General features: G+C 41.9%; 13 protein-coding genes across 13 annotated transcripts; 8 read left to right on the top strand and 5 right to left on the bottom strand.

Moving 5' to 3' along the window:
- Window positions 1–3,769: 3,769 nt before the first annotated feature.
- On the bottom strand, window positions 3,770–14,935 carry LOC139910378 (prostaglandin G/H synthase 1). The gene is made up of 12 exons (XM_071897653.2): window positions 14,807–14,935; window positions 14,601–14,684; window positions 12,261–12,332; window positions 11,504–11,620; window positions 10,428–10,568; window positions 9,020–9,163; window positions 8,726–8,907; window positions 8,405–8,488; window positions 7,203–7,449; window positions 6,125–6,411; window positions 5,135–5,282; window positions 3,770–4,569 (listed from the first exon to the last, which is right to left on the bottom strand). The coding sequence occupies exons 1-12, from the start codon at window positions 14,811–14,813 to the stop codon at window positions 4,220–4,222; spliced, it is 1,863 nt and encodes a 620-aa protein (XP_071753754.2). The 5' UTR covers window positions 14,814–14,935; the 3' UTR covers window positions 3,770–4,219.
- A 12,330-nt stretch (window positions 14,936–27,265) lies between these two features.
- On the top strand, window positions 27,266–35,034 carry lhx6b (LIM homeobox 6b). Its single transcript, XM_071897687.2, has 9 exons — window positions 27,266–27,394; window positions 28,060–28,190; window positions 28,796–28,945; window positions 29,573–29,694; window positions 31,757–31,977; window positions 32,726–32,826; window positions 32,957–33,052; window positions 33,658–33,829; window positions 34,584–35,034. Exons 2-9 carry the CDS (start codon window positions 28,188–28,190, stop codon window positions 34,664–34,666), a joined length of 948 nt encoding a protein of 315 aa, XP_071753788.1. The 5' UTR covers window positions 27,266–27,394; window positions 28,060–28,187; the 3' UTR covers window positions 34,667–35,034.
- Window positions 35,035–43,691: 8,657 nt separating this feature from the next.
- On the top strand, window positions 43,692–51,611 carry krt1-c5 (keratin, type 1, gene c5). Its single transcript, XM_071897659.2, has 9 exons — window positions 43,692–43,767; window positions 44,193–44,596; window positions 45,009–45,091; window positions 46,015–46,171; window positions 47,424–47,588; window positions 47,735–47,860; window positions 49,517–49,734; window positions 50,195–50,223; window positions 51,197–51,611. Exons 2-9 carry the CDS (start codon window positions 44,201–44,203, stop codon window positions 51,310–51,312), a joined length of 1,290 nt encoding a protein of 429 aa, XP_071753760.1. The 5' UTR covers window positions 43,692–43,767; window positions 44,193–44,200; the 3' UTR covers window positions 51,313–51,611.
- Window positions 51,612–54,242: 2,631 nt separating this feature from the next.
- shoc1 (shortage in chiasmata 1) lies at window positions 54,243–69,035 on the top strand. The gene is made up of 29 exons (XM_071897631.2): window positions 54,243–54,268; window positions 54,936–55,011; window positions 55,121–55,250; window positions 55,854–55,944; window positions 56,057–56,190; window positions 56,414–56,576; window positions 57,216–57,321; window positions 57,406–57,547; window positions 57,643–57,753; window positions 58,062–58,191; window positions 58,576–58,670; window positions 59,041–59,286; window positions 59,557–59,636; window positions 59,832–60,054; window positions 60,943–61,152; window positions 61,745–61,939; window positions 62,043–62,135; window positions 62,273–62,454; window positions 62,805–62,874; window positions 63,540–63,609; window positions 64,163–64,338; window positions 64,431–64,536; window positions 64,885–64,996; window positions 65,515–65,636; window positions 65,854–65,941; window positions 66,491–66,622; window positions 67,085–67,234; window positions 68,028–68,829; window positions 68,950–69,035. The coding sequence occupies exons 1-29, from the start codon at window positions 54,243–54,245 to the stop codon at window positions 69,033–69,035; spliced, it is 4,347 nt and encodes a 1,448-aa protein (XP_071753732.2).
- A 4,159-nt stretch (window positions 69,036–73,194) lies between these two features.
- tal2 (T-cell acute lymphocytic leukemia 2) lies at window positions 73,195–73,533 on the top strand. Its single transcript, XM_071897738.1, has one exon. The coding sequence runs from the start codon at window positions 73,195–73,197 to the stop codon at window positions 73,531–73,533; it is 339 nt and encodes a 112-aa protein (XP_071753839.1).
- A 4,723-nt stretch (window positions 73,534–78,256) lies between these two features.
- On the top strand, window positions 78,257–82,721 carry LOC139910430 (UDP-glucuronosyltransferase 2A1). The gene is made up of 6 exons (XM_071897720.2): window positions 78,257–79,275; window positions 79,482–79,630; window positions 79,795–79,926; window positions 80,541–80,628; window positions 81,124–81,343; window positions 81,941–82,721. Exons 1-6 carry the CDS (start codon window positions 78,555–78,557, stop codon window positions 82,236–82,238), a joined length of 1,608 nt encoding a protein of 535 aa, XP_071753821.1. The 5' UTR covers window positions 78,257–78,554; the 3' UTR covers window positions 82,239–82,721.
- A 187-nt stretch (window positions 82,722–82,908) lies between these two features.
- LOC139910365 (uncharacterized) lies at window positions 82,909–91,895 on the bottom strand. The gene is made up of 16 exons (XM_071897630.2): window positions 91,745–91,895; window positions 89,495–91,068; window positions 89,023–89,118; window positions 88,416–88,662; window positions 87,653–87,942; window positions 87,351–87,494; window positions 87,135–87,249; window positions 86,933–87,004; window positions 86,670–86,810; window positions 86,375–86,488; window positions 85,841–85,914; window positions 85,632–85,736; window positions 85,019–85,134; window positions 84,449–84,587; window positions 83,535–83,655; window positions 82,909–83,051 (listed from the first exon to the last, which is right to left on the bottom strand). Exons 1-16 carry the CDS (start codon window positions 91,893–91,895, stop codon window positions 82,963–82,965), a joined length of 3,588 nt encoding a protein of 1,195 aa, XP_071753731.2. The 3' UTR covers window positions 82,909–82,962.
- Window positions 91,896–92,684: 789 nt separating this feature from the next.
- On the top strand, window positions 92,685–99,533 carry poli (polymerase (DNA directed) iota). The gene is made up of 9 exons (XM_071897656.2): window positions 92,685–92,778; window positions 93,409–93,573; window positions 94,414–94,560; window positions 95,072–95,308; window positions 95,865–96,043; window positions 96,670–96,761; window positions 96,869–97,002; window positions 97,911–98,125; window positions 98,621–99,533. The coding sequence occupies exons 1-9, from the start codon at window positions 92,742–92,744 to the stop codon at window positions 99,377–99,379; spliced, it is 1,965 nt and encodes a 654-aa protein (XP_071753757.2). The 5' UTR covers window positions 92,685–92,741; the 3' UTR covers window positions 99,380–99,533.
- Window positions 99,534–100,044: 511 nt separating this feature from the next.
- On the top strand, window positions 100,045–104,112 carry LOC139910382 (ras-related protein Rab-27B-like). Its single transcript, XM_071897657.2, has 6 exons — window positions 100,045–100,186; window positions 101,334–101,511; window positions 102,183–102,268; window positions 102,471–102,574; window positions 102,956–103,079; window positions 103,880–104,112. Exons 2-6 carry the CDS (start codon window positions 101,359–101,361, stop codon window positions 104,067–104,069), a joined length of 657 nt encoding a protein of 218 aa, XP_071753758.2. The 5' UTR covers window positions 100,045–100,186; window positions 101,334–101,358; the 3' UTR covers window positions 104,070–104,112.
- A 3,271-nt stretch (window positions 104,113–107,383) lies between these two features.
- Window positions 107,384–110,487, bottom strand: LOC139910431 (alpha-N-acetylneuraminate alpha-2,8-sialyltransferase ST8SIA3-like). The gene is made up of 4 exons (XM_071897721.2): window positions 110,321–110,487; window positions 109,833–109,955; window positions 108,007–108,564; window positions 107,384–107,666 (listed from the first exon to the last, which is right to left on the bottom strand). Exons 1-4 carry the CDS (start codon window positions 110,476–110,478, stop codon window positions 107,384–107,386), a joined length of 1,122 nt encoding a protein of 373 aa, XP_071753822.1. The 5' UTR covers window positions 110,479–110,487.
- Window positions 110,488–111,076: 589 nt separating this feature from the next.
- LOC139910403 (cyclin-G2-like) lies at window positions 111,077–116,008 on the bottom strand. Its single transcript, XM_071897685.2, has 8 exons — window positions 115,857–116,008; window positions 115,152–115,275; window positions 114,894–115,031; window positions 114,486–114,736; window positions 114,268–114,346; window positions 114,077–114,175; window positions 113,247–113,449; window positions 111,077–111,947 (listed from the first exon to the last, which is right to left on the bottom strand). Exons 2-8 carry the CDS (start codon window positions 115,272–115,274, stop codon window positions 111,836–111,838), a joined length of 1,005 nt encoding a protein of 334 aa, XP_071753786.1. The 5' UTR covers window position 115,275; window positions 115,857–116,008; the 3' UTR covers window positions 111,077–111,835.
- A 410-nt stretch (window positions 116,009–116,418) lies between these two features.
- On the top strand, window positions 116,419–131,747 carry LOC139910364 (coiled-coil domain-containing protein 158-like). The gene is made up of 24 exons (XM_078285381.1): window positions 116,419–116,542; window positions 116,741–116,804; window positions 116,941–117,089; window positions 117,478–117,671; window positions 117,828–117,937; window positions 118,033–118,366; window positions 118,491–118,561; window positions 119,140–119,250; window positions 119,485–119,566; window positions 119,888–120,007; window positions 120,290–120,487; window positions 123,047–123,262; window positions 123,505–123,741; window positions 124,151–124,319; window positions 124,714–124,866; window positions 125,425–125,537; window positions 126,751–126,909; window positions 127,479–127,571; window positions 128,087–128,209; window positions 129,734–129,897; window positions 130,270–130,338; window positions 130,544–130,608; window positions 130,816–130,980; window positions 131,648–131,747. Coding segments are annotated over exons 1-24 (3,285 nt in total). The 3' UTR covers window positions 131,650–131,747.
- A 247-nt stretch (window positions 131,748–131,994) lies between these two features.
- On the bottom strand, window positions 131,995–135,041 carry fam47e (family with sequence similarity 47 member E). Its single transcript, XM_071897628.2, has 8 exons — window positions 135,016–135,041; window positions 133,809–134,154; window positions 133,357–133,550; window positions 133,068–133,239; window positions 132,728–132,916; window positions 132,434–132,580; window positions 132,276–132,353; window positions 131,995–132,075 (listed from the first exon to the last, which is right to left on the bottom strand). Exons 1-8 carry the CDS (start codon window positions 135,039–135,041, stop codon window positions 131,995–131,997), a joined length of 1,233 nt encoding a protein of 410 aa, XP_071753729.2.
- Window positions 135,042–140,514: the final 5,473 nt, after the last annotated feature.

Genomic DNA, 140,514 nt, shown 5'->3' with positions numbered 1-140,514 from the left:
TCTTCCTTCTCCAACACAGCCTCAACCACCTTTAACCATATCTCCGCTTCCTCAAACTCCTCAATCACCTCCAACCCAACTTCAACCACTCCACACGCCACCTCCACCACCACAAACAGAGCCTCTTCCACCCCAAATCCAACCGAGAACCCCTCTTCAGCTCCAACCCTCTGTCTCGACCATCCGCCCTCCTGATCAGCGCTCCAGCCCGTCTACTTCAGACCCTGAGGTTCCAGTTGTCCGTCAGGTCACCACGTCAGATCAGGTGCATCCAAACGCTAGCCAGCAGGCTCACCCAGCGCAGTCGGCCAAATCTGCCAATGACACCGAGCTCACAGAGTGGCTGAAGAGGAACACCTCCCTGTCCCCTATGACCAGCAATGCCCCCAGGTAGGTGAAATAAAAAGATACTGAAGTGAAGGATGTTTTTAAGACCAAACACTGTTTTGTGTGAGTGTTTCACATGGTCAGAAAACCCTTCCAATCATTTTCAACCAGGACTTTTCATTGTTTTTAGCGCAATAGATCGACAAGATTTCACTTTTGTATATTTGTTTATCTCTTGCATGCCAGAGTGACGCAGCAGTCTCCGTCTTGGCTGCCAGTGCTTGAGAAACATGACATCCCCATTGTGGTGGGAGTGGGTGTTTCTCTGGCCTTCATCTTCATCACCATGGCCTTCTATTCACTGGTCCAGAAGAACGAGCCTGCGCCCACAAGCCGAGCAGGTCAACTACATTTCAGTAATTGTACTCTCATTATTAATGAACTTTCAATGTTTGCAACTTAATCAGTATAACCTTGTTGAGGTTTTGATATAAACTCATCTTGGGCTTTTTACTTCACCTGCGCATTTATATTTCTTTCCATTTCTTTCTTTGGTAATTCTCTTCATGTGTTTTTTTGTTTTTGTTTTGATAGTTTGCTTTTTTAATATATGCAAATAAACTAAAACTAAACTAAAAACTAAATAGCACACCTATTTCACACTCAACTCACACAACCGTTAAAACCGTGAAGTCCTGCAAATTGTTCTTAAAGCTATCAAATGTTCTCCACAGCTCAGAGGAACCTAGGTGTCCCCATACGACACGCTGAACGCCGAGCCACAGGCAGAACATATGAAAACAGGTGAATACTGCATTACACATAAAATAATTCAATTCAATTCAATTCAACCTTTATTTATTTCTCGAAGAAATCATTGAGGGTGGCCCTCATTTACAATGATTACAAGGATAAAACAAAACAAAGCCAGGCAAAACAACAAAAAGGACCTGACTAAACAGTAAGGGATGAATAAACAGTTAAAAACAAGTGCATACAGATTGGGGGAAGGTTTGTGATCATGTGAATTATTACGAGGTTATGCAATAGTTTTTTTTTTACCGCTGTGTAAATGACTCATTAAACCACAAAGTGCTGTGCGTCTCGTCCAGAGCTTTTGAAGACGATGACTGTGTGGCGGTGATCGAGCAGAGCCCCAACACGTCAGACACCCGTGCCAGACCGCCGGGCCCCAGCCTGGTCACCGTGCAGATGGAGCCCACGTCTGAGGACATCCAAGAGGACACCCAACCCACCCTGGATGACCACTCTGTCACTGTGGAGACCTATCCGGAGCCCATTCTTGACACAGAGGTTAGATAACTTAGAATAACACACACCAGGGTAATGCATTTAAATAAATACATTTTCTTTTCAGAGGACATTTTTTTGGATCCATGATCTGATTTTTAGGAGCCTTTTGGTCCTTTTTGGGGGCAACTGTATTAAACTATTAAATAATACATTTGTCTTGCATATTGGCAAACAAATACTCAATTTCTACCACTAAGATTTGTTTTAACTTCTTTCCCATCGCTGGAAACTGGTGGCAGGCCTTAAAGAAGAGGATGGTGCGGTTTCCCCTCTCTGTCCTCAACCAGTCCATTTTCCATGCCTCAATTGTTGAGTTTTTTACAATATTGATTACTTTATTTTTTGATGACACAGTGGTTTGTCAGGCTGCGTAATCAGTTGTTTTCTGATCCAAACCTGCTTCATTTCATTCAGTTCACTTCAAATGTGAACAGGGTGAAAAAAAAGGGTGCATCCAATTATTGGGGGCATTTTTACCCCCTTGTTTTTTATTTCACTAGCATTTCATGAACTTTTGCCCCGTGCCATTGTTAATTTCTGACCCGGACACACACACACACACACACACAATTCATAAAGGAGTGCATACCTATTTCAGATCGATCCTTCCCTGGAGGAGGAGAAGCGCTGCAGCCTGTCCCAGCCCAGCATCCAGCTGCAGTGTGTGGAGGACTGGGCCAGCGGCGGAGGAGACAACCATGGCCCGTGCCAGGACGCCCTGCCCCCTCCGTCGTCCCTGCCCTCCCGCTCGCCCTCGCCCTCCCCCCCACCGCCCGGGCGCGAGGAGGGCCTGCGCTCCTCGTTGACCCTCCAGACCGCCGAGCCGTGCGCGGCACCCGTCCACCACAGCCTCAGCATCTCCCATGGGAACCCCCCCCTCCTCCTCTCTCACCACGTCTCCCTGGGGCTCACTACGGTCGCCGTGGATGTCCATTTTTACCCAGCAGCCACTGCTGCGGTGGCAGTGGCTACCAGCACTCACATTAACTCCGTTTCTAATACCGCTTCGGTGGCCACACCTCTGTTCAGTTCCCCATTGGCTAACAGTCAAGAGAATGACCAATCAGCTGCCAGAATGCATCAGAGTAAGTAGAGCATCAAGAGTAAAAATCCAAAACATCCTGATATGACCGACCTGATGGACAACTCATCTCCTAGTGACTGTTTACCATCTGCTTTTTCTGACCTCTTCTGGTGGTGAGGAAAATGTGTCTCGTGAATTTGTATAAATGATCTGAGAGAGAATCTTCACCAAAAAAATACAAGCTATGAGATGAACTCACCTGAAGGATATTACTGTCCACGTCTTTTTGTAAATGTGTATTTCATAGCTCTAGTACAGCACTTTCTGTATCACCTCCTGTACTCGTTACATTAATTATGTTAGCAACATACTAACACGTTTGACTGTAGTATAGATGTCTAAAGGGTAGCCTGTGCTAGTCTTACTTTTTGTTGTACCATTCTTTATTTTAATACTGAAACATGGAAGAGAAAATGTAGATGTGTGGTAAAACCTGCTGTTTGTGTACACATGGGTTTACTTTTTTTGTACTGTAGAAGTCATTACTCACTTGGTTTATTCTGATTCATATTATGTAAAACAGCCAAGGATAGATGCTGTACTTAGTCAGAAAACATTGCAATTTATGTGACTGTACACGGCCTGTTGAGGAGACCTGTTGTTTTTCTTGCATCAAGCTACTGACTGTTACATCTTTATTGAAACCAAAGGAAGTTAAGAGGGGCTATACGCATTAGACATTAGACAATACTGACTAATCAATATCCTCACTGAAAATTTTGTATTGTAACTCAGACATGACCTCTGACCCTCATTTTCAAAGGTGGTTATTTTGTAAATTCATTTGTGGAAAAAAAAAAAAACATTATCACAAAATGTTTAGCATATTTATTTGCATACTGTAATGGAAAATAACTATCAATGTGAAGGGACTTAGATAAGAGGATGAAATAGGCAACAATATTTCATATTTCAGAGTTGCCAAGCATAAATCTGACATATATCCTCACGTCTGGAAATTCTGATGATTAAAAGTTATCGACAATAAGTCAGATGCAGATTTTGTTCACAGTGTGAATGACTGAAAGAACTGTACCCACTGTAATCAATAAACATGGCCTTTATTAGCAATTTTAGCATTTCTTTTTCAAAAGATAATGGGGCAGACAAAAAGAGTGTTTAGATGTGAACATGTAGACATTCACACTGAAGAATCACTAGGCCTACATTGTCACACTGGAAGGGTCAAATGTTGCTAGATAGGCCTTTAAACAGGGACAAATTTGTTATTAATCATTTAGAGTAGGCTACATCACCACCTCCATCAATAATCTCAACAATTTGTTTTCAATTCAATCAACCTCTTATTTGAACAAGTATTAAATTAATGTGAATGTGTGCTGCAATGATAGCTGTTTTGTCAACCGAGGAAATAGCAAATATTTATGTCATAATCATTTAGGATCCCATTTTAAATGCGGTCATCTCACAGGGAAATAGTGATAAATCCTACAATAACATCAATAAAATCACAGATCACCGGGCCAACAATCATTAAAGTTCGGTGGATGGTTTCCTTGGTTTCGCCTCCTCCTCGTTGCGTGGAACGTGGAAGCTCACGTACGGACACCACTTGGTGTTTTGGCACACCACCTTCTCCAGAGTGGCCGTTTTGATTATGTTGAAGCCCGTCTCTCCTCCGAAGGTGCTGGGCTTCCAGTACAGAGGGGAGCAGATGGGGTTTGCCATCAGGCCTTTCAGGGAGAAGGGAGCACCCATCTCCACCACGCTCTCGCCAAATATGCTGCCAGGGCGAGGCTTCTCCAGCAGCAGGCCGGGGTAAAACTCCAAGGCGTCAATATCACCGTAGAACTCCTCTAAATCTCTGGCCATCTCCTCGTCATCTGTTTGGAAAAGACAAACATGAGAAGACCAAAACTTAGAACTAGTCTACTAATTACTTTTAATAGTGACTAGTCACTTTACTTTGTTACTTATCTTAAAAGGTAACTTATTACATTACAAAGTTACTCTTTAAAACATGCCGTAACAATATGGCTTGTACTGCCAAACTGCAACCCAGCACCTATGAGATGCCAATTAAAATGTTAAACTAGGTTGCAGGATGAGTAAGCCATCCGTCCCTTAAAGGAAGAATGAAGAAGAAAAAATGAGAAGAGGAAAAATCTCCTTGAGGAGTCCTATGGTCTGGTGCAACACACAAGACTTCATGTGGTTTTTAAGTGTTCATGCAGCATCACTAACAGAAGAAAATTTCACACTTCTCATTGCAACAGACCTGAAGTCAAGTTAAAAATGTTATCAGAGCTAAATGCACCAACACCCATCATGCACGGGTCAGAAGTTAGTTAACAAGTCTGCAGGTGAGGATGCAAAGAGAGTTTCTCCTTGAATTCTCCCCCGGCTCTGACAAAAGCAAATGATATTTACAAGATCGGTCCTGCTCACCAGTGAATTCAGAGAAAGAGGTGTACGGCTTGAGGTTAAACTTCTTCCTGTATTGATTGTAGGGCTGAATACGCACTGCTCTGGACCCTCTGAGGGCCAAGTCCGTCACCATTAGCAGTATTGGGTGAGAATTTCTACCACCCCCGATCTGAGAGACAGAAAAAAGTTAGTCCCAGTGTTATTCTGATCAACTGTTCAATAATACTATCATCCAGGAGGCTTAGACAAACACCAGGCTATATGATGCTGCTGGAAGATGACATCTCAGCCTATTTCTCTCATTTGATTGTTTGGTGGTAATGAAAAAGTGTCATGTGAGCAGTTTGAGTTTCTGATTCTGAGTAGTTTTGAAGATGTACCATCAAAGACATACTATGAAAAATGGACAGTATGCGACAAAAGGACAGAAGGCAATCAGAGTCATGCAAAGGCAGATCCTCCTATAGTATGATTTGTTAATTTAGACTATTCAATATGAAAGTTAACCATGAAGCTGTATGTGTAAACTACTACATCTTCTCCACTCCACTAAGACATAGATGCAGTATCTCTGGCCTACCTCAACTTCCTCAACAGCACTTCCTATAATATATTATTTCTTCTCGTAATATAGGCCAACTGAATGAGGAAATTAGTATTCCATTATATTGTTTTGTAGACATTTTTGAAGACATGGTGTGGTTTTACTGTTGATTTTAAGTCCTCTTTTATATCTTTTTCTTATATTTTACTTTTTTATTATGTTTTCTGATCCTTCTTTGTGTTATTTTATTGTCTTACTGCTGTATTTTGTACTTGTGTGTGTTTCACTTTCATTCTCACCCCTATCTTTGCACAGAGCGAACTCCATCTGTATGTGTTTAGTCTCTTTATTTTACAGTACATTTAAACTAACCTAACCTTAAACGATACAGAAACCACAGAACTGAGATTGTAGCCAATACCACCACTAACACCAGATTCTTGCATACAAACAATGGCCGGTACTACCTGTCCCGCAGGCTGACGAGAGAAGGCATCCACCAGTTTCTCCACCCCGTATTCTGTGAGGACTGAGGTGTTGTAAAGAAACTGGGGGTAGTAGATTTCATCTCCGTCGATGAGGAAGCTGTCGGGCATGAGCGGGTGCCAGTGGTAGAGCTGGGCGAACTCCAGGGCGATGCGGTTGCTGTACTGGAACTGCTCTTTGAAGAGCAGGGTCGGGTCAAACTTCAGATGCAGCTGATAGCCGCTAAGCTGCTGCACGTACTCTTCGATTATGATGTGGATGATCTCCCCTGGGGAAAAAACATAGATGGCTCACTCCGTGGCTGTTTGATCACTGTCACTGTCATCAGTTGATGCCACTCACTAAACTGACCTTTTAAAAAGGAGTGTGAAGATAACATCCAGTCAAAATGAAATCAAACAGAACAGATTTAATGAAATTCAGAATGAGAACAATGAGTACTCAGTGAAAGTAGAGGGTAAGTACGGTACCAGTCAAAGGTTTGGACACATGTATTTTTCTTTATTTTACTATTTTTCACATTTTAGAATAATAGTAAAGACATCAAAACTATGAAATAACACAAATGGAATTATGCAGTGACCAAATCAAAACTATCTTATATTTTAGATTCTTTAAAGTAGCCGCCCTTTGCCTTGATGGAAAGGCAAAGGTTTTGTGAAGAAATCCATACATAGGCATCGACTTCACTATTTATATTTGTCTAAGAAACACATTTCAAGCATTTAAGCATAAGCCTTTAGATCAAATTGGCTTTAAGAGAATGAAACCCACAGAACATTCAATCAGGTGTGTCCAAACTTTTGACTGGTAGCGTAATTCAAAAAGCATTACCTTTTTTAAATCATGATTCTTATTTTTTTGTTCGCCATCTGGTTACTGGTACAATTAATTTGAATGCCCTTCATCTGACATCACTATAACCAGCCCTTCTAGACATTGAGAGGTTTAAACGGTTCATTTATTTACAGAATTGTTTCCCAGATGGTCATTATTAAGAAACTGTAAACAAATGTAAGCTAAAAACAAAAGAAAACTACATCCTCCATCAACGCTCACCAATGATGATGAGTCTGGTCGTCTGGAAGAGCTGCTCGTCGTCCCAGGTGGGATGCTCCGCCTTCAGGATGTCACAGACTCGGTTGTGCTCCCTCAGCCATATGGTGGAGTACATGGCGAGGCCCGGCTCGCCGCCAAACAGCTCGTGACCGAGGGCCAGACGTTTCTCCATGGGTGTCTCTTTAGAATAGTTCATGGCAATGGGGACTTCAACTACACTAGGGGGGTACACCTCACCATGTACTAGCTGCGGACGAACAAACACAGTTATTCAAATGTGCCGGATGTATTTGGAAGGTTTTGTTGAGATTATGATATACAACAGATATTTATCAATCATTCACTTAATTTTTTTGTGTTTCCTCAGATGCTGTGGCATTTTTTTTTGGTCTTTTTTCAAATTCAGTAAACACAATAAAGTCTTGCCAGAGTCCGCTTTGTTGTGACTTGTTGTGAAATTCAAAAGTGCTACTTACAGATCTCATTTCATAAAAAAAACCCCAAACAAACACCATCAAGCAGAGTGGCTTTTAGATAAAGATGGTTTGAGGAAGTTTGAAGCAAGTTAAAAGTAAGATAACATGCTGTCAGTGCTTCTGCGGCTGCTATAGACATAACCAATAGATCTTCTAGCTTTATCACTACCATATGAAAAATGTGTAAGATAGCGTTCCCAGAACTTAACTGCAGTAGGAAGTGACCCATAAATGCACCAAACACAGCATTTGGGTGTTATGAAAGATCATACAGTATCAGGAGACAAATTTGAGTGTAGCATGTCTGCTAACAAACATTAAAAACAAAGCTAGCTTGTTGGAAGTCATTTGAATCTCTTCAATAGACTGGCTTGGTTCTCCATTCCTACCTAATCTACCAATGTCTGTTATACAGTCTGTTATGAATTGATGGCTACTTGGCATTTAAAAAAAGTTGTCTTCTGTAATCCAATTGATGCCATACCAAGAGAATTTATGGGATTTCAAATCAAAATGATGTATTTCCAAGAATAACTGGAGTCAGTCTATAAGCAGGAGAGTGTAAAAGTAAAATCTGACATCATTCTTAAGCCTCTGGCATCACTCTTTATGCCTATTCTACTGTTGCACTCATTGGAAGTGGCACTGGATTAATTAATCATTAACTGGATTAATGATTGTCAATGCCTAAAATGTAAATGTAAATGTGCTGGCTTGACAGTCCACCTGATATTTCATCTTCCCGTCTTTATGAAGTCGGAGCTGTAGCTGTCGCATGAGGTTATCTCCATAGATATTCGAAGCATCTACCTGGGTGGGCCAGAGAAAAACACAGTCAGTTTTGGGGAAAAAAAGGTACATTTCTGTGCATCATTAAAGTAAATTAAGGTAAAAGCAAGTAAATGACACCCATCTACAATCACCAAATTATGAAAGAGACTAGTGATTCCATGTCTTTTCAGATTCTTAATTCTCTACAGTCTATTGCTGGAATCAGACTCTGGTTTTAGGCTACTGTTGTACACCAAACTGCATTATCCATCTCACCCCATGTCCTAGAGCTCTGGTAAAGGCCGGTCCAAGTCTAAAGTCGGTCTTGAAGAACTGGTGGATGAAGTGCTGGGCCATGAAGGCAAACATCAGATTGCTTCCCTGGGGGTCTGGTCTAAATTTCCTCCTCCTAAAACAACGCTGAGCCAACACTTTGGGATCAGGGAGAACACGTTTTCCTGCAGAGAGACACAACCATGTCAGCTCCACGTCATGAGTGCCTCCGGAGCGTAGTCGTCCGTTTGTGTTTAGTAGTATGTTAAGGTCAAAGGCCACTGGACAGACTCTCACCTTTAGTTCCCATGGGCAAAGGACAGTCTTTAGGTATGGGGGGCAGGATCCGGGTGTAGTAGGTGTGGTTGTAGTAGGCCTCCCAATTGAGGTAATTATATTTGGAGTTGTAGGTCGGAGGGCTTGGAATAAGGTCGGCTCTCACTTTGGGAGGAAAAAAGCACAGTTGGGTCTAGCAATGCACTGATCGCACACTTTTCTCAATGTTGAGTAGATAAATGTAACATGAATACTACGTTTGCAGGAATAGTGGATTTGTGTTTGTGCGCCCGTGTGAGTGTGTGTACATGAGCATGTGTGTGTGCATGTGTGTGACACTGATAATAGCTCCCTTATCTCACTTCACTCATGTTGATGCATCGTAGAAAGCAGGCTAACTGTCATGACTGAAAATAACTTTAATCCGCTTTGACCAACCCTATAGCTTGAAACCACAGGATATAATGTGACATTTGCACACCAAAGTAGTATCCATCCATGCCTTCCACATGCAATATTGACATATCGAGTTCAAATATCACGTTTGTGATATTTCTCAGACAGCATTCAAGATCGGAAGGGAGAATCTCTAAGAAGTATTGCGCTCGCTGCAGTCAATCACAGAGAAGGTGTGAGTCTCTGGATGAGCCTCAGAGAGAGAGGCTGTTAATAATAATAGAAGTATATTTTTATAAACTTTAAAGTGGCCCAATTAATACTGGTTGCTTGTAATGTCATCAAGGAATTTAGGTGTATTCTTCTGCAATCATTGGAGTTTACTCTGGATAAAAGTGGACCTACTACATCCTGATGACACAAAATCAATTGATTGAACAGTGTTTTAGAATGCAAGTTGGTCAACACAAATTTTACTATCAGAACAGCTGTTACAGCTGCTATTTAAATAGCAAACACTATCACTGTGTTTGTGTGTGAGTGTGTGTGTGTGTGTGTCTACAGGCAAACCAGTTCTGACCTCTCTTCCTTTTTTTCTGATGGAACAACCCATGCCTCTCACATAATACTAACATTACCTCACCGCGCCTTGTGTATAGCAGGCCACAACTCAGCAATATCTGTGTCACAACCCGTCTCCACGGCCGCATGCGTCAAGACGGATATGACCGAAACTCCTGCCAATATGCCCTATCCAAATATTTACATGTTGTGAACATAACAGAGGAGAACCGCGGCAAATGGTGGAAAGACATTAGCTGTAAGCAAGTCATCTTGATTTATCTGCTGCAGTCTGGTTCCGCTGGTTGAGTGAAAACAACTTTCATCACACCAGAAGCAGAGTGTGTGTGCTTTCTCTATACTTTCTCTATACTGCGACCGCATTCACACTGTAGAGCCTAATGCTTTTCCTGGTCATTGCCCTTCTACGATGTAAAATAACACTGTTTTGGTCCCAGCCCCTGCCACCTACATATGAGGACCAATTTCATGAGTGTGCCTCGCAGGAAAGAGTTGTTGATCATGTTCCAGACCCAGTGGAAGTGGGTGAGGATGTAGTGGGCCGTGTCGGGACTGGGTTTCAGCATGAGGTGAATCCTGGTCCAGAACTCCGCTATACAGACACAGATAGAGTATACACATTTAAAGTGAGATAAAAAAAGCAAGAAAAAAAAATGCTTGGACATTACAAAAAAGCTTTAAGTCTGATATTTGAACCCTGGGTCTGAAAGTTATAAAGCAAGCCAAAATACAAAAATGAAAGGCAACAGTCCCCTTATCTGCTTGCCAGCTGTACTTCATTTTGTTTCTTTTTTAGGCACGGTTCTGAAATTCATCATTTTATCTGCAGCTAACAAAATGAACTCCACTTCCACTTGAACTAAATGCAGGGAGATAAATATATCCTCTACTTCGGAGGTGGTAAACTTGTAGCGTTCTGTAAAAAATAAGGTTAGACGTTATGATACATTTTGGGACTAACACAACCTTACTAGGATCTGAGATCAAAAAGCTGCACAATGTTCATTCTAACATGAACAAAGCTGTCGGGGGGACTTCAAGTGAAATATTTGATTTCCCTTTAAGTCATGCTTCTTATGTTTTTTTGGAATCTGGGGGGAAACAGGCCAAAATGGCTGCTTGAGTGTTGCTTGTTTAGCCATGAAGGAAAATATACTGCTACTCTTTTCCCATTGATGGCATAAACTGTGAGCAAATGTGTAGTCACTTGGCTTTTTAAAAGCTCATCTATTATTCTATGGTTGGTTTCTGAAAGGACAAATAGCTGTTAAATATGATTAGGTATTATGGCTCTGACCTTTACACTTAGATCTTTTTTTCTTTTGAGGTGTGGTGGGCCCAAACATGTGAATTGGCCCCTTGATAAGCACAACCATATATCCACTTTCACCTTACCCCCTTCCCTCCAACATTCAACCCAGTTTCTACACAGGTTCTCACCCTAATAGCATATAAAGGATAGTTACAGCTCCTATTGGCAAAAATGGGACGGGCACAGAGGGGAAATGGAAACTTGAGCTGACTTACGAACAGTGCAGTTCTGCCCATGGAAGCCAGTGCGGGTGCAGTCACACTGGTAGCTTTCAGGGCCAAATCTCACACACACTCCATTGTTCTCACAAGGGAAGTAGCAACAGGGATTCACTGCAAATAGGGGAAAAGATCATCTTGTTATGTATGCAGAGGGGCACTGCCAGAGATTTTGGGCCTCGTGAAAAGATATCATCCTGGGCCCCACTATCCCAGGCCAACTTAATCCAATTTAAGGATCTTCCTTTGCAGACTCACAGTCTAATACTTTTAAAATCATACTTAGGGCTGGCTGATAATTCAATATTATCGTTTATTGTTTATCTTTCAGTGCATATGGTTATTTCTGGATATCGTGACACAATTCTACTATCTGAATAGATGATAACAAGCAAAAAACTGACAAAATGAGGAATGGTAGGCATATTATTTTAAAATTTCAGTTTTGTTTGACATCGCAACATTACCATTCGGTTCAGTGGGATGAACATTCATTTGATTATTTAACATGTGATTTTGCATACGTGAGCCATATTTTGATATATATATATCAATATCGAAAAAAAATCCTTGTGATTATTGTGATATTGATTTCAACCGCATCACCCAGCCCTAATCATACTGGTAGTTGATCTATAATACTAAACATGCATGCACCATTCTGCATACAGTGGATGCCACTATATTATGCAAAACTGTTTTCTTTCACAGTCTACATGTAACTTAAATGGTAAAATAAGAGAATACTGCTCACCTACTCCTCCAGTCCAGGCCGGTTCACTGGGTGGGGTATCTTGGGGTGACTGGGGTGCTGAATCTGAATCTGCTGGTATCAAGGCACATCTGATTTAGTACAAGCAACTTGCCAAAAGTTAGCTTGTGTTGACTAAATTTAGACTAAAAGTGTAAAATGTGAACACTCAGAGAATATATGGGAGGACATGATGTAGGCTACCAACCCTGTTTCAACAGCCTATGGAATCAGTTTCACTTGCACCAGTTGATAAACCAACTTTATCAACTTTATCAATTTGTACTGTAGAGGACTGTTGCCCTCTTTTTTTCTGTCTCCTCTCTTTCCTTTCCCCCTTTGGTTTTTGAAATCCTAACTTTAGAGACATGATGCCACACTGTCTATCGTCACTCTGGTTCCTCCAAAATCTCCAACTACTACTAGCAAATTTCAACGACTGATGAAAAAAAAGTTGTTATCCCTATACTAGTAGTTCTTAGCTTTAGAATCGCCCCCCTCCTTCCAGCGCCGGTGTGTATGCATGTAGCATTGTCATATTGTAGCCCATGCTGAATAAATTGAAAGCTGATTAAATTGCCTTAAGCCCTGTGGTGTGATGACTTCCACAGTGACACTGAAATAAACTCAAAGGCAGCAACCTGAAAATTTTGAATTAAAGGAACATTAAGAAAAAAAATGACACCTACAACTGGGGTGTGTGTGTGTGTGACTGCTGTCTGCTGTGATGCCCGCTACACCCCCCCCCTCACCACCCCATATCTTCAACCCTCCCTGTCAGTGTCACAAGGCTTCCTGTCTTTCCTTCATACTTGCAGAAGTCCATTGAGATAATCACACACACTGCAGTTTCCTCATATGCTGTGAATGAAGGAATAGATAAGCACATCCTTCCAAAGTGACACCATCAGATGTCACATGGTTCTCTTCCAGTGGAGCCCAGGAGCCAGTTGCATGTAGATGGACTTGGATCCAGCTCACTGATGCCAAGTGTCATAAGATTTGCCAACCCTTAGTTAATTTACCAAACATTTAAAAACAAACGCTTATTGGATAATGAAAAATGCTCCTATAATTTCACATAAAAAACCTCTGGATGTGTTGTCTGTATGTTGTTTTGTATGTATTTAGGGCTTGCTTATTGTGTAGAGTGAGTTTTAGGTAGTGCTGTTTTGTACTGTGAACTAATTTCAGTGATGGGTGATTTACTTATTGCATAATTTAGCATCCAAATTTAACCGTAGAACGAATTACCATCCAAATCAAGGCTACTTATTGGATTACTGTTGAAATTTACCTGTAGCATGAATTCCCATCCAAATTTAACTAGCATTAATTCCCATCCAAATTTAGTCTACATGTTGCACAAGTTACCATGCACTTTTACCTGGAGCATGAAAGTTAGGCTTTTTGTTGTATAAATTACTGCCTGAATTGTTGTATACTGTAAATTGTCATCCAGGTATACCTGTTGGACAAAAATGTCTTATTAGCAGCTAAAGTTAGATCAGTGGTCTTGACTGTGCTGTAGAGTGTTTTTCATTTTGGGGCTTTCGGACTTGCAGGCTCCATTTTTTTTATGCCTATATAGTGCAAATGAATGGGATTTTTGGATCCTGCTTAAAATTGGTGAAATAATGTAAGTAGAGAGAAAATATGACAAAGTTATTACATATTTGAATGCCTGAATTTATTGAAAATATTTTGCTAACAACCATGGTGCAGATGTTGCTTTGGTGACAAAGCCACAAAATGCTGGAATGCTAAACTAAGTAGGCTATTGGCTAGCATGTTTTTTTTCTTTTTTCATTGTAGCTTCAAAGCCCATCAGAATCCACCTTAACAAATAAAAAATACATAATAGAGGACCCATAGTAAAAATAGCCAACATTAGCTTTGGATGTAGTTTAAAGCAATCATTTTACAGCTTTGTTCATTTTCACCTTAGACAAGAAAAAGTGCGGGATCCGAATCCCTTATTTGGGCCAGAAAATGTTTGAGAGGACAGAGGTTTAGCTTGGGGACCATGCTGATAATTTTATGGATTAAAATAAGCCTCTTAATTTTTTAGCAATCAGCTATCTTATATTATATTTGTCTAAATGCAGAATTAAGGCTAGATCAATCTTCAGACAAGGCAGCTGGCCCCTGAATGAACCAGAATGTAGGCTACTTTCTTGCTTTAAATGTTAAATTATTCTGCTAATAGTAAGAAATAAGTTTAGCAAAACTTCTCATAACAAATAACCTAACATCAACGCCCCCTCCCTCTCCCCAACATCTAAAAACAGCCATCAGTCGTGCAGATAAGCAAAGATAAGGTGAAAATATAAACCTGCTTACCATCACTGGAGCCGGTTTCCCAGGCACATGACATCCTCGCCAGAAACAGGAGGATAAATACCCAGATGTTCACACTGCTTAGCTCTAAAAACAAAACAAAAAAAGCACGTTTTCCCATTGTAAGTGTAGAATAAAAGCCTGTATTCGTACATTTATTTATTTAAAGAATTAAAAGCAGAAACGGTTTAGAAGAAGAACTGCCTCACCTCTCATGATGGAAAACACCTGTGGCTCTACGACATGCAAATATAGTTGACTTACAAGTTGGGTTTAATCATAAATGAATAATCACTAATACAGTGTCATTCCGTTTCTAATAAGCAGCCTAATCTAAGAAGCAAGAGCACTGTGTGGTAACCCAAACTGGCAGAGTACTATGCTTATATGTAACGTGCCAGAAATGGGCGGTAACTAATTTTTCCCTCCTTCCAGCTGCGCAATTTTAATAATGTTCAGCATCCAAAGTAGGCTACTGCAAATTATCCTAAACTGTTACTGCAGTTTTTGAGCTGGTACTCCAGGCTACTCGTGCTCCTATAGCCATAGTTAAATCGTCTGCAGAGAAATAGCTGCATTAATGTGGCTCAATGGGAAATGTAACTAAACTATGCCTTCACATATTGAATATTGACTGTGCTTACATTCATTGAAGCCTCCACCATGCCGCCTGTGGCATTGAACTTCAAAGAGGTCTAGCTCCACCTGCTGGCTGCAAAGCGACAGAACCACCGGGCCTCAGTCGGAATCTCTTGTTGGATTACATTTAAATTTTTCAATTAGGGCTAGAGAGCTCTATAATTGACAAACCCCCCCCCCCCCCCCTCTCTCTCTCTCTCGCTCAGTGCATTAATCCCCTCATGACAGTTTTCTGTGTGCAAGATGATAACAATAAGATACATTTCCTGCATTTGATTACAGTGGGTTTGCGGCCTGCTGAAATGTACTGACATGTCCTTGGTTTTGAAAACATTTGACTCAAGTCATCAGCAACACGGCCATGTCCATTCCCCCTCCTTGTGGGAAAGAGGATGACTGAATCTTCTGTAACCTTGATACAAATCTGATAAAGTCTGTCTTTGTAGCACTGATCCAAACACACAGAGGTCTGGAAGTAAGATGCTCTGATGACTTTAGATGTGACAGGAGCTTCTCCACAGGTTCGTGGGGCTGGATAGTGTTAAAGACTGAGGAATATAATCTATGAACAGGAGCCTTGCATGGGTCTTTTGCCCCTTTGACTCAATGGATGAAGACATGTAAGGGTAACATCTTCCTTGGTTCAGCTTGGTTCAGAATATATTCTCAGTTTCTCAAATGTTTTCATTGCGAGCGGTGTTAATGCCACTGTCTTGAAATCATTTAGCTCACTGGGATTGGCCATAGGAATAACTGCTGCATGTTTCCAGAGGCTAGGGTGCTGGCAACTTGTTTTTTCTCCTATTCAGGGTCCATGGGGTGCTGGAGCCTATTGCAGCATACTAGGCTAACACAGATGGACAGACAGTCTCACAGTTTGGCAATTTAGACATTCAAATCTCCAGTTGATTTGAATGTCTTTGGAATATAGAAAGGAAACCATACAAACATGGGCAAAACATGCAAACTCCACACAGAAAAGATCACGATGAGCTGTAAGGCAACAATGAGAGCCACCATGTTTTAAAAAAATATATTATTATTATTATTATTATTATTATTATTATTATTATTATTATTTTTAATTAAGTGAAAAATGTAACTGAGTTGCTATAGGCACAGGTCTTTGACACCTTCTCACAGACTTTATCTGGACCTTGGCTATTTGAGACTTTTGTCTGGTGAAGCAAACTTAGTAAGCTCCTGCACACTGTAGCCTATTTTCTTCATTTGGCTCTTCAGAAGTAAATTCATGACACGTCATGTCACAAATTGTGAAGAAAAATATTCAGCTCATTTGTCAGTTGTGTAACTCTGTGATAGCTCTCATAGCTCTCCATGCAGACCTCAGATGGTGGCTGCCCCATCCCGAGCTTCAGCTTGTTTTTGCAACTTTGCTATTTCAGTTAAAAATTAGGCCAATGTCGACAGAAAATAATCAAGTACATAATGATTTTCATCCTTATTATCAGTGCCACTGTAATTCAAGTTAGTTTCAAGCCAGTTTCAGAATCATGCTCACACTTTCCCACCGTCTCATGTCCTAAGGCCCCACTACCAAGAGAGTGACGGTTAATTATTCTTTCCATAACTTTGCCTAATATTTATCCAGTAAAACTGCCTCCTGCGTCTCTGACATCATCATTCCTGGTGAAATGTCAGCAGCTGGGCCGCAGCTTGAGATCTACAGTATGTGGTGTGCAAGTGACGTGGTGCTTCGACCCAAAAAAACCACAACAGCAGTGATAAGGTTTCTTTTCCACATCCTGTCGTCTTCAGGGAATGTATCTGTCATGGCTCACGTTCCAGTTCAGCCCATACTGTATGAGCTCAGCCTTTTCTATACTGTGTTGTTTGAGGAGGGTATGACCATATTGTATTGCCTGCCAAGTTCGCTGTGTGTGTGCTGTAGCTAAGGACCAAGAGAGGATCCAGCTGCTCTCACTCCTAATCCATACTGGACATCTTATCACCCCTTTCTTACCGGACGAGTTAGGGAAATTGTTATAAATTGATATTGTGTTATTTTTAATTAACTGAAGGAATGATGTATCCAGAACCCTTGAATTATTATAAAATAGGCTTTACATGTTTGAGAATTGAATTTCATTGACAAGAAATCTAGCAACACTGAAGTAAAACATCAGTTTTCGTGTGTGTGTGTGTGTGTGTGTGTGTGTGTGTGTTGGGGGGTGGGAGTGGGGGTGGTGCCTTCAAGTGCTGTCAGAAATATTGGAATTATGATATAGTGCACAAGAACAACCCAACTGCTAAATGCGACTATAATGATGCGTTCATTTTTATTTATGAATTGAAAATTAACCATAAACAAACTGCAGCAGATATTTCTTGCTTTTTGTATGTAAGGTTGATTGTATTAGTGGTAATATTTTTGACAATTTAGATTTTTAAAACCTTGGACTACCGATCAGTCCATTAATTTCCAAATCAGTGAGTTTCCTGATATGTTTACCGCTTGAGTTGACACACTTCCGCAATTTGTGATGCCAAGTGGGAGATATCAGAGTCCACAAAAGAAATCCCACATATCCTACTTGTAATTACAACCAGAAGGTTGCGTGAATGGTTTTTCCCAGTCTGCAATTTGTAATTTTCGGTAAATCTGATATGACATGAATGCGACATAAGAGCCAAGTTGCTGAGATGTGACGTTTAGGGTTAGGAGAGCATGTAAGCCATTTCAACAACTGATGGTAACAATGATGTAATTTATTGCTACATATTATTGTTGGGCATCTTATCTGTAAATAATTAGTATTGTTGTATGTTTCTATTTTCACTCTTGGTTTAACTTTAAGTTGTCACACATTTTTGTTTTTAATAAACAAACTAAGACATCAATTACCTGCCTGACATGGATTTTCTCCTCTTCATTCTGCCACCACAGCACAAAGTAGCACTGTGCTGCTTCATTCTTATGGTAAAACATCAGCCACCAAAAAACATTTGTTATGCGGTCCATTTTGTTATTATTTCCGACCAAAAAAGCACTTGAATGTGTGTCATATTTGAGACTTCTGATCTCAGAAGTAGGAGCAAACAAGGAGCACCTGAAGGCAGCATATTATCTTTGCCCCTCCCACTGTATGAATATGGTGCTTTCTGGGAACTGTAGTTAGGGTCAGAGCGCAAAGACTACACTCTACAGCTCAAATCCAGCTGCCTTGGAAATTGCATCAATACACTAGCAGTGATATCTTCTATTCTGAACAAATCTTAAAGCATAACCACAAATATCTGTCCTTGGTTGATTTGGGACAGATTTTTCTTTTGAATGCTTTGCAATTTTCTAGTGACTTTTAGTCTTTTGACAACATTTCATGACTCTGAAATCTTCCAGAGGCGGACTGTGAGCACCACTAACATACATCACTCCTCTATGGATATACAGTATACAAACCAACTTCCGCTGCCTCAGCATGCAAATTGCATTCATATTACATTCTGTTTCCTAGTGATGTTGGTCATGATTGATATGAAAAAGAATGAGAAGCATCAGGAACTAATTATCAAATAATCATTTCCCGCCTTACAAGTGCCTGAGAAGGACTCCTATCTGCACAGTTGCTGGTAGACATGCTGTTGGTTGCCATGGTGTTGTTGGCGCAGGCTGGAGACCGAGGCTCGCTGCTTCCTATAGCATTCCTGGTAATTGAGATCAGATGCTCCTCTGAGTGGAACCTGGACTGGGAGTAACCTGGAAGCATTTATTTTATGGAGAAGATGTTTAGTTAAGCCATGCTCCCGCTCTTAATGAGCCTAGGTCCCGCTCTGGTGATGAATACGATTGGTGAAAGCACTGAAGGCTGGTTCCTGACTTCTTCCTTCCCCCGGATCGGATTACAGATTAGCAGACTTCCTGTCCAGTTGTGGAACGGACCGATCCAACTGATGGGGATGGCAAGGGGGGGTCGGGGGGTGAGGGGGTACAGGGGAGGACACCGTGCATTATCTCAGATGGGGTTTCTGACAGAGCCACACAGCGGTGGGTCCGTAAAAAAAGCCCTCCCGAGTATCATTTGTTAAACCTATGAGGAGAAGCAGCTGATTCCAAATGAGGGTTGGCTGGTTCACATGCGCACACATTCATCTCCCTTACCTTCCTGGAGAAAACGGTTTTGGATATCTCCATGTGGCTGGTGGTCCACATACGCCACCCAATAAGGCAGACGGTCACCCCTCCTAATTTGGTCATTTTAGAGTTTGTTTTGCTATCAGCTGGAGTCTATTTTGATATCGGCTGAGCTTGATTTGCTCCTAGTAGTCACAAATTGCATGGTGAGTGGGGGGTTAGTTGGTCCCAATCCTCGGCGGCTATACAGTACACACTGCAAATGATCTGAGGGCCGTAGGGGGGGGCACGATCTGCAGTCATTCATCAGCTGTCAGAGAGCTGGCACAGTTCGCTGTAGAAAAACACAGAGTCCCCTCGCTGTAATGTAGTCACTCTGCTCACAGCCCACATTTTAAGTGTTCACGGCTTCGAGTGCTTGGGGCTCGGCCCTCAAAAGTCAAGCGTGCGTAAAACACAAACACAGTAGTACTTCAGTTGGCTATTTGTCAGTGTCACTTGACCGGATGCTACTGTTCGTTATATGAAATAGCAATTTCAAAATCTGCATCGTAAGCCCAGTGGAAAGCCTATTCTTGTCCTTAGCACCGAAGCACTGCACTATCACACTCTCCTGCCCAATGTGGTAAATGACCAGAGGTGCTCTTATCAAAACAAACATCGCAGGAGTCTTGATTGTGGTCCAGGGTATAGATCCTTTCCAGTGCCCTCTGCTCAAACACCCCTCCGCTTCCTGTCCCACCTTCTGCACTTCCCGTGGCTGATCAGAGTGCGAGCGTGCCGGGCAGCAGCCACCTCTCCTTGACACGGCTAGACTCTGCTCCGCACCCCGAGCTGCTAGGATCAGCGGGGCGAGCAGGATATTGCAGTCGGCATCAAACTAAACACACAATGCCTGCTGCACAAGTAATCTCCACGTTGAGCCTATTTGATGTGACAGTTTAAACACTTGAACTCGTAGCGGGCCTGTTGCGAAGGGGGTGGGCCACGGCGGGGGGGGTGCGTGCGCTGACCCAAAGGGTTTTCCGTGATTAGGAGCCCGCCTCACCTCTGATTGCTCGGGGTCACTGCAGGTGAGTGCAAGTGGTCGGAAGGAAGTAATTTTCCTCCTGGAGCTGGTTACCTGATTGGGTAAGTAGCTGATCTCTGACCCCGACCCGGCTCCTCAAACGTATCTGAAGCTGAGGCGAGGAGCTGGATCCTGATCAGAGGCAGGACCAGGCTGAGATTAAATCATGCAGCGCTTTAATATTGCGCTGCTATAGTGTAATTGTACCTCTTATGTATTATTGCCATATTGTTGCCGTTATGGTGAGTGCTGTGGAATTATTGTGCCTGTCCAGGTTAATAGGAGCCCGACTGAACCCACTCATACTTGTTTTTATACTTGTTTTCCACTTGTTATTTTCTCTCCTCTGTCCTCTGTCATCACGCCGCATGTGTTGTTTCATGAGTAATTGCCAACAAGGAAAAGTAAACTTGTTTGTCTACTTTCTGCTGAAGGTAGATGTGTCATCCAGTACCACTTGTTCAGGCTGCCTTTACAGAAGCACGCATCTCTGATCACTCAAACAAACAAGACAAATAATGATTTGATACTTTATTGATCCAATTGCCTTTTCCTTTAAGCCCTAAGCAGGGAGGTCAAAGGTCAGGCTGAGCTACAGATCAGCCCCCTGTAGCTGGGAGGGATTCAGTGTCTTGAGTGTCTTGCTGATGGCCATTTCAACTTTGTGATTGTCAACACTTGAACCTTTCAGAGAAGAAACCCATGCAATAATTGAAAAGGACAATAATTATACTATAATAATAAATATAAAATAAATAAATAATAAAAGTAGATCTGTGTAGCACCGATTTTTTTTTAGCAAAGTAAAACAATTCTGCAAAATAAAAGGAACAAATCATCATATGATCATAATCATTATCATATTACTTTATTCATTGGCCAGGCTAAACCTGATTTACCAGACAGTCAAAGAAATAGGTTTTACAAACCGTAAGCACAAGCTCAAAAAATGCTTTTCACACTTGTTCTTGAAATTGGGAGTTGACCATGAATGCAGTGTGAAGACCACTATAGAAGAGAATCTAAAGAGTTTGTGGCAAATGTTTCAAATAGAGAAAGATGATGGAATCATCCTTCTCTATTTCACTTTTAGAATAAAACTCTAATCTCCTTTTCAGGTTTTATCATTTGTATGTAAACTAAGCCCAAAATTCAACTTTATCACACTACAACTCACACCAAAGAGAAACTAGGCTACATCGTTTCAGCGTTTGGGGTAAATATTCAGATTTTGCATCAATTTTTAAAAACATGAATTTGCATACAAAATAAAAGGTATAGAATTGTTGCTGTTTGTGGCAAAAGTTTCAGTCGTGCCTATGAAAATGTATAAGAAATCTTGTGTATAGATTCTCCTGTGGGGAGTCACTGTTTTGAGTCGGTTTCTGACACTGATGTGTCGGTTTTCTTCATGTTAACCTGGGACATTTCAGAAAATGAACTCAGTCATTACCTAGCACCCATGATGTTCTGGAATTAAAGTGTAGAGTGAAAAAATTATAACCGGCTGAAATTTGTTCAGCAGCCCTTTGTGGAAAATGATACGCTTAATTTCTTGAGAAATGTACTTGTAATCACTTTATTTTTTCATGCTTTATTCATTAGAACTCAGAACAAGCTAATGTCAGTGTGGGGTGTCATTTCTTCTGATATGTTAAATCGAGAGACGTTTGGGGATACCTGCATTAGATCTCTGCAAAGATTGGACGCTTAATTCCACATTGTTTACAGTGGCCACTTCAAGGCTGTATATTTTCACCCAGCAGAGGAAAAACAGCGGCTCTCCTTCCTCCCTCCTTTGGTGGAATTGATCAGCTGCTTCCTGGCTGTAAATAAAGAGGCATACTGTAATCCACTTGATAAATATCAAGCAGAATAAGGCAATCAGCTGAAAGCAATTTGCATGTCTGTGCTCAAGCCAGCGGCTCGTGATTTTCTCTCCTGTCATCTATCATAGACCACACGCTCGGGCCAAAATACACAATACCCCCAAATTGCTGTCATATGGAGTGCAAGCACTGAAAAAAAGCCCTTCATTTTTCCTTGTCTGTACTTCAAATAAACTTGTATTTGTTAAATAACTGGAGAAGGTTTTTTTTTCTTTTCTCCAGTGCAACTTTTTGGAGAGAGGGATGGTGTAATGTGCTATTTCCTTTGTTTGTTGAAAGCTTGGCTGCAGGACTGTAATCTAGATGGGTTTGATCTCGGAGTAGATGCAGCCCGTTGAATGTTGGAAGGTCCTGGATGGTGACTCTTCAAAAGTCAAACTGATTTTGCAACAAGTTTCCATAGCCAACTACTCATAGTTTCTTGTATGAATCACGCGTTTCCTTTCATGTTACAAGTTACTTCCTCTGTTAAAAACCTTTCATTTTCATGCGCACACATTTAACATAACACTTGATGGACGCTTTTATCCAAAGTGCCTTGCAGTGCTACAGCACATTGTTAGCATGTGTGCACGTTGACTACTGTGGTTCAACTTGCAGGTCAACAAACCTATACAGTTCTGGTAAATCCCGGCTGCAGATTTAGTCTGGCCAATGAATATAATCACACCCTGTTCCACTCAGATCCAACACTTATCTCCAACATCCTATCAACATTCACAAGTGGCCACAGGACTGCGGTGGCAGAGGTTCTACAGAAACAAGATAAGACTGCGGTGTTGGGTTTAGGCTTCGCTCCGCCCTTCCCAAAACATTTTCTTTCAGCCAACATGCCAAGCAGAGCATCGGTCATTCTGTTACTTGGCTTTCTCTAAAGCTAAAGACCATTGGGGGAAAAGAGGTCTGAATCATGAGCGGGGCATTTCGTCTGTGCCTCGCCCATAACAAAAAAGAACTACAGAAAACCTTGACTTAATGGGAAGACGCAGATGTGTGGAAAAACCATGTACAGTAGGCAATTCCTCCTCATACAGAAAGCTGCAGCGCAATAGTAGCAGCAGTGATTCTTCCATCTAGATCTTGGGAGAACGTATCAGTGATAGCTAAAGCCTGCTAAGAATGCATATTGATTAAGAGATTCCAGAAAGTGTCAAAGTCCTTGTGCTCAACCAGTTTAAGACAAACATCAATGAAAAATCAGGGGGCTGCACTCAAAAATGTGTCTAAATGCTGCTGGTTTTTGCAATAAAAGATGAATTCTTGAGTGTGATCCCCTGTTTTTTCCGTTGATGTTTTTTTTTAGGAAGACAGGCCAACATTATTCAGATGATACTTTTCTTAAAAAAAAAAACATAACTACCCCAATCAAACTTAGAGCCATTGAAACTACTTCACAAAAATTGGGGTTATTAGAGTATTTGGCTGTCAAGTGACCTCTTTCAGCTGTCCAACTTTACATTATATTCCAAATCAAACCTCTGAAAATGAACTAGAGCAGTTTTACCACCAAGCAATTCAGATTGTTTGGTGTGACTTTAACTTGCAACCTTGGGGTCAGCGAACAGAGTGAAGGTCAACATGTGACGCAAGCCTTGTTATTCAGCAATGACAATAGGACCTTGCCTTAATGCTGGCTGTTTCCCCAATGTACAGCACACTACATACACACTGTAAATAATATCGCCCTGGTGTGAACCCCTCTGCACCTCGCACATTCACAGCGAGCGGATGACACACGTCACACATTGTTGACATACCAACCATCAAACTGTCCACTGGGGCCCATTGGATGAATCTAATAGCTTTAGCATGTGCCACAGTTTGTTTTTATTGTAGCGGGGGGCTGCTGCCTTATTGTTTGTGGCTAAAGGAAGGGCAGGGAAGCAGGACAGAGGAGTCCTACGCAGATACAGCAGCAGAGGCAGCGCTGTGCCAATAGCTGACGTTCACACATCCACAGAGCAGCACAGGATGCAACAGGTGACACTTCCTCATCCATGACCATTGTCAGAGGTTGCTGGGCAATTATGGTGCATCTCACATTGCCAGATTTTGATGTGGGAGATTATGTAAGCGTGACGCACACCAAGAAAATGAGGAATGAGAAGCCATAGTTACAAGCCTATTGCACAATGCAAAACCTGAGCAGATTTTAGATAATATAAGCTGGTTATATTTTTAGACAATCAAATGTGGACATAAAGTGCTTTTCATTTGCCATGCACAATGCATAATAACCTCAGTAAACTTAGTCATCAGTTAGTTAATCTAGAGAGTAAATCTGTGGATGTTTGAACAAAGTATTTTGCAGGTTTAATTTGTGAGTTACATCGATTCTGATACTGTCCTTTTATTAAAAATCAGATATCGGCCAGTCAGTATTTTCCACCTCTGATATGATGCCGGTTCCTTCATTTTTTTTTTTTACTCTTCAGGGGTGTCAGTCTCTAAAACCTGCCTCACCCTGCCTTAAAGAGCAGCTAACCTAGTACTGTACAACTACAAGAATTTCATTAGTATCAGTTTCAATGGAGAGTTTTAGTGTCCCATGATGGTCTAACTGCTGTTTCAGAGGCTTTTCCACCCTGACAGGAATACAATTCTGGGAGAAACACTGAATACTTGCAATTTTTGGGATGAAAATGGTCAAACAAAGATACTGAATAACGACACAAAATATTGACTATCAACAGCTTCAATCCAAAAATATTGGTTTTGGTATCTGATATCTGGTATCTTATAAAAAGCCCATATTGGTCAAACCCTACTTTAAATACACTGAAAGGTCTTCATAAGTAATAAAGCACTAAGCCAGTTGCACACTCTGTATTTCGCTGCTCCTGCTTGCCAAACATCTACCAGTCAAACCCTTCACACGTGCCTCACTACTTGTAAAGTGACATGATAATGATGCTGAAATAACACTCTTTCAACCCGTTTCTCATTTAAGTCCACTTGCATCTTGACCAGCCCACATGCAGTTGACCCCGCACCATCTGGCAATTACTGTTAATGCACTGAGCCGGTGGAGTGCATTACGCTGACAATACAGGAGACTGAGACAATGCAATTCTGCTGTTACAGGTGAGCCCAAATGCTTTTTAAGTGATCAATAATAATTAAAGTGTCATTGATTTCATGGAAACCTTTACTTTAAGTCATCTTATTCCAGGTGCTGGGAGCCTGGGTGATTATAGGGAAAGGAAATCTGAAGCTGTAGCCTCTGCGTTGGCCTTTGTCACGTTAGTCTTCAGCTTTAAAGGAGCCCTACTATGTGAATTCAAATTTTCCTCTACTTGTACACCTATATGATCAAAGACACTGTTCAAATTTTATTTTGTCGGAGCAGTTAAATTTAACATTATTGCATTTTTTAAATTCCATCCTTTTTTATAGACAGTTTCGAACAAGCTCCAGTCAACGCATCACAACTGGACCTGGTCTTGATGGGCTCCCCTCATTAACCAATCACTAAAATCCTTCTAAACAGATAAGTGTGCAGCATTTCAACTGACACACCCACTGGAAAGCCTCCACTCAGCAGGTTTGCCTCATTTGTAATGTTGACGGTCAATCAGAGCCTGATATTGTGACTGTTCTGCTGCCTGTAAGGACTTCACATCGGTTCACGTTATGTCGGATTTATCGTAAATACGAGCTGCCAACTCTGAAAAAACCTTCACTTCAGCCTTGTGGTGGTAATTACAAGTAGGAAATGTGGGAATTTTGGGGCGTCACAAATAGCGGAAGTGTATCAACACAGGCGGGAAACATGGCGGCGAATCCACCAAAGTCAGCAGTCGAAGATAATAGAAATCCCTAATGACCAGTTTCATTCACGCTTTAACACTAAACCCTATCTATATAATCCATAGTTAGATATGAGTTTGGATGTGGGTGTTCCAATGAGTTCAACATGAGAATGTTTCCAAGTTGTAGCAACAAGATGTCACTCATTCTTTCGCTTCTTCCGATTTCACTTGAACGCAGCATCAGTCTTCAAATTCATTCAATAAACACCCTTTTAAATAAACTACTTTTTTTTTTTGCAAAATATCATGAAGAACACTATTCTTATCCTGAGCCACACAGACAAAATCATGAAAACTGAACAATATGGGAACCATAAGGAAAAGTGGAGATAAGATAAGAGAAAAACCTTTAAAAAGCGAATAACAAATCCTATGATGGATAATAAGCCTGCAGGCACATGGCAACATTGTTCCATCTGCTCTTACAGCTTCTGCACCTCTTTCATGCACCTAGAAGAAACTAATGCACCCCCCCTACACACACACACACACACACACACACACACTCACACACACCTCTGTCTCTCTCTTTTTCTTTTGCTCTGAAATTAAGCTAAAAACAAAAAACAAAAACAGACCACATTGCAGCACAGTGCAGCACAAACAGGAAAGCAAATATTACATGGTCCTTAATTTTAACTCTATAGCCTATTTAATTTTACTCTAACAGTGATGCTGTGGTACAGTGAATGGAAAGGTGAGTAAACCATCTGACCTCCAGTCTGGGATCTGGGATCATCATAAACTATATTTTAAGAAAAAAAACATTTGGCTCCCCCCCCCCACCCCCCCACCCCCCATAAAAGACCCTATCCTGATAGAAGTTGCATGATTATACCACAATGAATTTATGCCATAAATAGCCTATTCATAAACAAGTGGGTAAATTCTATTCTGCAAATTTTTTTTTTAAAAAGTGGGTAACCCGAGTCTCATTCCAACATCTTGATTCAAAGGGCAGCATCTCATCCTCTCTGACTGAACGGGGTGTAAACTTTCATTTGAGGCGGGGAGAAGGAACAGCGGACCTAGTGGGAGCCAGTCTGGGTCTGGGAGGGACACTGGTGCCGGTGGTTCGATTCCCAACAACACTACCGAGTTGATGAAGTTGGACTATGCGTTGAAGAAAGAGGCAACAACAACAACAACTTCTTTCACCAGGGGGAAAAAAGCCTACATTTAAGTCTATGTTCAACGGGATTATCTGGACTTTCTGCGGTTGCCTGTGATGTTCTGGAAAAATGAAAATTCACCAGAGGGAAAAACTTTTATTGGACCATGTTTTCGTTAAGAAGGTAGCTGCTTCGGGGATGTAAAATGTCGTTTACCACATTAAGTAGCCTATGCATTTTCTTTGACTTCCATAGGCCCGCTCTGTAGGTTTTTTTTTTTTTTTTTTGCTTCCAATATTTATATTAGAGCCGGTAATTAACATATTCTCGCATTCCTGCTAATTTCGTTGAAATGAAGGACAACACGGACTCCGAATTGCCACCCAAACGCAGATTTTTTGGCAGCTTATGAATACAGCTGTAATCACCCAAGGGAGCCTCAAGTGCTTAAATGGGTCTATCATGAGAGAGAGACAATCAAGCTCCTTTATGTTTCAAGATCAGCTGCAACTTCTGCACATTGTCTGTTATGAATAGACCGATCTCCAATTGAGCCTCTTCACTTTGGAGATTTTTCGATTTTCGATTATACGGCTATTGAAATTAGGATGCGCCGTTTTTTGCTTGGCGGCCCGGTTGCCTTTTCTTGATTGACAGATGAAATTGACACTCGGGTTGCCTCTTATCCCCGAAGCATTTCAAGCCATCACTAATTGCAGATATAGTCCCATCCTTTCTTTTCACTGCGTTTGATTGCATGGGAATATAGCCTCCTATTGCGCACAAGAGGAATGATCGATCATATTTTTTTTTCTTCTAATTGCATCAAATTTGTCTTTTGTTGCCAGGGTTTAAATGCAGGAGAAACTGTTATTCGTTGTTTTGGACCGGATATAGTGTGGGTTGGTGCAGAGATGCGTAATGCGCAGAGCAGGCTCCATCTTCTCTCCAAATAGGCAGCGTTCAAGACCCGAAAATGGTGAGTCACAAACATCTGGAAGACTTTGGTTTGCAACCTTATTATTTCTTTGTCTTTCTGTCTGTTTGTGGTTTCGTTGATTTTTAGCTCATTTCATCTTGATCTCCTCTTACAAAAGTTTTTGCATGCAAGGATAACCTATAGCTGGCTGTGTTAGTGTGCCATTTACATAGGTTTTATCATAAATAGTCCTATTTTTATACCTCTTACATTGTGTAACTCTGGCTATAGGATGTTTGCATTTGTGATTAGGAATGTAGTGGAGGGTAAACCCATCAAAACTCCGTTTTATTTGCGGAATAGAGTTTACCTAGGCTATAGCCTACATTTTAGGCTTACATGACATTCAGATTGTATGATGGTAAGTAGTATCAAACTGATGTAGATTGTATAGGATCGAGTCATAGGCTATAAGGGGAAAAACAAATTTAAGCTTTTCTGTAAATATAATTGATTTTTGTTTATATTAGTGGTTGTTCCCCGTCTGGATCTTTTTATTTACCACTACACCACTGGTTATAATTTTCCACAGACTGGTTCTAATAGTCTTTGTCAGTAGCTCTACACTCAAAAATGTAATCAAAACACATTCAAACTGGTACTAGTCTCCTCTCCAGTCTAAATCGGAGGTGAAGAAGGAGTCCGGGGAGTCCAGCCCGTCGGAGGCCGCCTGTCTCTGCTCTCCTCCGGTGGCCTCCGCCAAGAACCAGTGCGCCAGCTGTGGCATGGAAATCCACGACCGATACCTGCTGAAGGTGAGAAATAACGACTGGAATCAAAAAAATATAAAGACTAAGAGTGTCAAAGAGGGGTAAAATTGTTGCTAAAACCATTTAAATCTATTCACGTGCATCCCTGCATCCCTCATCCCCCTATTTTTGTCATCTAATTTCTCAAACAGTCGTTAATTACTGAAACATTTATCTGAGTCTTAAAGTCTTATTTTTCTTGAAACCAGTGAAGAAAAATCTGCCATCGGGGGTGATGTTTTCACCTTTTTCCAATTTAATTCATCTTGCCTCAAGATTTTTCTTTAATCAGTGACATTTTCTTGATACAAGGCTAGTTCGGTGATCTGTCTAATTCTGTTTCAGACTCGTATTTCTTATTTCTCTTATTTCGTAATTCTCCAAACAAGTGAAAATGCATTGAAAACAAGTGAAACTATCTAACCCCTTTGGCAGATTTTTTTCATTTGCTTTAAGGAAAACAAGATTTTAAAGCTCAGTGTTGGACTAAATGACTTCATAGCCTACTAACGGACATTTTTGCAGCGTGGTATCAATGCATTGATAATTGACTTTATAGGCCTATAAAGCCTATATATGGATCTATCAGACCTGCGTTATCCTGTAAGTGTGATCCCTTCCCTGCTTCCTCAGGTGAACAACCTGAACTGGCACTTGGGCTGTTTGGAGTGCTCAGTCTGCAGAGCGTCACTGCGCCAGCACAACAGCTGCTACGTCAAAAACAAAGAAATCTACTGCAAACTGGATTATTTCAGGTAAGATAAGTTTTGCTATTTGTTTCATTTTGCCATGCCTTATTCAGTTGCTTTAAACATTACGTTAAAAAGCGATCCTTTAACTCAAGTTCATCAGTCAATGTCAAAGAGGATCCATTCTGCCAAAATGTGCAGGCCTCCATTTTGTCAACTAAAAAAAAATATATATATATATATACAAATTATCCTTTTAACAGAGTACCACGATTTAATTGAATTTTGACATTTTTTATTTTTTAACCATTGTATCAATCATTTTGTAAAAGCAGGTGTCACTATCTCCTTTTGGAACAAAACAAATAATTTCGCTATTACTTACAGGTTTATATTAGGCCTATCATGTAATTTATGTTATATGAAATAATTTTAATGATTTCACCTGAAAATAATTTGACCGATGTTTTATTTAAATTGGTTAATTGCCCAAGGTTAAATGCCTTAATTAAGCCAACCACAAAGTCCGGTTTTCAGTTCTAGTTTATTACAGCGTGTTTTAAGATGTTTTTTCTTATAGAAATAAATTGCAGATACACGTGCATGCAAAATAGCCTGTATCGTTATAGCCTAATAGTTTCGATTTCAATTCCTTTAACTGTAAATGCTTTTAATCGCATTTGCGGATATTTAAAAACAGGAGTTAAAGATGGAAGAGCAGATCAGACTGAAACACAGTACGATAATCAACGAATGATGAAGGCAAGTAAAAGACAGATAGTAGAGACTAAAGAACAACACTAATATTCCTATAGCGACTGTGTGTCTGTGGTACACAGTAGTGAGTTTAACCTTATGGTACTTTATGGTATTTTTATTTTATCTCGCATTGTATCACAATAATATTCCTGTAATTATTCCTATAGAAAGTTGTAGTTTTGCTGCGATATTTGAGGAGAATCCTTGTTAAATTCGTAAAAGGATTACTATCTGTTGTAAACTAAATACTGAAGACGTGTTGAGAGAGAGAGAGAGCGAGAGAGAGAGAGAGAGAGAGAGAGAGAGAGAGAGAGAGAGAGAGAATTCGTTAAAACATTATGAGCTAAATGTAAAGCTGATTTTGAACATAGAAGATAAGGCTTCAAAACAAAATTTCCCTTATTGAAAGGGAAAATGTCCCGACAATGTATTTACCTCTTGTGTCGCCATTGCTGCTCGAGAGGAGGCACGAGATGTGTTTATCATATTGATTTTGGGCGCTATCGTTTTTACTATCGCACTTTATATCATCAACATGCCCGTCAGTATGTTAAAAAATTGGCTCAAATACACATTTCAACCCTACAACCCTTAAAACCTGCTTATATCAGATGGATTTCTGGGGACAATTGGAGCAGTGACTGATGAGTGACACGATATTATTTTGTCAGTGTGATAAATTATTGGACATACGTCACCAAACTATCTTCAACAAGATGGAGGTGTACACCTTAGAGAAAACAGGGTGCTGAAGGCTCTTTGTTGCTCTTTGTTTTCTTGGTGTTTTTGCTTGATCTTTTCTCTCCATTACAATGATAAAATCTACAAGATGAAATATGGACTCATTTATGCTAAATTATGATAAGTGCCACATCCAATTGCCCATCATTTGGCTTCTCAATTTGGGGGAGGGGGATTAAGTGCACACATGATTTCCCCAACTGTAAAACAGATCTTCCACACACTTAGTTCTATGCAAATTGCATTTATTAGGCCATGCTTTCCATCCACAAGACCTTCAGCAGAGTATATCACAGCAAAATCTCAGTGTTCATTTTAAGAGGGTAAAAATCAATGCTATCCAAGTGTTTCTATAAGTTTACACCCATCAGAGTTAATTTAACACTTTCAAATAGTTTTGAACAGTTGTCCCAGAGCCATATCAGCTCTATGAATGGACAAACAACTCTCCAATCAACACTTGCCAACTCTAAATATTTGCCACTGAAAAGTCAACACTTATTAACACCAGAAAATTTGCTGTGTACATGGCACACAATGGAGAGGCCAATTATGGTATGAAAATCTACTCAGCAGATTGATTTATTTCCAACCAACCTTAACCTCCCTGTTTCATTCTACCTCACAGTAGGTTTGGCACCAAGTGCGCCCAGTGCGGGCGTCAGGTGTACGCCAGTGACTGGGTGCGGCGGGCCAGGGGCAGCGTGTACCACCTGGCCTGCTTCGCCTGCTTCTCCTGCAAGAGGCAGCTGTCCACCGGGGAGGAATTTGGTCTGGTGGAGGGCAGGGTGCTGTGCCGCAGCCACTACGACATCATGCTGGACAACCTCCGCCGGGCCGCCGAGAACGGTAGAGCCATGCAGACACACTCACAAGATGCTGCGTCCAAATGATATTCTGATGGTCTCTGATGATCAAGTTATATAAGCTCAAATTCTGCAACAAAATATTCTGGTGACCCTGGAGCGATCATGTAAGAGAGAGAAGTGCTAGAGATTAAAATATCCACACAGTAAGAAGAATAAAAGCAAAGGAGAGAGGTAGAAAGGATTTTCTTAAAAGGATAGTTCACCCCCAAAATAAAAATGTCATTTGAAACTCCATTGAAGTTGGTGGGACCATCAAACACACAGCGAGTTAGCCCCCATCTCAGCCTCCTTCCAAACTGTTTAAGTCAACACTGCCATCTTTTTACAGCTCCACAAAAAGCATAAAATGTCCATGAAATTTCTCCAAACAGCTTGTGCAGTAAAGTGCAAGTGTTTTGTAGCCAAATGATTGCACTGTGCGACCAGAGTATTGTCAATGAGGAAAATATAGGAGATAACGGGCTAAATATTGGGTTTTTGGACCCACAGTCTAACAGATTATGCTGCATGAGCTGTTTGGAGAAATATGATTGATATTTTATGCTTTTATTTTGGAGCTGTAAAAAGATAACCCAACTCGCTGTGTGTTTGGTGGTCCGACCAACTTCAGTGGAGTTTCGACTGACATGGGGCTGAGTAGATAATGACTGAATTTTCCGTTTTGGGGGTGAAGTACTCCTTTTAGCTTCAGACAAGAGCAAACCCACTCCCAATGTGTTTCCTTACAGGCACAGGACTGACTTTGGAGGGAGCGTTGCCCTCGGATCAGGACTGCCAACCCAAACCAGCCAAGAGGGCGCGGACTTCCTTCACCGCAGAGCAACTGCAGGTAGATTCTGCCTCTGAGATGTGTGTATTTGTATTTGTTTATGTGTGTGTGCATGAGGGCTCAGTGCAGTTTTCTGTTTCATACTATCTGTGTATCATGGTTCGTGTCTGACTGCAGTTTCTCCTTGCAGGTGATGCAGACCCAGTTTGCCCAGGACAACAACCCCGACGCCCAGACTCTACAGAAACTGGCAGAAATGACAGGACTAAGTAGACGAGTCATACAAGTAAGCAGTGATAAAACATAGCAGTATATTATGATGCAATTTTACAGAGTACTATACCATATAGACAGTACTATTCATTTAGTACTATTCAATTATTATGGAATATATCTTTAATTCATATTTCTAATGCATACATATGGATTTTTGAAGCCTGATACTGATACAAATGTTTTTGGAATGAAGTTGCCGACAGCCTATATTTTGTGGTGATATTCAATAGCTTTGAATGTGACCATTTGTGCACAAAAAAATCCACAAAATCCAAAGAATTTCCACCGGAGTTGGGTGGAAAAGCCTCTGAAACAGCATTTAGACACATCATGAGACACTAAAACTCTCCGCTGAAACCCAGACTAATGAAATTCTTTTAGGTGGGTTAGCAGCTCCTTAAGCTCCTCCCACACCACATTGGAATTTCACTGGTCAGCGAAATAAAATTAATAAGAAAAACACATCCACTAGCTGTGGTGAGGGAGAAACCTCCATCATATCGGAGGAACATGACAGACCGACCCTAACCCTAATTTTTACAGCGCAAGGCAACGCTACAAAACATCTATTTTCCCTGCTTTCTGTGTGTTCACATCATCTGCAATATTTCCCAGGTTTGGTTTCAGAACTGTCGTGCGCGACACAAAAAGCACCCACCTCAGAACGGTTATTCCCAGAGTGCACCACTGTCCAGGATGCCCCCGTCACTGCCGGAAGACCTCCACTACTCACCGTTCAGCAGCCCGGACCGACCGCATCTGCTGGCCCTGCACGGATACCTGGACAGTGAGTGTCATCCTGCTCGCTGGTTGAATCAGCCTGCCTGTGTCGATGCCATTTTACACATGAGGATAAATCTTTTAAATAAATCTTTAAATTTGTTTTAGTAGTAGCATACAAGGAGTCATGAAAAAGGAGAATGGACCACAGTGCTTCCGATACTCCCACATATTTCAGAAACTATTTCACAACGTTTCAACTATAGTAGTTCTTTGTCATCAGGTAGCGTTAGGTCTTCATCTAGATAACTGTTGAAGACCTACAGGGTTGAAACATTGTGAAACAGTTTCCGAAAATATGTGGGAGAATTGCAAGCAGTGTGCAACATTCTCCTTTATCATGCTAAATTCTTATATCCTCAACTGGATTATCTCTTCTTTTTTTTCTTTTAAAGATAATTTTTTGGGGCATTTTTGCCTTTATTTGATAGTATAAAGTAGAGAAAGACAGGAAAAACTGTGAGAGAGAGGGGGATGACGTGACAAAGGTCCTGGGTGGGATTCAAACCCGGGACGTTGCGGTTACATGGTGTGTGCCTTAGAGCCACCGAGCCACCAGGACGCCCCTGGGTGATCTTTTTACACATGTTGGATCCTCTAAAAAACCTCTCAAGTGATCCTAGTGGCTTTTAGTTTTAGCCATCATTTGGGTGCTTTGAGAGTCTTCCTCCCTCAACGAGAGCGTTTTGTTGCATGGAATCAAAATCAGTGCTAGAATGACTATTAAAACTCATATTATCTGTCTTGTCTTCTGCATGCAGGTCATCCCTTCTCAGTTCTCGCTGCCCCGAGCCACTTGGGCCATCCGTCCATCTCCTTACCGCAGCTTCCCATCAGCCGCTGACCTCCTGTGTCTCGTTTTCCTCGTCGCCACTCTCATATTGTGACAGATCCTCGGGACGTACTGTCAGTAATCCGCTCCGTTTGGGAGTCTAATCCTCGGACGGGACCTCGGCGATCTGTGTTCAAACACTTGGATTCGTATTTGAGAGACTGCAGAGCTAACTTGTGTTTTGAAGACACCGGACCATGGTGATTTGGAGAAACGTCCCACCTCCATGCCAACATGGGAGTTATTTTTGGATAAGGAAGAGAAGAAGACCACTCATTCATTTAAGTATTTTTTTTTCTTTACTTTTTGATGGGACACAAAACATTGCATCAGGTCTGGATTTTTTCCTTTTGTTTACCCACCCATACAAGGTATTTTAATGCCTCCAATATGAGCTTTCAAAAAAAGAGGAATGTTGTAGCAGTATTTAAACCTCAACATTTTTTTTCTGTATTGGTGATGAGCACATTTGCAGCTTTACTGTCGTTTGTTGTTGTATTGTTGTCAGAAAATTGAAACTCCTTTATTTATTCAGAACTAAACTTCACAAAAAGCACTTTTAAACGTGTCTTGAAATGGAATAATTCAGTGATTGTACATTGTAAATACTGCTACGGTTTAATAAAATGTATCAGAATGGTTATGAACAATTTTAGCGTTGAAATAATTTGGGATCAGAGTGAATCAGTTTATTGTTGAAATAATTTAGAGGGGAGTCAGGCTCAATTTTTGTCGTGCAGGGAGAAAGGGAGAGAGCATGATTTTGTGTGTGTGTGTGTGTGTGTGTGTGTGTGTGTGTGTGTGTGGAAAATGTCAGGGCACACACACATATTCTGAGATAAAGCATGAGAGAGAGAGAGAGAGAGAGAGAGATGCGTGGATACTCACACACCGCCATTGGAAGCACATTATATCAGCACTTTATTTTTACACTCACAGCTGGTGAATCTATAGGTCAGCAGTCAGAGGCCAAGTACCTCTGATAACCTGTTATAGAGAGCAATATTCGCAATAAACCTACAGGTTGTGTCCAATTTACTCTCTGTACTTAATGGGAAACGTGATCAATCCAGCAGCGAAAGCCATTATAAGCATTTTCGCTCAGTGCCTGGCTATTGATCTGGCAGTTCGTTGGCTTTTTTGAGGCCTTTTAATGCAGATTATCTACAGTTGTTACATTGATTGGCAGCACTCAAGCTGCTGCCGTGGCAGTGAAGGGAAGAATGAAGTCAAAGGGATCATTTTGGTTAGAGAATCTCTGCATATCTGGTTTTCCAACACTTGGATCAATGCGCCTTTTTACCGCAGAAGTGAATTCTCTCAGTGTGCCACTCCCATTCACTTCACACTCCCATTCACGTTCACATTCTCAACAGAGCAACTTACGTATAAAACGAGTGCAACGGCAAGTTTTGGCAACAGCAAAATTGCAAAGATAAACCAACTCAGAGCGTGTTGTTTTATTTTTTCAACCACTATGTCGTAAGATTTAAAATACTCGTACACTCGATGCTTTCCAGCCAAATGACCTCTACACATCAGGGAGAAATTATTACAAAAACTATCATCATGCCATCATGATCAAGCTGCTTTGTGAGTAGAAAGGCAGTGGACCTATAGGCTGGTCTCAGGCCAGTATTTGTTGCTTTGCCAAAAATCATTAAAGTAAGAGCAGTTATGAGAGGAATCCTCCAAATAGTCATCTGTTTAGGATTTAGGGAAAAAGCCTTACTTTGAGGTTGCTGGTTATGTTTTTTTTTTTTTTTTTTAAAGTATGATTTGTTTTGAATGGGTTTCACAGGCCCTGTGGGATTGAAGCTTGTTTGTTCCATGAAGAACAACGTAAACCTTCATTTCAAGTGAAAATGTGGAGAGAGTGGGGTTACAGTTGGTGACAGCGGCGTTTCCCCTGCTGCCGTAGAGGAGCAGGAATGTTCGAAACACGGCTGTTTGACCCGCCGCTGCCTTCACACAGACAGCACAACTACAGCAACTACTGCAGATAAAAACACACAATGGTCCCCTTATACCGCACAGAGATTTAATTAAAGATGCCCAAGCTTTGACTGGGCCAGGTGTGTGTGTGTGTCTCTGTCCCTGTGTGTGTGTGTGTGCGTGTCTTTGTCTGCATATTTGTCTTTGTGTACATTTATCTGTGTCTTGTGTGTGTGTGTGTGTGTGTGTGTGTGTGTGTGTGTGTCTTTGCATATTTGTCTTTGTGTACATTTATCTGTCTTGTGTGTGTGTGTGTGTGTGTGTGTCTTTCTATAAGAAAGAGAGTGTGTGTGTGTGTGTGTGTGTGTCCGTGTCTTCGTATATTTTTGTGTGCATGTATCTTTGTCTCTGAGTGTGTGTGTTACTGTAATGTGTGTGTTGATGTGTGTGTACATGTGTGTGTGTTCCTGTGTCTTTGTATGTGTGTGTATTGGTGACTTTGTGTGTGTGTGTGTGTGTGTGTCTTTATGTGAGAAAGAGAGTGTATGTGTGTGTGTGTGTGTGTGTGTGTGTGTGTGTGTGTGTGTGTACGTCCATGTCTTTGTATATTTTTGTGTGCATGTATCTTTGTCTTTGAGTGTGTGTGTGTTAATATGTGTTACTGTAATGTATGTGTGTACATGTGTGTGTGTTCCTGTGTCTTTGTATGTGTGTGTATCTGTGACTTTGTGTGTGTGTGTGTGTGTCCCTTCGTCTTTGTATGTGTGTGTATCTCTATCTGTGACTGTGTGTGTGTGTGTGTGTGTGTGTGTGTGTGTCTTTCTCTTTGCAAGTGTATGTATATGTGTGTATGTCTAGGTCTGTCTGTCTTTGTTTTTTGTGTGTCTCTGCATGTGTATATGTATGTGTGTGTGTGTGTGTGTGTGTGTGTGTGTGTACGGGAAAACGAGAGGAGAACACCACCTCTAAGTCATCAGAATACCAACTGAGGACCTAAAGGAACACCAACATAAGTCATCCATACTGAAGCCTGTTAGTATGAAGCTATTTCCTACACTTCACCAACACCTTTACATCAAATTGTGTTAATTCCAACTGTGTTGTAATCAATAACTTTCCAATCAATCAAACCCAGGCAGAAAAACCCCGTGCAGCAAGACGCGAGACCCTCCCTGTGAAATGTGAGAACAAAAGCTGTCTTCCTGCCGCATCAAGCTGAGCTGAGTGATGATTATCAAGCTGACACATTTCGGGCCACCTGCCAACACAACACCATAAAACGCAGATTTCTTCCCCATTAAAGTCTCTCTGCGATATGAACGCTTTAAGGCAGCGTTTAGGCATGTCTCTCTCTCCATGCTCAAGCATCTCCGAGCATTTAAGCCGCCCCGTTTTGTCATAATGTCATGCGTCCGCCTCGGTGATTGGCAGCCTCAAGTGGTTGCAGATGAAAGCGGCCCCCCATGCTAATGAATAGGCCCCTGATTGCAGAGCCGCTCGCTCGCTGAATTACAGCGTCGCCTGACTAATGAGCAGATACACTGCAGTGCCCCCTCGTCTCTGTACATTCACATTACTGTTCTTCATGCTGATGAGCACTCCTCTGCACAACAGTCAACAAAAACCTCTGTGGAAGATTGCAACGTGAGCCACCTTCATCCTCCTCCACCTCCTCCTCCTCCTCCTCCCGCTCCTCCTCTTCCTCCTCAAGTTTATTTCAGATGCCGCCATATGCTGGCAGGGTCTTCTCATTTTCTTTTTTGTTTTTTTTTGTGCAAGTTACTTTGTTTTTCCCTGCTTCACTTGAGGATATTATCTGACTGAAAGGATGATGCCATACAGAGTATCTAAATGGCTGATGAGCATGATAATATCTCAGTTGCAATTCTTAAGAAAAAGAACTAGCAATCAAAGAATAAATAAAAAGGATACTATCTCACAGTAAAACTAGTCTCTATATAGGAATATTACAGGAACATAATGGGGATACCACAGGAGATAAGAAAAACCACAAAGTAGATCACATTAAGGTGACTAGAATCTCACGTCTGAGAACCACAGACACGCTCAGTCCCTCTATGAGTATTTTAGGAATATTACAGTGATTTTTCATCAGGAAATGAGTACTTCTGACATCTTTTCTTGGGCGCTCAAGCATGTTCTCAAGCAAACAGTTGTGCCATTCGGCTGCAAAATGCAGGGTAAGTGTTCCTCCGCTGACAGCTTGTTATTTTTGGAAACACTATAACCTCATATTTAAAATATACCTCGCAATGTGTTGTCATTCATCAGCAGTTTTGTGACACGAGGCAGAGGAAAACTGGCTATTTGAGGAGATTTTCACAGACCTCCTTATATGCTGCAGTGAGGGTGACTGAATTTGCTGTACCACGTCAACAAACAACAGAGCCTGGGTTAACACATGAGTGAACATTTTTAGGTGGGACTTCTTTTATTTAGGCAAAGCTGACCACAATGAATTTATTTTGTGGCTTAGGGTGTTTTGTTTAAATGTGGATATTGCACAGGCCTACCATTTAACCCCAACCATAAAAGCTGTACACAACTCGATGCAGTATCAAGTTTCCAAACAAAGAAAAAAGTTAAAATGAATTTATTTGACTCTGGACCGTGGGTGAGTACATAGTGTGCTATTGAAATTCTGAGAAATAAACAGGGAAACCTTTTCATGTGTAAACTTTGACCCTTACAGTAGCACACGAGCGCAGGAGGAGAGGAGCTGATGAAAAAGCGAGGAAATAGCTGAAACATATGATTCACTTTGCCCAGGCGGACGGCCAGCCGCTCACTACGCAAAAATAAACACGGAACCCCGCAGCAGGTTCCCAAAATGTGTTTATTTTGGGTGGACGACAACGGCTTTAGAAATATTACAGCACTTCAGTTTGATTTATAATACGCTGGACCCGGATCCAAATCATTGTCTGAAGCATCTTGAAGCAGCGTTGTCTGTCTGCTGTATGTTGTGTAGAGGTGATGATACAAACGCCAATGTTTTGGGAAAATTTGGGGAAGTTTAGGGAAGCATTTTCTCACTGGAAACAATGTATCAGTTTGAAATCTAGCCAAGCTTGATCAGAGAACAAGCTTTGCTGGCAGGGTTTCAACATCAACCAATCAGAGACAAGAACATTGGTCAGGTGACCTGTCCTCAGCCCAAAATATTTTCAAAATGGTCCAGCTGCTACTAAATAATAAACACAGCTAGGAAATAATAGCTGTGATTCTTTTTATACAACATTTAATCTCGCAAGCTGTTGGATGCCAGAGCGATACACAAGGCTATTATGAAATTCCAGTGGATAAACTTGATAAAATGATTAAATTATTACATTTTCAATAGAAAAGAGGAGGTTAAGATCACAGAGATGGCAGCAGCAGTATGTTATTTGATCCATTTTCACTCATACTGTCAAATTTGTCAGTTACCATTGCCCATTGCCTTCATTGTTCATACTCATTGCTCATTACCGGCAATTGTTGCCCCATATTTGCCGTAAAATATTGCCTGTGTATCATCAGATTGAGGCTGGCTCACGGACAGATGGTGGTGCTACAGCATCTGGCTGACTTGGGTTTATTTTGGTGGTGCCAAACTATTTTTTGATGTACATGACATGGACCTCTCAGATGGTGGAGTTGGAGGAGGAAACCCACAGAAATCTTTTTGAGATACCTGCACTGAAATTACTTCACATATTTTCTCATTTGCACACTTTCTCTTGGTTGTTCAAAGACTTATTATTTGGCCTCTATTGTGTTATTAGTAACCTAGCAAAATATCACATTCACCAATGCAAATTCAGTGAGACAAAGTCACATTTTATTGTATTTGAAAATGACTCCAAGCTATATATAGGCCTAAAAAACATTTTGACCCCCACTAACAGAGAAGCTGCAGAAATGATTAATTTATGTGTATTTATTCAGATTTTCCATGATTTTAATTCCACCCCCTGGTGTAACCATGTGCTAATCTACCTGCCTTGTTAAATCAATTAAAAAGAAGGAAGAAGACCAGTCTCACACTCTTGTTTGTCGTATTAAAATGAGCTCAGATCTGACATTGGTCTGGACATTGTCACTACATTTCTGCACGGTATTTTTACATTTTAGGTCAGGGGCATCAAATCTAACATTTTGTGGCCTAATGGAGCAGTTAAGATGTTAGTATTTGGTCAACAGAGGCAATATTGGTCCTGAGCTCTCCTCTTATGTGTTTTTTTTTTGTGTTTTTTTTTTGTTAGATATGGCAAATACATTTCTGGCAATTTTTACTTGATCACTGCTTTCCAATATAGTGATAAAAGCTACAAGATCAAATTTGGTCTCACTTAGGCTGAGGAATGGCACGTGCCCAACCTTGCACCCTTGAAAAGGATGTGACATCTGTGTGTCTTCTTTTGGACAACAGACATTTGTGTTACTTTTCAATAACATCATATTGTAAGTTTGGGATTATAAGTAAGGTTCTTTATAATCAAAACTGTGTTATCCACATATTCATGATCTTTCAGTTTTGCCAGCTATATCATAATTGCACTCCAACCAGAACCACAAAATTATAATTCCAAGCTCACGATATGTTGTGTTAAAATGTATTGTCATTAACATATCTTGTGTTGAAAAGTAAAACAAATGTGTGTTGCTCCAAGGAAGACACACACACAGTGTTAAAAATGACACATCCTTTTAAACTGTGTGTCATACCCAATCGACTGCCATGATTTCATTGCTGTTCCTATCGAGAGAAACTTATAATTAGTGGATCAGGTAATCTTTTGGTTACGGTCTCTCCAACAGCAAGGCCACTCTTTCTTTTGTATTTGTTTCTGTGTAAGACGGTCTGGACTGACCCACAGGACCCAGACAACCACAGTGAGGAGACTTTCAGCCTCTTCCTTTAGGTTGTAGCTTCAGGTAAAGACACACAAAATCATACAGATGAAAGCGCTCATTTATCCCCAAGTGCTGTAAACTCATTTTAATGCGTCTCGGTCTCATTTCTGTATATTTTGTTTTAATGTTGTGTTTAATGCTTGAACTTACACTTGAGATTTAACAGGAGATGACAAAATTTGTGTGATAACTTCAAAAGGAGCAGCAACTTGAATATGTTCAGCCTGTGTGTTTTTATGTCTTTTGTTATTGTGTTTTACAGTTTTGTACTGTTTTCTGGTCTTATTTTAACTATTTTACTCTTGTGAAGCACTTTGTAACTTTGCTCTGTGAAAGGTAAATAAACTTTACTTTTAATATGTATTTTGAGCTGATCTGTATTGTATGTAATGTATTACCTCTTTATGTCCACTAGGTGACACTGCATCCACATAGCTAACGCTGATTGTTAAATTCAGGGTTGCAAGCTGTTTAAAAGTGAACTCCTGTCCCTTTTAGACACAGATGTCGCCATTGCCTGTCCCACTTTTTAGTGTATGCGTGCCCAGGAGGAATCATTTTTAAAAAAAGCAGTTTTGTTATATTTATATAATGATATGTTTTCTACATTTTATATATGACTCTACTGTATACCCAACATTTGAAAATTGTCTGCTGTCTGTAGACTGTCTTGGTTGGTAGATGCAGGATAAATGGATGAAGGGGAAGACTTCTATAATGTTAACCACTTTATCCACATTACAAGCAGTATGATAGTATCTTTCCACACTGAATAGGCCACTAACCACCTTGCAACCCTGAAATTAAATCTGTCTTGTTTGTGTTTAGTCTAAATTTGATCACTTAGGTCTGAAATGCTTGGAGGACCTCTCTCCTCTCTTTCTTTATGTATGTGTGTGTGTGTGTGTGTGTGTGTGTGTGTGTGTGTGTGTGTGTGTGTGGACAGGCTGGGGGGGCATGTGCAGTACTAAACCAGGTCAGTGTCACTGACCATGTCTGATTTCCAGAGAATAATGCTCTCCAGAGGAATCAAGCCTCCTAGTTTTTGTATTGAAATGTTGCACGCTGCTCTTTGTCACATGCATCTAGAGAGGATTATAAGTATAACAGCAAAGGAGGGTAGTGGAGACTTATGAATGTTAAAAAAAAAAAAAAGGCATGTAAGCGTGTGTGAATATAAGCCAGGCCTCCAGCCCGGCCAAACCTACGCCCTGCATTTCTCAGGGGTCTTTCCTTTCTTTTCATTCTCTCGCTCTCCATTGTTCCTGCTTCCTCCAGCTTCTCCCCGTCCCGTCGGGCCGTCCTCAGGTGAAGCCGGCTTCTCACGTTGCTCCGCATTGTGTCCACGCTCAATAGGATCACTGTGGAGCCAGCACAGGTTCACTGCAGCCAATCCCCAACTGCAGCCAATCAGGTCAGACGAAGACTGGAGGAGGCTGATGTCACTGTGTGGAGATATGAGGCCAAACACAGCTCAGTGTGTGTACTGTATAGGAGTGGTGGGGTTGTTGCATGTTGTTTAACACCATAATAGAGGAAGTGGTGAGTCATCATGGCTAAGCCACTGCATTTAGTATTTTCACTTAATCATTAATTTCTTCATGAGCATTTGAATTACTTTATCAGCACTATTATTCCTATTGCGGTTACTATTCATCCATTACTATTAATATTATCATTATTTTATTATCACCATTATTTACATTAACACCTAGATCAAACCCATATGGCTTAAAACAGGAGTTGAAACAAACAAACTCTAATAAACTCTATAATAAATTCACTGAAAAAATGGAATAAACTCTATAATAAATTCAATGAAAACTCTAATGAACAGGTTTATACACTAATGTTTTTTTTTTAGATGTAAGCAGCATAGATTGTAGATTTTGGGGAGAGTAGATGTTGTTTTTTTTTATGTTGCAGCACAGTAATTCAGTGTTTCAACTTTTCTAAACCTGTGATGTTGCCGACAATAAACTACTACATTTAGAATTAAAACACATTTAGACCGACTGGTTTAGTTATTGTGCACCACAGCTATTTTTTTCAGTGTATAGGGTGTCACATTGCAATCTCCTGTTTGTGCAGTTTGATTGGATGCACCGGCGGTGGCTCCACCCCACAAATAGAGTCAAGCCCCTGCAGCCCGACTCACCTGTGAAATCTGGTCCAGCAACAACAGTCACTTGCACCATCAGGGTCAAAACCCGACCGAGACATCTCCATAGAAGACCTAGTGAAGAACAAAGCTCTGCGTAAGTGTCTGGTATCTTTTATTTATTGCTCTTCTATTGCTCTATTGACACTATGTCATGTCACTGACTGATTATGCTATAAATTTTCAATTTTACGCAGGAGAAAGCAGATTTTGAAACTGCTACAGTCTTCTGACACAGATAGGATTTTTGGCACAGATGGAGGAGATGCCTTGAAGTCTAAAAAATCTGAGACAAGAAGAGAAACATAATGTTTAGTTCTACAGCACTTGAATTTTAACCGTTATCCTTCTTGTTTAGACTTGGCTTGTTCTTTTATTGACACTTAAGTTACATTTCCAGCCACTGTCTGTGTATTAGATACTCCTTAATGACATACTGAGTCCACAATGCAAACTGTATTCCAGGTAGCTTGATAAGAACACTGTGCCCTAAATAAACCTATCAATCCAACTCTGCTGCAGCGGACACCATGGCCTCCACCCTCTCCGTGCGTAGCTTCTCGGTGCGCCAGCCCTCCTTCTCCAGCATGTCTCTGAGGGACAGCGGACGCAGCATCCGCTCCAAGCCGCCCGTCTCCTCCCTGTCCTCCACCACCCTGTCCCTGTCCCGCTCTCTGTCGGTGGGCAACGGCCTCAACATCCTGAGCTCCAGCCTCTCCTTCAACGGCCTCGGCGTAGGGGCCAGCGACAAGGAGACCATGCAGGGCCTGAACGACCGGCTGGCCAACTACCTGGACAAGGTGCGCTCGCTGGAGAGGTCCAACGCCGAGCTGGAGGTGAAGATCAAGCAGCTCATGCTGGAGCGGGCACCCAAGGGCCATGACATCGAGGGCATGATGAACCAGGCACATGTCATCGGGCAGGAGGTCAGTGTTCAAAATGAGCTAGTGATTATTAGTGTTCAAATGCAAGCTATAGCCCTATGAAAGAAGAAAGTATGAACTTAAGGATTGTGTGAGAAACCAAAGATGCCGTTATCACCCTCCTTATTTTAGATAGATAGATAGATAGATAGATGTTATGGAGGCAGTTTGTTGAGAGCCTTGATGGCAGAAGGCACAAAGCTCCCACCAAAGTGAGCTTTTTTACAGATTCAGGATCTGTATCTGCCGCCCAATGGAGGGTGAAACACACTGAGTGGGTGTTCAGGATCATGTGCTACAGTGGGTGCATTTTGTGTGTTTTTCTGTTTTTCTGCATTAGAAAAAGCGCATATATCTCTCATCTTCCATTGCCTGATTTTATAAATTTTCCAACATGTCCCGGTTCCCCGCCCAGGTGAGAAAGAAGACGCTGGAGAACGCCCGCATCATGCTGGAGATTGATAATGCCAAGCTGGCAGCTGATGACTTCAGGGTCAAGTGAGTGTCACACAGAGGTTCTTTTCTTTTACTTGCCTGTGAGTGTTCACATGGGAGCGCCAGACTGCAGAGCAATGTGAATAAATGACCTTTCTGTCAGGCTGCGAAATAAGAGCCCCATTCCCACGGTGCTCACGCGCCCGCAGGAGACTAACAGCTCCACCATCGGTCAGCACAGTGACGTGATAGATGGTGCGGGTCAGGGAGACATCATCCATTTCTGAAGTATCCACAGTTGGCAAGGTGGAGCAGAAGGAAAGATGCTAGAGCCGGGATACACCCACCGCTTGTGTTTTTCACAATGTGTTGATGGTATGCTTCATGGCATGCTGTGGAGGAGTGATATATCAATTGGTAATGATTTGTAGCTGTTAGCAGCAAAGTTTATGTGTACCCACATTCATATAGCTGTTGTCATGTGAAATCCTTCAATAGAAGAGTTACATGCTCATTACATTCTCATGGGTTGAGAAAATTCTACCACACTTGGCCTTATGAAACCCTTTCAAACCCCAATGGATAAACTCAAAAATGCATAGTGTTGAAACTGAAAACAAGACTGTTTTTCTTAGTTCCTGAACAGTTGACATTTTGGAGATACAAGGTTTTCACCGGACAGTAACAACATGTTTGTGCATGCTAGGGATGGGACAATATATCGAAATTCAATATATCGCAATACAAAAATGTGACGATACGTGTCATAGGGCAGAAAAATGAATCGCGATATTAGCTGCATTTTATTCTGCTGTAGTAATCACAAATGAGACGGCTTGCCCATCACAATTTCACAAGCTCTCCATTCAAATTATATTATTTGCACTTTGTAATGAGATTTTCAAATTAATTAATTTAATGTACCCGTCTGCTTGTTTGCAACCTCCTTTCCCTGTTCTATTTCCCCACTACGTTCATACACGCAGATGGGAGGCGGAGGCCACCTTGTGCCAGTCCGTAGAGAGGGACTGCCAGGCTCTGAGGAGAGCCAAGTCGGACCATGACCAGATCATCGCCACCCTCCGAGGAGACCTGGACAGCCTGAAGGAGGAGCTCTACTTCCTCAAGAAGAATCACGAAGAGGTGAGATCCCTTCCGAGGCGAAGGTCACGTCAAAATATGATCAATGAGTGTTTACTCGTCAGCCCAATCACCTTGCAAGTTGTCAAGCGTCTACCTGGGAGAAAAGTAGAACGTTTCTGCGTAAGGAACTGAAGTATAGTGGGTTCTTAGAGGTGTGTGAGGGCCAGTGCGTGACTGATATCATCCGAAAAAAACCACAAGGCTGTTAATACATTCCAATGCTTGTATTTTCCACACAGCTGAAACAATAGGTTGCCAGAAGCCAGCAGTGTGTGTGTGTGTGTGTGTGTTTGTATTTGCTCTCCCAGTTAGGCCAGAAGGGTTAACAGTATTCAGTATCTGAAACATGATAATGTGTTTGGCCACACCCTACCTTTTGTAGTCATTGTGCTTCTAGATACCTTGATAACACACATGCACGTACATGAACACACACACACACACACACACACACACAAAACCAGATTATTTGAGCCCATCCAGCTTCAGGGAGTGTGTGTGTTTAGACAGTCAGGTGTGGTGTCCAGGATGTGGCCTATTACTGGTACCTGGCTGTCTGACATTCACACACTGCTCTGCTCTCATTAGTCTTGACTGAGTACCAAGTTAGAGGTTTATCTGAAAATGTTATCCTGTATCAGCTGAGACAATTTGAAAAATAAAAGAAAGAACAAATAAAAGAATGAATGAGCCACGAACAGTTTCAATAAAACAGAGTATCATCGCAGATTATAGAGGCTTTGTAGTTTAAATGTATAACAGCCATGCTAGAAAAAGAGATATATGAAAGAAACATAGTCATGATGTGGGTGTATGTCAATTCAGTAATGTTATACGTGAATACGTGAACGCCACTACAAACACTAGCTCCTACTATCAGATCAGATCAGATCAGATGTGGTTACAAAACAGTGATAGTTATCCAACTGGTTATTATGATTCACTGGCTAGCAAAGCTGATGTGATCTAAACACAAAGTCTATCAAATGTATCAATGATAAAAAAGAGAAGTTCCCAAGTAAAAACAGAATAGTTTCTATTAAACCGTGTTGAGATAGATTGCAGTCGTTTAGAAACGCAATCAGCTATTCACAGCCACTCTTGCCCAAGAGCTGTGGACCTCCAATATGGCCTCCAACCCAAACTACTTTGTCATGACCAGGCTTTTGATGAGTTAATTTCCAAGGTTTAAAGTCCAGACTAAAATTCTGTAGCGCTGACCACAGTCCTCTCCCCTCTTCGTACTGTGCAGGAGAAGGTCTCCCTGAAGGCGCGTCTGGCCAATGAGCAGGTGAATGTGGAGGTGGATGCAGCGCAGGGCCCTGACCTGGGGTCCATGATGGCCGAGCTGAGGGTCCAGTATGAGGGCATCGCCCGCAAAAACAAGGAGGAAGCCGAGGCCTGGTACCTCAGGAAGGTCAGTCCCTCCTCCAATCTCCCTCTCTCTCAGGTAGTTAAAGTTATGTTCTGCTTAATCTAGGAGTTTCTGCATTTTCGAACGGTGTATTAATAGACTACAGACATGAGATAGCCTTTTGGTGTGTGTGTATTTGTGCTGTACAGCTGGAGGCAGTGCAGTCGGAGGTGAAGGAGAGCAACGAGGCGTTGCGCTGTGCCCAAAGTGAGCTCAGTGAGAGGAGACGCTTCCTGCAGGCGCTGGAGGTCGAGCTCGACAGTCTGCGCAAGCAGGTACAGTATACACACACACACATAAACACTGTGAAGCAGCAGTGTTAGAATACAATAAACATCTCATTCTCTGGGCATACCAACCTCTTAGCCAAATTACCATAGACTGATATTACTTTCCTGGATGGTGGGATTGCGATGGTGGGGACACAGTATACCTTCGTCCTCAATGTAGGGGTGGCAGGGTGGCCTAGTGATTAAAGAACTTAGGTTCAAGCCCCTGAGTCAGTAAGCAATCACACGGATGAGATGTCCTTGAGCAAAAGGGCAAGCAAAAAGAGAATTTCCCTGCAGGGATTAATAAAGTCTCACATTAACTACCATTTCACCGCTTCTTTGGAACCCAATACCTCACCTCTTCCTCACCTGTTCCCTCCTGCACACGTCAGGCCTATCTATAGGTAACAGCTGCTTTCTCTTTGTCAACAAAGAGCTAATAGCGATACAATGTACACAGCGATTTCACTCTGCTCCTATAATCAATCAATGCGACAGAACCCAGAGTCAAACAAGCAAAGGTTTTGTCTGTGTCACTGCTAAACATGTGAAAACAGATCATACAGCAGCTTGAGGTCTTCACTGGAGACAAAAATACGTAATGGTGTGTTTGCTCAACCTGATAGTTCGCCCACAGTATTGAATAGAGAGATATTGTGGCGCTGACAGTCCCTACTGGCCCTGGTCAAGTGGTGAGGTATTGCGGGTTGTAAATGGATGATGAGCTCCACAGGTAAACATTCAGGGCAATATTGGCTCTGTGAAGAACTGTGAATTATGTTTTACAAGTCTGATGCTTGTTTAAACAGAGATAACTCCTTTGTGGACCTAAAAGGTCTACATGCTCTCCAGATTGATATGTATGCTCTGTCTGAACAATATCGAGCTAAGCCTATAGGGCTTTCATCTTTCAACCACATCAGTGACTTATACAATCTTACCATGGTGTTGTTAAAATGGCTGCCATTAGGGTTGATGTGGACTGTGCTACCACAGTAAGGTGCTATGTGTATGTCTATGTGCTATGTGCATTTTTTTTGTCAAATTAATTGTGATACCTCAATATAATTAGCATAAACAAATGAGACCATGGTCGAGACAATTGGTAGCCTCTATCACACATGCTAATGCTAGTGTTTATATCAAAATGAAGACCACATTTCCCATAAACCCTGCTGCTTCCTGTCACAAAGAGAATGTTGCCACTTGTCCCCCTCTCTGGCATCGCTCTGTGTTGAAGAGCAAGGAGGAGGATTAGAGCAATAACAGCAAATATGCATTATGACAATATAGGCTAACACAAAGTAAAAACAAACTGTGCCATAAAGCAATTTCCCTTTGTGCCGTAAAGCAACGCAGTAAATTTCTCACAAAATCTGACCTGGAGGCACACAATGTAAAATGCAATGTATAGGCTGGCAATCTTCTTGGCAATGGTCTCATTGTTTACAGTAATTAATGTGGGAATGATTTACTGATGTTAAATTGTTACACAGCAACTTGAAATAATGTGGGGGACAAGTTTGCATTAACTTGAAAATGCCATTTAGTGGTGATAGTTAACAGTTACTTGTTGCTACCTTGTTGTACATGGCATTTGTATTGTATGTTATTCTATAAGTTATTGTCTTAACCTCTACCTGTGTGTGCTGCTGCCAGGTGGGAGTGCTGGAGGGCAACCTGGGGGAGACTGGGCATAAGTACTCTATGGAGATGGACCGTCTCCAGGCCACTCTGACCCAGCTGGAGGACGAGCTGTCTCAGCTGCGTCTGGACATGCAACGCAACAAGACCGACTACGAGCAGCTGCTGCGCATCAAGCAGAACCTGGAGATGGAGATCGCCACCTACAGGAGGCTGCTGGAGGGAGAGGAAGTGTGAGTGGTTCCCTCATCCCTTGTATGCAGGACTGGGTTCGGGCTGGGAACTTTTTGGACACTGCTGGCAGTCCTGTTACTCAAAATACAGTTACTGATACATACAGTTCTAAAACAGAACTTTTTGTTGAAGTAGAGCACATTTCAGTACGCGATGGAGCAAATAATTTTCTGTTTAAATTTTTCTTGAAAGAATAGTGCTCGAAATAAAAATAATCATAAACTTGTTGCAAGGATGTAGCATTTTAAAGCTTTTTGATGCCTGTTGATACGTTTTTAATGCATTAAGATCAATTATAATGCCTAAAATGTGTACAGGACTGGTTTTCGCTACCCAGCTTGTGGCTATGCTGAATATGAACTTACATACCAACTTAAAGTGTCCTACTTGCAACAGATATACATATAAACTGAAAAAAGGTTCTGTTGTATTAAACTGTTGTATTCTTTTGTCCCACAGGGTGAAGGAAACACCTCCACCTCCGAAAAGTAAGCACAGATTATTTTACCTCCTGAATTGATCAACAAACTTGTCACCACAAGCAAGTTGCTACAAGAATTCATTTCTCCCTATAAAATTGTCAGTACACCTTTTCCACATGGCAAAGACGGCAACTCTTACAGGATATCACTGTGGTAGAACACCTCTTGTTAGTCGGCCAACATTGGCTCATTCTGATGGGAATATGACCCGTTGTTGAATGGATAGTTTCCCTGGGGTCGCTCTAACAGTTTCATATTTTATGGCACGGCCTGTTTTTTCTTAATCTCAGCAGGCTTACTATTGTCATTTTTGACTTCCTTGTTCCTTCTTTCTTACCCTCACAGCCCCTACGCATTATATTGGGTTATTAAAGCTGCACTTGGATTTTTATGTAAAAATACACCCGTCTTATCAGCCTGAATCACAAAGTGGTGCTGCAGTAGTGGAAAGCATCCCATCCCCGCTTATTGAGACCCTGTAGATTCGTCCTATCTCCCCAAATGAAATTCTGGTATCGGGTATTGACACTTCTCCGCCCACAGGAAATGACAAATGAAAACTTAAGAGCGAAATACAAATTGTGTTGAGCGAGTGCTCCATCCTGAGAAAGCTGGACTGACCAGTGTTAGATCGTTTGGTTCTCTTGTCCCTTTGGTATGCAGAATCACAGACCGGCCAGGTTGACGTCACGTTACAGGATTTCTGGGTATTGAAATTCAAATTTTTCAAACAGTTACATCTCGCTGCCATTTGCAGCCAGCAACATGCAAAGTTGCCTAGTGTAGCTTTCAGCCTCACCAAAGCAAATAGTAATACTTGCAGACATTATACATAGTGGTTCTTTTCAAAGCTGCTCTACAAGACAAGATATTAATAATTACTTTCACTTGTTACCTGCCACGTCACACAAGCAAAGGTAAATGCTATAGTGAATAATAAAAAAAGGGAATAAGCCTGGTTTTATTCTGTGTGTTACAGAAGAGCCTGAAGTCAGGACCAGGAAGATCGTAAAGGTTGTCACTCAGACGATGATCAACGGCAAGGTGGTGGATGAGTCCAGCGAGGTGGAGCAGATCGAGGAGCGCAAGAAGTGAGACGACTCGACCCCAGCCTCTAAAATCACATGTGGATCAAATCGTACCATGACAATCTCTCCTGCGTCTTCCCTACTCTGTATCTGTGTCTTTATTTTAATGTCTTAAGTAAGAAACAAAGTACTGTAACAGGTAAAAGAAATGTGCAACCAACATTTTCCTCCTTGTCAGCAACATCAGAAGCTTCTGAGCAGATGAACACTGTACAGGAAGTTCAACCTCTAGAAAATGGATTAAGGATTTCATAATCACAATGTAATCGTCCTCTGAAATGATCTGATGGGCTGTTGAATGACAAATAAATGACAAAATAAATACCTGCAGATTGTGACGGCTCTTGATGAAACATGTAAGGCTGTTATGAAATGAATAAGAACCTCAGTTGAGTCCATTTTTAAATACTGACATGAGATTTTGTTGTATTTGCATTATCTGGAATTTGAATAAAAATAGAAATACTGTCTCAAAGATCTGCTGATGTCGCAGCAATAGAGCAATGTGTTACATGGTAGTTTCAGTGTAAATCATTATGAGAAAGAAAACCAAATTCAGCCAAATTAGCTCTACAGTATCAGTGAAACACAATATAAAAGAAGATTGGACCGAAACGTAGGGAACATAATAGCAGGGAGGGAGAAACTAGGGAAACTATGATTCTTAACTGCACCAAGAGGGCAGAAACTACAAAAACCTGGAGTGACCCAAATACAGTGGTCTCAGATGACAGGCCTTTGTGTGTGTGTGTGTGTGTGTGTGTGTGTGCATGGGTTTCTGTGTCTTTCTGTGAGTGTGTTTGTATGCACACGTTCATATAACAAATGTAAGTGTCTCTATTTCTTATAAAAAAACATATCAGAGAGCGACGATGTGTGGTAGCAAATGGAGAAAAAAAACGTGACAACCTCAATATAGGAAGTGAACAAAATACTGATGTGATGAAAAGCTATTGTCCTGTCATTCTAGGTTACTGTGATACAAGGCCAGGTCACATGTCATGCTAATACGAACACAGTAAGCCCGCAGAAAAGAAAAAACTTGAAAATTGTGTCCAAGGTTTGTGTTCCCCAGCTGAGACTTTTTGCAAAAAGATTTCTAGGCGTCAACTTTAGAAGGTTCTGTTGATTTTCATTGTGCAACTCGACCATTTTTTGCAACAATCCCCCTGTTGGTAACTTGATAGCCACTTGAGTGAGAAAGTGCTCCATTTATGCTGAGCGCTCTTCTGTCATTTGGAGATTTTCAGCCACTTTTGAGTTTCATACCTGATCACTGAAGCGTTTGCCAGTGTGAGAAGTTTCACAGGGGGGGGTGTGCATGTGGCAGCGGTGGAAAAAGTACTCAAATCCTTTACTAAAGTAAAAGTAGCAATATCATAATGGAAAAATACTTAATTAAAAGTGAAAGTCCTGCATTCAAAAATTTACTTCAGTAGAAGTACAGAAGTATTAGCAGTAAAATGTACCTAAGTATCAAAATTAAAAGTACTCATTTTGAAGAACGGTCCCTTTCAGAGTGTTAAATTATTGATGCATAAGAAGTATTTTAATGTTGTCGGTCTAATTGCTCTATATACTGTTGGAGAGTTTAAACTCTAACAATGCAGGTATTTTTTTCTGCAAAGTAACTAGTAACTACAGCTGTCAGATAAATGTAGTGGAGTAAAAAGTACAATATTTCCCTCTGAAATGTAGTGGGGGAAAAGTATAAAGTCTCATAAAAATGGAAATACTCAATTAAAGTGACAGCAGGCTACCTCAAAATTGTACTTAAGTACAGCACTTGAGTAAATGTACTTTGTTACTTTCCACCTCTGGTATGTGGTGGAGGTGGGATGTGTGCATGTGTGTGTGTGCCTTTGTTTGTGTATGTGCTTGCCATAGAGAGAGAGAGAAAATGCTGCTTTTATTAGAGTTAGTTAGGTGCAGTCTCATGTCAGTGTGAATTCATGCTATAGGTCCTCACTCCAGTGTGAGAAGATTTACTGTGATCCAGTAAACAGAAATTCCCAGACTCAGATATCACTGATGACGTCGAAGCCTCTTTAAATGGCAGCATCAAAAATACACCAACCTGAGGCATTTTCAGCTGAACAGTGACTGCTATTCTTTTTGAGTTTAATAGCCTAGACTGTGCCTTGAGGTAATGCACACACTTTACAAGCACATACACAGTGGTATTTTTAGAAACTCAGATAATAGAACGGACTATATGTCTAAGACACACATATACAACAGCAACGACCCAACCCAACTTTCAGAAATAGAACAGCAAAGATACTTTGTTTTTTTCACTTAACATCCGTCTTTGAAATACAATATAAGCCCCATTTTTATCCAAGTTTCTGTCTAATCTGATATAGAATTACTCCCTGTGTTGAAGGAAGTTAAAGCTATCTTATTAAAACTCCGGATACTGGCCTGGTTTCCTCATATTATTACATGTTTAGAATTTGATACTAAAAACCTGGACCAAAACAGAATGACCTTTATATGGTGTCTGTACAGATTCACTAGTCAACCTTTGTTGACTCTGTATTTTGATAGAATAGTGCCCCCTTGTGGTAAAACACAGACAACAAGCATCTGCAGAAGAAACCCATTGAAAAGCAGGAAAATGGCATTTCTAAAAGACAGTATATCCTTTTTATAAAGCTATAATGTGGATTCTTGTGCTGTCTTGCTTTCATACACCAACAACACATAACAACACAATTATCATTATTTAAGCTGGTTTACTCAGACTAAGGTTTATTCATTTTTTAATGCGTTTTTGTCATAACACCCACGATTTTATCTCATCTTTGATTACTTTCTTACCCGTAATTATGCCACTTGACTTCAAAATCATAGTTTTATGACAATACCAGTTCTTAGAGACAGCAGCTAATGTCTTTGATCTATTAAGTACCTTTTTACATATTTTTTCGTACCATGGTATTTGTACTATTACTGCCACGGTTGGATTTATCAGGTTTATTTAGTTATTTATTTTTACTGCTGAGTGATTCATCTTTCATTTTCTAATTCCTAGACGATCTTTGATATTGCATGTCACGAGCCTCACGAGTCAAAACCGCTCATTCGCCTGTCAAAACACTTTTAAATAAAACGTATGCCAATATGTAAGTGTCATATTGTTATATCTGTTCAAGTTTTGTGTGTTTAATTTGTGCTGTTGAAGCTCTACATGAGAATATTTTATTGGTGGAAATCTTTGGGGGGAAAAAATGATACGTTATATGAACGTTATAACGCTAAATTGGAAGTTGTTGTTAACCTAGTTAGCTAGCCTTCTGTAACTAACGTTAGCTAACAGTTAGCTAACCAAGCTAGAAGACCGTTAGCCTTGTCTTGTACTGTGATGATTACATTAAGTTTATGAGGAACTTATAGTCCTCTTTAGGGATGTAGTGAGTGGAGGGTAAACCCACCTAAACTGAATTTGAGTTTGACCTTTTTTAAGTTGACATATTTTGTTTATGACATGAAATTAATAGTGCATATAATAGTAAACATCCAACTGCTGTAGGTTAAGTCATAAGAAAAAACAAAGGCTGCCTCTTTATTTACCACTACATCCCTGGTCCTTTCCCATGTCATCCTCCACTATGCCTTGCTCTCCAGGTCTGAAAATGGCAGCTCTGTGTCAAGTGAAATCTTCTCTGCAATCAAATATAAAGCTCTTGACTATGTATGTGAGGTGAGTCTGTAGCTTATAGACTTTATTACAGAATTTCTGTTTGATCTGTCCTGCCTTGATGCCTCTTTCATACTCCCTTCCCCCGTTTCCCTCTCTGTCTTTATTTCAGACCACTACTACTCTGAAGGTAACAATGAACTGGTTGGCACTGCCACTGCCTTACCACACCGGTAACGGTGACCTTTACCCCCACACCGGTAACCTGCCTGAGATCACCTACAGGTCGCCGTGGATCAGAGGTACACTGGTTACTTGCACAACCTTCAGAGATACTCAGCGTCTAATACAATACTGTCCTACAAAGAGAAACAGCAGTAACTAATTTTGTTTTGTGTTTTATAGGTCAAAAGTCATGACTAGGTTTTAAATTCTATTTCAACAAAAACTATACCCATACATGCTATTAAATGATATGGCAGTCCATTTTGTACTAACAATACTATTTGTCAGGGAAGGAGATAAACTTTGAATTCATTTTTCTCAATTTTACAACAAAGACAGCCACTGCTCTTTGGCTTTGAAGGGCAGAATACATGGGTGAAGCGACTTCTGTTATGTCATTCTGCTTCAATAACATTGCACTGTACACACATGGCAGTCTATATGAGGCCATTTATCATGTGATGCTTATTAGATTGTGGTTTGCTGCTTCCTTGCTGCTGCTCCCAACAACCAACACCAATTTTCTCCAGTTGCTTTGGTTGTACTCAGCAAAGCTCACAGACAAACTGTTTGACCGCATAACTGCATGTAACTCACATGATATGACTGATTCCTGACTGAAGGATTTGTATTAATACATTGTAACACCATTGTAACGGTATACCTGATGCACTCGACAGGAAAGGTGATCTCCACCTGCAAACTCTTTGTCGGTGGATCTGTGCTAGACGATCTAGGAGGGAAGGGACAGCCAATTAATTCACTAGAAAGGTACTGGCACTTTCAAACAGAAGTTATAAATTGCCTTACTGTGCACCCTTTCCTTCCATTAGGTTAAACTACAAGCCCAGTTGTTTTGATTAAAAGTTTTTGTATGTTCCAGGTTGGGTGTCACTGTGAGCCAGGTGAAAGGGGATCTAGAAGAGGTGATACCCAGTTCAAATCCTAACTCTCAAGAGGATCTAGACCTGGATGATGCCTTTTCCCTCTTAAAGGAGTCAAAGGTCAATGATCCATGTCAGGAATCCTTTTGCAAGTGCACAACAGACCAGATGTACTCCATTAATAATAACATGGGTAAGTTATAGAAGTGATATGCTTCAGTCCTTATAGAATTGCCTTATTTCAGTTATTTGAGCATTCCCACATATATTGGATGCATGATTGTTTAGAATAGACTGACCATACTGTGGAAATGCTTTATTGGAAACATGTTGAGGATTGATTAAATCTTTCAAAGATCTGCGGCTGCCAGAAGAGGTTATGCTTGTTGATCACCTGCCACAGTTTAAGAGACATTTGCCCACATTGAAAGCCAAGCTGTCCAGGCTGAGGAACCTGCCTGTGGCCGACCCTCTGCTCAGCTCCACAGGAGACACTCTGTCTGAGGACTCCATATTCAGGTGAAACTTTGCTATAGCATTTTATTTTGAAAAACTTTGACCAAAAGTCTAATCTTAATTCTTGCTGGCTTGCTACTAGTCAGATGAGCAGTTGAGGATGTACTGGCAGCAGTATTGTCCCCGTGGTGCAAAGTTAACACCAGCCACAGCAGTGAAATGCAGGTAAACTCTGACTAGCTGCTAAGTTTGTTGACTCTCCCAGCCACTTTAGCAGGGAGCCAGCCATCGCTCAGAAGTCCCATTCATCGTATCGTAGTTGGCTGTTAAAATAGAGAGAGAGATGCAGCAGCTGCAGTACTTTCTTCAGTATGGTATTATGAATATTTTGGTACAACACGGCCAACAGTTACCATTTGTGTGTACATTATATTACTGCTTGAGTGGGAAATTACCACCAGACAGCAGTCAAATGATGGTAAATGTTGACTAAGGCCAAGTTTGTCTCATCATCCACTTTCCTTTTGTATTCTTAAAATCATAGTTTGCTGGTTAAATAGTCAAGTTGGCTGGTGCATTTTGGCATTCACCAGCTACTGTGGCAGGTGGACAAAAAAGTTACTTTACTGCCCTGATTGCCCCATTCATTTCCTAGTTTAGGTTAATCATAATGTCACAACCTAACAGATTACAACCTTTCAGGCACTGTGCGTCTTATGAAACACCTCCTGATGTACAGACCAGTGACATCCAGACCTGTTCAAATATTTATGAGGAGTTTGGCAAAGAGACACTGATAAACGAAGAGGTAATCAAGACAGATAGATAGAGAGCAAATGATTTGGTTATGTATGAAATTACTTTCACTTACCGCTGATCGTTTCCTCTGTAGTCTCTACTGTTACCTGTTGAACTGGACACCTTCACACTGAACCGAGAAATTTGCACCCTCTTTCCAAGCATTTGGGGTGTTATGAGTGTTGCTCCTGAAGTGATGGAGGAACAACTTCCAATCCTGGATGTGCTTCATAAAGGTGAGAGGGATGGAACTGTTTTTAAGAGCAAATGGCAAATAGGAAAGAGCTGTACCACATAGAAAAGCAAACTGACAGTCCTGTTTTTGTTTCAGCTTCTCCTTCAGCTGCATTATTAGCAGTGGACATTTCCCAGTTTGACGTACCACAGGAGCCCACCGCTGACTGCAAGGTGAATGGAGGCCTAATAGACTCCCAGTCAGCAGGTACAAGTCAGTCAACATGCACATAATGTAATTTCTCAGTTGTGTTATTCAGTGAATATATAGTTGATGCTTCAGCCAGGACCTACAGGCCTACAGACCACGGGCTGGTTCATCTCAAAATTCACCAGTCACTTTCACTATTTTACCAGCCAACTAGATTTTTAAAATAAAATAGGACCTCCAAACAATTTATGGTTGTCTTCCAGAGTGGCTGGTAGAGTAGACAAATTTACAAGGATCTGGCTGGTGGCTGGAGGTAGTTTCCTCCCCATGGTCTCAGCTATGCTTGAACTAAATTTCTCTCTAAGGACGCATGGTGCTTCCTACTGAAATGGAGCTGGACATCACTCTGTCCTCCACTTCCAAGGCCAGTCTAACCCTTCTCTGTCTGTCCATTTCTGAGCTCCAAGAGGAACAGTTGTCTCCGCTCTGCAGACGGTGAGTAATAACAGGTCACCACATGGTCAAACTGCTGATAGACTAGATATCATGGTGAGATTTGTCCTGGTGGAGGAAACAAAACAAAACAAGAGGCTTATACAAAAGAAATCTCACCTCAAATCAAAGAAAAGCAAACACAGCTGAATTGGAAAGCAAAACAAAATGCAACAAGGTGGAAAATGGTAGAATCTCAAAATGCATAAAATGACAAGGGAAATAAAATACATTTAAATAGCTCTGATAGAAAAATACAGTCATAGGGGAAGTGAGATTATGGTAGCGATTATCCTTGCTATATTTATCACTGTGCAAATGAACTAAATTACAGGCTCCTACCATGAAGGAAATCAAGTTCTTGTGATACTAATGATTGTTATGTAGATATTTGGTGTCAGAGAGAGATCAAAAGCAGATGGAGCTGGCACTTTGGAAGGCAGAGAAGCACCCAACCTTTGTGATGGGCTTTCTGTTGGCAGGTAATAGCAAAATTTAGGTGTAGAGTTTGTATGAATGCAGTAATTGTAGTCATTAATTGCATTAATTGCACTAATTATATTGCAAACAACGCTCATATAAGCTCATTGTTTAGCATATTCCTGGTCAGTTTAATTTCTAATGCGTTGTTTATTTATCAGCAAGCAGTATTTGTTGAACACTTGATTGCAAATTTTGACATTTTTAGCCTGGGTGCCCCAGTGGGAAATGAACCATGGCAGTTTTGGTGTCATGCTCTAACCATTGAGCTACACAGGACCACCAAATCAAACATATTGTACTGAACCTCTGTACATTACCCATTGAGCTACACAGGACATTAAAAATCCAAACTGCTCTATTTTCCGTCAGAGCCTCAAGTATGTGAAGCAGCTGTCGAGTTCCAGCCTCTGTCTGAAGCCCTGAAATTACTTAAGATAAATAAAGACGGTTTTGTCAGTGTCGGTGACAAACTGCAGTCCCAGACGGGGACAGGGGTGCCACAGGTGTATCTGTCCCGCTCCCGTGAGTTCACAGAGAGCATGAGCCCCGAGTTTCGTGCTGCCAAGGTGGATAAGGTGGAAGACTTCACAACACTGTCCCCCCACTGCATAGAATGTGAGTTGAGTCGGTTCAGTATTTTTTCTCTTCAGGTTTCTTAGAGTATATGAAGAGGATGGCTGTACGTTGTCTCTATGATCTGAATGTCATTTTCATGAAAGCATATTTTATTTATAGTGAACGTGTATTGCCTATTTTTATGTTGTTTTATGCCTCACCAGACTTCCCGTTTAGGACCATAAAAGTCTTGTGTTTTAAGTTGAATTTGGGATCATTGCAGCAAATTTCTTACATACACTTCCATGCCTTTGTCCCCATCGCCTCCAGTTCCAGTCAGCGGGGTCGGACTCAGATCCATCCTGAAGAATCCCTTACATCCAACTCCATCATCTCACCTGGAGAAATCTGCAAGTGCTGTTTCTCCTGCTGAAGCTGCTACAAGTGTTTCCCCTCACAAAAAATACGATACTTCTGGGAACACCTTCTCGGCGCACACCATCACCACAAATAATGAGAAAGAAAGCACTGGAACCACCAATACTCTAGAAGACAGCACTGGAAAGATATTTTCAGTATGTGCAACAATCTCCTCCTCTCTTAAGGAGGACATCAGAGACGAAGGTGAGAGCCGACCAGAGCAGATTGCCTCGGTTCCCAAACACGGCATCCTTCCCAGACTCGGTGTGAGAGACAATCACAGGAGTCTCCCAGCAGCCAGACATCCACCACAGAAAGACCTGGACCCTCTGTCCACCTTCATGATGCTGAGGTCCCAGCTGAGAGCCTCTGTCCCCGGATTACCTCAGAACTGTGCCAGCACTCCAGGTAGACTACGGGATTGCTGTGTGGCTGATTTGGTTGGAATGACTGAATGGATTTAGCCTTTGTTGGTCGATTCTTAAAAGCAGCCCGAAGCCAATTTTCATAGCTCCCTCCCAGTTCTTGCAGCCATTCTACCGTACAGTTTTCCTGCCACAACATTGGCATTTTTAGTATGCAACTCAAGAGCCTGTAGTCAGCTCCATCAAATTATTAAAGTGCATCATCACCAACAAGGGTCTTAGCAGCACACTCAATCAGAAGAAGGTAAGGTTAAGATAATACACAAGTTAAAAAGATATAAAAGAATAAAACAAGATAGAAAAAATAAATAAGACAAAACAAGCAGTATAACCACGAGTGCGTGTTAACCATGCACTCATGGTTCATTAACAGGTCAGTGGTAGTCATTAGACATTGTTAGTCCAGCCAGTTGGGTAAGTAGGTATAAGGTAACACTAGCGTCAGCCTACATTTCGCTCCACCACTTAGAATTTTGTATTAACACAGTAGTCAATCCCGGCTCAGCTGGTATGGTCCAAGATGGCAGCACACCAGCAAAAACTAAAAGGAGTTATAATCTAGTGGCCAATTTTGAACCATTAGATTATTTAATTGAGATATCATTGCCTCATTTTAGAAATGTGAATAATTCACTAGTTTGCGTGTGTGTTGTGTCTGGCCAACACACACTAATGCAACATCCCCCTGATCAATCAAGACTTGGCTTTATGCCTGAATTTTAACAATAAAATTCCACGGTCAAAGTGAAATCAAATTCAAACCTGTTTGTGACTGTAAGTTACTTCACTTCGATTACATTACACTGGTCTAAAGGTTGAAAGACTTGCACTGTCATATATCTGTAACCTCACCTTACCCTGTGTTTATTAGTACCAAAGGTGAAACAACAAATGCCACAGCCTGATCTGCAGCCTACTCCAGAGCAAGAGCTAGACAGGGGGCCTATGTATATGAGTGGCGCTGTCGCAGGAAATACTACCAGAGAGCAGAAACCAGGCAGTCAGCCAATCAGTCAGACTGTCTGTCAACCTGTGCCTCAGGACAGGCCGGGCAGCAAAGTTGTACAGGTCCAGGCTACAGGTACGACACATTCCCAGCACTATCGCTTCATCTACAACTGCCAAATGAGAGTGCAATACATTATCTTTGTTGGCAAAAGCAGGTATAAATGGAGCATCGCATTAGTTCAGGCAGAACACTGAAGTCGTGCACACCAGCTACCCCATCCAAACAACACATCAGCTGATCAGTACCAGCTGACTCTCAATCACCAATCACATTCAAACAAGTCAATGAAGCGGTCTTTATAATCTGACAGCTCACACTCTCACTCTATTGTTCATTCATGCCACTGCTGCTGTAGACCAGGTTTCTGCAAAACTCCCTCCACCGCCCCAACCTCTTCCTGCTGTTAATCTGTACACAGGATGTTTGTGCAAGCTATCTCTGAATTATGTATGGTTGTATGTTATGGTTTTCATATTATATTGAATGATATACTTTATATCTACTATGCCTTTGGGGGTTTATTGCGCACCACGCAGAAATACAACCGTATAACCATTTGTTGAAATAAATGGTCCAAACTCCTTTCACGCAAGCGTCTGGCTGAACTTCAGATGCTGTTGGAAGTTTGTATTTGTTACCCCCATGTTCTCCCGCTCCCTTGCAGAGAGCCAGTGGCGTGCCTACTGTGAGCTGCTGGCCTTTGCTCAGCCCCGTCTGTGCAGAGCCAGGGAGCTGGGCCTCAACTCGCCGGCCTGGGGAGACTTCAGCAGCCTGGCCCCAGACCAAACCCACTTCCTCCTCAAGCAGCAGGAGAAGCAGCTCTGCACGACACAGGGACACGGCGAGGAGCTAGTCAGAGGTTTTATTTAGAGCATGGAACTGTTTAGTATGCAGCTATTAATCCAGTAAATCCACGTTCGAAGCGTGTAAAATCCCACTGCTGTCCTGTTGTTGCATTGCAGATCAGGAACTACTTTTCAACCAGGTTGCCCTGATCCATGTGCTGGTGACAGTCAGGGATCTGCTCCTGAAGTGTAACCTCAGCACCGCTGTGGGTCAGTAACAACGTGCAACCATTGCTGACAGGTCAAAACATTGACTCCAGTTTTGAGGATCTTCATATTTTTCATTTAACATAAGCATTGTGATATTTACAACCTTTTCTTCTCTTTATGTCTGGTCTTGCAACAAGAGTACCTGGCCAGGGCAGCGGAGGCGTGTGCAGGTCAGAGTCTGGAGCAGCTGGTGAGGAGGCTACGGATCCTCCTCTTCCTCGGTCACAGGAACCAGGAGGCCAACCTCAAACTGCTGCAGCTGCAGGACCAGCTGGCCGCATGGCTACACAGCAGGAAGGGACACAACACCATGGACAAAGTCAGTGTTCACATCAAGAGCAAAGCTATGCCCAGTTCTTGGGCTGTACAATTAATTGTGTATAATCATATAATCACAACTTTAATAATTTGGAGATATTGAAACATCCTATTTTGTTTCATTTCATATAAAATAGTCAAGAATGTTGATGTAAGATGCAAAAAGTGCAGTAAAATAATTTTGTTCAAGATCATTAAGACAGATAATCATGACTGATAATCATGATCACATCAGAAAAATGGGGATTATCATTTTATCCATAATCACACAGTTCTACCTGTGTCCATAATATTTTTCTTATTCATTCTTGAAAGACCCACTGTGATCCTGGTTGATGTGTTTTGTTGCAGGTTCTAGTCATAACAGTGGACTCTGACGATTCCAGAACCACGCTCACCAAAGGCCTGAGCCAAGTGACTGGTAAGGAACTCTTCATCTCTTTCAACCAACATCTTATCGACACCAGTTCAACTGCATGTACTGACATAATGACCTCATTTGATCTGATTGTGTGTTTGTGCCTGTGTGTGGGTATGTATGTGAGTCCTATTATCCAAGACAGACAAAGGGCATAGCCTACAAACTAAATCATTTTTTTTTGTCTTGTGGAGCAGCATTGAAAATAACCATCAATAAACTACTAATGATGTCAGCAAGTATCACTTTGGTTACTTTAGTGAGGTTTAAAGCTACAATACACTGGGTGACTTTGCACACTGGCGGCTCCAAATGGCAGCAAGAGGTAACTATTTAAAAAATTTGAACCTCAATACCCAGAAATGATGTAACCTGACATCAGTAAACTGCACACAGCACGCTCATGTTTAAAAACTTCTCCATTGCAGCCCCACTTTGTGATATAGGCTGATAAGACATGTGTATTTTTCCATAAAAATCTTGCCTAGTGCAGTTTAATATGCATGCTTAAATCTAGACTAAAGAATCCAGTAGACTATAATTTCACAGCTTGCATTATCACTTTAAATCGTGTTATCACAGGCATCACAATAACCCGTCATGAGCCAAAGCAGCTTCTGTAATCTAGTTTGCAGTTAAATATCTTTAAGTTTTGTTTGTCATCTCAGGTGCAGCTGTAACTGCGGTGTGTCCCGAAGAGGTCAAGACCAAATTGTTTGGTGCCAGAGTGGTCAACAGGTGGGTTTGTAGTGTCTGCATCATGGAAAATGTACAGTTGTTTGCCAATCTTCTGTATTCATTACAAATTGAATTGTAAGCAGCACTCATTTATGCTCACAGTTCAGCATATTCCTCTTAAGTTTCATTCAGATTGTTGTCAGGAGACACTAGTCCGGTGTTAATTTCCAACTTGGCTTTGATTTTATGTGTACAACAAATGATAATTCAAATAAAAGATAGACAATGCTTCTACTTGGTTTTGGTATGTGGGTACGGTGCTCTTTGGTTTGGGGTTGTTGCTTAATGAAAAAGGGAGGAATTCCAAGGCATTCTTCAACCAAAATTTAAAAAGCCTTTATTCTATGGCTATGGTTCAAAATAACACATCAACAGCAAATCCCAACTCCAACACGTTTCGGCCATGGGAGTATCATACCACACTGCATGAAGAAGTTGAAGAGTGCCTTGGAGCGCATTCCTTTTTCAACAAATGGTAATTGTTTGGCCATGCTGTAGCAAAATATTCACTTTGTCACTTTGAGAAAGCCCTCCATCTCTCCTCTTTCACCAGCGTGCGTGACAGTGTGTGTGTGGTGGTGTGTGGCCAGCATATAGGCGCAGACTTCCCCTGGCAGTGTTTCTCCCTGGTGGTGGAGTACGACCATTCAGGCCAATCTCCATGGGCCGCCGTCTGCAGAGAGAGGAGCATCAGCCACCTCACCTTCCACACCGTCCTCCTCAACGCTGGTCAGTTATCAGAGGATATACTTATTTTACACTATTGCAAGTTTGTTAGGAAGAGTAAAGTGATGTTTTGTGTGTGTGTGCTCCCCCAAAAGAGAGTGATACAGCCTCTTGGTGCCTGGAGGACAACGTGCCCTATGTGTTGTTTGTGACTGAGGGGCTTCTCAACTGTCCGTTGCTGCTACAGATACTGGAGTCAACGTAAGCCTTCCCTTTCATTCAGTCAAGTCTAATCCCACTGAGCAATTTTAATTTGATTAGCCATTTAAAAGCCGTCTAAATGGTTATAGACTTCTAGGCTAAAAGTAGGCTACATAGGGTTTAAGTGTTGCTGTTTCTGAACACAGAGGACATGTGGGCTCTTCATTTAGCCACTGGTTGAGATTTTGGGGTGAAGGCAGTACATCATAGATTGCAATGAAATCCCTTCACAAAACACATTTTACAGACAGGCTTTTATATAATTTGTTTTTACCATATTTACCAGTGATGATAAGCTGTGAGTTAGATGCCACATAGTGGTGTGTGTTTGTGTGTGTTGTGCTGTAGGTTTAATATTACCGTGTTGGAGAGGAGTCACTGTCCGTCCTTGCAGATGCTAGGCGGGACCCATCACTATGCTGTGATCACAGTGGACGAGAGCACCGCTATCATCATTCAGGTACTGTAGCGGAGATACTGCAGCCGAGAAGGTTAGAAAAGCGGCTTGCAACTGAAGCAGATCATCAGTTGGAATCCCAAATGATCTAAGCTCCCAAAATAACTACTGCTGAAGTGCCTTTGAACACGGCACTTTATCCCCAGTGCAGCCGCTGACTGTAGTTGTACTGTGAAACTTCCAGGTTCGAAAGGCCGCAACTATGTGAGTGTGAAGCAGAATGATGCTGAAAGAGAGTGACTTTCCATGGATAAATATATGTTAAAGAAAAAAAGATGCAGGCCACTCTAAGAGTAGATTGTAATATTTGTTTATTTTAATCCTGACAGGTGCCTAGATCTGGGACCTCTCTCTGCCTGCTTTGACGTTGGATTTCCTCATTCTCTTTGTCTCCCTCTACTGAGCTTCTTTGGCATTGCACAGAAATTCTGAAGACCAAAATCTCCATCCTGACAGGCAACAGACCTGTTCTTGATGTGTTGCCAGTAAGTGTGTGTGTGTGTGTGTGTGTGTGTGTCTAGGAGCAGGAGGAGCTGTCATGGGAGCGGGCCTGTGAGCGAGTGGTGATGAGACTGACTGCTCTGTCTCTGCAGTACAGCTGCTGCTGGCTCATCCTGCACTGCCCAGACAGCCAGAGTGGGGGGTCAGTGTCCACACACACACACACGCACACACACACACACGCACACACACACACACACAGATTTTAGGCATTTAAGCTGACACTTATCCAGAGCGAGTTAAAATTGAAGTAACAATAGGCTTAAATTTCTAGATCTCTACACACACTCACTCACGCTCTTTCACTCTAACACACGCACAAAGGCTCACCATCACTGCTTGTGTCTGTGCAATGGCAGCTTTTCCAGCGAAGCCTTCAGCAACCTGGTGTTGGTATACTCATCTCTGGTGCTGTTCGGCATGAAGTCAGAGGATCTAGACGTAAAGGTACAACACATGAAATAGTCTGAACTGTTGCCATTTTTTCCCCTGTGTGTCCTTGCTGTCATATGATCTCAACAGGGTGGGAAATTATCACCAGCCACATGCTGGTAAATTTCAGCTATGGCTGGTAAGTCTGTCTATTCCTTCTATCATATAATTTGGAGGTCCTATTCAATTCTAAAAATGTAGTTGCTGGTAAAATAGTTGAAGAGACTCGTTACTATTTGGCTGAACCAGCCATTTACATTTAAGGCTGATACTTTTACAGAGGGATGTAGAGTCAGTGGGTAGGTAGGGGGTGCAGTGCCTTGCTCAAGGACACTTCAACAGGACACATGGCTGTCATTAGGGGCATTGGCTGTTATGAGGATCAAACCTGTGACCTTTCAGTTGCAGTTGCACTCTAACTACTAGGACACCGTGCAACCACTGTGCCTGATTCAATAACATTAGTTTCCTCCCCTGTGTTGTATTAAGAATATTTTGATACACCATGGCCAACAGTTACAATTTGTTGTATATTATTGTTGAGTTTCCTGCCCTGTCTGTCAGGTGCTGATAGTGTCGGAGGTGCTGGAAATAGCCAAGTGGATCAGCCAGATCTGCTTCCACAGTCTGGCGGCCAGTGACAGGGATCCTCTCCGCTACCTGGACAGAGACTGGCTGGCTGTGACGCCCTCAGAGGTGAACACCACATCACAAAAACAAAGACATTCACAGAGGGAGCCATTGGAGAAAAGACCCACATTTTACTGCATGGATGCGTAATCATCCCCGGGAAATGTTTGGAATAAAAAAAAAAAAGTTTTTCTCTCTTTTTAGCCATCGGAAGTTTCAAGGATTTGTCTAGTAATTAGTTGGTTGAGAGGCATTAGAGTTTTTCTTTGGTTTTATTGTATAACACTCCAGAAGGAACTGACTGCAGTATAGATGCAGGGTAAATGCATAAAGAAAGGCGTCTGCAATGGCTGTCACTTTAGCTTTTAATTCAAGGGCACTAACATATAACACCATAACAAAAAATTTTCACCAAAGAGTGATGCATGTGATTTTTTTTTTTCTCATGTCCTATGAATATAAAGTCTCTGGATACATGTTTGTGTGCTGCTGTGTGTGTATATATATTTCTTTCCCTCTCCCTACTAGGAAGAAAAGTGTCTGTTGCAGTTCCCATGCATGAACCCCCTGGTCAGTCAGCTGATGCTGAGCAGGGTCCTGTCCATCCAGTGGCTCCTGGGGGCCTCGTTCTCCCAGCTGAAGGAGCTGCTACCTGAGGTGCCACATAAAGTCCTCAAGGTGAGCCGGGATACATAACCACGCACACCGTCATCTCGTATAGCCATGTCCAGTATTGCAGATGTCAGTGGTTCTCTACCTGGGGGTTGAAACCTCCCCAGAGGGTTGTAAGATGTTTTATGGATTTTGGAATAAATATATTTCTAATAGACAAATCTATTCAACCATATGATGTTTTTAATCTTGAATGCCCATTTCCTTTTGAGATAATGTTTTCAGCCTCTAGCATTCTTCCAATAATTAATCAAACAAAATACCCTTAAACAGAAAATACAGTTCATTTGGTACCAAAGGTCATTCTGAGTATCTTGCAACAGGGGATCATAAGAAGGCGTTGCTTCATTTTTAGGGGTCACAAGCAGAAAAAGTTGAGAACCACTGTCTAATGTTGAGTGCTTTAAGGATAATTCCTGGATAATTATTTTTTTTAATGTTCAAATGGTTCTTGAATAGTCTAAGAACCTGGTGAAATTGCAATGCATGGTTAGGATCTCTGGTAGTAGCCTGCTCCTAACCGCGGTGTGTTTAAAATTTTGGGCAAAATCATTACATTTAACATGAAACAAAGTAGTGTTTATGATTTAATATGATTTTGGGTGATTTGAAAAAGAATTACACAACATTGTCACAGTTCCCAAAAATGATCCTACTAGTGTGTCACAATTATATTTGATGTGAAACTTTACCATGAATCACAAATGCCAAATGTCTACATGAATTTGTATCCACAATGTGTAGATCTTTTCATGGGCAGTGCAGCATTTAACGGCCTCTTTCCCCTTCCTGGTTTCAGCTCTTCAGTGACACCACTTCGCTGTACAAACTGACCACAGCCCACAGCCAGCCTGAGCCAGAGGCAGCATTCCCCGAGAAAGACCACCATCCACCAGACAGTCCCTGGACCAGCAGTAGGGACCTCCAGCACACACACTCTACCCTCCAACCAGAACCATTCGGTACCGACCACAGCGCCGACTTCCTGTCTGGGGCTGAGAGTGTAGCAGGCAGCTTCTGTGAGCAAGACCCGGGCATGACCACGCAGGATGGCAGTGCAGATTTCCAAGTTGACCCGAGTTGCTCCTTTGACACCCATTACCAGAAGAGCTGGACCAACGGTGATCCATGGAAAGACGAGGAGGAGGGCGAGCGGAAGGAGGTGAAGTCTGCTAGCTGGAGCAGAAGAGGGAGAGCAGTGGGAAGAGTTACAGAACGAGGAAGCGACGAGTGGCTGCAGAGGGCTCAGAGAAACCGCGACGCCTACGCCGAGCGCCTACACACGGCCGCTGACAATCCTTTCGAAATGGAGTCCGCATTCAGTTTCGGTGCCAGCCTGCAGCAGCCGGCCTACTCCGACGACGGTCAGATGTTCTCCTACACTGCAGCCTACAGTGACCTCCAGCTTCCAGATAGCTGCTACACTGCCTATGGCCTGAGCTCCCCTACAGGAGTCGTACCGTGGGTCGGAGGTCACAGTGGCAGTGACAGTCCCTCCAGTAGCACAGGGACGGCAAGAATTTCCCCTAACTACGGCTCCAAATGCTGGATGGGACAAGAGAGGAAGAGGAGCGGAGAGGTCGCAGGCTTGGTTGGCACAGGTGTATAAGAGCTGAGTTAAAGTTTCGTCAAAGTGTCTGTTTTTGCTCTATGTGTAGAAGAAGTCAGTGTATTTTTTGCTGATTAATTGATATATATATTTGCTCGTGTTTGTTTTGCAGTGCTGACACCGTTGAAGAAGGGGAAGCTGAGCTATGAGAGGGTGCCTGGCAGAAGCGATGGACAGACGAGGCTTCGGTTTTTCTAGGCAGGACTGCCATGTTCTTGTGGCCTTAAATGAGTTGAATTTAAATTATCAAATTAAATAATTCTAAATTTTAAGTCCAAGTTTTTCCTGAGATAAAGTTAAGTGATGTTTTTCTTTTGCTTACCTTAAACACAAATGTGAGCCTGGTTTGAAATTTAAATGAAACTGTAAATTAACTCCAAAAAGTGTCAATACCAAACAAAATTTTGCATTTGTCTATAAATGCTTCGAATTAACTGACAACATTTTAGACAAATTAATTCTAGTTGTAACGGTCAGCAGAGCTTTTGTTCAGTCCTGTGTTTTTTTCTCTGCAGCAGGTGGATGCTGCAACAAAACCTAAATTGTGGTGAAGCGCGGTAGTTGTTGACCAACAATCAGAAGGCAGATGCTGCATTGCTGCTGCATTTTACAACACCAAAGTAAATCTTTAGCATTTTGAATGAGCACTAATTTAATTCACAGCATATCAAACCAGATTTATCAGTTTGGAGTATATATTCAAAAAGAAAATGTCTTTATTATATGTACTATTACACGCATTATGCTTATTATATATTTGAAATCCCATTATACTTTAGTATTAACATAAATTATAACCAAATTAGATGTTTTCCAAACAAGGTTAGATTAAACATCGAGATAGATTACTACTGTGTGTGCATTTTTTATTTTTTTTCCATAAAGAGCATGCTCAATATTGAAAAACAAATTCTAATTGTGAGTTGGGATTGGGGGAGCGGGGGGTCTTTCCCAGCTAAACTGATAAAGTCTCTCTTATTTTAGCAGCTCAAATGGTAGGGTTTTTTTTTTTTTTTTTCATTTAGTGAAGCAATCCCCTTATCAGCGTCTCTCAGCATGTGGAGAGAGTGCTTATCTTCACGAGCCAGCAGAGTGAAGCCAGCTCCCTCAGGAATGATCCCCAGACAAAGACGGCCCCGGGGACATCGACTCCGAGCCTCCCTGCCTCCCCTCCTCTGGCCATCCGTATCCGATGCTGGCTCGCCACCATCAATAACCCCCTAGCCTTTTTTACACCGCATCTACTCTCTCTCTTTCTCTCTGGCCTTACCGCCTTCTAACAAGCACAGGCCAAACAAAAAGACGGCCGAAACCGTTTGTTTTTAAATGGCACAGGAACAAAAGCCGTGTGCAAGATGGTTAAAGGAGTCCCCACATGGAAGCTAGGTAAACAGTGGAGTAATGGTGCGGTAATTGCCCCCTACCATGCTTTGCCCCTGGACTGAATAGAACAGGAGACATATTGTGGGAATTAACAGGCTGTTTAAACCAAAGCCATCCTTTAGAGCTGGATCCGACTCTGGCTACTGCTCTAAAGGTCAGACTGCCGTTATCTTTAATCGCAGGCAGCAGTTAACCGTTTGTCACCTGTGTGTTTCCTCTCCTCTATAAATAAGACCCAATGGAGGTCTATTACTGTGACCCTTGATAGACATTTTTTGTCAAAACTGTTTTTAGATAAGATTGATGGACGAATTGTCACAGCAGCAACAAACCTGGGACACAATGAACTTCATAACAAAATGCTATGAGAAAAGCTAATGAAGAAATAAGATGCTCTGTACAATCACCTGACCTTTTGACACTGCATCAACATGACGTAATCACAAAGAACAACCCCCCAACACACACACACCCCAACCACCAGTCAACATTTGGCCCAATAAGCAATAATAAAAAGTCTACAGTATGTCCTCACTAGTAAAAATCAAGCAAAAAAGATATTGCATAAGTCTGTATCCACATATAGCCCCATAAACCGTATATAACTCTAGAAAGCTTGAGCACAAATTCTGCATCCATATCTTGCCCAGATATAGTGGCATAATGACATGTAATTTAATACAATGAACAAAAATATTTGCATCAGGGCTACGAGTGTGTGGCGACTTTTGTCATTCAAGCTCTTTACTGCTAGACTTTGATTCTCTAGACTTAAAGAGATGTGTCATTTCATTTTGCTGATGCTTTTTGACAGCTGCTGCCTGTCAAAAGACTCATAATTTGCTTACACATCAAATGCTATGCCTAATTCGATATTTCCAAATATTTTTATAATGTGTTGTTATGATTAACTTGTCAGGCTTGTTGTTTTTTAGCCCCTACTATCATGACAGAGAAGTGAAAGCAGGTTTGCAGTCATCTACACCTGGGCTTGTTGGTGCCATGAGGGGAATCCAACTGTCTGAAACGCTCTGCAGTGAGTGTGTCTGCAGACCTGAAGCCTGCAGTGGAGGCTGGATGGAGCCAGAGAGCCGTGGCGCCCGGCCTGCAGGTGCAGCCTCTTGGACGTGCAGCAAGGCCCATGAATGGCCGATTCAGAAACGGCCCCCATCGGGCCTGTTCTCCAGGCCCAGGGCTAATCCCAGCCCCTAATCGGATTATGTAAATTCCTACTCCACACAGAGAGACTTTTATGGAAGGCTGCGTCTTTGAAACAACACTTGAAGGGTGTAAAAAGAACAGTGACAATTGGTTAAACTAGACGTTGGGTGTTTTTGATCTGAACGGAGGTTGAAAGTGGGAGGCAGAGAGAGAGAGAGAGGGAGGAAAGGACCGAGGGAGGGAGGGAAGGAGGGAGTAGTGAGGAGAGGTTGGAGAGAGGTGGCTTGCGACTCGGGACCCTGTGCTCTCCCCATTTTGTCTGTAATTTATGTGTGGCCCTTGGAATGGCTCAACAAGATTACCATAGTCATAACAAAACCCATATTGTTCGACTGTCAATCTGGATATGGTATTTTTACCTTTTGTGGTCCAATCAGGCTGAATTCAATAGTATTGCAGCCAGTGATATCAAGGTCTTTACCATGGGGGGGGGGGGTTATCCATGGCTAATGTCAGAGGCATAGAAAGGAACAAGTGTCCACAGCAGTAAGGGAAGGATCAGAGAGGTAAACGTCTCAGTTTCACTTCAATGGGAATTTATTTGTCACCTTTAGTGCTAACCTTCAAGGATTAAACGAGCAATGAATCATAAAAGCTGCACAAATAGTCACTTAAAAGGCTGCTGATTGTGAGAGCCGCTGAAGTATCCCGAATACCTCCAAAGTCACACAGAATTACCTATGAAAATCATTTCAAGTGACAATTTATGCACAATATAATCATCACACTCCCTGGAGCCGCCTAGGTTGTTTCTTTGTTTAGAGGATAAATACACCCTATGGATGGGTGGGTGGTGGAGGGGGGGACGGTGGGGGGGGGGGGACACCTCGGCCTGGTGTTAACAATCACTCTCGAGTTAACACCAACCTCACACAATGCCACCGAGCGGAGAGGCTCAACGACAGCACACGTCACACAATAGGGTTCACCCTGCTATAAAATGTGAGATGCGAGCATGCACCAGTCTTCCCCCTTCTCTCCCCCGTCCCTCTCTCTCTCTCTCTCTCTCTCTCTCTTGCTCTCTCTCTCCTCCCTCTCTCGCACACAAGGATCTCTGAGCGAGCATGAGAAGACGAGACTGAGTGGACATTCACACTGGACTACTGCAGCAGTGGACACTGATGACCTGAGGAGGACAGACACTCTGCAACTGAAATCTCTGCACATTGGTTAGCACACACACACAGGTGAGGATTTTGTACTATACTGAGGGATTTTTTTTTTTTTGCCTTTCAGGCCATGTGTTTTGCTTTGAAAATAACCACGGACATGTAACACAAGGCAAAATGTCATGCAGTGGAGATATAGATATTGTGTAGTTTGCTGTTGTGTAATGCTTAGCGGTAATAAATGTTGATGGCCATATATTCCTGGCTTTGCAATAAGGGGAGATCAAGATCATTTTAAGACTAATAATTTTGTTTTCTCTTATACTACAACCTTTATTTAACCAGACGGCCTGGCAAGAGGCAAAATACCTCTTGATGTGGAATTGGGGTAAAGGCAGAAAATAAAATAATAGATTAAAGTAGTAATAATACATAAAATGGAGACAAGGATAGTAATTTGCAGAAGGCAATAGAAAACAAAAAAATCAAGATTGGAACACTACTGTACTTGTAGGATTTTGTCAATAATTTCTTAACAGTATGTTTCATTTTGATGTTTACACCTAGGCATGTTGACACCAGTTTCTTCCCTATCATAGACATTAACGCTCTGCTTTCTCTCTCCAGTCAGCCGCCTAAGCATCATGACCAGGAAGGTGTTCACCAACACGAGGGAGCGTTGGCGCCAGCACAACGTCAACACCGCCTTCGCCGAGCTCCGCAAGCTGATCCCCACCCATCCTCCGGAGAAGAAGCTGAGCAAGAACGAGATCCTGCGCCTGGCCATGCGCTACATCAACTTCCTGGTGCAGCTGCTGGAGAGCCAGAGCGGCCAGCCGGCCAGCCACTCCCCCACGGCGCTGCTCACCTTCCTCAGGGGCAACGTGGAGCGCCTGCACTCCTCCCCCCACGCTTGGGCCCTGACCAGCGACACCGAAGCTCCTTCCCCCGGATCCAGCTGTGACAGCTCCGAGGCCTGGTAGACCCGCAGCCGCAAAACGAGCTTCCAGGAGCGGACTCTCTTAACCCTTAATCTATCCCGGGGTGAAAACTTATCTCGCCCCTTTCCCAAGACTCCATTTTGTCTCTGCATTTATCACCGTTGCCCGAGTCGCGTGGTTTTGACCTGTGTCGGTGCAGAGGATACGATATTGTGTGATGTTTGTGGATTCCCACGGTTCACTCTCGGCTGAAAATGTGGATGCAGCCGCCACGCTGATCAGTGTTGAAATATTATTTGCGGGTGAAAATTAATTTGTATTCTGCATGGGTGTGTAAATCTTGGATGTACAGTATTCCCTTCATGTCTTCGTGTTAATATTCCTTGTTGCTGGCCCGGCTGGAACTAATTTAGTTTTGCAATAAGAGGGCGGGTTGCCACCGAGGAAAAATGGAGGGGATTAAGGAATTTCTCATTTCAAGCAATAGTTTCACCAAGGCATTTGAATAGATAACGGCTCACCCAATTCACCACAGACTGTAATCGTTTTGAAATAGCCTGGGGCACTTTTTTTATCGACATGCTGTTTTTCTGAGGAGACTAAATCTGACCTTTCTTTTTTATTTATCCCTATTTATCAAGGTTATGTTCATTTAGAGAAATCTGTTCTGAGAAAGCATTCTTTAAAGCATCGCCTAACACATTGTTTCCCACCCCTTTAATATAACAATGTTCAGTAATTTATTGATTATCCATTTGTGATACCTAGAATTTGGCTGAGGAATGTTGGCAAAACTGACAATCCTCTTTGAATAATTGTATGCTTCCTAGAACAACAGTCTCCTCATTTAAATATTTATTCATTTTGCTCTTTTTGTACAATAAGCATGTCATATAGCCAAAGATTATGAATTGTCTACTGTCAAGACTATTGTTCTAATTACCTTCCGATACCTCTTTTGTAAGTTATTTTTGTTTGCTTGTGAATATACAGTATGTTATTTATTTGAACTATTTATTTAATAAATGATTTCTTAATAAACCACTGTCTGAATCATTTTTGTATTATGAAAAAGAGGTCACTCTCCCCATTATACATTTGATAAGTAATTGTTACAGCGCAAAACATTTAGATCTACCTTGCACTGATTTTCTGTCTTGTTGCACACTCAGTAATGAAAATATTTCACCCCGTATAAGAAACAACTGAGCTGAGGTGAAGAGTACAGCTGCTGCCTGTGTGGAGAAACTCTTTGTTTCTGCTCAATTGGCCCAGCGATATTCGTCCACTCCACAAGTCCTGTGATGACGGTGTGGACACAAGGCTGACCTCTGCTCTCTGTCCACTGACCAGAGGCCAGAGCGAGGTGAGGAGAAAGGAACAGCTTAACTTGTGAACCCCAGGGTCAAAGGTCGCTCTGGAGTCAAACACTGACCACTGGGCAAAAATGCAGATGGAGCTATCCTAAAAGAGATCCTCGCCAGTTCAAAATGTCACTTTGTTATTGCACACAGATACAGAATGTACTAATAGTGCGTCCATCAATCCTCTAAGGAAACACCTATTAAATATTGCCAGAAAATACAGAAAACAGCTTTGGCAGTCTCTACCAATTCATTCCTATTACACTCTCATCACCCATGTAAACTGTGAAATCAGATTTATGAATGTACAAAACCTTACTTTGCAATAAAATGGATACATTCAGTGGGAAATGCCGTCTATTAAGAACAACAACAAAAAAAAAACAGCTGAAAATCAACCATGGTGCCAAGATCAGCAGAAGGAAACGGCTAACTTGTTTGTATCCGTCTCCCCGTTTGCCATGATGTCATCAGCAAAGAGCCGTTTACGCCGAGGTCACACATTTACATGCCTAATCGCCTATTGTGGCTGTGGAAATGTGTCCCATTTTCTGCCAATGGGCTGCAACTAACTGAGCTGAAGAGTAAACAGTGAGTTGGTTTAGGGTTTCGGGTGCTTTCACCCCGGCAGTTAAACCGGCTAATGGTGTGTAAACGGAGCAGAGGGCAGCTGGACACACTCACTGTGGGAACGGACAGGTGACTCCTTGTAATCCTGCAGCAATACAAAATGAATCATATTGTACTGGGAGAATGATACTACTGTATAACCCACTGCTTCTCCTACAATCTGTATTTGGGGGGTATTTACCCCTTGTGCAATTTCATGGTGAATTGCAATAACTCAAAATGCAAAACGTCATCCTAGACTTAATGGTAGTCTGGTACCATGAGAAGAAGAATGTGGTAAAATGGATGCTGCTTGTATTTGGGTGAATGTGGTGGTGTAATTTAGGCTTGCTAATGTTCAACAAATTGTCATTTGAAATTGGATAGTGCGGCATGTGACAGCTTTGGCATACATCCTGTCGAGCTGTGAAATGCACCATCGCCCTGTTTGTCATTTTGCTGATACACCTTATTTACGGAAAACACCCAATCGCGGTAGGAGTATTACTCTGACCTCAACTTCCAGCAGGATTATGAAACTCTGTATTCCAAATAATAACAAAATCTGTACGCTTCTCATCTCCTCAGCCAAGTATATTTGCCTGATTGACTATTCTCTCCCAAGTACGTGGGTAATCGTCTATTGAGAGCACATTTCCTTATCAGCGTCTAGCACACTGTCTGAATCTGTTATCACAATGGGCCAGATCAGTGCAGGCAGCCCCTCGCTCTCCCGGCTGAGGCGCCCATGAAAAAGAATTTCTGGAGCTGGGTGCCAACCGATAGGCCCTGAGCTCTTTATCCCCTTAAAGCCAATTCACACTCTGCATGTTTAAATATTTCAGCTCAACCCCTGCCCTCCCACTCCCGTCCTGCACTCCAAACCCCTCCTTCGTCTTTTCTCTCTCCCTCTCCTCCCTTCCATCGCTGCGGTCGTTCCCCTCCGTGCGTAGGCTGCCGGAGCCGACCTGCAGCCTGGGTGGGTGGGTGGGATGCAGGTGCAGGCTGGTTGGAGGGTGGGAGAGGAGGGGAGTCCTCTATTGTTGGGCTGGACAGCACCCTCTCTCCTCTGGAGCACTCTCTGATGGGGGAGCCCACTGACAATCCCGTATTCTAATCTGATTATGCAAATATCTACTTCAAAAAGCAACACGCTGTAACCCTTAGCCTGTGGTGGAGAGAGAGAGAGAGAGAGAGAGAGAGAGAGAGAGAGAAGCAAGGAAGGAAGGAAGGGAGGAAGGAAGAGGAAGCACAGACGAGGAAGATTGGCACCGGGGATGGAGAGAGAGAGAGAGAGAGAGAGAGAGAAGGAAGGAAGGAAGAGGGAGAGGAAGCACAGACGAGGAAGATTGGCACCGGGAATGGAGAGAGAGAGTGAGAAAGAGTGAAGGAAAGAAGAAGAGAGAGATAGCACCAACGAGGAAGATTGGCATCAGGAATGGAGAGAGAGAGAGAGAGAGGGAAGGAAGGAAGGAGAGGAAGCACAGACGATGAAGATCGGTACCAGGAATGGAGAGAGAGAGAGAGAGAGAGAGAGAGAGAGAAGGAAGGAAGGAAGGAAGGAAGAAGAGAGAGGAAGCACCAATGAGGAAGATTGGCACAGGAATGGAGAGTGAGGGTGAGAGAGAGAGAGAGAGAGAGAGAGAGAGAGAAGGAATAGGGCGAGGAAGCACCGAGGAAAATCGGCACCAGGGATGGAGAGAGAAAGAGAAAGAGAGAGAGAGAGAGAGAGAGAGATGGAAGAGGGAGAGGAAGCGCCGACAAGGAAGATCAGCACCAGGGATGGAGAGAAAAAGAGAGAGCGAGAGAGAGAGAGAGAGAAAGAAAGAGAGAGGGAGGAAGGGCAGGAAGGTTGAATTTCTAAGAAAATCAGACACATCACTCTATAAACTCTATAAACCCATGAAAAAAAGAATCCACAGCCTGCATCACCCATTGGCAACAAGTTATACGCAATGACCCTGCATTTCTGTATGCAGCACACACACACACCTAATTTACCTATCAATTCTCAGTGTACCGAAGTTTGTTTACATCTACACATTTCCTCTGTCACTAGGGGAGGTCTGCAGACACAGCACACACTTAACGCAGCATGAATGGCCGCTGCCTCCCTCAACGGGGCATTGAACTCAATATTCAAATGCTTATTGTTTTTCCAGACGCTCCTGAGTCCGATGTCAAAAGGAATCTACAATGTTAATGAGGGGGGCCAAAGTGCCAAGACTAAGATTTAGACGCCCTCGCCGTCGGAGGTGACATTTCCCAGGAGCAACACAGCCACAATGCCGCTGGTTCCTAAAAAAGCTGGGTAGACCCCCCGAGTATTCACACAGTGTTGACCCCTGTGGCCCCCGGTCCCTCGCTGAAATCAGCTGCCTCATTCCACCGGTACACACTTCTCTCAACAGCAGAATGGAGAGAAGTGTCTACCGGTGGAATGGAGAAATTTGGAATGGAAATTTATAAGAATATTGGTACTTTTGATAAATGCATTTCAAACCTATTCCAAACTATTTGCACTTTGAATCCTAACTGAACACGCAGGTATCCAGAGTGTTGCTAAAAATGACAACACACATGCACCAGTAGAAAGTTGCAGCCTTGCTGTGTATCTCCCCCCGCCCACACACACACACACACACACCCCAAATGTGGATCTGTCTCACACAAAACACGCCTCGCAAAGGCAGGCGGGGAAATGCGTGCACAGGCAGATAAAATGTTGCGCAAGTGTGGCCAGAGGTATTCAGCTCAAATCATTACCTCTTTTGTGTATTTTACTGCGTCTTTCCAAACTACCAGCCACTGCTATGTGTGTTTTGAGGCCAATGTTTATACCATCGAGGGATTTTCTGTTTGTGGATCTCCAGTGCAGGTTAGAGATATTCTGCTGTATTCATACTGTCTGTTGACTTTACCTTACCTTTCACCTCCAAACACTAAGGGGTGGGTCCTTTATCTTGTGTTATATACTCAGAAAGAGCAACAAATCAGAGTTCAGCTTTGTTGAGTTAATAATTATTTGTACATGAGTGCCTTCTAAAAAGACTCAGGCCACAACAGGTTTTCCCCTGATACACAGTCACCATGAAGCCGGGTCAGAGCCTGTCTGTGTGCGCGCTGCTGCTGCTTTGTATGGCAGGGAATGGAAACGGTGGCAACATTTTGGTGTGGTACACCGAGGGCAGCCACTGGATCAACCTCAAGCCGGTGCTGGAGACGCTGATCGACAGGGGGCACCAGGTCACGGTCCTGGTCCCCAGCACCTCCATGTTCATGAATGCAAGCGAGCCTTCGCGCTTCCGCTACGAACCCTTCAACGTCTCCATGACGATGGAGACCATGGAAGCGTTCTTTGAGGAGTTCCTTTACTTCTCCATGTATGAGATGGATCACATGAACTACCTCCAGATCTACATCAGATTCCTGGATTTGCTGAAGAGAGACTTGCAGTACTCTCTGCAGTACCTGGATGGCCTGGTGAAGTCGGACACCGTCATGACGAGGCTGAAGGAGGCCAAGTTTGACCTTGTGTTTGCTGACCCCATCTACCCCGGCAGCGACCTAATGGCAGAGATATTGGACGTTCCCCTGGTCTACACACTGCGCTTCTCCATAGCCCACACCTGGGAGAGGCTGTGCGGTCAACTCCCCGCTCCGCCTTCCTACGTCCCCGGTGCCATGAGCAAACTGACGGACAAAATGAACTTCACAGATAGACTGTGGAACTTCTTCTTCTACGCCTCTCAGGACATGATAGCTTACAATCTTTGGAATGATCTAGATAAATACTACAGCGACTTCATAGGTGAGCATCTGCATTTGGGGCAATGTGCCATGTACTGTTCTGTGTTTCATTGCTTTGGATTCTTCAATATTCCTTTAAATCAAAGAACTTCTGTCAACAATTGATGTATTTAGTAAATAATTAAAGATCAAATCAGCTGTTTTACCTATCGCACCATCATAATTTACCCCACAACTCTTGATTGTCATCTATTTGCTTTGCAACAGGGAAACCCACCAGTGCCTGTGAGATGATGGGCAGAGCAGACATCTGGTTGATACGAACCTACTGGGACTTTGAGTTCCCTCGTCCTTTGCTGCCCAACTTCAAGTTTGTTGGTGGAATCCACTGCAGACCAGCCAAACCCTTACCAGAGGTCAGGATATCTCAGCTGTTTACTATTAGTCTTTTATTATACCTCCACAGGATTCTTGGCTTACGCAACCGAGAGGACAAAAGAGGACAAGCCGATACTTCACCACAGAGAGAGAAAGAAAATGTTGGTTGGTTTGCGTTGGTTTGAGTCTGTTCTTCTTCCAGGATATGGAAGAGTTTGTGCAGAGTTCTGGAGATGCTGGCATCGTGGTCTTCACCCTGGGGTCCTTCATCAACAACATCACCGCAGAGAAGGGGGACATGATTGCGTCGGCCCTTGCTCAGATCCCACAAAAGGTCAGACGTCAGCCTTCAACAGCCGACTAGAATGGACTTGAATGATTATCTCAAAAATATAATTTTTTTAAAGCTGAGAAAATATTCAGTAGCAGGGCTCATCCTCTGGTTCTGAACTTGGGTTAAAGTCACAATGAAAAGGCATTTTGAGAGCATTTTGCTTCTATAATTTGGTGTATTTCCTGTTGAAACAGGATATTGGGGCGGGACATAACGCGGTCAGGGATCATTCAAAAGTGTAAACCAATTGGATATCAGTTAGGGAGAAGAAAGGAAGTTTTATTGATGGGAACGGTGGAGGGGCGGGATTGTTATTAATATCTGATGGTATTATTGGTTGGGATATTTATGTATGCCTCTGTAAAAGTAATGGGATTTTGATATAAAAACGAGAAAATAGTAATGTACATTTTTAGTATTTATTGTTACATAGGTGTATATTAATATTATGACATGGGAAATTAGCTAACAAGGTGGAAAAAGTCATTTTTCATTTCATTGTGACTTTAAATCCTGTCTCCAGCAGAATAATAATGCAGTATAAAGCAGGACTTCTACAGTTGGCACAGCTACACTATGTGAAAGTCTAAATGTGTTTTACTCACTGTTAACAGGTGCTTTGGAGATACAAAGGAGAAAAACCAAAGACTCTGGGTGCCAACACCAGAATATACGACTGGATCCCTCAGAATGACCTGCTCGGTACATAAGGCTTTCGTAAAAAATAATGGACAGGCCTTTTTTTATTATTGAAACAGACTGTAGGAAAGCTGAGGGACAGAGAGTAGGAGAAAACACATGAAATAACATTTTGGTGGGAATTGATCTTTTGCCAGCAGAGACCAATACACCATCATGGTACACATCATTTTTAAACGCTTATTTATTCAGGGAAAGTTCATTGAGCAGGCAGGTCCACTGACTAGCTTGAACAGGACAAATGATGATCAAGTGCCTTGCTAAAGGGCATCTAAACATTAACTGTTGAGCGAGTGGAGTGGTTTCTGCCCAGTTTATCCCAAGCCAGTCTGGAATTTGATCTGGCAACCTTCCACTCACAAGCCTCGGCCAATGCTCAATATATACAGTTAGGAGTGTTGTCATACAATGCTGACAAATTGCACTCTCTTAAACAACATCCTGTCTTGAGTGGAGGGGAGAATGTAATGTATGTTTCATGTGTTTTGACCCCATCAGGTCACCCCAAGACCAGAGCGTTCATCACCCACGGCGGCACAAACGGGATCTACGAAGCCATCTACCACGGCGTTCCCATGGTGGGCATCCCCATGTTCGCTGACCAGCCGGACAACATGGTCCATATTAAGGCTAAGGGCGTTGCGCTCATCATGGACTTCAACTTCATACAGCCCCAGGATCTTACAGATGCGGTCAATGCTGTCATCAACGAGCCATCGTAAGTTGAGCTGAATCTATTTTAGGTCATTTAGACATTATAAAGGTTTTTTTTCCTGGCATTTTGCTTTTATTAGGGAGTTCACAGTAGAAGTAGACAAGAAAGACAGGAGGATAGAGAAGGGATGACATGCAACAAAACTCCCAGGCCAGATTCAAACCCAAGATGCCACATGTCACATGGTTTACATCTTAGCCAACTGAGCCACCAGGGAGATTATATAAAGACTGGATATCATTTTTCCTCATTAGAATATGGCATTCCTGTTTGAGATATTTGAGTTGAAAAATTCTGTCCATGTGTGGGATCCTGAAAACTCTCTCCATTGTTGGCAAAGAAAAGAAAACAATCAAAACTGGAATTGCTCACTCAGTATCTTGCATGTTTTTTGGGGAATTTTTGCCTTTTTTTTATTAGATAGACGGGAAGAGAGACAGGAAATGTGGGGAGAGAGAGGGGGATGACATGTGAGATAAAGGTTCTGGTCCAGGATATTGCATTTCCATGGTATGCGCCTTAGACCACTGAACCACCAGGGCGCCCCAGTATCTTGCATGTTAATTCATATTTCCCATCATTACATCACTGCATTTCCAGGTACAAGGAGAACGCCCTGCGGCTGTCCAGCATCCACCACGACAGACCCATCAGCCCTCTGGACGAAGCCGTGTTCTGGATCGAGTTCACCATGAGAAACAACGGAGCCAAGCACCTGAGGGTGCAGGCCCATGAGCTCACCTGGTACCAGTACCACAGCCTGGACGTCTTCGCCTTCTTCCTCGCCGTCGCTCTGCTCCTCACCCTACTCTTCATCAAGAGCTGCAGCTTCTGCGTCCGGAGGTGCTGCGGCAGAAAGGGAAAGGGAAAGGGAAAGACAAAGCGCAAGGCGGAGTGATTGGCACTGTTTTGGAACTGTTTTGAAAAGGATAAAGAAAAATATTTTACAGTGTGTTCTCTAGAAACTCCAGTCAGTGTAGTTTGCACATTTGAGGGGGAGGAGCTACAAGGATTTCTGTCCACTTTTGAAGTTCTTTATAGCGACTTTGGTGTGAAATCACTATAAACTCAGTTTGTGCAGTATGAGCATTTCAACTGAGTGAAACTCCAGGAATGCTTTATATCACCTTATGCAGTAATGATTGCAATTGCCAACAGGTGCACACTTAACGGTTTCCTAATTTGCATAATTGCACATACCTGATGCCAATTCAATTGGCATTAAGGATGAAAGGCAGTCATTGGCTGGTTGAAATAAAAAGTCACACAAAAGGATTTCATTCTGTGCTTTTACTTTGAAAATATTGATGATTTCCCCCACCCACCTCTCAAGTTTTCCCAGCACGGTGCAAACAAAAATACTCATACAGGCATGGAAGAATGGACTGCAAATTAAAATTTAACATAAGGAAAATTATTCAGTCAACATAGATCAAGTGATGTAATCCAAAATAAAAAACAAACCAAAATAAAAAAAAAAGCAGCCCTCCCATGTCCATTTCAACCACAGAGGCAGCAAGAAGCAACTCTACACAAATAGATATGACATTCAAACATATATAGGCACAGTGTCTGTCTTTTTATGTATGAACAGAGAGGGCAACATTATTTTTTTATTTCAATCATCTTTTGAATTTTCCGTCTTCTTTGACCTTCCATACCATGAGCTCCATGCAAGCAGCAGCATCTTCTGCAGTGTCATGGCCACAAACTGCGAGGGACAGTAACAAATTAACACACATACTGCCAGTCAACACCCAACAACCTCAAATCGGCACTATTCTGCCCTACAAAAGGTAAACAGCAGCAACTAGTTTTTGTGTTTTCAAAATATCAAAAGTCATGACTGAAGTTGAGATTTCATTTTGCCAAAAATTAGAACCATAGGTGCTACTAAACAATATATTATCCCCTTCTGTAACAAGAATACTTGTCAGGACAAGAGATGATGAAGTCATTTTTCTCAGTTTCACTTGCTCTTATGCAGTTACTGCCCTTAAGCTCTGTAGGGCAGCATTGCTCTCTTGCAATTCTATAAAAGTTTAATCACATTCTAATTTCCTTATCAATTGATTGTGATCTATTCCTTTATTTGGTGAGAATTCATTTCAGATGGACCTGTAATTGAGCTTAAAGGTCATGGACATTCACATAACGAACACTGGTGTGGCGGCTGTAGTTATCCATGACCCACCACTCTCCTGGATGATCCTCCTCAGGTAGTCGGCGGTCAGGTTGTTGAGAGTCAGCTTGTGGGGGGGGCCCAGGCGGTGGGGGAAGACCACCGAGGTGTCCACCACCGTCCCATGGAGCAACTACAGGAAAACAGGAAGACAGCTGAAGCTCTGATCACTGGGAGCAGACTGTCATGTCAGATCAGATTTACCACGGCAGGGAAAAATAACCATGCACGTCTACCTCCTAATGGTAATAACAAAGTAGGATATATGGGAATTTTTTGCAGGATCCACTTGGTGGCATGAATAGCCGTAATATAAACACAAGCTGTAAACATGGCAGGGAAACCACCGTTGTCGACAGCCCAAGGTAATAAAAATGAAAATGATCAGTTATTTTCCACGCAAATACAATCAATCCTACTAACAAAAGGCGAGCAATATCTGCTGCAGTTTGTTTATGATTTATTTTAAATTCCTAAATAAAAATATTTTGGATGTGGGCATTCCAACGAATTAAACGTGTGAATGCTTTAAAATTGTAGCAACAAACTGTCATCTCGTTCTTCCGCTTCTTCTTGATATGACCTGAACGCAGCATTACACCGATTAAATGTGAAACCTGACAACTACTCACAGTGACCACAAAGAAGAAAAGCACAGGGAAACAACAAGTCTATTAAGATAAAAAGTAGGAGCCGCAAAAAAAAAGTATGATTTAACTCTATATTGCACAACGAAGAGTTAAATCATATTCCGGTGTGCGGGTTCTACTTTTTAACTGATGTTCGGCTCTTAACCCAGCACCCACTGTCGATGTGCGTATAGTTAACTCTTAGCTGAAAACAACAAGTCTATGTCATGGTACACCGATGGTGTGGGGACCGACGTATGACCAGATCTGGACAAAAATAAACGGATTGAATGTCACCTTCAGGGCACAGAGGTTTGTTTCCAGGCAGTGTCCGATCAGAACGGTGTCGGCGCTAATGAAGCTCAGCAAGGTCTGCTGGACCTCCCTGATGGAGGTGCTGGTTCCCCTCACATCCTCCTCACTGACGCCTGAAAACCTAGACAGGTAAATATCACTCAGGCTATCGATTAGACACTTTGTCTATTTAAATAGACATGGCTCCTTCTGCCCTTCCATTCTTAAATAGAAAAGGAGCAAAAGAGTGAGAATACAATGGTAGTTACTGTAGAAGTCTCCCTTCATGCAATTATCCTTCATTAGTACTGCAGGGTTGCAATTCTATAGTTGAACCCATTAGTATATTGGGCCAGACTATTGCTTGTACTGTACATTCCCATTTTCCTAATGAAAAAAAGAGCAAAAGTTGTTTTTTTCCCAAGTGCAGTACAAAGCAAAATGTCAGACTTGTTACATCTGTAGTTTGTGTTTCCTCATCAGATCATAGATTACCAGGAGGGAAAGGACACTTTATGTAGGTGTACTAAACACGTTTGAGAAAAGAAAGAGGCAAGCATCCAGTTAGACTACCTGGTGTTGTAGTCGATGACCTCATTATCAGGTCTGACGAAGGCATCGTAGATGACCTGCAGACTGGAGTTGACCACCGTCACTCTGGACAGCTCCAAACCATGAGTGGTGTAACACTACGGAGACAAAAAAGACACAACAGACTTCGATTTCACAACAAGTGGATCTTAGCAGAATCAAGGCCAACTCCACATGAAACATCAAAATCGCTATTCTTTTATTTCAAACTCCAGCTCCCATGATTAATCACTTCTGACATCAGGCACATGTGAACATGTAGTAACTTTGAGGAAAAATAAGTGATGTGAATAATAATTTAGCCCTGTTTGGCAAGTAGTGGAAACAACTGGAAGAGCTCTATTCCAAATTGCTATATGTCAACTATTGCAAAGTACTGATTCTCGCTGCAAAGAGCGAACCTGAAAAATTTGCTTAATTTGTGTGTCATCAATCATTTTCTGTTTTCAAATGGTGGAATCTCATTGGCAGGAAACTCCTGAATTCTACCAACCACAGTAACTAATGTAAACTAAAGCTGGAGCTGTTATTTGCGGCTTGGAGCTCGACATGAGGAAGATTTTAAAAAGAAGTCCCTAGAGGAGGGTGACATCACCATTTCACAGTCCACAGAGTAGACCCCCGGACAGCTCACATCTGAGGCCGGTCTGGGCAGGGTGGACAGGAACCCGTCCAGGCTGACGGCATCATAGACATGCAGCTGGGAAAGAGAAACACATGCACACATATGAAATTCTGGTAAATTTTAGAGATCATGACAGAAAATTAAGTTATGGGAATCTCTCGCTCTGTTCTTGCTTCTACCTTGAAGACTTGGCATCCAGGTGCTCCCATGACTCCCTCGCAGCAGCTGTAGCGGGTTTCCACCCCTCCTGGGACTGCAACAGTATGAAAACAGGCCCAATGCTTAAAAAAGGTACAGCGAAACGAGACTTGCATTTCTCAATTTCATGGTATAATTTAACAATGGACCTGGTAATGTAAAGTCATCCAAATTATTGTAACCGTCAGCCTTTGAAAAACTCTCCCTCTGGTCAGTTAGAATCAGATTTAGAAATCCAATCTACTTCCTAGTGTAAATGATGTCACCTACACCCAGGTTTTAATGAATGCTCTGATTGGTCGACAGTAGAAATCCACTGGAGCATTCATTAAACCTGGGCGTAGGTGACATCATTTACACTAGGAAGTAGATTGGAATTCTAAATGTGCTTGATTCTGTTGACGACCAATTGAGAAATTTTGAAAAAAAAAAAAAAAGGTTTACACTATAGCTGTATACAGTATCATCTGAGTATTTTGTACATTTAATAACACATCAGACTATAGTGTACCCACCTTTATTCTCAACTCCTTTCCCATAATGGTAATTACACTCCTCCTTGCGAGTGTGTTTGCCCGTTTGGCTCACAGAGTACGTAGCTCCGCATCGACAGCAGATCCTCTTCAGGGCTTTTACCAACAAACAGACAAGGAAACCCTTATTCCAAGTGCAGCACAGGTTAAGTACGCCCTCTAGTGATGTGATCTGAGCATGGCATCTTTTTGTCAACAACTGAAGGGATACATTTTTAGAGCAAATGTATGACTTTCATGGTAAAAAAAAAAAAAAATCACTTAATCATGTACTTACAGTCTGTGGTGCCTTTCTTATTGTCAGCAAAAAGAGCAGCACTGTCAGGTTTCTCTGGGTGCTGGAGAGGAAAGTTGCTCTCGATCAACATTTCCTCAGTCAAAACATGTTCCTTCAAACTCTCATACAAGGCTGCATCACCTGCCAGAGTAAAGAAAAAAAGAGAAGAAAAAAAAAGTACATTCACTTCATCAAAAACGATAAGCTTTTATAATACTGAATTAAACTGAGAGGTGTGTTCGAAGGGAAACTCTCGTGCTCACCGTTTCCTTTAAGCCTTGTAAAGCTGAGTGGTATATTGCCTTTGGATCTTTGGCTGCTGACTTCATTTTCATCTGCACCAAGAGAAATTAAGAGCGTAAGTGAAGAATATTCAGCTACACGATCGTCACACTTACATCAGCGTCACAAACACTTGATGGAGAACGGTGCAGCTTTCCCTGCATTTTATCCACAGGATGTCACCTTTAGCAGCAACAGCGCTTTGGTTCTTCAGCTTCTTCAGTGCGTTCACTGCAACACTCAGATATTTGAGTTTGTTGACACTGCGGTTATACACAGTCCTCTCCTCAGCAAGTGCCTATCGACAATAACATAATGGGGAAAAAAAAAAAATCTGAATACCCAGTGCCTTGTTCATCAGTGAGGGTGAGGATGAGGTTTGTCGGCTCTAGCTCACACCTTTTCAAAAGCATCTTTAACCGTGGGCGACGTTTTGAGGAACTCCTCCGTGAACATGTTGATGTAGCGCTGTCGGACATCATGGGGCACTTTGTCTTTGGCCCCCTCAGAGCGCTGCTTCATTTTACGCTTAGTGGGCATGGGCTAAAAAATAGCAGAAATTGATCATTTACTTGCTAAATTTACTACTTAACGTGAATTCATTGCAATATGTCATCGATGGGCCAATTCTAACCCAGACCAGAAGGATATCTAGTTCAAAAATTCCCCTATGTTTCTGTATCTTGTTGCTTGCTGCTTACCTTCGCAGGAACATGGACAGCAGCTTGTGGAGCAGAGGAGGTGGCTGGACTCGCATGTGCCGACGCAAAGACAGAAGAAGAGGTCAAAGAGGATTTTCGCCCCGGAGCAGGAACGGGTACAGGAAGGGTTGGGCGGTATCTGTGCACCGGAGCGATTGGGGTCAGGACTGAAGTGACGGGGCTGGTGATGGAGGTGATGGGCAGAGGGTAGACGCCCTCTGGTAGGATCAAGTGCAAGTTGTTGCCCACTTCGATCACAGTGGCTCCCACCGGTATGCAGTTCATATAACCTGGGGGGAGACCAAACCCACTTAATTCTGACGCTTTTATGCACGACTACCAAAATACACCACCATTAAAAATTCATTGAAAAATTTGCCCTAGGAGAGAAATGTTGCTTGGATCTGCAGTATATAAAAAGGCAGGACAGGTGCTTTGGGGGGGGGGGGGTATACACTTAATTAACAATAGGCACTACTGAGATTTGTTGCTGGTAAAATATTAATATCCAAAAGTGTAAAAACAGACAAAAAAAAAAAAAAACAAGGCACCCAATCTGCTGATACAAAAGTAATTCAATTAATTTAAATGAATAAAGGCCTTTAAACTACTCATTTTACTACTTTCCCCCCCCCTTACTTTTGGATATTAATATTTTAGTCGCAAAAAATCTCCCATAGGGCGTACAATGATTTAAAAAATTGCCCTATTTAATCCCATATCAATCTCACTACCAAGTCCACGTCACCCAACCATTACTTACCATTTTGTATGGTGACAGGCTTATTTGCTAGGGTTTGAGAAGGAGGAGCCGCCCTGGTCTCTGCCTTCCTCTGAGGGGCGGAGGAGATGAAGGCCTGGCCTCCCTTCACAGAAGCCGTCAGCATGGAGGCCCTCTGCTGCACCTGCTGGATCTTGGAGGTGATGGAGAGCTGTGAGGCCGGGCCCGGCGCCGCCGGCCCCCGCAGGGGAACCAGCACCTGGGGCTGAGGTCGGCTCTTAGCCACCGGCTGTTCAATGGGGACGGTCAACGAAACAATGTCAGTATCTCGTATGTCTGTGTAGATTCATTTCAGTCATCCAGGTAGTAAGATGTCCAAAAAATAGAAGCAAAATCCACTGGACTTAATATGAAGAGTTGAAGACGTTTCAGCACTCATCCGAGAGGCTTCATCAGTTTACTTGGTGCTCTGGAATTCCCCGGATGAGCAGTGAAACATCTTCAACTCTTCATATTAAGTCCAGTGGATTTTGATTCTATTTTTTGGATGTCAGTATCTCATAGTTAATGCCTGAATGTAACTTTCAATTTTCAAATTTGTTATCTTAAGTGCCTAGTATTTTAAGATTTGAGATTATCCATCTAGTACCTCTGTATGTTTGGCTCCATGAGCCACCCTCTTCTGTCCCGACAAAGCTTGAGGTTTGACATGAAGCTCTGGTGTTTCCACATCAGCAGTTCCCACCTGAAATCGCATGGCAAGGAAAAAAGCTCTTTGTTCTGTGGTCTACAAAACCAACCAATGCTACTACCAAAATATAATATAGTTATGCAACTACCAAAATACACCATAATTAAACATTCAATGAAAGATCTACCCTATAAAAACAAAAAGGAGAGAAATACTGCTTGGTCTGCACTATTAAAAAAAAAAGGGGGCAGGTATACACTTTAACAATAGGCCCTACTGGAGATTTCTCGCAGGTAAAATATCAATATCCAAAAGTGTAAAAACAGATCTCCAACCAAGGGAAAAAACAAAACAAAAGCAAAACACTCAATCTTCTGGCTCTTACACTTCTCTTCAATTTAGCAGTACTGTAGTGCTACAGTATACTTACTGGTACGTCAGGCGGCTCTGAAACTCCCTTCTCTTCCTCGTTGGCCTCCATGAAGATTCTGTAGCATTCCTCCATCGGGTCGCTGTCTGACAAGTCCATTTCTGAGTAGTTGAGCTCTGCCTCGTCTGAGCTGTTGATGACGATCACCTCTTCACTACTCTCCTTCACAGAAAGCTGCTTGGTTGTTGCAGACGGCGAGTCCACTTCATTAGTCAAACGTGAATTGACAGAAGTTGATGAAGCGTGCGGAGCTCGACACTGGCTGCTGCCTGAAGCCGCTTCTGCTCGCTCCAGGCGGCTTGCAGGTGAGGCACGGTTGACAGCGGGTATCCCTTGCATTTGTCCTGGCATTTGGCTCGACGTTTTCTGACCATATGGAGGCCCTGATGGTACACTTGGCACAGGAGACCAGTGATTGTGGACCACATACTGGACTGGCTGCTCGGTTTTCTGGGCTTGGTTGGTGTGGTTATGGGACAAGGAGAACGAGTTGGCAGCCGGATTCCTATGAGGAAATGCGGCTTTTTGTGAAACATTATGCGGCTGCATTGGATGCATTTTCTCAGGCAATTCAGCAGCAAATGAGCTCACCTCCTCGACCAACAGGTCTTTACAGTGGTGATCTTCGAGGGAGTCTGACGTCTGAGGAAAACTCTCCGGTTCAAGACCGTTTTCCACTACAGGGTCCGCAGCCTGAAAGCAAGAAATCCTCTGACTTTCACTCCTCAGGTCTTCCAAACATCTAGATAAGTCATCAAACACGCTTACATTGATTGGTTTACTTTCACATTCCTGGCTCACAGAAAAATTAGAGGGATCTGGAGTGTTTTCAGCACAATTATGATTAACTTTATTTGCTTCAGGTGGGGATTTGGCCTTGAACACCTCAGGGTTTGCAGGTTGCAGTGGTGGAGAATCAGCTGGTTTGACCTCCTTGGCTTCCTCTGTTATATCCTGGGGTTTGCTAGCAGCAGCCTCACAGGGTTTCTGAGCTCGACTTCTCTTTTTGTCCGGCGAGGGAGGAATATCGATGACGAGGACCCCTTCCTCTTTAGAGTCATCCAGTAGTTCTGGAGAGGGCGATCTAGCGACCTGGGCCTGACGTAGGACCGGCTTCTTCTGGTCACTACATACAGAGTCTCTCGCTCTTTTCACACCTTGTCCACTTCTGGCTTTCTGGTCTTTTCCCGATGAGCTGTAAGACTGCAAGCCGGCAGAAAAGTTGGACAGAGGGTCATATTCCAAATCAGTCCTTGGTTTCGAATTGTCAACCACGTACTTCCTCGCTAGGGAGTTAGATTTACTAAAGTCTGCGTGTGAAGACGGTCTGTAATAATCTCCGTCTACATTTTTACCTGCCGTCTCAGACTTGGAAACGGAGAACTTGGACAGGGTTTTCCTACCGTCCACCTGTACTGTTTGGTAGCGGGACAGTCTCCTTTGCTCTTTCTCCACTTCGTGCTTCACGGTTTCTATCTCCTTGTTGATCCGCTCCAGTTGCTGGAGGCAGTCATCTTTGGTCTCAGCATTCACTGGTGGTCCACTGGCAGCAGAGGGGTAGAAATGTTGGACTCCTGTTCACAGAGGAAATACATTGGAATATGGGGCGATAATTCAATATTATAGTTTATCGTCTTTCAGTGGAATCATAGTGAGATGATATGGTGATTTTGGGATATTGTGACACAATATCTTGCTGTCTAAATTGATGATAAGCAAATTATATTAAAAAAAATGACAAAATGAGGTATGAAACATTATCAGGATCATTATCAGTAACACAAAGTTATGTGGTGATAAATAAAAAAGGTGGGTAGCCTAATCTATGACCTTCAGCAGGTGGTTATAAGGCAAAAAACGACTAATACTAAAAAAAAAAAATCAATTATAAGATTCTATCCTGATAACCCTACATATTTTGATACTAAGATGTGTACTAGAAATTTATATCTTTACGATTTACCTCAACCAAAAAAGGTGTCTAAATTATTATTATGCCGTAGACAATACGTTGGGTAAACATTTAAAAAGTTTAGGTCGGTTTTTTCCCCATCACTACATGATATAAAAACATGCACCAGTGAATGTTATTCCACTTTTTTCATTTATTGAAACCTAGTTAAATGAAATGCGCTTAGGCCTACATTTGGTTTTCTAAGTCAAATAATTCCTTCGGAGTCATTTAAACAGACATGGCCGCAAACGCACACCTGAGGTAAATTAAATTGAGCGTTGTGAGAAAGCACTGACCTGCAAAATCAACTACCGATGATTTGTACGAGGCACCAAACATATCCCGCACTTCTTTGGCATGCTTGTACAAACAGTGAGGCCGCTCACAAAGTCCACGTTTCAAGGAAGGACAACCGATATCAGCAAAGAGACCGGACAACGGCAACATGAGCAAACTGACACTCTCTTTATGCTCAACGTTTGGTTAAATTAATTGACACGTGCGGCCTTCAAATGAACCTGTCATGACGTCAGTCTTACTTATATAGCCTCAATTCGGGATGCGAGGAGGCCGTTATAAGTGTTTTAGTTATTTGGAATTAATTTTTTTTTTTTAATCCATAAATTAATTAATAAATCATTTTTTCAACACAGGTGAATAGTTTGACTTTTAGTTACGCTGACATTTTAATTCACCCTAGTTTAATCGGTGTTTATTGTGTTGCAGTAAAGCCTCCAAGCCGGCAGGTGGCGGTGCTGCACAAAACTGAACGGGGATCAACGGCGAAACAGCGGCTGTAGAGGGCGTTTACACACTGAAACACCGTCCAGTAAATGTTTACACATGTTCATCTGAGCACCTAAACTACATTGGCGTGTAAAGAAATCCAAAAAATCGAGATAACTCGCGGTGTTTGAAATGGAGAACAGCGAGGATGAAGTGGATGAGGATGAAACCGAGTGGAAGAGAAGCTTCACGGACTCAGAAGTCACTCCTGCTGCTGTTGCTGTTGCTGGTAAACAGTCATTATGGACAGCCTGGGACACCCATATCCCGTAATCAGTTTCTATTTAGAGAGTTTCTGTTTTGATTCCCCTAATACCCCTTCTGGCTTCATGACAAACAGAAGAAAACGTTTGCCTGACAGCTGTCTAGGCAATGCATCTACTGAATACTAATTTTTACTAATAATTCTCTGTTTCAGGGCCCAGCAGCTTCAGTAAGATACCACCAACACCTGCACACAGAGTCATTCTACATTTTGACTTGGACTGCTTCTATGCCCAGGTGGAAATGATCAGAAACCCCAAACTGAGGAATGTCCCTTTAGGTAAACTGAATACTTCATCTATTCCCCTATGAATACACTATGGAAGCACGTTGAGGACATATATTCATACATTTTATTTACACCGCTTTGCCGTGATAACGAGTTAATAATATTCATTGTTTTCTGGAGATATCGAGTTATTTATGTATTTATGTATTTGTCTCTAGATACCAAAGTAATGGGCATGGAGTAATAATGTCGTTGTCTCGAGAAAACGAGAATGAATTAAGAGATTTCCAACTCTGGTGCGTCATGATGATATCATGATGACATCATGTCAAGTCTGTGCCAGTCCTTGATTAAAGAAAAATGTGATGTCATTGTAGTCCTACTGCTCTGACATTGCTCCACAGAATGATCATAGCGTATGTTTACTGAAATGATTTTTAAAGCAAATTATCTCATTATCTCGAGAAAACAAAATTTGTTATCTCGAAAATATGACATAAATAACTCAATATCTCGAGAAAACAAAGGAAATTACACACAAGATCTGCACAAGAGATGCACAAGAGATAGTTACATCAGATCTAATGTACTGGGAGAAAAAAAAAAAGTTGGTCCTCAAAATTGTGGTAAAGCCGAGAATATGTTTTTTATGGCACAGTAGCTTCTCTAATCCAAATACAGGTATTCAGCAGAAGTATATCATAGTCACCTGTAACTACGTGGCAAGAGACCTGGGTGTCACCAAGATGATGTCAGTGACTGATGCCAAGGAGAAATGTCCTCAGCTGGTGCTGGTTAAAGGAGAGGACCTGACTCACTACAGGGAAATGTCCTACAAAGTCACAGGTAGTCTGCTCTGTCATCACAGTAATCAACACAAACAAAACATTACAGGAAAAATCCACCCTAAAACACTTTTAACACTGTTAAAAAAACCAGCTGTTATTGATGTACTTTACATTTCTGGGTCCTTTATGTTGTTTGGTGATGTATTTTTCTTATCAACTGCTGAATGATCAAAGTTCACGCCCGTTGTATGGAGGATTGTCGAAAGGCATTCTGGGAAATGTAGGAAATCATTAACTGAAGTAGAAGTAGACGAGGCAAGTGGGTACACAAAAAGAGTAAATTACAACACTTCATCACCAAATAACTCCTACAATGCATTGAACCTGTCAGATTGATGATATATAACAGTGTGAGAGTATCCGAGGGTGGATTTTTCCTTTAAGATATCAGGCACTACAAACTAGGGCTGGGCGATATAGTTGAAATCAATACCACAATAATCATAAGGATTTTTTTTTTGTATCAATATATATCATAATGTGGCTCGCGTATGCAGAATCACATGTTAATCAAATTAATGTTCATCCCATTGAACCGAATGGCAATGTTAGGGTGTGATGTCAAACAAAACTGAAATTTTCAAATAATATTCCCACTATACCTCATTTAGACAGGGTTTTTAAATAAAATTAGCTTATCATCAGTTTAGACAGCAGAATTGCGTATCACGATATCCCAAAATCACCATATCATCACCATATGATTCCACTGAAAGACGATAAACGATAATATTGAATTATCGCCCAGCTCCGCTACAAACTACAGCATGTCCTCGTCTGATTTGTTGCAAAGTCAACATTTCTCACCTTGCCTCGTCTTGTCTTGTCCCTCATGCAGAGCTGCTGATGTCCTACTGTCCATCAGTAGAGAGGCTTGGATTTGACGAGAACTTCGTGGACGTCACGGAGATGGTAGAGGGAAGGCTGACACACACACCACAGTCTGACGGCTATTCGTTTGAAGGCCACGTCTACAACCGTGTCAGTAAGTCACCTCAGTTCCCACAGACACAGTGTTCATAGAAACCAGGAAATGAGTTGTGAAACGAGCCAAGAGGTTAAAACGATAAAACATTTGCATTGGACTTTCAGTTTCCCGCTGCGTAGAAAGTTCACAGCAGGTTTTTTGGTGATAATGAAGTTGATTAGAGTTGTTTGTCCGCTGCTAAAGCTGATATGGCTCTGGGTTGGGTGTTCAAAACTCCCTAAAAGCATTAAATCAACTCTGATGGGTGTGAACTTAACTAAACACGGGCCAATTGTTGATTTTTACACTCCCAGAGTTAAATTAACACTTATAGATAGATTTTAACAGCCAGCCCAGAGCCATATCAGCTTTAGGAGTGGACAAACAACACTCTAATCAACACTTGTCAACTCAAAATAACTGAAAAATCAACACTCATTATCGTGTCTATTAAGTGTCTTCTCATCTGAGATTTGGTCAAAGATATTTAAAGTGTTCAGACCGGTTCTGTGGTGCTTCGCCTCTTCAGGTGCGGATGCTGAAGCCAGCGATCACCCGCGTCTGGCTTTAGGTTCACACATCGCAGCAGAGCTGAGAGCCGCCATCAGCAGCAAACTGGGCCTGACTGGCTGTGCCGGCGTCGCCACCAACAAGCTGCTGGCCAAACTGGTGTCGGGCTCCTTCAAACCCAACCAGCAGACCACCTTACTGCCGGAGGACGTCAGCGACATCATGGGCCGGCTGAGCGGTCTTCGCAAAGTGCCAGGTACAGAAGAGTGGAGTTCAAACTCTGAAACCTGCAGAGTCATTCGTCAAGTTAGCTATGAAACCTGCCCTAAAAAACTACTGTTGTGTGTTTTAAAGGTTGAGGGCTTTGACTCAGGTTTAGGTTTACTATCACCAAATATACCCATTAATGCAGTTAAATGACTTATGGTAGGGTGGACTTATTATTGGTGGACTCTCAGTTTCACTATTTTACGCTGTTACTGCTCTTTAGTTTGGTTTAGTTTACTTTAGTTTCATTTTTTATGTGTTTGGAAAAGAAAAAAATCTGAACAAATATATACAATAATATACAATGCATAGGTGGTATAATAAAAAAAAAAACCTTAAGGGCTTATAGTAAAAACACTCAACACACATACATTATATAAATTCACATACATATGTCATACATGCTCTTTGCTCTCTTTTAGCTTTGTAGGGCAGTATTGTTTAAATGTTTTTGAATTCAGCACTATTTTGGCCTGTTCCTAGCCCATGCTGTTCATAGTAGTTATCCTTCCCTATAAACTTATGGTTCCATCATGTCTCCCCAGGAGTGGGACACCAGACCAGTAAGAGGCTTCAGGCCCTGGGATTGGTCAGCGTGCAGGACCTGCAGCTCTTCCCATTGGCTGACTTGGTGACAGAGTTCGGAGGCTCCAGTGCTCAGCGCTTGAAGAACCTGGCTCTGGGAATCGATGACTCACCTGTCACTCCTACTGGGGCCCCACAGGTAGGGTAGGGTCGCCCTGCAATCAAACTATCTGCTTAAAGGATAATACCAGTGTGATTTTATTTTTTTGCTTTTGCCAGTAATGCCCATGAAAGGTCTAAACCCAGCTATGTATTTGCCACAGTCAGAGGCTGCTGCTGTTTGTTGTACTGCAGTTTTGCCCGACCTCCTGGAAGACAAAAGGCTTCCATTGTTTTCACAGATACACTAAGAACAGCTGGCAGAGACATACTGCTGCCTTGAGGAATATAATTCCTCATTTTAAATACTGCGTATTGTATTTCTTTGTATTTTTTCATAATTCCAATGTGAAGGGGATTTTTCTTTCAAAAGTACTACACTTTCTTCCAGACCATACTATATTTTCTTCCCAAGAATGGGCCAAAAAGTGAATTTTGAAAGCAAAAAATCAAACAAAACAAAAATCAAACAAAAATCTCAGCATCTGGCAAAGTACTTGTTGATTCATTGATATTGAGCAACAAACCCATCCGCCCGCCACAGATATATTCTGGTAATTTTGTGCTATGAGAAAGTAAAAAAAGTACTTATTGACCCTTTAATGTATATTAAAATGCACAATGATTTTTTTTGCCTTTCTTTTTAGTATTTCCTCTATATTTCAGTCTCTCAGCGATGAAGACTCTTTCAAGAAAATGTCCTCAACTAAAGAAGTTTTGCAAAAGATTCAAGACCTGCTGAGCAGTCTGGTGGAGAGGTGGGACAATTTCACAACCTATTAAACCCTAAAACCTTCCATCTCTCATTGCGGCCTTTAGGACGTGAGCCACTGAATCTAAACTGTTTAATCTATTTCAACACAAGGATGTACAAAGATGGCAGGCAGCCGCAAACCTTCCGGCTCACCATCCGCAGATACTCCGCGACCAACAAGTGGTTCAGTCGGGAGAGCCGGCAGTGTCCCATCCCCAACCACATTGGGCAGAAGATCACCTCCGGTAGGCTTGTGCACAAGACGAAGTATATTGTAGAAATGCTGTCATGTAGGCACAGTCCCATCTGCAAGAGTCTAGGTTGGCATATGTAGGCATTTTATCACGGTTCCCACTGGCTTTGAAAATCCTTGAAAGTTTGTGAATCTTTGGAAAATGAATGGAAAGCCTTGAAAGTACTTGTTTTTGTTTTTTTTTATTATTAAAGTTTATCACCTGGAGCTCCAAGTTCATCAGTATGCCTCAAAACCCTGTGATGGAGATTTGATACAGCAGCAGTTTTAAAGACTAACTAAACCCCAAACCCAAATCTGTGTAAGGCCTGACATCTACCAGCTCATGTCACCACCTGTTGTACTCTATAGAAGGTGACATCACCTGGCACCAAAGATCAACCAATAGCAAATGGCTATTTCATAGCATTCTTTTTTACCATTAGAGGTCAGGCTTTACACAGATTTGGGTTTGGGATTTAGTTATTATTATTTCTTTCCATGATTTCTTAACTTGACAAGATGAGTAAGTAAGAGATCAGAGTAAATAAAATGAGGCTTCCATGATGTCCAATTTTGACCAGTAACATGTTTGACCCCAAAACAGGCCAATTTTGAGTCCTTGAATTTCACCAAACAAGACCTTGAAAGCCATTGAAAAGTCCTTGAATTTGATGTCCAAGTTTGTTTATTATTTTCTCCATGAATGTAGTGATGAAACTCTGCTCAAAGTTTAAAAATTCACAATTCACACAGAGAGACCCTCATCACTCTGAGTCTACATATTCTGCTGCCAAAATAGTTTTTTGTTATCATTAATAGTTGATCGTGCAAAACGTTCGATGAAGGTCTACATTCTGATCGTGTTTTTTCTTACTGATCTTTTTATTGAAGTACCGTTTCCTATCTCGTCTCCTGTAGGCAGCAGTGACGCCCCGGTCCAGCTGGTCACCCTGGCCATGAAGCTCTTTCACAAGATGGTGGACAGCAGCGCAGCCTTCCACCTCACCCTCATCAGCGTCTGCTTCACTAACCTGCAGGCCAGAGGGGCTGCAGCCGGCGGCAAGGGCTCCATTACCTCCTTCTTCACACACAGCACTTCTCCCAGAAAAACACAGAGCGCTTCGCAAAACCAGGTAATACCTTCTAACTGACAGTCAAGTAGCACAGTCTGATCAGGCTTGTCATCACCTTTCAGATGCTTTTTTTTCTTTTGAGAGTCCTTTGAATTAGGGCTGAAAGATATTGACCAAAAATATAATTGTGATTATTTGACAGAACACCTTGTTAAGAAATCCATTTTAGACGCCCTAAGCAATTAACTGCAGCCTCTGCAATTTGTAAATTGCAGAAGTTCATGTTGCGATTTTGTTTGTGTTTTTTTTTTTTATTAATTGTTCAGCTCTACTTTGAAGGTACATGTATAAACTTACAGTATGTTGATGTTATCTGTGAGTAATGTCTGAATTTGGTTAGAATGTCATCCTTTCATACTCTGCTGCTACATGATGACTACTGAATGTCGCAATGAAGCACAGATCAGCCTGTGTTTGAAGGTTTGAAGCCCTCTGGAAATCTAGGTTTGAAATTCTGGGAATCATTTGTGCTCCTCCCCCTTTTTTCTCCAATAGGACGATTTCTGTCCAAGTGGGATTAGTCCCTTCATGGATCATCGGTTTGGATGTGACATGGAGCACAGTAGCACAGAGGGCATGACTGCTCAGGATACTTTACAAATGACCATACCTGCAGAAAGCCCTCCCAGAGCTAAGAGAGCGCTACATGGATTACCCACAAAGCAGAGCGCTGTCGTCCCTGTAGCGGCTCCACAGCTTCAGAAGGCGGCCTGCAGCACAGCGAGGTCGGACCCCAATGAAACCAATAAGACTCCAAAGTTGACTTGTCGATTGCCCCCGAACGTTGACCCGGAGGTGTTCGGGCTTCTTCCTGAGGAAATCCAGAAGGAGCTGTTATCCCCCGCCTACGCAAACTCCCTCCCCGGCCCCCCCACACACACTGACTCACACAGCCTCAAAGACAGAAAAGAGACTGTAAGCGATTTGGATTCATCTGACAAAATTATCACCGTGAATCAGCAGTGGCCTCCGGGCCCGAGAGCAGCACCAAGAGAAACCGTCACGGAAGAAGGGAGGCCACCGTCGCCCCGGTCTTCTGACTGTCGGTTCCCGGTAGACGTGGACCCTGAGGTGTTCTCCCAGCTCCCCCCGGACGTCCAGAGGGAGTTGATGTCTGAATGGAAGCAACAGAAGCCGATTTTGAAGACCCCCTCCTCTAGGAAACAGGGGAGGAGCTCAGTGACCAAAGACAGAAAGGCTGCAGCAAAAGGCAGTCAGGCAAACAGCTTGCTCAAGTATTTCAAACCCAATTAGAGTTGTCCATTGTGAACTGGATTTCACCAAAGACAGTTGAAGATGATGCAAAATGTGGACAAACACATATTTTTCTATTTTTTCTATTTGCATTCGATTCTATTTTTGAGTTGTTTCTCTCATATGGTGTGTATACTGTACATATCAATGTAAATATGCAGATTAGTTACCCTTTTGGAAATAAAACTCAATTCCTTTATGAAATTGAATATTGAATTGAAAACACTGGCAAACTGCTTGGTTTTTCACACGCATTGAACATTGTGGAGTCCCTCCTCCCCAAAAATGTTAAATTCTCCCATTGCCCTCATTATGTCATCCCTTATAAACCTAATTGCGGCTGTTATACAGTTGCACCACACATTTTAATTGCAATATTTTGCAAAGCATATTAACTTAACTATCTTAACAGGACCTAAAATTAGTTTATAGATCTAGGTTCACTGTTTCTCTTATTGTGCAACATTGTTTTAGGCAGCAGGATTACTTCCCTGAGCCTCTAGAAGTGGGGCCAGTTCCCCGGTTGGACGATTTCCACTGAAATCCACAGAGGCACACATTATTTGTCGACAGGGACACAATCCAGTTTTCAAAGAGCCTCTTTCCTCATGAGAAATACCAGAAAACACAAGGTCTGTGAACACACAGCCCTGCTTGGTTCGTGTTAGCCTGAAACTCCTCCCTGGATCACATGTGAGAAGGGGAAAGGTTCAGACTGTAGTTTGTCCCATCACATCATGATAGTGACTATTTTTTTAGAGTTGAGCTCCTTCTGAATGGAAGTTGGCGCTTCTTCCGGCTAGATTGGTAAGATAGAGTTTATTACTTTTAGTTAGCTCAAGGGAGCTGTGGCACTGTTGGCTTTCATCATTTCATTTTCAGGTTTGCTGTCATAATTTTTTTGGATACTGGGTCCACATTTGTTGGGAACATTTTGATTGTGCTGCATGATGACTGAGTTTAGATGTAGTCTGGATTTTACTTGCCTTGTGGACTGTGGATATGTTTTACAAAATAACCAAAATACATTTTGATACTCCTACAAAGATTTAAAACTGTATTTTACTCAAGGAAATTATGCAAGTGTTAATGTCAGACAAATATAGTACCTGCTGTAAGTTAGAGGGGTTTTGTCATGTTGTTTACTCAGCCTCTCCCCTCCCTCTCCCGCTCTGCTGATTGTATAGAATCCAATACGTTTAATCATGCACTTGGGAAATGACTGTAGATTTCATGGGAGTATCCTATATCGTGTCACTGCTGTGCTAATGGAATCTGAGTTGCATGACAGTAACTATTTCCTAAATATCACAAACACCCTTAAACTTTGACAGCAAGTAGAACTTTCAGAATAAACAATAATGATATTCTTTAAGATTATTTCTGCCCACGAGGGCTATAAACCACTTCTTTTGAACTAAATATGATTTTCCGTGGCATCGTTAATACGCCGTCTTGCATAAGTTGCAAGTGTAACTGAAGCAGTGCATTGACCTGAGTGGCGTCACGCAGTGTTGAGCTGGCTGGCCATAGTCAATAAAAGGAGTTCTGTCTGTGAAACAGGCAATGTTTTGCTCAGCAGTTAGAGAAAAGTCTAGAGAGGCATTTGACTGCTCATGTGGAAGGCAGCTCCAGTCATGCGCTCGCCCCTCTCTGATCAGCGTCTAATGACTGGGGAGTTATGACGTCTCACTAAGCCTGTGTGATGGTCCTGCAGCCTCAGACTGAATATTTCAGCTATGCCTCCGACATTTCACAATTTCTTTATTCTAGTATACTCACCCTATATGCACTTACTGTAATGTACAGTATGGGGTTAACGGGGTAGTGGTGCACTGTCAGAACAAAGAGTGCATTTATGTGCTGGAGTGGCCCTCCAGCAAGTTTTCCAGCTTGGAGTTTGGTACATGATGCATCAAATCAGCATAGCATTGTACTGTGACTTCAACTCCAGGGCAGGTTGAGCACCCAGCTGCACAATGGCCGAAGGGGAGTATGACTATCTGATCAAGCTGCTGGCGCTGGGGGATTCGGGAGTGGGAAAGACCACCTTCCTCTACAGGTACACCGACAACAAGTTCAACCGCAAGTTCACCACCACAGTGGGGATTGACTTCAGGGAAAAGAGAGTGGTGAGTGGTGCAGTGGGAAACTCTACACTACATTATAAAATAAATTTTGTTTATTTCTATACTTAAATATGTTTGCATAGCACCCATACATGACCGTAAAGTGACAATGAAACCGTATTTTGGGAGCATCTTGCCTCCTTAATGTGATGTATTTCCTGTTGAAACAGGATATTGGGGCGGGACATAACGTGGAGAGGGATCATGCAAAAGTGTAAATCAATGGGATTTCAGTTAAGGAAAGAAAGGCAGTTGTATTTGGTGGGAGGGGCGGTTCATGGTGGGCGGTTCTGGTACACGATGAAGTCATCATTAAACATTTTCAGTTTTCCAGGAAGTAAAAGTAATGAGATTTTGAACTAAAATTACAAGAAAATAAAATTTTTGCCATTTTTTTTTAGCATAATTTGTAAAATAGGTGTATGGTATGATAGTTAAAATGACCTAAAAAGGTAAAAAAAATAATAATTTCAGTGTGACTTTAAAGGCTATTACTTGTTTTACTTTAAAGTATTACTTGTTGTTTTATAACTGATATGTTGTCTTTGTGTCTTAAAATATCCTCCAGTACAGAAGTGTTTAGAGGTTGGCACAGCTCAGGAGCAAACAATTTTTTTATGTCTTTGCATGTAAGTCACATCTGTTGGACTGTGATGCTTTATGGTTTGGTTCAGATGTACACGGGGACGGGTGCTGATGGGACCACCGAGAGGAACTTCAGAGTCCACCTTCAGCTCTGGGACACAGCGGGACAGGAGAGGTATTCACACCCTATGAATAAATATAGATGTTCACTTCAGAGTTCATTTGAGCTCCTCTTGTTCTTTTTTGTCCCTTATATTCACCACATATACAGTGTGTGTATATATATATATACATATATAAGTATTTTGATAGACTTGAAAAAAATCTAGAAAGGGTCATTTTAAGTTGTGTAATAAAAGCTTTGCACTCCTTTTCAGGTTCCGCAGCCTCACTACAGCTTTCTTCAGAGACGCTATGGGCTTTCTGCTGATGTTCGACTTGACCAATCAGCAAAGCTTCCTCAACGTCAGGAACTGGATGAGTATGTGTCATCTAAGTAGCCCGCTGTGCTGTAGATCGATGGTCTGGCTTCAGTCAGACTGCCTCCGTCAGACTTCAAACTGTCTCCCTCAGTCAAGAGTTTGCTATTAAAATACCATTTAAAATGTATTCCCTCTTGTTGCTGCTAAAGGTTAGATGCAAAGTTCCCTACGTCAGTCAGCCTACATGATAACCTTCAAAATTGTAACCTTTATTCATCCAGTGATGGCTGACTGAGCACAGCACAGCAACGGCATGCTTCACATTCACACCCAGTTTCTGGTTTGGTGTCCTAACTGGCAGACACAGGTTCAAATTTGCTCTGTTACACATATTCATTTGCACTATATGGGAGTAAATGATTGTCTCTGTGTTGGTTCAGGTCAGCTACAGGCCAACGCATACTGTGACAGCCCAGACATAGTGCTGGTGGGCACCAAGGCAGACCTCCAGGACCTGAGGGATGTTCATGCCAGGCAGGCCAAAGATCTGGCAGACAGATATGGGTGAGGCATAAATTGCTATTATCTGTGGGTGAGATGCTGTGTGTGAGTCTATGTGAAGAAGTGTAGTGTAGATGAATGTAGGTCTGGTCTGTGTGGAGGGGCGGGTGATTTTTTGGAGGTGTTGTGACCCAAAATAAATCATCTGTGATGGAAGTTGCCCTCTCACCCACTTCTCACCCACTTCCACCCCTTCCCTCCAACACCTAAGCCAGGCTTCTACATTGGCGTTGGTGCTGATCCTTAATAGCGTAAGACTTAGTTACATCAGATCCTGTCTATGTCCTGTCAGCTGAGCCACTTCACACAAATATCTATAACTTGCTTCACACATAATCCACAAAGATCAGTGGTTCTCAAACCGGTCACAGGCTGCTTATTCAGAGTGGTGAACAGCTCACCCAAAAAATTATTTTCCCTTTTCAGTTTGTTTCATTAGATTATCAGTGGAGGCCTAGAGGCTGAAAACTATTCAGTATTTCACAAGAAAAAAAAGGCAAAAATTTGAGAAAAATAACATAATAAATTTGTAGAGTAGAAATATGTTTTTTTCCAATCCCATAAATCATCTCGTGACCCCCCCTCGAAATGATCTCATGACCCCCTGGGGTGTCCCGACCCCCGTTTGAGAACCACTGATATAGATGACTTGGCTGTAGATAGGTTTGCAGTTGCATTTACTTAGCTTCTTTTTACCAGTTCACCAGAAGATGGTGACAGTGAGCTGCACTGCTCTCCTTCCTAATAAACACAGTGAATGTGGCTTTCCTAGATGAGTCAAGTCCTCTCTTCCCTCTCCTCAGGATCCCCTACTTTGAGACGAGTGCGGCCACAGGTGCTGAGGTGGACAAGGCGGTGACGACCCTGCTGGACCTGGTGATGAAGCGGATGGAGCAGAGCACCGATGGGGGGCACGGCTGCGAGCCTAACGGCAGCCCCGTCGCTAGCCAGGGGGTGGAGGAGGCCCCCGTCAGGAGGAGGTGCGCCTGCTGATAGGCGGACATGTTGCCACCAACAAGCACTCTGTCAGATTTGCCCCAGGTCACACTGTATTTTGAGATTGTAGCGTTTGCTGGAGCCTGTCTCTGGTGCCGGGTGGGTGGGGCTTGCTCAGATAAACACAGCAGATAATTTGAGATGCTAAAATTAACAAAAATCCACATTGAGAGTATTAGAGCTTTGGAAAGCTGGCCCTACTGTTTATACAGTGTGTGTTCCTCTCTTGGTATTTGCTGCACTGTAATGCTATTTATTCACAACCTGTGTATTGTTAGTTGCCCATGTTCAAATTTGTCAGAAAAGCACAGTACAGTGTGCCACAGTATAATCCCATTTTTTTTAAATCTGTAAATAGGAACTGAAAATAGATGGGAGATCCTGCTGTAAAAACTGGGATCTGTGTTTTAACACGACACCAAGTGGCTGTGGTTCAGAAAAAGGTACATTATAATTTTGAAATGGTCATATCAGAGAAAAATACTGTTTTTATTTGACACATTGAGGCATTGATGGAAAGAATATGCAGGCACATAACGTATATTTATCATGGAGTATAATCGAAAAACATTTAAGTCATGGTTACATTTCTTTATATGGACGATAATTTTTGTTAGAACAACCAAGATAGCAAAGTCCCTTACATGAGTTCTGACTTTTATACGACATGTACATAAGCAGCTAAGCCTTTTTTTTTTATGGATGATGGAACAAAATTGCCATGCAGATTGAAGAAAGTACAAGAATGTTAAAGGGTTCCTGGAGCAGATGCTGTATGTAGAGCTGCATTTTGAATAAAGTCATTTTATGTTTAAATAATGTATGCCGCTTGTCATGGAAAAAGTAATGCACGGAAAGCTCTTACTGTTATTTTGAATGGAATTACAATACTCGCAGATTCCATTAGTATCATTATGTTTTACACACATTCTATGCGTTGATTTTGAAAAGAGAAGATTTTTGAGAGGGGGGGAAATGTCCAGCATTCATGGTGAGTGCCGGTGTGTTTGTCAAAGAACAAAACTATTCAGAGGAGGAGGAGGACATTCATGGGGTCACAAACAGTACAATTCCACCACAATACCTTGGATGAAGCCAAAAAAGCTAAGTTTTTAATGATTACCACACAGTAGCTAATTCCCCTTTGTGCCACAACAATTTTTGACATCCTACATCAAATTAAGGAGAACGACAATGACATTCCATATTCCTCTACGATAACATGTTGTCATACAGCATCCAAAATCCCAAATCACTCCACATTCAGCTATAAGGTAACATTTTTCTCTTTGGTGTACTTACAAAACATTCTAAGTGTGACTACAGAATTTACTCTTTAAATATACACATTCATGACAGTAACTAGATAGCCTAAGATTCAACTATTAAAACTTAAATGTCAGATTTGTGTTTCATGGTTTCCCTAACGATGAGTGCGTTGTGATTGGGAGAGGAGACATGTGAGTGATTATCTGAAATGCCTATCTTGCCCCACGGAGATGGAAAAAAAAAAAAAAAGGTTTGTGTGAGACAGAATGGACAAGCGAAAGGATCCGTATGCCTATCATGCTAAAGCTGAACGCGCACAAAGGCATACCACCACCTCTGGTACACTTGAATGACTACACCAGTCTGTGTGTGTGTGTGTTAAACCTCCGTCTAAGCTTGACTTTCAACATGAGCACATGTTGTGAGTCATGAGGCAATCATGGGGCTAGCTATCACTGTTTGGGCCCAGTCATCCTCAGTCACCAACCCCCGACACGCCGGTCTAGTCCGAGTTCAGTTTGGCATGATAGGGTTGCCTGTTTTCTGAGAAGCCAAGATAATCTACAGATACAAAAATAAAGTTTGATCTTTGTTTCTGTCTGAGACAAAATGAGCAATAAGAGGTTTGGTCCCATGTGGAATATAGGAATAAGATTTTTTTTTTTAGTTTTTTCCTTGAAACATCTCTCATATAAAGTCACTGGCGATATTCTAAGGAATATCATCAGGAATATAAACAATAGCAAAGAACTCAATTTTACCCTCAAAACAATCTTCAAAAAGGTTGTACAAAACTTCCCTAAAAGATTTGTTAGTGCCTCTCGCATGCAATGCCATTCAGATAATGGATCATGCTCTTTAAACAAGATGCAGTAGGTCATTAAACAGTTCATTTCTCTGATTTGTGTCAAATATTGGAAGTGATATGGTTGTGTGCTGAATAAATAACTTTCCCCCTGGTCAACAAAAGCTCTGTGATAACTAATGCATTGGATTCAAGGTGTCATTTGTTGTGGATGAATAAGAATGAAATAGTGGTAGACAACAAGATCAGTTGTTGGTGTATATGACATATTTCAAAAACTATGTGAGCGCTCAAAATGTTAGATAAACTGTATTTCCTGATAATGTTTTTGAAGATATTTTAAACGTCTTATAGTCTCAGAACCTAATGTAGGCCTATACCTTTTTTTCTAAAATTCTTTATTATAATGATAAGATACTATTGTCCCTCCGAAAATAAGGTGAGTCTATGGCTTGTTGTTGGAATGTTGATTCTTATTCCAAAAATTTGAAGTGGACAGTCATACTGTCTTAGGACAATAAAAGACATAGTATTGTAAACAAATACCATCTTCCAGAGCGGTGCAGACTGCCTGGCACCTCCAGGGGAAAATAGGACTGAAAACAGGATTTGCACCTCCATCGAGGCATTGAATCTGATTACAAAAAACACTGATCTAACTCCTTCCCTGAGATTAGGCAGTGATTAAAGTGTACAGAATCAGTATACCTTTGTTAAAGGCTTAATGGTAGCGTTATACCTCAATCGATACTGTGTTCTCTTTCAAAACAGAATTGGGAAGATTTGATTATTCATGTTTCCACAGTTGAATCCCCTGCGGACTCCAGTTAAGATAGATACATGACGTTTGTTCTATTCAAGCCGTTTAGCCACTACCAGCAGCCATGCAAAGGAGGATAATGGGAAGCGAGTGAGCAGCACGTGTCTAACCTGTAGTACTGAACGCAACATTACCAAAGGAGCAACAACACAGCTGTGACAAGTCAATAATTTACGTCCCGAGTAAACCCCAACGTCCTGGTGCGAATAACCGTGTGACTGGCTGAGAGAGGCTAGATGCGGTGTCAGCGACATGAGCGTGTGTTTTCTAGAATGGGGGGGGGGGGGGGGGGGGTGTCATGAAATGTCTTAACGCTTATCATGCAATTGCGGGTCTGCGTCACAACAGAAGTCTGAGCTGAGTTGATGTATCTGGGTCGCGGCGGTCTCTGGAGTCACCTCTTAACCGTCAGAATGTCTAAGCGCAGTGTGACAGGCTGAGTTTGGTCACGCCGTCCCCGTGCATCTTGTAGAGCAGCTTGAACTCGCTGGGCAGCTGGTGGGTCTCCTGCCACTTGGTGGTGAATTTGGTCCCTTTCTTGTCGTAGTAGTGGTAGGGCAGCTCTTTGCCCGTGTTGGGGTCCCAGCCGAAGGGCCAGAAGCCGTAGAGGTGGATCTCCTCGCACATGGCGGAGGCTAGAGTGTACATGAGGATTCCAGTGCTGAGCCGTTTGGGAGATAGGTTTTTAGTCTTCCAGTATCTGTGGGGGCAAATGAAATTAGAAACTAGAAAACTAGAAACAACAACATTCCCTAAAAAACAGTATCTGATAACACTGTGAGCAGAATACCATGATTGATCCCTTCCGTCTGAAATTCAACCTTTTCACTATACCGCAATCTCACTTCCCTTATTAATTCATTTTCTCCATCAGCTCTATTTGAATTTATTTTATTTCCCCTTGTCATTTAATGCATCTGGTTGTTGTTTTCCTGTTTTCCACCATGTTGTGTTTTGTTGCCATTTAGATTGTTATCCAGTTCAGCTGTACAAAAACTAAACTATCAATAACGTCAACATTACTCCCCCCCATTTCTTACTTGTTGACATCCTGCATGATGTTGCCCGGCCAGGCCAGCTCGATCTTCAGTTGGCCCTTGTGCTCTACAAAGAAGTCCACCAGGGTCCTGGTTACTGTGGCTGAGGTGTGGAGAAAGAAGGCGGGGATCCACAGGATGGCTCCCTCCAGCTTCTTCAGGTTGAGGAAGAAGTTATTCCTGTCTTGAATGGTCAGCAAGTTATTGTAGTACCTCTCCAGGATGCTGGGGTTAAAGGTGGTCATGTTGGTCTTCCTGCCCACGTCCTTGTAGTAGACCTCCGTGGGCGCAAAGTTGCAGCGGAAGACAAAGTCGGCCTGGTCGATCTCAGTGCCGCAGCGGCTGCCTGTCAGGATGCCGCTGTTGCCCACCACGGCGCACACGTTGTAATGCTTGTTGATAATGGGAGAGGTGTCTGGGAGCAGGGACTTGAAGTTGTTGCTGATGGAGAAGACATACTTGTGGCTGGAGTAGTCAAAGTGCATCAGCTGGCCCACGCGCACGCCGCTCTTGGTGAGGGAGAAGTTGTTGGCGATGTCAATGTAGTTGAAGATCTCTTTCCTGAAAGATAGGGAGGGGGAAATCCACCATAAAACACTTTAACACTGTTAGAAAAACAGCTATTGGTGATGTACCTTGCATTTCTGTGTCCATTTCGTTTCCGTTTCCGTTGGTGTATTTTTCTTACTGGCCAAACTTAGACAATGTGACGTCACTTCAAGATATTTCCAGTAGCTACAATGGAGTTTAATAGCAGAAAATCTTCACCTATCTAAATCATCAACGGTAAATGTCAGGTTTGGTGTCAGTCCCAAGGACCTCTTTCTAGACTCACCATTTTTGCACCAACATTCACAATCATACAGGGAGAAATCCAGGTGAAGATACCAATTTCTCCTCAATAGACCATAATCTACCTACATGTATAACCCACAGCCGAATGTAACAAGCTCACACCCGTTCTCTGGGAGTTGTTGAAAGGCATTCTGGGAAATAGATGAGGCAGGTTGAGGGGAAAGTGGGTACAACCAAAGAAGTAAATTACAACGCTTCATCACAAAATAACTCCTGGAATGCACTGAACATCACAGATTGATGACATACAATAGTGTAACAGTATCCGAGGGTGAAATTTTCCTTTAAAGATGCAATACTATAGTAATGTGGTACGTTTTTGATTACGTAGGGAAACACTTTTTGCTTGCCTCCCTCATCAGGGAAGTCAGAGTACGGGTCCAACTCCAGAGCAGCAGCCCTGGAGCTGGTACAGGATTTAGTGTCTTGCTCAAGGTACACCTCAGCAGGGCGGATGCTTGCCAACACCGGATCCTCCTCTAACCACTAGGCCAAACTGTCCCTCTCACGGGAAACTGTCCCTCTCACTGTGGACAGGCTGCATACGGCATATCCTCAGGACGACAGAAAGCCTATTCAGGGATGCAAAACCTTTCTGAGACTGTGAATCACACTGCAAACCACTAATCCCTTCAAATAGCCTTACATTTACATGAATTTACATGAATTCACTCTTTAATTCATGCAAAATCCACACGAAATTAGGGAGTTATTGAAGAGACCTTAAACACCCCCCCTCATTTTTGACTGCTCCTTTGTAATATAATGAAAGAGACAGAAACTTTCCATTAATAACCCCACCATGCACAAAAGGCATATAAAATCCCTTAATTACTGGTATCTCCGTGAATCAACTCATGAATAGATCCCTTATAAAATAATGTGTGTGTAATTTAAAGACATTTCAGGGATAAAATCGAGGGGTTTGGTTTCGTGGTGTAATAGAAAACAGTATAAGAAGAGCATGATCTTACCTTTGCTGATAAAAAGCGGTCCTATTGAATTTCCATCTGGAAGGTTTCCCTTGCAGCTCTTCGTTCAGGGCGTTCGTTAACGGGATGAAGGACGGGTCCAGGAAATTCATGGCAAACTGAGACCTGAGAACAACAATGTCGTTATGTAAAGTATGCCTGAGCAACAAAAGTGGATGTGGTATGATGCCAGCATTTAGGTCACGCCAGCGCCCCAGACTACAAACGCAATCTCAGCACCTTGGACAGCTCTCCGGTTTTGATTGAAAGGAGGCTGATGGAAGGACTGCCTATTCAAAACAAGGCTGAATGGAGGGAAAGTGATGTGTTTCCCTTTATAAGCCTGTATCTGCCGTTTCCATTTGATTTATGCACACCTACTAGGCCGGACTCCTGTGTTGCAGCAGGGGCGCGCAGGCCTAATGTGGCAGGTTTTTATATTTACACAGCATCACATCAGCAAAACAAATCTTCCTTGAAACTATACTCACCGAAATCCAGCATGGAACATGATCCTCGGACCCCCCATGTCATATTTAGAGGAGGTGAAGAAGCTGTCCTTTCTGAGCGATACATAACTAATCAGCGACAGGATGAGGAGAGCGACGCTTAGAATAACCAAACCCAGGGCGTTTGCGATGCGGACCATCTTGGGGAGTGTTATTTCATTCCCTATGTGCGAGCGATACGTTGGCCTAGGAGGTTGTCATCGCTCGGGTGGGAAGGTTGATGTCTGCAAAATACGGAGTTGATGGTAGATTTCATCATTTCATATGGTGTAAAAATGGACGGCGAGGAGAGATGGTGGTCGGCTGCATGGTGATGCCGCGTCTCCGTCCGCTCTCATTCCTGCGCGCCCAGCCCCTGGCTTTCACACTCAGCTGCAATTCCTCTCTCGGCAGCCAGTTTAATCAAGGAGATGGATCAGAAATGCGTGTCAACACATCCAGCCAGCGAAGACGCCCCCCACCCATCCACCCAACCCCCTCCCACCCATCACCCACCCCTCCTCGACCCAGGCTTCTCTGCATACCAAGCCATTCAACTCGCAGCATAAAGGAATGATTGTCTAATAATAAAATGAATGGGTGGAAAATCCCTCCATGCCTCAGTTCACCACCATTAAAGTCGAAAATTCCGTATGCAATGCATATAGGCAAAGGCGTCTGATTGATACAGAAAGCTAAATTAATCCAAAACTGGTATATAAAAAGGTATTTTTTTATTTGGAGGGATTAATTCCCTCCCAACATGTTTCATTTGAGACATTATGTTGATATACAAGACACCAATGCATTCACAAAACATATATTTTTTCCTCTTTTTTACATGTTATGTACATTTTTTTCAGTTTTTGAAAATATTTTTTTACAGTAGGCTAATCTCGATTAACATGAATAACGTCCATTCACAATAATATATTTCCATCAAAGTCTCCATGCATATACAGTCCTGTATTTTCACACCACAATCTCATACATGTCACATTAGAGTTGTGTAGCTATTACACAAATTTGCACAATATGTATCGCTTTAAGTATAAAAACTGTTAAAAAAAAAACAAAGAAAAAAGATTGAGGATGTGCTAGTATGTTAGCAGGTATTCAACAGTTAGTGTACCTCATGACTGACATCCATAAGAGAAATGTTTCCATTGTGCTTTAGTATGTTTCCTGGAATGTGTCAAGGTTGGACACAGATTGACACACAGAAGATCTTAAAAAAAGACATTCGGATGTATTGTCATCAAGCTGCCAATATATTGCAATTTTTAGTTTTGCGTGATTACAATAAGATTAAAAAAAAGAAGAAAAAGAAAGAGCAAACAGTAAACTGGATTAACACAGGCACTTGATGACCCAGACCTGTCACTTAGCATCCTCACGGTGCATATGATATGGCAATAAAAAAAAGGAAACAGGTTTGTTCAGAAACACGGTGACCACATTAAAGCAGTTACAATTGAGGGGACAGTTACACATCTACCAGATAATGAGGAAGTATCATCACTTTCTGCAGTTGTGGAAGGCGGAGGGGAAAAAGGCTCCTTCGGCGTCGCTCCCCGGGGAGCCGCACGGGCTGTCCTCTTCACAGCTCATGTCCTCACAGGAGTCCTCGCTACGAGAGAGGAGGAGATCATTAACCACCGAGCCTGTGACACATTAACTTAAAAGGAAAAATCCTCCCTCAGATGCTCTCACACTGTTACATATCATCAATCTGTGATGTTCAGTGCATTCCAGGACATTTTTTGAGATGAAGTGTAATTTACTTTTTTGGAGAACCCACTTTCCCTCAATCTGCCTCGTCTACTTCTACATTTCCCAGATTTACTTTTGACAACCCACAGAGAACGGGTGTAAATTGTTGCATTCGGCTGTGGGTTATACGTGTAGGTGGAGACAGCGAGTGTTTCCAGTCAAGAATAAGTGAGGGTCATGCCCCTTACTCTATATGCAACACGTCTTGTGGCTGCATGGCATTCTGGTCTATTGAGCCTACTATCAGTGGAGAAATTAGTATCTCTTGCTCTTCTACGATGGATTTCTTCCTGTATGATTGTTTAATGTCAGTGCAAAACGGTGAGTCTAGAAAGAAGCCCTAGCTCTTTCATTCTGAGGGACTGACACCAAAATCTGACGTTTACTGTTGAGATAGGTGAAAATTAAACTCCACTGTAGCTGCACTGGAAATATCAAAGTGACATCATGTTGTCTATGTTTGTCCAGTTATCCACGTGAATAACAACAAGACTAAGAGTCTAACAGCCCCGCTGCAACGTTGAATTTTGTGGAAGCATTTCTGCCGGGAATCGAACTCGGGTCTCCCGCTTGAGAGACTGCAGTCTAACTCCCTGCGGGCCACATGAGCCATTAAGTGGTGAACAGAGCGACTGACCAACTGACAATATCATCCATTGAGCCCCTGCTGTCGTGGGGCTAAAAATACACCACCAAACAACAAAATGGGCCCCCAGAAATGCAAGGTACATCACCTTTTTTTAAACAGTGTTTAAGTGTTTTTAAGACAGATTTTTCCTTTAAGAAATTAGTTAACAAAACTTAAAAAAAATACTATTAATGGTTGCACAGTGAAATCAAGTGAGGCAATAATACAGTCAGGATGGGATTTGTAAACCAGCCGTTAGCGAAATGCTGGTAAATTTTGGCTGAGGTTGGTGAGATCGTCTACTCCACCAGACAATTATATTCTCAAACTGTAGTTCGCAATTACATTTGTGAAATCAGCTGGTGAATTTTGCGAGTCACAAACCACTAAAGCCTGCAGACTTAAAAGTACGTTTTCTTCTATGGGTGCCATGGCACTCGGGAATGATTATTTTGTCAATGTTTCAGTATAACAGTGTTTTCAATCTGAAGAAGTGCAGTAGGAGTGAAATGGAACTGGACTATTAACCTCTCGCTCTCATCCCAGCTCCCCTCAGGAATGGTTGGCAGGCCAGGTACACTGAAGTGATTGGCCTGCAGATTCTGTGCTGTCCGTCTGGACACGATCCAAACAAGCTTTTTGTTGTCTGGTTTGTTACATTCACTTGAGCAGTATTCGGTCATGCACTTGGCCACAAGTTCCCTCCAGTGGAGCAGCTCACTGTCACTGATCTGTGAAGAAAAGAAACAGGAAACATCTGAGAGGCTGGCGAAGGAGAGGACAGAAATAGAGTCTTGAAATACGCTGTCACTGCGTGTCACGTGTGGTTTGTTTCCACACACTGAATCTGCACATGACCAGGCAAGTAAGTCACACCATCATGCCATATAGAATAGTTTAGCTTACACATAACAGATTTATAATAATGAGCTAAGAAGTGAAGCAAATGCTGGAGTTGGAGGAGTCAAGAAACCAAAAATGATTGTAAGAGGATTATATGCTAAGGAAATATGTTTAGCACATTAGTGCCGGGGTGGGAAATTTATACCTGCCAAATGCTGGTACATTTTCCTGCTCTACCAGCCACTTTGACAGGGAACCAGCCATCGTCAAGAGGTCCTGTTCTACTCTAAAAACCTAAGGGGATGCTAAAATAGTGAAAGTAGCTGGTGAATTTTGGAATCTATCAGCCACAATGACCAGGGGACAGTTAGGTTTCTGCCCTGATCAGCATAACTATATGCCAATAAGCTACAGAGAAATAAGAAAGGTCTTGCTGGTTATTTCTCAAGAACACAAGAGACAATAGCACACATAATGAAGAACTAACTAGTGTCATTACATCGTCCTGATCATACCTTTAGGTGCCTTTGGAATTGCTGTACAATCTTCAACGTGGTGGTGGACTGAAGGGCTTGAAACTCCTGAGCAATGAGGGACAGTGCCAGCACTGATGGCTGTGGGGGAGAAAAACGACAGACTTATGAGACCTGGGACTCAGAGTCAGTGTTGCTATGCTGTGAAATTGTCGCCTGAGAACAATCCTTACTTTTGCCTTAGAGAAAGCAAGTCGGCATAAGCAGGCTTTTAGCTGGGCTTCCAGTCTCCCAATGCTTGGGATCTCCTCCCTTAAAATATAGAGGGAATCCTCATGTGATCCTCCAGTATATTTCTCATGAAGCAGAATCCTTTTGACCAATGTCATGCAAACCAGGGTAATGCATCATTAATAATAATTTAAAAAAAGAAGAAAATTAAAATGTTTACCTTCCAAAAGACAGGGATACAAAGGCTGAGTGGTAGAGGTGTAGAAAGGTTAAGGCTGTCACGGCTTTGGGCTCCAGGCTGAGCTTCTCTGAGATGATCTTCTCCATACGACAGAGGTCAGAGACGGTGAACTTGCTTTGGCTGATGCGAATGAGTTCATGGGTGGGTGAGATATTGCACTCCTCCTCAACCATTTTGGCTGCAATGTGGAGACAGCACACTCCAATACAGGGCAAGTGTTTGGGCTGCACCTGTCAAGATACCACAACAGTGATAAGTGAGTCAACATCACATGAATCAATGTCAAACGAGGACAATGTTGTCCTGCTCCTTTTTTATTGGTGAAAGACAAAAAAAACATCGCTGAAAATACATATTATACATGTGGCTGTTTTATTAAAATCACACCTTCATAATGGTGAGGAATCTGTCCAGCAGATTGACAGCTTGAACAAAAGTCTGGGTGCTGTAGCCAAAGAAATTGGTCAGGCCCCACAGATCCTCCACTTTGGCATCTCTGCATTTTGCTGATACTCCATTGTGATTCTGAAAATACACAATTGATTATTAGCTACAAAGCACTGAAAATAGCAGACATTTGCAAAACCATCTCCACTTGCTGCCTGCACAGACAGCCAAAAATGTAAAATTAGGTCAGTGGGCTACCTCTGCGGGAGCCGACTCCATCATCTTCAGGCCAGTTTCCCTGGGAAGAAAGTTGTACTCTTTTGCACAACATGACTTCAGCTCTTGCAAGAGCAAGCTGTCAATGCTCTGAAGGTCCCTCATCCTGAAAAACAACATATTTCAACGGCTCTGTGTTGAGGTCCAAGTGAAAATCGAGAGGGAAGAAGAGGGCATATACATTTTGTTGTCTCCTAAACCACACCCACTGGGTGTAAGGTATCATGTGAAGTGGAAGTAACCCCCACCCCCAAAAACCTACATAACCCCGATCTCATTTTATTATGTGCATTATACATTCAACCAGATCATAAACAAAAAAACAAATACATAGAACTGAAGCAAAGAGCGAAACTAGCGAGAACGGATCATTATATACCGACTAACTGGAGAGAATTAAAGTAAACGTTAACATTAGAAAGGTAAAGGGTTTCTGCTGAACAACAACGAAACTAGGTCAACTATTCAAACATAACAGTAGCACTAGCTAACGTTATTTGACTTTTCAGAAGAGGTTGGCTTGGTTCGTTTGATTTACAGTTTACAGTTTGTTCATCCCTCAAAATATTAACTTAACGTAAAATTAACAACGGCCACAAATAACAAATGGTTGTGGGCGGCGGTCATACACACAGATAACGTTAGCAAGCTAGCTAGCGTAAAAGAGATATGAAAGCGTCTTCTTACCTTGCCCCAGAAGGCGACAGCGTACACGACGATAATATACAGATCCTCAGTTCTTCATATTTTCATCTTGATTCCGTAGATGGATGGCAAATATTGCAACTAAAGAAAATATCTGTAGCTGCTGTCGACAGTAGGGTCCGCCTTGACCCGCCGAGTAAACAAACAACCGCTGACCTACCTTTAAACTACAATGACCATCATGCACCACTGAAAACGTCACAAGTGTAGACCGTAGAAAAAGCGGGGCTGCTGCTATTATTCTTATGGAATACAACTGCAGAGTTACTTTTTTTGTTATTACTTTAAGGCAATTAATGTACGTTAACTTAACCAAATAGGCTGGCTCACAAGTCAGGTAACTAGCTAACGTTAACTAGTTAGTGCTAGGCCAAAAATATTTATCAATCGACGGCATCCTATACAAGATACCGTTTCCATAGTGATGAAACTTTACGTTTACAGCAATTCGTTACGCTAGCTTACTCTGGCTTCGAGTTGCTTTCCTTTTTGTATAGCTACATTATCAAGATCTAGGTTACACGTGACCAAAGATGCCATCGGGATGTCATCTGGTCCCAAGAATAATGCCCTTTCCGACAACAACGGCGCTAACGTTTTACATTTTGACCACTTTGTGGAAAAATTGCACGACGCGAACGTTGGAATAGCAGCACCAGAAACAACAGGTAACGCGATACTTTGCTTGTTAGCTTATAAAGTTAACGTTGGCATTAATGAAGTTACTGTTACCTAGGTGGGCAACTACCTCGGTTACATGTGCTCATATTGGTGGTTGAAGATTATTTCTCAGTTGCTCGGTATTGTTTTGTTGTATGTATGGCTAGTGGCTACATGTCATTTGATTAATTTACTGAACGTTACAGAGACACGTGACACCTATAATTCTGCTCGTCTGAGATTCAACAGTCTGACACTGGAAGAGTTGAGGTAAAACTTTAATTTCATGCCATGACAAACTGGTCTGTTGCTAATTTGATATGTTCAACTCCCAACTCATGAATAGCCGCTGCTTTAGTACAAGAATTATATTATCTCTCTCTAATAATGCTTTATTTATTTGCAGTGATGAGCTGGAAAGGCGCACCAAAGAAACCCAGAGGCTCCAAGAAGAGGTGGAAAACGCAACCAAACGAGCCTTGGAGAGGGTTAGCTGCACATACAGCATCAACAGCACACCTCCACACAGCTGCCACACCCCCATGTTCAATATGAGTGAGTGCAAACAGGGTCCTCCATTTAACTAACCACTTTGCTAATTTAGCAGTAGCCAGAAGAATGAATGAAGCAGCCAGCCAAAGTCAGGTCAGGTTTATTTGTATAGCCCTTAATCACAGTTACAGCCTCAAAGGGCTTCACAACACCCACATTATGAAACAATAAATGAAAACAACACCTCCCCCCAACCTTAGACCCTCAGTGACAACAAGGAAAAACTCCCATGAAAACAAAATGCTTTACGAATGAGTAAAGACTTGTAAATACCAAATGTAACTGTATCACCACGTTGTGTCACCAACTGTTCTATATATATAGAACACACATCTATATATATATATATATATATATATATTGTTTTAAACTGTGTTTGTTCTTTTTGCAGATGGCTCACCTGGGGATTCAAACATTCAATCAGCCCACCGCCAGGCAGTGATCCAGCCTCTCACCTACAGTCTGGATGGTTTGAGCCTGGAGGTCGCCCGAAGGGATATCAGCTTTCCTGCAAATGAGGGGCTGGAAAATGCAATAGAGGACTACTCTCAGCAGGTGTCAGACCTGCAGAAGCAGCTCAACAAGGTTTGTACTGATTTTCCAGCACTGTGTCTTGTAAGTTTATGCTGGGATATGTTGATGATTAATGTTCTCTGAACAGCACACCTGATTTGTCAGAACATGGAATTGAGTGGGTAGTACTTCATGACACGCAGATTTTGTTAACCCATTCAAACACAGTCGCATGATCAACAAGAGCAACAGAAGTTCCACTTTCGACAGACCATCATAAAGCTGCAGACCAAGCTACAGGAATTCCAAATGGAGAGGGATGTTCTGTCTGACCTCAGGTAAAGCCATGTTGAATATGTTAAGATTTTATCTTAGATTTTGTAGAAGAAACAGAAGAAAAATTACTTTCACCCACACATCTTTTGATTTCTAGAATGAAGGATTCAAGGAAACATGCTGATCAGATGGAAAAGATGCTATGCATGTTGCAAGAGCTCCAAAGCACCAAGCGGTCTGGGGAGCAGAAGCTGCAGGAGACTGAGGATGAGGCCATGTCTCTCAGCAGGAAAGTGGAGACAATTGAACAGACTATAAATGAGGTGTGTCCTACACTGATGTCTCAAGAGAAACAGTGTGGGCACGACTGCCTCACCAGCCCTGACACTGCTGCCAGCCCAAGGCAGCTGCCAACAGGGGATTTGGCTGCGAAGGTACTAGAGGAGGATTTTGACGACGACACAGACAAGCTGCAAGAGAGACTTTCATTGGTAAGCAACAGAAGTCAGTTTAGGATCATGTTCGGTGCATTTCAAAGTCTCATTGTCTTTTTCACACTGGACCTTCTCAAATTGTGGGGCAAACTGTCTGATTTTCTCCCCTATTTTATGCCAGGCAATGGAACAGCTGGGGAGTGAAGAATGCCAGGGGAATGCAGAGTTGTTGTTAAAGAAGCAAAAAGAAAGGTATGAATTAGAATCAGAAAAAACATTGCTACTAAGAATTCTAGGCTACCTTCTTCTACTATCTTCTCTGTCACTATCCATTGTATACCATCTTAAAAAATAAAAAAAATACCAGAAAAATAATATTTAAAAGAATAGTATGTCTACCACACAGGTTTTTTTTTACAAAACTCATTTAACTGTGTTACATCAGCATAGTATTCATTTGAATACAACTCAGACAGATACAAAAAGGACGAGGTCAAACATCTCTAGACAAAGCATCATCTCATGATCACACCACTTGCCTAAAGAGCAAACTCTCCCTTCTGTCATAAAGTTCACATATAATCACATGAAGACACCGGATGGACACATGATAATCAATAGTCTAAAGAAAGCAGACATCCTCGCCTAAAGCAAGACACACAATACAACTTTTTCTCCACGCCAACACATTTTCTTGGACTATTGCTATATTATTACATTCACTTAAATCCAGTGGCCATGTATGTAAGGCCGTTGGCAAATGCTTTGCAAGTTTGCACAAGGCAAGCAGCAGTCTTATTTACACTTAACTGCACATTGCTCTGTCCCAGAATGGAACAGCTCATTACCAGTCATGACCAAGAGGTGGCGACGTTGACCAACAAATTGAGCTCCTCCAAAAGCAATAATGCCATTTTATGTGTCAAGCTGGAGCGACTACAGTAAGTGTTGCTCACAAACAGTATTCCTCACATGGATTTACAAAGAGACAAGGTACTTTAAGTGGATATTCTGTTTAGTTGTGTTTCTCAGTCATCAGTCATGCCCATTTAAAATCCAAGAGTGTCTGCAATCTTGGTTCAGTTAGTTATCAGACAATGTTGAATTTGTTTATTAATGTGTGTATGTGTGTCAAGAAATATGATAATTCCATAAACTAAAATGTCTTTGGCCAGAAAACATGCAGAGAGACAGGCGTCGCTGCACCGGTGTCAGGTCAATGAACTTGAGTCAGCCCTATCCATCCATAAAGATAAGGTAAGGACAAATATACAATAATATTATGAACATGAAAAGGAAGATACCTTCTTTATCTGCTGGCTGCAAAGGCTGGTGAATACTAATATTACCCAGCCACTTCAACTTACCAGCCACCACCTAGATTTACCAGAATTTGTCCGGTGTTAATTCCAACCCTGATTATGAATAATTCAGTGACTTTAAAATAAAATGAATGGGGAAAACAGTGTTGTAGAAACTCCTGTCTTGCCACAAAATGGCACAGATATTGCTTTTCTGTGATTTCTCTCAAAACATTTAGGGTTAAGGTTAGTTTTTTGGGTTGTTTTGTGGTTGCAGGTTTGTTGTCTGGAGCAGCAGCTCATGCAGGCCCAGTCCCAGGTGGAGGAGGCCCAGAGAGGGAGAGGCCGATCCCTGCAACAGGCAGAGGAACTCGAGTCCCAGCTTGGCCTGCTCACGGTACTGCAGACAAACCTCACATGTGGAACCAGAATCTTGTCCCTTATCTGTTGCCATGTACAGACAGCCTGTTACTTAGATGTGGATTAAGCCAAGTCCTCATCTAACTTCATGTTTCATTATAGCTAAGAACACCATTTCAAGTTGCAGCCGAAGTGTCACATTTTACAAACATTCCATTACTCTATCATACTTACTTGTGTAATTATGTTTTATATGTTGTCAATCAAATATTATAGACATAAAATCTCTGATGTGGAGTGTTGATTGTCCACATATTAGCTGGAGATGTGTCAGGCTCGTGAGGATCTGGCCCAGGAGAAGGAGCAGAAGACGCAGCTGCAGGAGCGGAGTGCAGGCCTTGGCATCACTGTGGAGGAGCTCCGTAAAGAGATGGAGGAGCGCAGCCTGGCGGTCCAGCAGCTGGACACTCTGGTGGGAACAGTCAGAGAGGACTGCCAGGCTCAGATGGAGGCTGTGGTAAGGGGATGGACTACACTGGCACTGAAACTACTTTCCATCCTAATGGATTGTCATTTTCCCCAGTGGTGGAAAGAGTACTAGAATGTCCTACTCAAGTAGAAGTATTGTTACTTTGCTGATATTTTACTTAAGTAGAAGTAAAAGTACTGGTGTAAAAATCTACTTAAGTAAAAGTGAGAGTAGCTCATTTAAAATGTACTCAGATTAAAAAAGTTACTGAGTTACTTTTTAGAGAAGAGAACGTTGTTACATGTGATCTTTTCCATGCAATTCTAAAAGGATGAGAGGACAGAGTTTTGAAATTTTGAAATGACACAATAAAGTGCACAAACGGTAAAGTAAAGCCACATTACTCTTCTTTGCTGACTGACTGAACGGCTCCACAGTGTGTCAATTTATGATGGTCCAGTTTCTGTTGCTTATGGAGAGCACAATTGTACTCTGTAATGGATGTAATTTAAAATGTAGTTAAGTACATTACTTAAGTAAAAGTTTAAGTAAAAGTAAAATTACTGACTTAAAAAAATTATCAAAAAAGTACACAAAAAAGCTACTCAATTACAGTAACTTGTGTAATGTAATTAGTTACTTCCAGCCTTTGTTTTCCCCCTATACATTTGGTGTAAATGAGGGCATCTGTACCAGGTGGGTTATGCAGCGGCAGTGTGACTGTAAGGTTCCTGGTTCAAATCCTGGGTTTGCTGAGAAAATTTGGCAGCAAACTGAATAAAAAAACACTCTCCCCTTCGGTCTGTGTACCTTGGTATTCACGCTACTTGCGCTTCTCATGACAATCATGTGTCTACTGGGGCCTGTCTCACGAAGCGAGTTCAGCATAGTCAGGCTATCTTTGCATGAGCTGGCTTCACAAAAGCTAACATTGGCGATCCCGGATAACCGGTCCAACGTAGCTGGTTATCAACTGGCTCTGTCAACCCAGGATTTACCAATGCAGCTACGAGCGCGTTCACATGAAAGAGGCGGGGCAATCACATGCAACATGGACAGATACAGAGCAGCGTATTTAATATGAGATAAGATGAAATTATTGATCCTCGTGGGGAAACTAGGTTGTTGTAGCGGCAGTGGTGGAGGCACTGCAGCGGCACCGGCCGGCGTTGTTTAAAATTTCAGGTGGTGCACGACCTTTCACGGAAGCCCAGCGCGCCTAGTCATTACATTTAAATTACATTTCCATGTAAAAATTTGGAACCAGCTGTAACTGTGTGTGAGATAGGGCATTGCTTAAAAAAGAGCATTTTGAGGGCTTGGAGCCAAAGGGGCGTAAGTGCGTTATAGCAGATTTTACAGGAGAGCCAAAACAAATTTTGATCAAACTTGGATCAGCTGCCGTTACCACATACTAAGCACAATATTTTAACTTTTTGTGTTATCAGATTGAGCATTACCATTAAGACAATACTGCTACAGGTTAAGTTGAATTATATTTGTTACTTTTTTAAAAATGGCAAAAGAGTGAAATACACCTTTTTGGCACAAACATTGTCCCAATACAGCCATGCAGAATATGGGCATATGTAAGTAAACAATTGTAAAACACATTCATTTTAATACAAATCTAGCAATTACACTTCAATCAACACTGAAATATAAAACAAGATCAGAATGAATATCTTTATCTTGAAGTAATGCTCAGCAACTTTCACCAAGGCCTTTAAAATTGTCGGCTACATGGATCATATCAAAGTGATTGATACATTTTTTCTGTTAAAAACTTTTAATAAACCTCTATAGACATAAGAAACTACTTTTGATTCTAAACTACTACTTTTTTTTTTTCTTTTGCTAGTATAATACATTTTTGTATGTGTCCCAGGACACATCACTTATTGATGTGTCCTGGGACACATTCAAAGTCCTGTAAAACTCCTCATAACACTGAGGGATAACTTCAGCTACCAGCAGTCTTACTATCAGAACTTATCTTGACCAGTTCACACTCCTAACATTATAAAATAACATTTTGAAGTATTTCATGGGAATATTAACATATTTACATTCATCTAATATTGACCTAGAATATTAATTAGGATATGAATAGGATACTAAAAATGATGTGATCATGCTGCCATGCTAGCATTACTTACATCAGCATGCATTTTGAGTTGACCTAAGTGCTGTTAGAATCCTCTACCCACAATGCTTGTTCAGTGTCAAAAGTTGGGTTTTGCTTGGTGTGAAAAGGGCGTAAGTTCAGTTACGCCCTTTTGACAGCAAACAAAACCCTAATTTTACTGTTACAGCTTTCAGTTTTTGTTTAATTAAAACTTATGGGTCATGATTTCAGTTGTGTCCTTTTGGCACTGAAAAGATCTCACTGAGACCTTTCAATTGATATATAATACTCATATTCGCCCAAAATCGCACTTACGCCCCTTTGGCTCCAAGCCCTCAATTTGTGCTCAGCCAACCATCCCAGTATAACCAGCTTCTCTCCAGCCCTTGAGGTCATGTTTCTTCAAACTGCCAAGGGATAATTTGTTTGTGTGCACTTAAATACAATCAGGCTACTGTGCTTCCTGCCTTATCCTCCAGAGGTGTGGTGCGCAGCAGCAGTGGGAGCTCCAGGAGGAGGCGAAGGCCCTGAGATGGCAGCTGGAGGTGGCCTGGGAGCAGCTCCACAGAGCCGGGGAGGAGGAAGCTCGTCTGCAGGCCCTGCTGGAGCAGAGGGCCCAGGAGGGGAAGAAGACCCAGGCACTCCTGAGGGAGAAAGAGGAGGAGCTGCAGCTCAGGCAGCAAGAAGCCCAGCAGGTAACAGAGCCCTGGAACTGTGTGTGTGTGTGTGTGTGTGTGTGTGTGTGTGTGTGTGTGTGTGTGTGGTATCCTTTATTATCTTCACGAGGAAACTCTTCAAAAAGACATGCATTACAGGTCACTGGGTTATGATGCATTCTACTTCTAGATAACAGATAAAAGATGATCCTGTAACCATCTGCCCTTTTTGATTGCGTCTGTGAACACCAATTGAATTCAAGTTGAACTGATTTTCACAGGGCCGCACCCGGCTGGAGGAGGCCCAGGGTCGGAGCCAGACCCTGCGGGCAGAAGCAGAGACGCTCAGGCTGAAGCTGGATGACAGAGAGAAGATGGTGGAGGTCCTGAGGTTGCAGATTGAGAGCAGCGCCCAGATGACGGTGCAGCACGGCCGCACCATTGACAGCCTCCACCAGGAGAAGAGCCACTTCAGCAACCAGCTAAACCAGCACAAACTGGAGATTCAGCAGCTCAGGGTTAGGAGCAGGGCAGGAAACCAGCCATTTTCACTATTTTACTAAATAAATAAGTTTGGTTGGTTACCTGACAAAGTGGCTGGTAGAGTAGATTAACTTGGTGTTACTTTTGATACTTTTTAATGTTCCATTTTTGACAACAAAAATAGTTGTCAAACTGAAAAAAAAATCAGCAACAGTTTTCTACTCCAGAATAAAGTAAAATGAACAGGAACAAAGTGCAAATTCATTTGGGATCCGTTGGTCACTATTCTAAATTCACACATTACATATTGAACAATCACTGACACTAAAGCTTTTGCTTAATATCTATGGTTATATTTTCATCGTCGCCATTGACTTCCATATATTCTACTGTTGTAGATCATCACTAACCTCCCTCTCTCTCCCTCTCTCCTGTGCCGTTCAGGCTGAGCTTGACCAGCACAAGTCAGGCCTGGCAGCTTTGGAGCAGGAGAGGCACCAACTGCAGGCCTCCGTGTCCGAGCAGAGGAACCGCGTCCAGGAGGCGACACTGGAGAAACAGCAGCTCACCGCCCAGCTGGAGGTGCAGCACATGCAGCTGCTCACCCTCACCAGTAAGTTGAGCTTTACTGCGAGCATATCACCACACATTTTGTCCATGTGCATTATTCACCTTATTGTATGATCTGAAATCAAACAAGTAACATGGCTTCTAGGACTTTGATCCCTTCTCAGCACTGGAATACTATAGCCCGCCCTTCCATTGACCAGATATTACAGCTTGCTACACTGCTGTTCTTAGAAAGAGGCCAGATCTCTCATCGTTTTTGCCAAATATAATAATCTCCTTGCTCTACTGTGTTAAGAAAACAAAGAACCATGTTTGGTATGTTTTCATTGTCAACCAAGCCCTTTTGTTCATGTGTGTGTGTGTGTGCGGTCATTTTGTGTGTGTTCCTCTCTGCGGATGTAATGTGTGTGTGTGTGTATGCGCGAGCGCGTCTTTAGAGGCGCACAAGGAGCTGCAAAGGCTGTACAGCAGTAAGAATGAGGAGCATGAGGGCGCGGCGCTGAAGCTGCGGAGCCAGCTGAAGAACGCCCACGCTGAGCTGGACCAGGCCAGGAGCACCCTGAGGACCCTGGAAGGAGCCGACGGACATGGTCAGACACAAACACACACACACACACACACACACACGTCACCATTTACACTGCTGACCCACTTAATTAAAATTCCAATTTTCAAAGAAACATCTGTCCAGTGTGGGACAGAAGCATCTGTTTTATATCAGATAGGCCTATTAATTTATTTACACTCAATGTTTGGTGTTGATAGACTGATTAAGCTGACAGATAACAGTGAATTACTTTGGAAAGTAATTAAATCTGGGAAAGAGGAAATTCCAGCCACACTTGCAGCGCTGATAATAAAGATTTATTAGTAAAAAAAATAATAAAACATTAATGAAATTGCAATTCCTTTATATCCTCTCTTCTGTGTTTTCGACTTGAGAGATTTGATCTGGCCGGTGTAACTGTAAGCACCTGTCCTTGATACAAAGTCCTTCCAAGATGATAGATCTGTCTAATTTATGTTCTGTGAATTGATCTGAAACAGAAGATGCCCTCTTTTGACTTGTTAACCTCCTTCTCTCTCTCTCTCTCTCTCTCTCTCTCTCTCTCCCTCTCTCTCTCTTGGGTGTGTCTCCTCCACCTCAGGCCTTCAAGTAGCCATGGGCATGCAGGAGCAGATCACTGCCAGGAGGGAGCAGATCGACTCTCTGCAGGGCCGAATCCAACAGCTAGAGGAGACTATGGAGAAGCTGCACCAGGTGAAGAGCTCAAACTACCAATGTTGGGATAGTCCCTGCACTGGCTCTTCTCTACTCAAGTTTAAAGTTAGATCTTGTGTCATCATCAGTGTTTGGGGTAACACATTACTCAGATGACTTTTTGTAGTAACTTAACATGTTAGTTTGTCAATTCTTGTTATCCGTTATTAGTCACTTTTAAAAAAAATTAGAATGTCATTTTATTTGTCTTTGATATGGTTTCATTTTTGGGTAGCGCAACATTTTTAACAAGTAGAAAAGTGAAAATCAAATGGCATCTCATGCAGGCAACATGCAACTATTTGAAATAAACGCAATCAATTACAGCAATTATGCTTGATATAAATGAAATTGACCTAGTGTTTTACAAATAGAGCAATAGTCTTGCATTCCATTTTAAAACTGATCCACAACACACTTGACAGCGCATATTATTGTTACATTATTGTATTATTGTTGTAACGTTTCTGAACTGGAAAACAGAAAAATACTCAGAGTTACTTTTAATAAAGAGCTACTTTGTAATGTATCTAGTTACTTTTTAAGGTATGTAACGCAGTAAAGTAACTAATTACTCTTTAAATTAACTTTCCCCAACACTGGTCATCATAAAACACTATACAATGGAAATTTCTTTAACGCCTGGACAGCGGACTCAGCATCCACCTCATTCTTAATTGTTAAGTATTATAGTCATGTGAGTATGTGCTTGTGCTTCTGCCTAGTGGTGAGGGTGGTGGCCCAGAAATGTTTCTGGAGAGCGCTAAGTTTGGTCTTATCACTTAAGCACACTTAAGCAAAGTCTTACCTTAAAAAGTTTACCGCATTCCTCATGTGGATCCTAGTGCCTCTGACCAATAACAAATAAAAACTGAATACTGAAAATATAACGGATAACTTCTAATACTTTCCACATGAATGACTTCTCCAAAATGACATACCAGCTCCTCTGCCTCAGGCAAGTCTCAGTGAGCTTAGTGAGCACGCAACAGAGACTCATGTAACACAATTCAGGTGCTTTCTAAGCAGCAATTAAAAACCATTAGGCTAAATCCTTTAAGTTACTTTTGATTTTTTTGCTTTATCCTCCCCGAGGAGCAAGAAGGGTGGATTTATTTTGACATTGCTGTCAGTTCTGTTGAGACAATATTACTTATACATTTTCAAGCCCCATCACTTTTTCTTCCGTCCACTGTCGTCACTCCCCATCCAGGAGAAGCGCTACCAGAACCTGGAGAGCAGACGTCAGGTCCAGGAGCTTGCCTCTGTCAGGGAGGAGAAGAGACAGCTTTCCGTGGAGCTGGAGGCCCTTTGCTCCAAAGAGAGGCAGCACAGGGACAGGATCAGCGAGCTGGAGGCTGCCCTCCACAAGGTGGCGCTAATTTACACTATCATGTCACTCAGAAGTGATATTTGTCTTTTAGAGTAGCCTATTTAGGATAGTGAGAGATGGCAAAACATACTAAGGGTTTCATTCCGAAACACTATACATCTATTTTTAGAAGAAATTGGTGTGAGAAAGTATTCGGTTGGAAAAAGTATTTAAAAACGTTTATGGTCAGGAAATGTCTTTTTAAAAAAAAGGGTGGAAACACACCAGTAGAGGGGAGGTGCTGGCTAACAGGGACAACATCAAAAACTTTCAAGAGGTGGCCGCATACTCATAACTCTGATGCAAAATGTCTTAAAACAGATAACTTTATCCAATAGCTAAATAACTTGTTCCAGAATAAGTTTCACATCATGTCAGTAACAATTTTATAAGGGTGGCTGTCACTGTTTCCCAAATGGTGGCTACCTCTCTTTGGAACAAAACTGTTTATATGTTGTGTAAGATTTGATTTGAGTTTATACAAGTACAAAAAGGATCTTGCCAGTTCTATTCTTGCGATGTCTGTCTGCAAAACTGTGTGATTTTTGTTCCATTTATCTCTCCCCTAGATGTCAGAGAGCTTTGCAGACTGTCAGGATTTCATCCAGCTGCAGGAGCAAGAGTTTTTCCGTCTGAAGCTCCAACATGCCCTGGACCTGAAGGTAGAGTTGGCCATATACAAAAAGCACAGGACCATGAGTAGGAAGGAATGGAGCTTACCCACACCATACACAGTATATATATGCAAAAAAGTGTCCACATTTAATTTAATTTAATACATGTCTGATAATACCCTCCCTTTCAGCTGAGCTGTATCTTTTTGCATTTTTAAAAGGAAGCGAAGGCACCCTGTAACCAATTTTGTTGCAAATAGAGATATAACCAGCCTAACTGTTCTGTAGGAGCTCCAATGTCAGAATTTGCGCAGTGCTTTGAATGTTTCCCTAAATGAAGGGAAAGTTTGTTGTCAGCCAAGTTGCATCATTTTGAACCTCAGCACTCAAAATATTTTCAACTACTGATTTATCTTCATGTGACACTAGCAATGCGGCATCATAATTGTCTGATAATACTATTCAGCTGAACTGTTTCTTTTTACATTTTTAAAAGGAAGCGAAGGCACCCTGCAACCAATTTTGTTGCAAGCAGAGATATAACCAGCCTATCTGTTCTGTAGGAGCTCCAAGGTCAGAATTTGCGCGCTGCTTTGAGTGTTACTCCATCTGCCCTGGTCTCACCCATCCCTTCAGCCCTCACTACTCCACCCTCCTCCCAGCAGGCCTCCGACACCCTGATCGAGGTACAATCAGAAACTCCCTATATCCTACCCATCTCCTATGGCTCCAGCCCATCCAGTGCACGTCTGTATCAGTGTTTATTTGGCTGCAGAGAGACACAAGCTCAGCACATCTGCTCGGTCTTTAAATCAAAAACATACCCTGCATTGCATTCCCGTGGCAGGGAGAGAAACTGAGTGGTTAATCATTTCAGCTCTGGAGGTGAAATGGTGGTTTGTTTTGTCAGAGCATGGTGAGATCTAATAGTGTAGCAATGCTAATACAACATCATGTTATTTTACTGATTTAAGCATGGAGAATAAGATCATGTTGCCAATTCTTACAAAAAACACATACAGTACACAGAAAAGTTGCAAATTAGGTTGTGTGAGACAGTTTGTGTTTTGTCGATCCCCAATCTCCAGCATTCCTTGGGTTTCTCTGTTTAGATGTGAGCTGATCAGACCAACTAGATTAGATTAGATCAGATTTATTTTACAATAATAAATAGATAGGGGGGAAAAGAGACAGGATGACAGATCAAGTCAGGTAAGACAGGGCATGACAAAAAGACACTAAAACACAGAACAGGAAAGATATCTAATAGAAAATAAGGAAAAAATAAATAGACTTTACAATAGGCTATTAACAACCATCTCTTAATAAGAATTTTACTATAGGCTATTTAATAACCATTTCTTTAAAACCCTGTAATTGTGAGATACTGGAAGTTTGTTCCAAAGTACTGCAGCGGTATATACAAAATATTTTTGCCCATGGAACTATTGAATCTAAACGGAATAACATTTGTTGAGCTACCTGTTGTTGCGTAGTTATGGAGATCCCTAACAAGATTAAAATAATTTGACAAGTCAGTTGTGGCTGAATTATTAATAATTTTGTGAGTAAGAACAAGCTTGATTTGAGCAACTCTTTTATCCACAGTAAGATAATTTAGGTTTTGAAAATGTGCAGCATCCAAATGGGTACTGGGCTAAAACTAAACGCCCCAGCCAAGATGTTTTATATTGATGTATCCAGCAGTCCTAGCTAAAAGTTGCCTAGCTAAACATTTAGTCTTTTGCCAAAATTTGGTCAATGTTCTGTCCACCCCTGATAAATGGTTATCTAAAATGCATCCTAAGTAGGTAATTGAAGATTTTACAGAAATTACAATCTGTCCTACCTTCACAAATCATCACCGTAAAAAAAAAGACCACATGACGAACAGGCTGCTTTTAAATCATTAATATAAGACAGAAAAAATAATGGCCCTGGGACGCTGCCCTGTGGGACTCCGCAAGTGATTTTGGAGTTGAAAGTGCCCCATTTACATAAACCTTTTGAAATCTGCCAATAAGATAGGATTGCACCCATTTAATAGCCATATTGCTAAAATCCAAAGATTTTAGTTTGTAAAGCAAAATACAATGAACTGTTCATCATATCCATTTCCCTCATCACCACAGCAGTACATTGATACATCTCTCTCTCTCTCTCTCTCTCTCCCTCTCTCCCTCCCTCCCTCCCTCCTTTGGCTGCTGAAGTCACAGAGGCTGCAGGGGAGCCCAACCCTGGAGCTGAGATCTCTGGTCAGGGAGCTGCGAGGAGTGATTTCAGAGAACCACAGACCACACACTGGCAACACCACCAGCGGCAGTAGCTTCCTCAGGAGGAGGTCTGCACCAGAGAGAGTGCACAGGACCACATTGTACGTCTGGCTCCGTTCCCACACATTGCAAGGATTAGCTTAGTTCTTAGGCTAGCTTAGGTCACACATGAAACTCATGTGATGCTACTGGGTGAGAAATTTCCCCCTTTCCAATTGAATAAGTCATTGGAGGGGGGTCCCAGTACATGACTGGCTTCTGTGACCATATTGTGTTTGGCTACTAGTACTGTAATGAACTATGAAGTGAACAAAGAATGAGTGTGAGCTTACACAGAGCTTTTGCTCATTTCAACTGTTGACCTCACATAGTTTGAAAACTCCTTAGCTTACTAAGTCTTTTGCTATGGACTCATGAAATGTGATAAGCTCTTGTGTAATGTCTCACAGTACATTTGAATATTTCCCCTGCAGCTGTAACAGCAGTGGCATGGCTAAAGAAGTAACAGCTGGTTCCAAATTGACAAAAGAGACCTACAGCAGGTAGGGAGAGCAGCTCAACCTGACTGCCTGTTTCTTGTCTTTGTTTGAATGCTTTGAGCATGGCTTGAAGCCACGAGATGGGTTCGGTCTGACCATCCACCTCTCTCTCACACACCACATTAACATGCATCATGCAAAGCGCCGGTAAGTAGAGACTGTCAGTTGTGTTCTCATCCATGTCTGTTTGTGCATACCCTGTGTGCAGTGAGTCACAGCTCCCGAGGCCAGCTGAGCCGAATGGAAACAATTTCAGCAACACCTTCAATGAGAGTGAGTTTTTGATTACTAGTTGCTGCCATTTCCATGCAAAAAAGGTTGTATTACTTTTCCCATATTTTTAATTGCCTGGTTGCTCCTTTCATGAAAGTGGTATTCATCCGCTATCCAACATAAGAGAGTTCATACAACATTGGAAATTATGAATTTCTACCAATATCAATATTTAATTCTCTAACATAGACATTATGGCATTTCTAGGCCACGTGTCTAGTCCAACAACTGCACCGAGGTACACCTCCTCCCCACAGCCAGTCTCACTGGGCCGCAGGTCACCCGTACACTGTCTTCTGACCTCTGACCCCTACAGCAAGCAGCCGCAGAGCAGGCCTGAGGCTGCCTCCTCCCTCACCAATGTATTTATCTGTAAGTCGTTTATACGTAACGTTTATTCAGATGATCACTGTATTATACAGTTTACAACTCTCACTGGCATGTTGAGATTGTGTTTGAGCTCAGGTCAGGACTGTTCAAGGAAACTGCTACACTGCTTTGAGATAAAAGAGTAAAAAATTGAATAAATAAAATAAAACCATCCTCTTGTTTACCAAGAGATTAGAAGAGATCTAATCAGGGTGAGCCTGTTTACACAGACAGAGTAATTTGTGGGCTTTGCTTCAAACTATTTGTTCAGTGGCTAGTCCAGAGGCTGAGGTGACAGAGCTGGATTCTAAGGACTTGAAAGGAAAGCTCCACATCATAGTTGAATACTTACAGTTGATGAATATTGGTTTATAGGCCAGACACAGTGTCACACAGTGTCGACTTAATTTATCAGTAGCGCTGCAAGAAATGATGTCATAGCACACAAGACCTTTGTGTTGTGGAATTGTGTTGGTGAGACGAAGTGACCCGATTCAAATCCAGTTACAATACATCAGCAACAGAACCTCTCTGTTATGCCGGGTCTTTCTACGTAGCGCAGACCAAATAGTTTACATGAAATAATGTAAATGTTATGGTTTGATCATAACCTCTGTAAACCTATGCCTCAGAATTAATTTGACTCGGTCACAATTTATTTGTCTTGCAGAAAGATGAAGAAGTTGGATGGCGAAGGAAGCTTCCCTAAGAACCAAAACTGACTGACTGTCTATTTTTGTAATAAATAAATTATTTAAATAAAAGTAAAATGTTTTAAAAAAAAATTTGTGAGTAGTTATTTCCTGCCAGGAATGTCACCAAATAAAAAACATAATCCTGGTGCATATCTAACTCGGCAGTACACATTATAACAAACATGATACAAAGGGAGAAATAAATAGGGATCAACACAGGGTTTACAATGCAGCATCTATAAATGCTATTCAGGTTTATTTTAGACACACTTCATAAAACATTGTAAAAACCTTTGCCCCTCTGCTCCCCATTGAGTGCTTACTAATTGACCACATTTCCCTTCCATGCTGAACTGGAGCCAAATGCGTCAGACCCCACTTTTCGTCTGAGTTTCTCGTTCCTCTTCAGAAAAGAGATTGCTCAGAAACTGCAATGTGAAAAAAGACTTGCTGAAATTGGCATAGTTCAAGTAGATATACTTTTTACTGTGCTTTTCCCCCCCTCAAAATGTGTATGAGATACATTGGAAATACTGTATATTCAGTGACCCCATACAGTGGTGTTTTGAAAGCCACTCCTAAATATATACTGTTGCCTCTTACCCTTGGCATCCTCAGCCCATTGCGGATGATATACTGCCTGAAAGCTTGCGTCACATGCATCTGTTTCAGCTCCTCATCCTGTCAAACAAAGCAAACCACATTTAAAATATGGTAAGGGACGCGAATGGTCTTAAGATAAAGCACCAGCTGGCAGTCACCTTCTCACTTGTTTGGATTTGAAACTCGAGCTCCTCGGGCATGTCGTTTGGGTCTCGAAAAGATTCACCGGCGTCATTTTTCTTCCTCCACATTTTAGGATGCAAGTACCACGCTCCATATATGGGCTTCTTGGTTCCTGGTTTCTTCTGATCAGCAACAATAATAAAAAAAAAATACATTACTGCTATGCGTAGGTTTAAAATTTTGTGCACTTTACATAAAAATGAAAAGGTAATTTAATGTGTGTCATACGTTTATCAATAATGTTCTTTAATGCCTATTTTCTGTTGTACCTTATTTGGCTCAGAGTCTTTTAAGACGTCAGTGTCCTTCCTGCACGAGGCTGTGACAGTGTTGCGTCTCTCTTCTGGCACATGGTCAGCGTTTCCCACTTGAATGGGCAAAGTCGGTGACGGTGTCTCCTCAAAGCTACTGACAAAATGGGCCAGTATGGTGGATTCAATAATGTCGGGCTCTTCGCCCTGCAGGATTCAATCATAAGTGCTTTATATCAATCTAAAATTTCACTAACATTATATTGGTTCGTCTCCAAGGTCTGGCAAACTGGAACAATTATTTTCTCATTCCAGTCTACTTAGTGACTCAGACTAAGGTGATATCAAGTGCTCTTACCAGTGAGGTAAACCAGTCGCTGAACAGCTTGGTGACTTTTTTAATGTCGTCATCTTGGAATAAGGAGCTCAGTTGTTTCACACTGGCGCTCTGGTCTTCCTTGGTACCATTCTGCTTTATTTGCAGCCCTATATAAGGGTTCCTTGGTCTTGGCTTTTGGATTTCAGGGTTGCTGTCAAATGATTGAGCAATAATATGTATTCATTTCTGTTATTCATAATCACATATTGCTTATTAAATGAATAATTGGTATGAATAATTAAGATGCTATTAATACCACCAATCAGACTGCCAGTGTGCTTGCATTTCATTGGCAGGCGTTCCCTGTTCTGCTCCATCCACTTCCTCCTCTTCCTCCTTATTTGGCTCTGTGCAGCTCTCCTCATCTTCCTCCTCCACACGCTCTGCTGAAGGCGTAGGAACTGCAGAGGCACTGTTAACGCACATATCTGGGTCCAGCACAGATAGCACCCTATCAAATAACTGTGGGAGAAGAGACAAGACCATTGTAACAAGCGATAAAAACGGATTCTGTTTCATTCGGGCCATTCATCTATCCAAGTCGCTCACATCATCTGCTTCCGCTTAAGTTTTGTAACTGGTGTTTTTACGCCTAAACTGTTGGCTGGAAGTGCTGGTGTCAATGTTCCGGCACAGTCTATCTGATATGATCTAACAGTCTGACAACTTTATAGTCCAGACAGCTGTAATCTCCAGTGATGCTGATAAGATTCCTCTTACCTCTGGGGTCATGTAATCCTTGTAGTGCGGGTACAGGGCTAGAGGATGCTGCAGGAGTTTTTCCTCCACAGCAGCCACATGTTCTCTGCGGTTCTGCCTTTGGACCATCTGCTTCGAGAGGCAAGCCTGCTCTTTAGAGAAGCACTTCCTGGGCACTCGATTCGAGGTGCGGTTCGGAGTGTCGTGGAAGATGACGGGCGAGACCCCCCTCTGGGCCCCAGACAGGATTGGACAGCCATCTCTGAAGTCGTCGAGGCCCGAGTTTAGGAAACGCCAGGAACTGCTGTCCAAGTGCGGCTTGTTAGTTGGGTCTTTAAGATACTTGGTCTGCAACCTCTCTTTGTACCTGAGGATTTTACGAAAAAGAACTGTAATAGTCCTAAAATAAGGATACAACGCAAGAAAGGATAATGATAAATAAGGATACTGTAGAAATATCATACCCTAATGATACTATAGGAGATAATAAATACATTAAAGTGATACGGTCACTATAAACTCCACCACAGACGCACTAAAAGTCACAAGATGGCAGTCATCAGGGACACTACATTTTACAAAACTGCATTCCATGATATATGTAATGAAAATTATGTATTACAGTGTAGAAAAAATAAATGTGGTAACGTAAAAACCTTCAGGATTGTGAGCAACTGAAACTAAGCCCTACTTAATCAGCTTATTGACTGAGATAATTACTGCAGTTATCTCTCTCTCTCTCTCTCTCTCTCTCTCTCTCTCTCTCTCTCTCTCTGCAGAGTAACAGTAGATCTAAAGTGTATGCAATTAGTGTTTTTGTATATAAAAACCAAAATGAGGGGTAGATTCAATTATTAGTCAAGAAAGAAGTTAGTTAAGAAAAACAAACAAATGAGTCAGATGAAAAGTAAGAAATCAGCATAATGGACACAGTATCTCTCGTTTTGTGTCAGTCAGAGCTATATCTGGCTGCGAGAGGGACTATTTCTCCTTTGCCCTGCAAGATTTTGAATCGTTCATCATTCAAGTGAAGAAATTATGGCATCCATTTCACAATTTTAGCATGGAAAGACTCTTACTGAGGGGTATTTTTCATATTTGAGGAGGAAGTGCATCTGTCTCCACCTCCCCCGTCAGGCAGTGACCACAGATACGCTCCTCTATGGGTTGCCATGTCTTTTTATATCTTCCTTTATCTAATGCCAATTGGTGGTGATTGAGCCTGTACTTGGTGAGGATCCGTCTATGCGTCATATCTCTGATGGAGAGGAGACGATCAGACAACTTTTATTCTCTATTTAGGGCCAGATAACAATCCAGTCTGAATTTTTGTCGCTTCATGCTGTTTCAAATAGTCTCTAGTGTTCTCTATCTTATTATTAAGTTCAGTTTCTCCCAATACTCAAGCACTTTTGTAAGAGGACCCTTGTTCACAGTGATACATCATGTTTTGCAAGGTTACAGTGCAGTGTGAGCTGAGGTCAGGTAAGAGGAGATCTCACTGTTTATCCCCTCTGAGGAGATTAAAGTAGCCATCTCCACCCCCCATTCTGTCTTCCCAGGAGATAAAGTTATGATGTGTGATGAATGGAGTGTGTTGTGGACAAAGTGCCTCTATATTCCTACACTATATACCCTCAGACTTTGCTGTCTCTACTCGAGACTGCACAACGCTGCTTGCAGGCCTGAAATATCCAACTTTTAAAGAACTATCTGGATCATCTGTCTCTTTTATTCAACACCTTTTGGGTTCAGCAATCCAATAGTATTTTGTTTGGAAGCAGTGTTGGTGTGAGTTTGGCTGGTGAGCTTACACACTAACTGGGGGGGGGTCTCTTTTCCGAGTTCAGCAGTTTATCTTGGAGTGAGTCTTTAGGGCTTAGACTGAGATATGCATCCAGAACTTGAATGCTCAATTTCATACTCAAATTTTCAACCAAATCCTCTCCTTGCTTTTCCCTTTATGCTTGTAGAGTCAGGCCTAGATATGTGTAGTCTTGGGTATGCTCAGTGGAGGTGTTGTTCAATTTAAAAATGTATCTTTTCCCTTGAGGTCTTTTTTGAAAGACCTTGATATTTGTATTTGTACAGTAAATATCTGATTTCAGTGTCTAAAACCAGAGGCTGTTGACTGGTCCGTCTGCTCTGCTATCTAAAGTTAAGTTTCAGCCCAGTCTCACACCACAACCTTGGGGAAAGTATTCTTCCCTTTTTTAAACAATTCTGACAGTACATTTACTTTAGGTGTACATATATTTGATTAAATCACACACTTTACCACCAGTGTCGCTCTGGATAACTTTATAAAGCAATCCTTCATGTCCATATCTAGAGTCAAAAGCTTTTCTAAAATTAGTGAAACAAGCAAGCATTCTTTCTTTCTCTTGGTGGACATATTTGGTCTGTGGTTCGGTGGACATCCAGTAAGGCATTTATTAATATAATTTGATTGTTTTAGGAATCTTTGTATTCTTTAGTATGCAACAATTTGCATTAACAATTTACATTAACGTTGCTGTTAATGCAAATTCCCCTATAGCTATCTGGGCCATACTGGTCCCAACTTTTGTGGATATGGGATATAAGCCCTTCACTCCATGTATCTAAGTACCATGTTGTATAATTTTAGAAATTGCCTCATTAAGGTCAGACATGCTGTTTTTTAACATCTTGTTTTTGATGTTATCAGGGCCACAAGCTTTGTTCCTTCCTTTTGGTATTGATTAAGATAATTTCTTTGGATCTTCTGGAAAAGTTTCATAAAATGATCCTTCCAGATTTTTGCATTTTGTGTCGCTGGTGCTTCTGGCTTTACAGCACTCATCTTACTCCACCATTCCCAGAATTAGAAACTATGTTTCTTTGAGGAGTTCAAAATACTTAAAAGCTTATTTCTGCTGTTCTCCCTATGTTTTTGATTTGACAGCTCTCTCTCTCTCTCTCTCTCTCTCTCTCTCTCTCTCTCTCTCTCTCTCTCTATGCTTCTATGTTTAGCAGCAGAATCTTAAAAAGGCGTTGTTAGGATTTTAGAGCATTCAAGGGTTAGCTCAAAGAGGTTTAAGAACTATAGTCGGGGGGTTCAGGGGCATTCTCCCTTTTCTACAGCAAAACGCATCAATCTGCTGCACTTTGACATGAACATAGCCTACACAGGTCTACATGAAGCAGCATATTAAACACTTGAAACAGCAGTCTGTACAGGCCTATGGTGATATATTGTAGTGTGCTGTCTGAATCTCTCCTCCCTTTCTGAATTATTTTCTTGTCTCTTCTTATTTCTCTCCTCCCCTCATCTTTCTTTGTCTCTGTCCTCCTCTCCTCTCTTTTGTTCAGTTCAAGTTGTGCAAAAGATGAAAAGAGAGACACTTTAAAGACTATACTATATGATACACAGTATGTCCTCATCACTCCTCATCTGTCTCTTTGTCTCACTGTAAAAGAAAACTGATTAAATCCAATCCAAAAACCAAAATTCAATATTTAATCAAAGGCTTTGCCTCTATGTATTTCAGTAACTCATTATATTATTAAAAACCTAACCTAATTGTAAGCTATTTTTGCTATTTTTGTTTTTTAGATATGTAAACTTGACTTTAAGCATAGCCTGTTTTAAGAAGCAAAGATTTCACTTATCTTCTTTTTGTAGAAAGCTGATATTTTCCCATGCTACATTATGCATGCTACAATATATAGAGGCACAAAAATCTTTTTTTTTTTTTCACATTTAAAGGAAACAATGTCTGCAGTTGAAAATAATAAAGACCTTTCATGTGAAGGGAAATAGTTGTTATACATTTAATATCCAGCAGCCTAAACAAATAGCGCTGACTTCAGCCGTACATCAGCTAATACAGCAGACTAATTGACTAACTGGCAGACTGGAGACTCAAGAGACATTTTGTCTGCAATTATCCAATAGTATATAGACTCTAGCAAATGATTATTTGAAAAGAAACTTAGCTTGTAGGCATCTAACCTCCAGTCAAGTCAAGTGTCAGTCCAAGCCAACACCCCAGTGTCCTGAGCTCACCTGCACACAGCGGGATGATGTTTGTTGTTTTTCCATATTTGGATAATAAGTCACTCGTGTAACCAAACCAAGCACATGTCCTTCTGTTCTTTTGAAAAATGTGAAGAACATCCATATATCCTGTCTTGTCCTGTCTTTTTTTTTTTTTGTCTTTTGTGCATGGTTTACTGGGTTATGAATGAGTTATTAATGCAATGTTCCTGTCTCCCTGAATGTTTCCATTATATTAGAAAGTAAGCAGTCATGAGGGGGTTTCGATGGGGTCTCCTCCATTAATCACTCCCTTAACTAATTTTAAGGGAATTTTGCATGAATTAAGGAGGGAATGAATGTAAATGTCAGGTTGTTTTAAGGGATTAGTGGTTCCATATTCCATTCCATATTGATTTAACTAGTTCAACTCAAATTACATGACAGTGACTGGAAGATCCCCCTACCAAACACACACACACACACACACACACACACAGAGAGAGAGAGAGAGAGAGAGAGAGAGAGAGAGAGAGAGACAGACGTAGGCAGACGAGCTCGCTTTGTACACCTGGTTTTAAAACCAGTTTGGAGTGTTGTTGTTGACTGTGAATGCAGTGCTAACGGGCATCATATAGTGACCTGCAAAGGTTAAGTGTCAGGTTCAGCACTACTTTCTCCCTTCAGGTCTACTGTGAAACCGCCTTCTTGGGCCTGCTTGTGCTTGCTGTAAAAGTTCCTGAGATCTTCCCAAGGCCTGACCATGAGAATAATTTGACAGATGTTGCGGGGCCTGCTCATAACGAATGGTTATCTCTTTTTGCATGTTACATTTTCCCCACACTCTTTATGCGGTGCAAATCTCTGCAGACAGCGCTCATGATGTGGATGGAGAGAGACGACCTAATTTTAACTATGTAAAACTTGACTTGCACGTATAGTTCCTGATAAAAAAATAATAATATTCGGCGCTAAATCTTCGTGAGTTACGCTAAATCCCGAAAGAAAGCAAGAAAGACCCAATTAGTCACTCACCAAGGGAAAATGGGCTGCGTGTTTTTTCTCTCCATGTCTCCTTATTATTCTTTTTTATCAGTCACACGTAGTAGTCTTTAGAAAACTTACAGGAAATAAAAGAATTCCTGTAATCGGTGATTTTACATTTATTGCGCTACTAAACGCCTTAACTTTAGTATTTAGTAGCCGGCAAAGCCTGTCTACTGTCCCAATAGGTTTGTTATGCGGTAACCATGGTAACAGCGGAGGATCATGGTACCTGTAGTGTTTTTTGGGCGATAAGCCACGAGAGGCTATGCTTTACAGTGATTTTAACACAAGGCGGATGTAGATGAATAACACCGTTCAGACAAATGTGTTAAAAAGTATCTCTCTCTCTCTCTCTGTGTGTGTGTGTGTGTATTATAAAATATTTTTGAGCACTAGAGGGCTCTCCTTGTTTGAATATCAGAGATTTGAGTTGAGTTTATGCCACCCTGATCTACAGCCAGCCATCATCATCTACTGCTTTGTTTCAGTAGAATTGTAATGCTGGAATTGACACTAAATTGTCTGCTTTTGATAGTCTTTCTCTTCTTAAACTGAACTCAACTTTAGTTTTCATATCAGGTAGTGTGGGTTAGTTGTCGAAATTCACTGATACTGCATGAGGATGCTAAAAAAATCAGACTGATCAGACAAATTCATGACAGCTTCTAGTGCACGGCGTGAAGATTGTTGACTGGTTTCGTCCACACGTGGTCCCAGTCAGGGCTGATGAATTAGCTAATTAGTCTTAGTTCGGGTCCCCAGACTCTCCTGCTGTTCAAACACACCAAGGAAAACACTGCTGGGACAGAGAGACTACTGTTGCCTTCTTTCATCACTGTTGATCCCTATTTATAGCAACAAACTAACTCAGTAAACAGTTTGAATGTAGTCAGTGAACTGTCTAATGCGCTGTTTCAATTTGCCTGCCAACTACATGGCCGGCTTGAATGCAGCCATGAAAACAGTAAAATTTGAATATCCATTTGAGATTCGAGACTATTACAGCTTCGGATTATACTCTATATCAGATTTTTGCATAATTACAAACATTCTGCTGTTGATGGAGTAGTTGAAGTAGCCTAGTAGCAGTTGCATGTTCAGTACTTACTAGATGAAAGTGTTGAAAGCAACCACATCTCCCAATAAGAGCTGTGATGATACACCAAACACAATTTGGTATGCTTCTATTTACTTCGAGCCAAACATACTGTACAGTTGCTATGCTCTGGAAAAGCCCTGGAAAACCTACTATCAGCCAATGGATGAAGGAACTCTCATGCTTGCTATTTATGGAAATATTAACATTTCACATATACCATTAGGGATTACTTTGAGGACATGTGGGATAATCCCTCTGAAGACCCTCCGACATCTGTATGAAGATATGGACAGCTGTATGGCGCAATATTCACGTACCACACCTATTAATAGTTTTATTTGTTATTATTAATTTTTATCTTTTATCTTCCTTATTTATTTCTTCATTGTGTATCTTTTTATCTGTCATGTTACGGTTGTAATTGTAATCTGTTGGTTGGTCTGTATATTGTAAAATCCCCAAAATGCATTAGGTTACAAATAAAGTAGTAATTGCATGTTCAGTTATTACTAGATAAAAGACAAGTAACTACAAGTCCCAAGAAGAGCTGGGTTGGAGTGTAGTTGTTGACTGTGAATGCA

The sequence above is a fragment of the Centroberyx gerrardi genome, chromosome 8, assembly GCF_048128805.1.
Source record: "Centroberyx gerrardi isolate f3 chromosome 8, fCenGer3.hap1.cur.20231027, whole genome shotgun sequence".
In the NCBI taxonomy this organism is placed as follows: domain Eukaryota; kingdom Metazoa; phylum Chordata; class Actinopteri; order Beryciformes; family Berycidae; genus Centroberyx; species Centroberyx gerrardi.
This window is presented reverse-complemented; position numbering and strand designations above follow the sequence as displayed.

Coding starts and splice junctions, on each gene's coding strand:
- poli (XM_071897656.2), top strand. CDS start 92,742: ATGATCAGAAACCCCAAACTGAGGAATGTCCCTTTAG. Junction 94,561..95,071: donor CCACGTCTACAACCGTGTCA/GTAAGTCACCTC, acceptor TCGCCTCTTCAG/GTGCGGATGCTGAAGCCAGC. Junction 98,126..98,620: donor AGAGCGCTTCGCAAAACCAG/GTAATACCTTCT, acceptor TTTCTCCAATAG/GACGATTTCTGTCCAAGTGG.
- fam47e (XM_071897628.2), bottom strand. CDS start 135,041: ATGACGCATAGACGGATCCTCACCAA. Junction 134,155..135,015: donor CATAGACGGATCCTCACCAA/GTACAGGCTCAA, acceptor TAAAATCCTCAG/GTACAAAGAGAGGTTGCAGA. Junction 132,917..133,067: donor GCGACTGGTTTACCTCACTG/GTAAGAGCACTT, acceptor TGAATCCTGCAG/GGCGAAGAGCCCGACATTAT.
- LOC139910430 (XM_071897720.2), top strand. CDS start 78,555: ATGAAGCCGGGTCAGAGCCTGTCTGTGTGCGCGCTGCTGCTGCTTTGT. Junction 79,631..79,794: donor CAGCCAAACCCTTACCAGAG/GTCAGGATATCT, acceptor TTCTTCTTCCAG/GATATGGAAGAGTTTGTGCA. Junction 81,344..81,940: donor GCTGTCATCAACGAGCCATC/GTAAGTTGAGCT, acceptor CTGCATTTCCAG/GTACAAGGAGAACGCCCTGC.
- lhx6b (XM_071897687.2), top strand. Junction 28,946..29,572: donor ACGACCGATACCTGCTGAAG/GTGAGAAATAAC, acceptor CTGCTTCCTCAG/GTGAACAACCTGAACTGGCA. Junction 32,827..32,956: donor TCACCGCAGAGCAACTGCAG/GTAGATTCTGCC, acceptor TTCTCCTTGCAG/GTGATGCAGACCCAGTTTGC.
- shoc1 (XM_071897631.2), top strand. CDS start 54,243: ATGGTATTTGTACTATTACTGCCACG. Junction 59,637..59,831: donor CATCTCACCTGGAGAAATCT/GCAAGTGCTGTT, acceptor TCCTCTCTTAAG/GAGGACATCAGAGACGAAGG. Junction 65,637..65,853: donor CCAGACAGCCAGAGTGGGGG/GTCAGTGTCCAC, acceptor GTGCAATGGCAG/CTTTTCCAGCGAAGCCTTCA.
- LOC139910378 (XM_071897653.2), bottom strand. Junction 10,569..11,503: donor TGGGCAGAACTGCACTGTTC/GTAAGTCAGCTC, acceptor GTGTCTGTATAG/CGGAGTTCTGGACCAGGATT. Junction 4,570..5,134: donor CTCTTTCTCTGAATTCACTG/GTGAGCAGGACC, acceptor TTTTCCAAACAG/ATGACGAGGAGATGGCCAGA.
- LOC139910403 (XM_071897685.2), bottom strand. CDS start 115,274: ATGAGGGACCTTCAGAGCATTGACAGCTTGCTCTTGCAAGAGCTGAAG. Junction 114,347..114,485: donor GTATCCCTGTCTTTTGGAAG/GTAAACATTTTA, acceptor CTATATTTTAAG/GGAGGAGATCCCAAGCATTG. Junction 111,948..113,246: donor AGCTGGGATGAGAGCGAGAG/GTTAATAGTCCA, acceptor CCTCTCTCGTAG/CGAGGACTCCTGTGAGGACA.
- LOC139910431 (XM_071897721.2), bottom strand. CDS start 110,478: ATGGTCCGCATCGCAAACGCCCTGGGTTTGGTTATTCTAAGCGTCGCT. Junction 109,956..110,320: donor ATGTTCCATGCTGGATTTCG/GTGAGTATAGTT, acceptor TGTTGTTCTCAG/GTCTCAGTTTGCCATGAATT. Junction 107,667..108,006: donor ATCATGCAGGATGTCAACAA/GTAAGAAATGGG, acceptor TTGCCCCCACAG/ATACTGGAAGACTAAAAACC.
- LOC139910364 (XM_078285381.1), top strand. CDS start 116,419: ATGTCATCTGGTCCCAAGAATAATGCCCTTTCCGACAACAACGGCGCT. Junction 117,938..118,032: donor GATGTTCTGTCTGACCTCAG/GTAAAGCCATGT, acceptor TTTGATTTCTAG/AATGAAGGATTCAAGGAAAC. Junction 118,562..119,139: donor TTAAAGAAGCAAAAAGAAAG/GTATGAATTAGA, acceptor GCTCTGTCCCAG/AATGGAACAGCTCATTACCA.
- LOC139910365 (XM_071897630.2), bottom strand. CDS start 91,895: ATGTTGCCGTTGTCCGGTCTCTTTGCTGATATCGGTTGTCCTTCCTTG. Junction 89,119..89,494: donor CAGAGCCGCCTGACGTACCA/GTAAGTATACTG, acceptor ATGCGATTTCAG/GTGGGAACTGCTGATGTGGA. Junction 87,495..87,652: donor CTGTCCATGTTCCTGCGAAG/GTAAGCAGCAAG, acceptor GCTATTTTTTAG/CCCATGCCCACTAAGCGTAA.
- krt1-c5 (XM_071897659.2), top strand. CDS start 44,201: ATGGCCTCCACCCTCTCCGTGCGTAGCTTCTCGGTGCGCCAGCCCTCC. Junction 45,092..46,014: donor GCTGATGACTTCAGGGTCAA/GTGAGTGTCACA, acceptor TCATACACGCAG/ATGGGAGGCGGAGGCCACCT. Junction 46,172..47,423: donor TCAAGAAGAATCACGAAGAG/GTGAGATCCCTT, acceptor CGTACTGTGCAG/GAGAAGGTCTCCCTGAAGGC.
- LOC139910382 (XM_071897657.2), top strand. CDS start 101,359: ATGGCCGAAGGGGAGTATGACTATCTGATCAAGCTGCTGGCGCTGGGG. Junction 102,269..102,470: donor GACACAGCGGGACAGGAGAG/GTATTCACACCC, acceptor ACTCCTTTTCAG/GTTCCGCAGCCTCACTACAG. Junction 103,080..103,879: donor GATCTGGCAGACAGATATGG/GTGAGGCATAAA, acceptor CCCTCTCCTCAG/GATCCCCTACTTTGAGACGA.
- tal2 (XM_071897738.1), top strand. CDS start 73,195: ATGACCAGGAAGGTGTTCACCAACACGAGGGAGCGTTGGCGCCAGCAC.